The following is a 135,877-nucleotide window of genomic DNA, read 5'->3' on the forward strand; positions in this document are numbered from 1 at the left end:
TCTTTGCAGAGCAGCGACTGTGGAGATGGTTCGGCCTGGTGCGAAACTAAACAAACTGGTGATTTACATTGGGCTGCTGTCAACTCCTTAATAATAAACCTAAAGGAATGCAGAGATACTCCAAGGAAGATTCAAGGCGTTACCTGTTCAACATATTATTTGCATATTCATATGAATGTCTATAAAATCTGATTTGAGGTATTCAGAGGCGTCCAGATTAGCCTGGTTTAAGACCTGTGTAGCTGTAGGCGGTCAGGGGTAACGATCTGACCCAGAGCTCTGTATTAGAATTGTATTGTTTAGGGAATAAATTCTTTTTGATTTTAATTGATCGATTCCAGTGGTTATTTTTAAGAGAACACGCTTAATGGATTTTGAAGATACCTAACAGAACAGAAGACACAAAAGTGGCGTCGCATCTTCACTTTTTATTCTGCATTTAGACGAGCATTTTCGGGAGGAAATCTGCGTGCATATCGTGACGCAAAAGTGCGTGGAATTTGATTGGGTATGCATGCCAGGCGGCATTCATTTAAAGCAACAAGGGAATCTTTGGACATAGAGAAGTTTTCACGCCAGACATTTTTATCAGCTACTTCTTCCACAAAGTTTTTCCACCATCGACTGGTTCTCCAGGACTCGTCCATAGACATCTGGCTCTTCTGCGATGAACTAGTGCATCCAGAATTTGACAGAGGTGATTGCAGATCCTTCTCTGTTCACTAATATTATCTCTGCATATTCTGTACATTTGTTGGGACATTTGTTTCTGTGTACTGTATGTATGTGACGTAAATGCATACGCGACATTAGCAGATCTGACCAGAGTTTTGCGTCTTGGGCATTGTAGACAGAAACACTACGGGGGAGCATATCCAACTTTTCCACTCTGGACGGTGGTTTCAGATTTTTGAGTTTTAAACCCCAAAAACGCTGTCACCATCTAAACGAAAGGCACTTCCCATAAAATATTTTGTCATTTTTACCCGCAAGCATTCTCATGTAAACAGGCCCCAAGTAAAATTGTAAGTAAGTAGATCTAACTCTGATGATGTTTTCTTGAACAGCGTATTTGCTTGCTTGTATGACTGGACATCCAGCAAATGTACTCTGCTGAATTGGTTCTCTACTTGTGTGTCTAAGTGAGTTCTCCTCTCTTGGTCCTCTTGTTCTGATGGAGCCTTCGAGACACTCAGAGACAAACCCTGCAGCTGTCCAGATGGGCCTTTAACAGTGCTCTGCTGGGTGCTTCTGTGGGCCCAGGCTTCAGGTAAGGGTCTTCAATGGTCTTCAGAGAATCATTTTTCTTCTCTGACACAGCAGGGTGTTTCAGGGTTTATAAAGTACTCCAAGAAAGCACTACATGACAAGGTGCAGGGGGATGGTGACCTTGGAATATTTACCTTTTGCACAAGTTGGACTATCATGTTTGAAGGTTACAAGTAGCTATGGGACCTATTCGGTGCATGGAAATATTCAGTCTGAAAGAAGTTTAAGGCTTTTTCTGATTTGCAACTGCAAATATGTGCTGCTGTGAAAGTGTACAAAAAAGAGAAGAAATGCATGTTTTTGTGCCCTCAGTCAGAGTATGTACAGACTGTATAGAAACGCTGTTTTTGCCTGCTTCTGCTATAAATATGAAAATGTGGGCAGAGGGGCTGGCAGGGCTAACTTACAAAGGACCTACAGATAAACAACAGACTATTCACTCTCTTATTCATGTATTCATCAGGAATAATAATAAAACTGTATGCAACCTATGGTCAAAACAAGGAGACAAAACTCACAACGAGAACAAGCAGACATCACTGCAGGAGTGCTATCACTCTGCATTTGGCATGAAAACAATCTTACTGTGTGTGAGCTGCAACACAATTAATATTTAATTATGAAAAGCATATTTTTTTTGTTTTTATAATGGCTTATTTTAAAGGTGCTCTAACAACTGTTATTGCTTTGCTTTGCATGTTCCACAATGTGGCGTTGAATTTATCTGTGTGAACAAGCTGGTCGAGGTTTAGTGCCAGGAGGTTAAGTAAGATCTGTGGAGAGAGAGACAACTGAACTGAATACATGTTTAGAAGGTATTTTTGAGCAATAAAAACACTGAATAAATACCAAGAGTTTATTGCCATAGAGTAGAACAATCCAGGCAAAGCAATAACTTCTCCGTAGAGCAGGGGTACTCAATTATAAACTCAAACGGTCCACTTACCAAATTTATAGTTTTTCCAGGGTCCGAAAAAATCACGGTGTATTTCCAAACTTAGAACTTCTAACAAAAAAATGTATAATGTATAATGTATGTGCAATGTATGTGTGTTCTGTCTGAATCAGTGTGAAAAGTGACACTTTTTCTGTGCCACCAGTTCTTTAAACTTGGGCACAAAAGGTGGGAGAGCCAAGAGTAGGCACTGGTGTAAGTGTTCATTAGCGTGAGCATTTTTTTAATGCTTTTTTTTTATACAGAAACACATCCAAAAAGCACATGCCAGTGAAATATGACGTGGATCCAGAATGCTATGAAAAAAGAGAAATTTTTTCTCAGTCCGGATGTCATTGTGTTTGGGTCCACCAATCGAGTACCTCTGCCATAGAGAGGTTGCAGACTTTCCACCAGAAAAGCTGTAGTGAAATGACAGGGGAATGTACCAAAGAAAGTTAACTTTAAAACATCTACTTCTGTCTTTCACACCCACTATATGGCTAAATGGCTTTACACAATGTTCCTCTGTATGCACTCTGCATTCATGCTTATAAATCTGAAAATTGCTTAGGGTTTGTGCTCTCATTTCTTCTATATAGGACACCAACAGGCGGGCAGAAGAGTGCTGAGACAAATTCCTGAAAACACCCAGAAAAAGCTTTAAAATGAAACTGCTAAACTTCAGACCTATTTTTCACTTTTTAGCACAAATCAAAAATGTTTTAGGTTGATTTGCTCTTGGGGAGAGCTGGATTCAGACGAGACCTGAGCACTAACATAGACTGCCGGTGTGTTCACGACTTTTCCGTTACATGTCAGAGCCTGCCACTAAAATAGATGGTGTGAAGTCATGGAGCTTGTGTGAATGAGGATGTGTGGTGAGAGAGAGAGGGATAGAAAGAACAGAGGAAAAAAAAGAGAAGGGAAAGGGATTTTGACTGGATTTGTTGAATTCAGGAAGCTGAAATGAGTTCAGATTGGAGCATGATTTGGCATGGATAACTGGGAGTCCCTTACACAGTATGAGGGAGAGTTACATCTGGGAATGCATCTGCTGTCAACACTTTGCCAATAAATTCTTTTTTTATGGTGAATATTCTGAGCACAGCATGTGAGAAGACAAACTATTTGCTGTGATCCAGGAAATAATCATTTGCAAGAACAGACAATTTTTACTCAAATGAGACTAAACCTGGAACAAACTTGGATTACTACAGTACCAACACTAGAGCAGTACCAAAACAAGAGCAATACCAAGTAGAGCTGTGCCAGAAATTGGAAACTTTAGTCAGACTTGATGATAAGACAAGCTTATTTTAATTGACCGACCTAAAGCCTATCCTGTGGCAGAGCTTGTGATAATGAAGAGGAGTCACTGCTCTTTTGTTTAGGTCTTTTTATGTCTTCTTACCTGTCCTCGCGATCTGACTAAAAGTCTAGCAGCTCCTTTCCTCTGTCTTATAGCCTCAGATCCTCAACTTTCCTCCTCTTTCTCTGCTCTGGTGCTTCTTATCTTTATAATCCAAGTTAAGGAAAGTAAAATAAAATTTTCTCACCATTTATGAGTGAAACTAAAGACCTCATTTAGCTCACGGACCTCGCTTCACTCATTGAATCTGTAACATTTTTCAGCCCCTGGGATGTTTTCTTCCTTTGTATATTCTGGATCCCAGCCAAGCCGATCGTAGTAACACATTCTACAGTCATTCCAAACTTTAAATGTGGATTATTCATCCTATATTATCAAACATATCCCTAACACCCTGCTCTTTATACCTGAAGTCCACCTGTTTATGTTTTCAATAAAATGGAAGAAAACTGATCAATATGTGGGAAAACATTGTGATTTGTTTTTTTGTTTTTTGTTTTTTCTTTCCAGAATTAAACAGAGGCACCTTTAAAATGTAATTTCAAGAACTATTTTGGCATTAATATTTTATGGGGCAAAGCAAATTTTAGTGAAAGAGGTAAAGAGCAAGGAGAGACATTCAGCATTCATCAAAGCTGGGACTTGAATTCATAATGTGCAGCACTTTTACTAATCCTACCAAGTACCAATTTACGACTTTAGTATCTCGCAATAATGTATAATCAAAAGAAGTATTACGCATGATTTTACATTTTATATCTTGGAGTCAATCCCAGGAGGGCATCAGATATTTCATCATCCATTCACTATTTACATAAAATTTGACCAAGATTAGCCCATCTTGAAAAGTAGTACTAATTCTCAAACTTTCAAAGAAACAGCAATTCTTAAATCTGAAATAAATTTTAAAGATTTCAAACTAAAAATGAGGAAAACATTTTTTACTTGTCTGGGAAAAAATTCAAAAAACATGAGCTGTGTACTGCCATTAAAAGCAATTTGACCAACCACTGTGAATTACCTGGGTTCACGGTCATAATATATTTACAAAACTATCACCATTTAAGTCACATTGGATTTTCAGACCACACCAAAGCAGTGACAAGTACAGTCTCACTCTCTCCACTTTGTCCTAACCTAGTCATGAAGATTGTTATTCGAGTAGAAGCTGGAGGCCTCCGATACAGTTTTGGACATGCTCCGGGACAACGATCCATTGGAGGTGAGGTCCAGGGAGGAGCTGAGGAGAGCTGGCCCAGAGGCAGTGACGCTTTTGGGCTTGGCCGTGTCCCCGTCGTCCCCTACCTGGAGGACGGTGGACACGCTGGTCTCCATACGGCTGGCTTTGTAGACACTGGTTTGGGTTTGGAGGTACCTGGTGGACTTGAGTTCCAGACCCTCGTAGGAGCCGCGAGGGACGCACGGGCAGCAGCGAAAAGCCTGTTTGAAACCAGCTCGGAACCTGGAGACACAAAAGAAGTACGTTTATAGCAGGTCTGTAGTCGGCTAAAGAAAGATGCCCCCGCCTAAAGCTATTACATTATCTCTCTGAGTCAATCTGCACCCACAAGACTGTGCAAAAGTTCATGAAAAACAACTATTTATGCAGAAAAATAATAGGAAACAATCTAAACACACAGGGCTTATTTGCATATCAATAAACAGAAAAATGTTTGAAGTTGCTCTAAACTTTTAAAAATGTGCTTTATAGTTACGTTCACTTTCTCTTTAGTCTCACCTGTGGGGCAAGGATGCAAAGACAAGGAGGCAAAGACACAAAAGAAAGGGCACAACGAAGCAAGAAGGTAAGGACAAAAGGAAGCATAGAAGGTAAGGACACAGAAATGCAAGGAGGAAAGAACACAAGGAAGCAAGGAGGAAAGGATGCAAGAAAGGACGCAAGGAAGGAAGGCGGTAAGGAAGCAGAGGGCACAAGGATGCAAAGATACAAGGGAGCAAGGAAGGAAAGGATGCAAGGAAGGCAGGAGGTAAGGAAACAGAGGGCACAAGGATATAAGGGAGCAAGGAAGGAAGGAGGTAAGGAAGCAGAGGGCACAAAGATGCAAGGATATAAGGGAGCAAAGAAGGAAAGAGCTAAGGATGCAAGGATACAAGGAAGCAAGGAAGGAAAGGATGCAAGGAAGGATGCAAGGAACGAAGGGGGTAAGGAAGCAGAGGGCACAAGGATGCAAGAATACAAGGGAACAAGGAAGGAAGGAGGTAAGGAAGCAGAAGGCACAAGGAGCAAGGATACAAGGGAGCAAAGAAGGAAGGAGGTAAGGATGCAAGGATATAAGGAAGGAAGGAGGCAAGGGTGCAAGGGTGCAAAGATCACAAAGATGCAAAGAAGCAAGGAAGCAAGGAGGTAAGGGCACAAGTATGCAATGAAGGAAGGAGGAAAGGAAGGACTGTTAATACAAAAGACAATCTTGTTTACAAAAATGTGCAAAAGAATGTGGATTGTCTTTATAGGAAATGTAAAACCAGTGACTTCCTGTGAACTGATCACAACAAATACCAGTAGTAGTAGTTTTAGTTGGACGAAATATATAAAAGACAGACTGAAGTTAGAAGAATTGCAGGTGCCATTTTCCTGTGTATTTATATCTTAACGTGGATAATCCCAAAGACAATCAAAGAGAAATGTCAGCAACAGAAAGTTACTTTTTATACAATGAATTCTCTATTTTTTATAAGTATTTGCTCAAGAGCCGTATTTACACAAACGGACACATTGTGTAATTAGGTTTGCCAAGTACACAAGAGGCTTAGACTGTGCTCTAGAACCATCAAGTCACACTTCCAGCCTCTCTTTCCCCCTCCCTCTCTCCATCCTCCTCCCTCTCTATCTCTCTCCACGTCCCTGTCTCTCGTTCTCCCACTCCCCATCTCTCTCCTCCTCCTCCCTGTCCCTCTCTCCTCCTCCTCCCTGTCTCTCTCTCTCTCTCCACCTCCTTTTCTCCTTCTCTCCCGCTTCCTGTCTCTCGTTCTCCCCCTCCCCATCTCTCTCCACCTCCCTATCTCTCTCCCATTCCCTGTCTCTCTTTCCCCCTCCCTTACTTCTCCTCTGCCCCACCGTCTCTCTCCTTCTCTGTGTCTCTCGTTCACCCCCTCCTCCTCCTCTCTCTCCATCTCTCTCCACTCTCTCTCTCTCTCTCCCTCCTCTCCCTCTCTCCTCTCCTGTCTCTCTCTCCTCTCTCCTCTGTCTCTCTCTCTCTCCACCTCCCTGTCTCTCTCTCCCTCTCTCTCTCTCTCTCTCTCTCTCCTCCTCCTGTCCCTCTCTCTCTCTCCTCTTCTCTCCTCTCTCTCTCTCTCCTCTCTCTGTCTCTCTCCCTCCCTTCTCTCTCTCCCTATCTCTCTTTCCCCTTCCCTGTCTCTTTCACACCCTCCCTTACTTCTCCTCTGTCTCTCTCCCTGTCTCTCTCTCCTCCTCTGTGTCTCTCATTCACCCCCTCCTTCTCTCTCCTCCTCTGTCTCTCTCTCTCTCCACCTCCTTGTCTCTCTCTCTCCCCCTCCATCCCTCTCTCTCCCTTCCTGTCTCACTCTCTCCTCGTCCTTGTCCCTCTCTCCCCCTCCATCCCTCTCCCTCCTTGTTTCTCTCTCCTCCTCCCTGTCTCCCTCTCCCCCTCCTTCTCTCTCTCCCCCTCCTCCTCCCTCTCTCTCCCCACCCCTCCTCTCTCTCCCTCTCCCTCTCCCCCTCCGTCCCTCCCTCCATCCCAGCAGCCGAGCCCACAGCAGCACATCAAAAGCACAGATCATGAAACAGAGCCTTGTATCTGCCAGAGGAGTCCAGCTCACACGGTTCAGGTACACGTTCTTCATTAAAACCTGTGTCCACATGAGTGACACCTCGTCCATGGGCTCAGACAGGTGAGGGAGCGGAGCAGATCATGGCACGTTCCCGCTCCATGTGAACACGCAGCCTCTGTTTAGTCAAGCTTAAGTTATCCGGATTATGTGGCTTGTTTGTGGGATGTTCTGACATAACAGCGCACTGACGCACTGTTGTCATGATACTAACATTTCAAACACCATTCAGAGTGCATTATGTAACTTTTTGGTTGGAGGACCATCACCTGTCTGCACCTGTTTTTATGGAAATGTCATTGCTCTGCCTCGAATGTTCCACAGTGTGACATTAAACAGCTCAACCTCACAGTTACTCAGTTACAGCTGGTTTTATAACTCATGAATACCTTGAGAAACGGGTTGCCTCTCCAAAATTCTGACCTGTAACTTGGTCTGGTTTGGTCTCCACGGAGATAGAAAGGTTTAAAGCCATACTGTGAAACATTTCAGACAAAGAAATAAGAGCTCCGTGGAGAAAAGCCTTCCACCAGAAAAGTTACGCAATCCACCTTTAATAGTAAGGAAAATGCTCGATACCATAAATATGTTAAAACACACACACTTAGAAGCAACAACAAAATAATAATAATAATAATAATAATAATAACAGTGCTTTTTAAAGTGACTATATGGTTCTATACTGATGTTGTTCAAGATTACTCTAAAACTGTTCAAGAAAGATCACATCTATGGAATTTTTTTAGGTATTGATACTTGGATACTGGTTTTAGTATCAGTTAGTATCAGATTTTTGACATCCTGAGTGAGGTGTCAAGTTTTTTGGGTCACTTTTAAATGGCATCTAGTGTTTTTTTTAGCTGGTTTTATATAGATTTAGCCATTTACTACTTAAAAGTCACAATCACAAGGCAGGTTCAAGCTTTGCTCAATGACACAAAAAGAGTGGGGCTGCACTATTTAGCAAAAATATATCTTAATGCAATTTTTCTGATTTATTTTTTAATATGATTTTAACCACGTCCAGAAGAAGTGACAAAAAGACTGAAATATGAACAGACACAATACAAGATACAAGAAACACATTTCTTTTCCCACACATGGGCAAATACATGTTTGCCCACACCTGAATGACAGGGTTAGCAGGATATTTTGTTGTGTGTGGAGAAAATGATGGTACTTCAAAATTGCAGCCTTTGCGATTTGCGGATTGCTCCCATTAGAATGGGCACCCCAATTTTAGGCTGAATCTCACTCTGTCCCTGTCAGCTGCTGCCACATTTAGATCCACTAACATTTTGTCAAACCATATTACAAAATAGTTCAGTTCAGTTTTCCTAGACAAACATGCATTTTCTTCTGGGTGCTAAACTTGAGTGAAAACTTTCCCTGTGAATATGGTCTGCGGTTGCCAGATTGGCTCTCATCCTGCAGGCTGCAGCTCAGGCTTGTTTCATTAACTTTTGGAGCATCGCCTTGTGGACGAATTGGCTATTCTCATTTGTGCATTGTGTACTCAATTTGTGAATATAATATGTTTGTTTAGAAAGATCATAATAAAATATAAATCATATTAAGTATATCCAATTAATGCACAGCAATAAATAATCAAAAAAGTGAATTAAAGGGCCGGTTTCTATTTATTCAAGCAAAATTTGTCTTGCCCCAGTACAGATATATTGTATGAGAAGCTCTTGACGTCAAAGTATTTCAGCTCTGTACTGTCTGCATTAAATTAAACAAGATTTTATTGTCCTATAATCAGGAAGTATGCATTTGCTTTAATGTCATGGAAAATGTTCATACTGGCTTTAATACTGTCATTTATTGTGCTGTTTTGGTGTCATTTATGTGAAACATAAATGTGAAACATAAATGAAAGTTAATTCTTCAAACTTCAAAACATGGACAAAATGGTGCCGTTTAAAAAATATGAGGAAAAATCTCTTCTCTTTCTTCTCTGCGATTTGCATTTTCAGAGCATTGTAAGCATTTCATGTTTAGAAAATAGCACTACAATTTTGAATTTGAATTTGAAGAAGCACATTTTCATAACAAAACCATTTCCAATCCAATTTCCACACACTACAGTCTTGTTGTATTGGGTCAGCAGTTCAAACTCAGAGGTCTTGCACTGGCGCCGTGAGGGAAAGTGCAAAGTGCATTGTGTATAATTGAGATAATAATAATAATTCCGGTAGAGCTTGCGGTCCATCAGTCTGTTCCATGATGGTAATTAGCACCAAATGTCAACACACACATTTGCTCTGACCTTTTAGAGGAAGCCACACATTTGACCAACTCTCCACCATACGCTGCGTTAATGTAGGACTGACATAAATAATGACCGATAATGGCATGGGTACAAGTTTGGACAATGGAGGCAGGAAAAGGGCAAAGGGCAAAGGTGAAAGAGTGAGGAGTCTCTCAAAGTGAAGACACCAGACAGGAGGAGACAGGACACGGACGAGAAGGACGGGAAGCCATCGATCATGACTCACTTTCAATTATCTGGGACAAAACCAAATCGATATGAAAAAGTCTAGCACTGAAATATCACCTCCTTATAAAACACCTGGATACCAAGAATGGTCCGACACAAGAACAATACACAGGGCTGTGATCAGAGACTCTAATCATTTTGTTATCCAAGCTTTTTATTACTAACATGCTAATTAAAGCTTATATTGATTAAAAACACATAGTGATACAGCAAAAGGAAAAAAAAAACAAAAAAAAACATAACAATTCTTGAATCTAATTTCACAATCAAATTTAAATTCAAATTCAAATTTACACTGCTTTAGATTAATTTAAAGGGACAGTCCGGAATTTTAGACATAGGGCTTCATTTTCTTGTGAGACAGAGTGTTGGAGACGTGTGGAGACACTTTTTTGAATATTCCATCCAGTCCTTGTATTTGCTAGACTAGCACATGTCAATGGCCATAGTTAGCCTGCTACTAAAAACAGTCTTACCCACATAAATCACCCACATAAAATCTCACCATCTAAATAACTTTTGAGTTTTATTTTGATTGATAATTTCCCCTATTGTGGGACAAATAAAGGTTTGTCTTATCAACTCTACTTCTTCTGCTGAGAGGTCACACTTCATTGTGATTGGTTAAATTCACTGTTACTTTCACTGTAACCCTCACCGCCATGACAGTGTGACTAATGTTGAGCTACAACCTGTGGAGCTTTATTGGTGATTTCAAAAACAGTGAATCATCCAAGAATTATACAGGACCCTGCCCTACAGGACACAACAGAATCTAACATTCTGTGAGGATTTTAGCCTGTTGGTGGAGTCGGTGGTGAAGCAGATGCAGCATTAAAAACACTGAATTTGATTATATCACCCATCCCTAAATGCATGTCATTATTTTAGTGCAGTGCATGGAGCTACTTTTAGCATAGAGAATGCTAAGCTCTACCCTCATGTTTATATGTGCTGGCATTTCAGAGACAGGTGGGCAAACTCAAGTCAACCGTTCAGTCCCTTGAGAATCTTATTCTTCAAATGTTTTCAGCCTCGGGGTTTGACGAGGTCTTTTCACAGAGCGAGATTTCTCTACAGGAAGGTGACAAGACTTTTCCAGGAGCACCACCTTGTCACAGCAGCAGCGAGAGCAGTGCATGATGGGATTTCTCAGTCTGATGCATGGCAGGGAAGTTAGATGTGGTTGGAGTCATAAGGTTTCAAAGAGTGTTAGAAATAAGGAATAAGACTTAGACTATTGAATTTAAATGAAATAATTTGGTTTTAGTCACCATTTTGGTGTGAAGTTTGATTTAAAAAGCATTTGCAAAAGCTGCCCAAGGCCAGTCTTGGTATATTCAAGATTTGGTTAAGTCTGGTTAAGATTTGTATACTAGCAGATGGCAAAGAATATTATATATATATATAATAAAAAAATCTAGAGACATTTTATTATAATAAATAAACAGTAAACAAAACAAAAATGTATATAGTTTTTATCTTGCACTAAGCACGAGATATAGAGCAAGATAAAAATCAGATAACTATAATAATCAGACAATCCAGTAATTAGTCCTTATTGTGGGTGTGTGTTAACATGGTCAAGAGAAATCTGATCTGACCAAAAACACAAAAACACCAAATCTGTCTATCTATAGACTGACCCAGGGGTTGCCGCTGTATGTGGTGCGTATATAAACAGAAAACAAAACAAAACACTGAAAGCAGATTTAAACTAATTCCTTTTAAATGGTTTGCAGTGGTCCAAAGTGATTCCTCTTTTCACAACTCTCAGAAACCAGAGCAGAGTTTTCCCCAACAACAACTGGCAACTTCCTGATTATTTTACTACAAAACATTTCATAAATGGTAAATGGTCTAATTTTTTACAGGCCATTTCCACCCAATTCACATGCACACATTCCTACCCCAGTGAACACAGACACTAGGGGCAATGTGAGTTAAGCATCTTGCCCAAGGACACAACAACAGCATTCATTTATGGCATTGTTTCCCAAAGACTAGGTCGTGACCCTCAGGTGGGTCACAAGGGTGTCACGATCTGCATGTAGGTCTGTAATATGCATATACATGCATCTCTGCACACCTCTGCTCCTCACTTTCTCGGCAGCACTGTCTTGCCTAACTAGTTTTCTGTGGGAAACACTGATTGCTGTTTTCCCTTGTTTAAAACATGAGTACTGTATTTTTCGGACTATAAGGCGCACTTAAAATCCCTTTATTTTCTGAAAAATCAAGAGTGCGCCTTATGTATTAATTCTAGTTGTACTTACTGACCGCAAAATGATTTTCACATATATTCCACTGAGTCGTGTTCTTTAGTCCGACAGAAGCTGTCACATCAGCAGCACAAGGAGCGAGCTGTTTTCTTTAATCGCTTATAGTTCATGCAAATGAGTCATATGGTTTTAAGTTTTGTTTCTGTAAAATTAATTGCATTAAATTAAATTGCATTAAACACATTATTACTCAATGTATATTTGAGTCCTCCTCATAGGAAATAAAAAAGTCTTAAGTCTCAAGTGTTTTTCGTTTGTTTGGCTTAATGTGAATTATAATCAGATGCTCCTTATGTGGGTCAGTCCACCTCAGTTCACCCAATGAGTTAAACCCTACTTTGCCAAATTTTGATGAAACTTAGTATATAAGTAAATCACAGTCAGAAAAGCCAACATTTTAGTTGGATCGGACCAACAGTTTCCGAGATATTGCAATTTAATTTTTTTCACTTTTTTGCGTGGTCACCAAATTTCAGATTACATTTACTCAGCAACTACTGGTCTGATATCAAAAAGGAAGGTATCTCTGGAAAGGGGACATCATAAGGATTCCAGATCTTTATTTTGAGTACTTTTGAGCTGAATTACCTTTTGACCAATATATTGACTTTGAAACTGACAATAAGGGACATGCCCTCAATGACACTAATAGAAAAAAATTTAGCCCTATATGTCTACTACAACATCATCAAAAAATCTGGAGGGTTTTTCTTTTTTATTTTCACACACTGATTCATAACCTCGCAGCATTAGGATTCATTTGCTCGACGGTAGGTGGGTACTTTTTTATTTAACCAATCGCTGCTATTTGATCATGACGGATGTAATGCGCTGCTAACGGGGCAAACTGGTATATTAAGCTTTTCCCAAATCCCGTAGGAAGAAGGGCAATAACGTCTTTCTTGATCAAATTCACCAAACATTCTCTTTGTTCCGGCTTTAAATCCTCGTTCTTGGGAATCATTGCCAACACAGAATATATGGCTCTTCGCTGATTGGCTGGTGCCAAACTCGCACTTCCAGGGTTTTTGCGGGTTTTAGTGTATTGTGATTCCAGACCTAGTCGCTGGAGAGAAATAAAACTGAGCGTAGGCACTAGGTGGTGCCAACCTGGCTAGGTGGAATGACCCATGTATGAAAATAGACAAGATAATTCAACATTATTGATACAGCAATTTATAATCCGGTGCACCTTATAGTCTGAAAAATATGGTAATACTAATTATTCAGAGAGACATGATCACTCAGTCAAAAATAAAATATGCTCATTAATGATTCAAATTTATTTTGTGATTTTGAATAAGGTCTATGAACGTGGGTCACAAAGATTTGTGACTTTTAAAATATGGGTCCCCAGAAAAAAGTTTGGGAAACAAACAAAGATCTATGTGAGCTGGAATCCAGAAAGAAATCCAACAAAATCAATGTGTCTAAAATATAATGGTATAACAATCTGACCATATATATACATATATATATATATATATATATATATATATATATATATATATATATATATATATATATATATATATATATATATATATATATATATATATAAGCAAATAAATAAAAATAAATAACAGTCTCTGAAAATATGTAACTCCTTATAATAATAGTCTGTGATAATATGTAACTCCTTCCTCTGTTACACGCATGCTATAGATAAGAAAAAAGATTGAGAAATGATTTGTCATGAAACTAGGCTTCTAATGATAGGCTGGAGCACAGGAAACCCACACACACAGATATAAGCCGAAACAAAAATCCCATTAGACTTATCTGGCAGTAATGTGTGTGTCTGACCTGTCATTGAGGCAGCAGTAGATGATGGGGTTGTACATGGTGGAGCTCATGGCCAGCCACATGATGAACAGATACACTTGCTGGATGTAGCGCTCCTCAAACATGTCCGGAAAGAACTGGTGCAACAGAAAATACACGTGGTACGGCAACCAGCAGATCGCAAACGTGCACACCACTACGATCATCATCTTCACCACCTGAGGGAGGACAAAACAAGAGAGATATCAAAGTAAACAGTGCGTGATTACTATTGTGTTTTGGTAGAAATGTCAGATGGTTATCGGTGAGCAATTTCGGCTACGAGACCTGCATCAGATTTGCCATTTCAGAGAAGACTGCAATCTGCACTGAGAAACAAGACTTTCAGAACATATTTGTAGCTCTGCTCTACAGGTACACCAAGTTTTTTCTATAAAATTACAGGATTATGTTACTCTTTGTGGAGTTCTACTATTCTACTATTTACATTAATGCAGCCTTTGTGATTTGATAATTGTGGTAACTCAAAATTTCAAATTCAATTCATTTGCAATATATTGTGCAGCTCCAATTGTCATTATATAGGGGAGAAAAGGTGGTCAGTTATGATAGTTTGAAAGTTTGGAGTCGGTGAAACAAGACGAAGTAACATACACTTTATCGCACACCTAAGATGTAATCAGAGGAGACAGCTATCTCTACAGTCTGGCAAATTATCTATTTAAGCAGCCTATAAGCATGTCATCATCAACAGGGAGGTACAAAACAGGAAGTGACAAAACATGCAAAGGGACTAGCACAACTGTCTGACATAAAGAAATGTCTAGTTAAAGGTGCATTATGTAACTTTTCTGGTGGAGGGTCTGTCAAAAGGAGGGTCGTCAGTTACTTCTCAGTACAAACATAAAGACGCTAGGCCACTTTTACTCAAAATGATGCGGAATCATGTTATTGACATTAACGCCGTTCATAATCACCTACACAACATAAATCATAGGCTACAACACATGAACCACGACTAAACCAGGACTGAACCTGGACTGAACCAGGACTAAAACAGAACTGAACTAGTACTGAATCAAGCCTAAACCAGGACTGAACCAGGAGAACTAAACCAGGACTGAACCAGGAGGACTAAACCAGGACTAAACCAGGTCTGAACCAGGACTAACCAGGACTAAACCAGGTCTGAACCAGGACTAAAACAGAACTAAACCAGGACTGAACCAGGACTAAAACAGAACTAAACTAGTTCCTAGTTCAGACCTGGACTCTTATGTCTCAGTCACTATAGGGCAGTAGTGCAGATATCATGAGTCTATGCAGGTTGTTTTCACCATTGCCAACAGCTCTGGTTTGACATTTAAGTTGTAGCTATTTTATTTTTGTTATTTTTTTTTTTTATAGGAGAAGTGGGTAGACGGCGTAACCCCCTGTACCACGCCCACTACACCCCTGGCATGGAATGTTTCACTATATCTCATCTCACCTTTCTGTAATCATGGAGACCAAACCAGACCAAGTTACAGGTCAGATGATTTTGACTCACTGTCAAAATGCCTGCTTTTCTAGGTATTTTTGAGCTATAAAACCACCTGTAATTGAATAAATGTCCGGTAGAGTTGTTTAAAGTTTAATATCCACAGACACAAGCAGGTGATGGACCTTTCAACAGAAAAGTTACACAATACACCTTTAAGTTAAGTGAGCCATTCTACTGCGCATTAAAGCTGAAATGTATTTTCATGGGGTTGTGTGAGGTTCAAAATGAATAGTTTTGTCTGTAGGATAAAAATCAGTAACTCTAAAGAAGAAAGAGTGTTTTGTTTTTTGTATTTGTGGTTAGAAGTACGTAAAACAAAACAAGAGCGTATTCTATGGTTGAAAAAAATAGGATGGATATTTTCAAGAGGGAGATCTGATTCCCAGCACTAGTAAATAAACTACAACATATTTTTCTGTGTATTTTGTTCAACCTCACAGATTATCAGAGCAATGCATAATGTACGGCAACTTATAACTGGTTATTGTCAAAAAGTATAGATAATAAAAAGAGAAAGAGAAAAAAATTTGAACATTGCGATCTCCGTGTTGTGTAACTTCATTTGGTTTTCATCTTGGTTGATAAATGATACAGTCTTTAAGAGGAAAATAGAAACTCCACTGTTACAAAGACCATCACAGGGAAGTAGTGCATTATGTATATCTCACATTACCATACATCACACGCTTCATTAGCCATTTACTTTTCAGTTGATGCATGTTTTGTGTGCCATTCAGAGCCAAAAAATCACTTAACAAAGCTCCTTCCAGCACAGTATGTAGTCTTTTGTTGGGCAATATTGATAATAGCTTTACACGCGGGAGATTGATGGAGGGAGTGCGTTGCTGAATTCAAAGATGTAGCATAGAGAGAAGCACAGTACATCATAATGTCCACTGTTGGGCAAGTTACTTCAAAACTGTAATGTGTTATTTATTATTTGTTACTGTCATTTTAAAGTAATTTGTTACATTACAATATTACTGCTTTTAAAATGTAAGACATTACACGACTATTGCATTACTTTGAAGTTACTCTCACCAAATAACTGCGAAGATGCTGAACTTTTGGGCCGTACATGGACTGAACTAGGACTAATCCAGGACTGAACCAGGTCTAAACTAGGTCTAAACCAGGACTATACCAAAACTGAACCAGGACTAAGCCAGGACTAAACCAGGTCTAAACCAGAACTATACCAAAACTGAACCAGGACTAAGCCAGGACTAAACCAGGTTTAAACCAGGACTAAAAACCAGAGCTAAACCAGGATTAAACCAAGGACTGAAACGAGGACTTAACCAGGACTAAACCAGAGCTGAACCAGAGCTGAACCAGGACTGAACCAGGACTATACCAAAACTGAACCAGGACTAAACCAGGTCTAAACCAGAACTATACCAAAACTGAACCAGGACTAAGCCAGGACTAAACCAGGTCTAAACCAGAACTATACCAAAACTGAACCAGGACTAAGCCAGGACTAAACCAGGTCTAAACCAGAACTATACCAAAACTGAACCAGGACTAAGCCAGGACTAAACCAGGTCTAAACCAGAACTAAACCAGAACTATACCAAAACTGAACCAGGACTAAGTCAGGACTAAACCAGGTCTAAACCAGGACTAAACCAGAGCTGAACCAGGATTAAACCAAGGACTGAAAAGAGGACTGAACCAGGACTAAACCAGAGCTGAACCAGGACTAATCTTGGACTAGGACTTGGAATCTAGGACTGCCCCTGAGAGAACCCCGAGCTCGTGGAGCAGGGTGTCCGCAAGGCGCGATAGGAGCACAGAGCTCTGCTACAGTCCTTTCGCCCGCGGTTACCCTACAGCCTATGCGGGTGCACCTCCGGGCCCATCTCGATATTCGCAACAGTAACAATGGCGTTTCATCACTGTTGATATCACGGTGATTTTAGCAAATTTGTATGAAGAAAAACAAACTTCAATCCAGGTTAAAAATCCACTGTGACGCGCGTTACTGACATTTGTACTGAGTAAAATATAAAAAATTTTTCCCTGTAATGTCTTACATTACTGCATTACAGCAAAAAGCAATGCATTACAGTAATTCATTACTTTTATAAGGCGTTACTCCCAACACTGATAATGTCAAATATTTTTGTTAATCAGCACAATCTGGAGCCAAGACATAGCTACCTCTGACCGCAGACAAGTTATAATGTTTTCAGTTTCTCCATTAACACTCATTTTACTCAGTACTTTTGCATATTATATTATTAGCACTACTTATAAATAGACAACCTCTACTGAAAGCAGCCTCGGTGTCAGATTATGTGTCTTAACTTTACTCCCAGAAGCACTTTGCTAAATCATGACATCAAGTGTAAGTAAGCTACTGTAATGAAAACATGTTGCATAAGTCTCCACCACTGTCTTACCCGTCAGCCCCAAAATATATCTCATTACTGGATGAGTACGGCAAGCCCACCCAGGTTTAACTTTACCAGTTGTGAGCAGCAATATCTGTCTTCCGTTGCCCCCAGTGTCATGAAAGATAAATGGTATGACGTGATGCATTCAAGGTGTGCACGCTTCACCTCCTCCTCCTATTAATAAGCCTGTGTCAGGTGAAATAAAAGAGGAGCTATACGTCCACACAATGGCCCAAGTCCTGTTTGAAGTGCAGTGTTTGAGATGGAAATGTGAAGCATGGAGAGGTGTCATTATACTGGACATAGGCTATAATAAAGACTAATAGAGGTGTAGGTGCTAGACAGGGTTGTTAAAGGTGCACTGCATAACTTTTAGGTTGTGGGTCCATCGGCTGTGTTTTGCTACAGAGATGTCATTGCTCTGCCTGGAATCTTCCGCATAATGACATTAAACAGCTCTACCTTTTATTTATTCAATTACATGTGGTTTTGTAGCTCGAAAAACAGGCATTCTGACATACTGTGAAACATTGTAGACAAACCAAAAACATCTTCACCCACATTTATGAATTCTTTCCAAAAACACAGAGTCTGGGCAGGTCCAAAATAAGTGAGAGGTGGTTTCATTTTTCAGTTCGCAAAATGCAGTTTGTGTCCACTGCCCTTCTAAGATGATTCTTTAGCAGATAACAGCGATGTAGAAGTTGGTAGCAGATTTTGCCTTGCTGGTGATGAGATATTTGTGAGGTAATGTCCGTACATTTTTCCATGGGATATTGTCAATAGAGTCTGGCTGCTAACTGCTAGGGCTCCGTTTGGGAGTCATATCATCTGTCATCATATCACTGAATACATCTCAGAACGTCTAATAAACAAAATGTGAACCAAATTGTGTTAAATTAATACTACTAAGTTCAGAAAAATATTGGAACAAATTTATAATTTTGTTGATTAAAATAAAATGGCAAATATTTGTAGGGACTATTTGTCCCCACCATCCCTATGTAAACCTATGCCCATGAAAGCATTTGATGAACTTGCCACAGGAAAAGTTACACCAGCACCTTTAAACCACTTAGTGCGCTGTCACTTCAGTAAATTTTTAAGAATTGGAGAAATACACTGTGGTTTGTAGATTGTGGTATGAAGGAGTAGTGACTCATGGTTCATTCAAATCCAAAAGTTAACGATAAAATCCAGGCTGTGTATATTGTTTACTTTACCAAAATTGGCATTTTAGAATCATTAACCATCACCAGTTAATAATAGTTTCCCATTCTCATTTACCATCTTGAAGTTGTATTTAGCATGAATTATGCAAGGTTGAGTAATCTTTATACTCCTGTATTCAAGACGACCACCACAAATATATTTATATATATACATTTTTATTTTACTTAATGAGTGATGTGCATAGGATTCGGCAGCGTTGCATACAAATAAAAAAGTCTGCTACTGCTATGCACAAGGGGCATACAGCATGCAGCACTTTGTTGTGATGATTTTCAGCTCTCATTGGGCACAGCGATTTTCATACACACAAGTTATTTTATTTTAACTTTTTTATCAAATAGTTCAGTCCATATTTTAAATGTCCACAATTTGACAAAATGATCTAGAGGTGTCATAAATTATAACTATAGAGCAGAAATCTTTAAAGGTGCATTATGTAACTTTTTGGTTAGGGTCCATCACCTTCTTGTTTCCATAGATATGTCACTGCTCTGCCTGGAATGTTCCACAATATGGTATTAAACAGCTCTACCTTACATTTATTCAATTACAGGTAGTTTTATAGCTCAAAAATACTTAGAAAAACAAGCATTCTGACTGTGAGCGGAGTTGCCTCTCTACAGATCTGACCTGTAACTTGGTCTGGTTTGGTCTCCATGAAGATAGACAAAACTATATCATCTCCACCAGAAAAGTTACACAATGCACCTTTAACATCTAGACACAATCTACAATTTTCTCTCATATAACTTAGTATATATAGCCCTGGTGCCTGTTTTACCCTCCTGCATTTATGGAAAACCTTGACTTCTGTCTCCAAAGTCTGTTTCAAACCAAGGACCGGCTGAAGATATCATTAGTGGGCACACACATACAGAATAAAAAGGAGTGTGGTGCTGGATGGACACTTGTATTTGATGTGGAGGTCTTCATTAAACCAAGAGGCTGGGCATAAGGTAGAGCTACAGGCAGATCAAGGACACCAATCATCAATACAGGGGAGACAGGACCATCGGGGATACATAGAGGTTGCTGCTGTACGTGATGTGTATTAGACTGTCGTCATCGTATTTTCAAACAGGAAAAAACAAGAAGAAATATTACTCGGAGAACCGGCTTTGCCACTGTATCTGATTTTTACCATCTTAAAGTTAAAGTTGCACTATGTAAATCTGGTGGAGAGTCCGTTACCTGCTTGTTTCTATGTTCCAAACTATGGCATTAAACAGCTCTGCTTTACATTTATTTAATTACATGTGGTTTTATAACACAAAAATACCTCGAAAAACAGGCATTCTCAGGTCGCTTCTCCACAGATCTGATCTGTAACTTGATGATCAAAAGATTTAATGCCATACTGTAAAAGATTTCAGACAAAGCAATAACATCTCCATGGAGAAAAGCATTTGATGGACCCTCCACCAGAAAAGTTACACAATGAAAAGTAGAACAAATTCCTTTTAAATGGTTAACAGTTGTCCAAAATTATTCTTCATTTACCTTTCACAATTCTCAGAGACCAAAGCTTTGCTTCCTGATAATCGGGCAATGAAAGGCTTCAGAATTAGAAGCAGAGCAGATAGTAGTTTTTGTAGATTTTTTTAATGTTGTACTTGTAATTTTGCATAATTCTAGCATATAGCTTTACTATACATTTAAAATTAGAGGAGTTACTGAATACAACTCATGTCCCAGTTGTCCAATTGTCCAAAACTGACTCATCACTACATCTGCACACATATTTGTATTGCATATTTACACTGTATTGAAGAATATGAAAGTAGTATGAAATACAAAATTCAGTTCTACACAGTTGTTGTTGTTTTTTTTTTAATTGCATCAAATTGTAACTAGTAACTAGACTTTTTGAACTTTTACTTTCACTTGAGTACAAATTTGGCAGCAGTAAATTATTAGCTATGCGACTATACTTTTACATGAGTAGAAATTGTCAATACTCTTCGAAAACTATGAAAACCTACAGCTCACACGTACTTATTCTCAAAATGAAACTAAAATCAAATAATCTTAAACACATGTCTCTAGCTTTGTTTATCTCGGGGCAATAGTATATAGCTTTGGAGTCCCACTATGCCTTTCACTTCATTTTGTCAGTTTGATCCCACATGTTCCCTTTCATTTGTGAAGGATTTCAAAGACACAGCTCCAAATAAACGCCAAACATGCTATTTCCACATGTCAACAATTCTTAGCTTACTGAATCTCATTTTGAATATATCTATGGGCTTTCAAGGATGTCTCTTGTACAAAGCTATGGAAAGCAGGTCTGGTACAGGAGAGTTCTTTTATTTATTGAGTCGCTGCATTAATGTTTATTTTAAAGGAACTGTACGCTTCTAGCTTATTACCAGCGTCTTAACCATAAAGAGGACACAGAGTTTTTCTCGTTGTCAGTATAAAGCGCATATACTGCATTGGCTGTAGGTGCCGGCGTTTAGGTAGTGAGGATTCAGATCAGGGAAGTATTTTTAGGTTTAAACCAACTGAATTTCACCCCTGAAACTCGCAACCCAAATGAGAGACTCGTGTGAGGCTCGTTCTAAAGTCAAGCTACGTTTATATGATGACGGTCTGAACAGAAGACGCAAAAGTGGAGTAACGTTTTGACTTTTTATTCTGCATTTAGACAAGCGTTTTCGGGAGGAAATCTGCGTGCATACGGTGACGCAAAAGTGTGTGGAATTCGATTGGGTCTGCATGCCAGGTGGCTAGGTGGTGATGTATATGACGTAAACGCGTACGCGACGTGAGCAGATCTGACCAGAGTTTTGCGTCTTGGGCAGTGTAGACGGAAACGCTACAGCGGAGCGTATTCAACTTTTCCACTCTGGAAGGTGGTTTCAGATTTTTGTGTTTTTAAGCCCTAAAAACACCGTCACAGTCTAAATGAAAGGCACTTCTGATAAAATATTTTGTCATTTTTACCCGCAAGCGTTCTCATGTAAACTAGAGGTCTGCACGGGACTGAATTTTCAAGAATTATAATTTTCAATCCCGCTCCAGCCCGCAAGTCCACCACGATGGGGACATTTGCTTTCTTAAGCTCTATTAAACACGGAGAAGTGGAAATGAATTGTCTAAAATGGGCATGAGATTAGATTACATATGCAAATTTTAGGCTGCTAAAAATGTTTTTATTAAGGCCAAATAAAATATCCAGCACAAATTATGCATGATAGGCATAAATGAACCATTTGTATATTTTACTTTACACTCATATTAATTTTATCATTCCACCCGCCCGCTTCCCTGTTGTGTAGTCCCGCTTCCGCCAGCGCCCACAGTGAGCTTTCAAAATGTGTCCTGTGTCGTACTGTTTTGCGTTGGGTCCCGGGGGCTCCATGGGTGTGCAGGGCTGTAAACAGGCCCTCAATTTAATGTGAAATGAGCCATAGAACAAATTTTTTTTTTAAAGTGGGTGGAAGATACATTGAAGTGTCAGATGATAAGGTTCTTTTCTTTATTTGTTGTTCTAATAGGCAGAATGTAAAACATAAAAAACGTGACACTAAAGGCCAAGGCACACCAAGACACTTTGATGCTGTCTTATATTCTATGTGTGTGTGTGCACAAAAGAAGAGTGCCTGTGTCTCAAAACACATACACTCTGCGCTGAGTACAGACATGTCTCTACTTTGTGACCAACAAAAGGAGCGCTGTAAGCTTGGAGGAGAGGCACGAGAGATGCAAGAGAGGCAGAGAAAGCCCTGCTGCTCATCTCGGCGGAACACTGGCTCCTCTCCTGCTTCTCTCCGTGTGGGAAACTCTTGCCTCTAGCTAAACTCTCTATAACCTGCTCCAAGCACCGTCTGTCCTCTGCTGTCACTGCCTCACGCTGTTTCTCTCATTTTATAAGTAATCTGCAGATACAACGCTACTTTATAACACCAGTTGTAAAGCTTTTTTAAGAGCTGTGACAGTTTAACATGTGTCAAATGTTGTGTCAATCTCTGGTGTGTGTTGGCCTGAAGAATGTCACACTCCACAATCTCAATTCTTCACAAACAATTCTTCAAGCACTTGGAATTCAATGAATGCCAGATAGAAACATTTAATAACCTACTGTCCAACATTCCAGGCAAAGCAATATCTTCTGGAGGAAAACAGGTGTTGACTGCCAGAAAAGCTACATAGGTCAAACTGATAATGACCAGCAACACCTGAAGCATCATAGACAAGACTGGACAAGAGCGGTAAGAATGAAGTTATGGGGTGAGGACACCTGAAAGCAGTGACACAGGAGTGAGGGGAGCCACAAATATAACTGTTACACTGCACACACGTCATTATGAAACGTCATCTTAATGCGCCAGATTTGTACTAGCTGTTTTTAAGTTTATCATATGACAAATGTACTCAGATATAGCAGTAAGGGTTTTTACTTTTTGAATGCATTGTGCTAATTAAAAATAAGTACTATATGTGCTTATATACAAAATCTGTTATATTTTATCACTGTTCTATGTGTTTATTCTTGAAATATTTTCTCCAGTCCAGTGTTAAACCAATAAAAATTTTAAGATTCAAAATTAAGCATTTATTCAAAAGGCAGATTGAACTTTTCTGCATAAATAGTTGTAGTCTTGTGAGTGCAGTTCGAGTTAGATACAAAGAGATGTCATGCCTCCTTTTTGGTCAATTAACAGATGAGCAAGACATGTGTTTAGTCAAACAAGAATTTCTTTAGTAGCCTGATTCATCATCCGGTTTCACTTCATAGAAGCCATCTGACCTTGCAGCATAGGATTCATTCGCTCGACGGTAGGTGGGTACTTTTTTATTCAAATCGCTTCTATTTGGTCATGACGTATGTAATGCGCCTCTAACAGGGCTTACTGGTATATTAAGCTTTTCTCAAATCCAGTACGAAGAAGGGCAATAACGTCTTTTCTCTTGATAAAATTCACCAAATATTTCTGACATTTTCAACTATTGCGGATTCTGTTAATAATGTTTGCTTTTAGACATTAGCTTACAACTTGACTATAGGGACAACAGTAAAGGGACACTGGGTGGATTGACAAACTGATCCATAAAGCTGGGCACGTAATCAGCTGCAAGCTAGAGACATTTGTCGCAGTGAGGGACAGGGACAGGAGGACACTTTACAAACTGCTCTCCATCATGGACTGGCTGATGCTCGCTGTGGCTGTAGTCGTGAATGTTTTAATCTAAACATACAGAGAACCTGATATTTGTTAATTAGCCCTGGGATAACTTACGTCGGATGTTAGCCAACTGGCTACCGCTATGTTATCTAACATATAGGTGCAATTTCCCGTTCAAAGGAGGTGTTTCTACACAATATTATACAGCAGCGTTCGGTTCCCGTATTCAAGACATTTTTACAATAGATTTGAATTAACCCACTTGTTGGTCGCTGTTGTAGCTTCTTGTACTATTACTCTGTTTTTACCCTCTGCTACAAACTTGAGCTGCGCAGTCTTGATCTTGATCAATGTTTCTTCTGCTCGATGAATAATATCTGTGAAGTGATGACGTATTTTTGACAGTAAAGTTCCGTCTGTGAATTCGTATTCGTACTGATGAAAGCGTAATCGTAAATATTCATTTCGTGATTGTAATTCATAATGTCGTAATTTTTCAATTCGTATTCTGATGGATAAAATACACACAATATATTTTATTTAAGACTGGACTCATTTGAGAGTTTACAAATATTTATTTTATGCGCAACTACAGCCAAATATGCACGGATTTCCCAAATACGCACGGATTTCTATTTTATGTGCACGAATATTTTTGACAGCTTTCTTACTCCATACAGGACTACATTCATGCCATACTCCATAAAGCTGTACATCCTTATGTAATAGATAACCCTTTGTCCTGTCAGTCATCAGTCATCTGTCATCGGTCATCTATTCAACTGTTTCTTGTTTATAGTCTTTGGTTTTACTTTCTATTTCACACTTATTTACAGCAAGGACACACTCAGTTTTTACAGCAGTATAGTGACCTCCCTCCCCTATACCCCAGGCTGTATAAGTATAATCCCCTCCACATCAGATAGGCCCGTATTGTTTTGGCAGGGCTCACCTTGCGCTTGGCGGTCAGCTGCTCCTTGTAGCGGTCTGAGCAGTCTCCTGGGATCTCGCTTGCCCACAGAGACAGACCCACCACCAGATAAGCACAGCCCATCACCAGCAGAGGCAGGAAGTAGATCAGGATAGCCACACACACGTAGTACCTGCAACAATGGAGAAGAAGAAGAAGTTTATTAGAACACAACTGAAAACTGACTGGAGTTGGTATAGAAGCAGGAACAAAAACTTAAAGGTGGAGGATATACGCCACCTGCTTGTTTACATTTAGATGTTATTGTTTTGCCTGGAATGTTCCACAGTATGGCATTTAACTTATCTATGTCCCATGTGAAAAGCAAGTCAGATCTATGGAGAAGTGATCCTGTTTAAAGTAGAGTGTATGTTTTTCATGGTATATTTGAGCAATAAAAACACCTTTAAATGAAGACATGCAAAATATATTTAATGGCATATTGTGGAATATTTCAGGCAAAATATTATTATTATTATTATTTTTTTATATAGCACTTTTCACAGACATTTGTCACAAAGACGCTTTCCAGAGCATTATTCATTCACTCCATACCCGGTGGTAGTAAGCTACTATAGGTAGCCACAGCTGCCCTGGGGACAGACTGACTGAAGCACAGCTGCCAATTGGCGCCACCAACACTCACGCACACATCAATTTCATTCTAGGCAATGTGAGTGAATTGTTTTGCCTAAAAACACAAAGTTTTTGTGACTGGTGCCCCACTGTGCCACCTGATTTTCCCAGCAGCCTCCCATCCAAGTACTAACCAGGACTGGCCCTGCTTAGCTTCTGAGATCTGACGGGATCAGACTTTACAGCAAAGTTATTGGCCACATTGGCTTGTTAGAGACAAGCTGGTGGTAGTATTTTCATTTGAGATGTTGAACCCTTTGTATTGATATGGATTTTATTGTTTTATCCATCTGTTTCTTATTTGTAGCAGTCTGAGAATTCTTTGTCATTGTGAAGTATGTTATAAATAAAATGAATTACTTTTATTACCAGCAACAATGCATACATTTTTTATAACTTTCAATGGTAATAAAGTAGGTTAGACTGGTAAACAGTCATATTTTTATATAGCACGTTTCCACCTTCAAAGGCACTCTAAGAGCTTTACATCAAGCAATGACTCACCCATTCACACACACATTCACACACCAGCGTATACAGACACTAGGGACGAGACTGATTAAGTCTTTAATGTCTTAATCTGCAATGCACTTTGAATCACTGTGTACGAATTCTGCTATACAAATGGAGCTAGTGTATATTCAGCCTGGACCTATCTTTGCTCCCATCTACCTCACAGCTTCTCCAGAGTTTACCTGCCTTCATCACTTCACTTCCATTACTTCTCTTCACTGCTCACCGCCCTTCCTCCGTGTCCACTCTGCCCAATTTAAACCCACATTACAGGTGCACGGCTGCTTCGGTTTGTGCCATGCCCCACCTCCTCCTCAGCACCACCTCAGCTTCTCATCCTCTCATCGTCCACTTCACTCTCCTCATCCTCTCATTTTCCCCTTCACTCTCTTCATCCTCTCTCTCTCTCTAGGCCATGGGGGTAAGTGCTCTCCTAAACGTAATCTAATCTGCCACACCCTTCATTGCAAAGTCTTCTATGGGGGTCTGAGCGCCAAGGCTAACTCATTCAATAAAACATCTAATACTTTCTCTTTAGGTCTGTCTGAGTGTCTCCAGGTTGAAATACATTTAAATTCACACTGCGGTGAGAACTACAGCTCCAAGAGGTGAATGTGTAAAAGACCCAATCAGCCTCTGTGGTAAAAATCTATTTCCACACAGGGCAGGGGGCTGGTGCCTCAAAGTGCACGGCCAATAAGCTTCACACAGGCCACATTTCAATATATCTTGTCCAATACTTTCACTGACTGGAGTTTTTGTAATGATTTTGGCCTAGGTTAGTTTACTATTAATGTTTAATGTAATAGTAAAGACGAGGTATTATATGTGTGGGGCATTCACTGATTAATTGCACTTTACATATTTAGATAACATTTTTACCTTTTGTTTTGCCAACAAAGCATTAAAATGTTTCAATAGTTTCAGTTTAGTTTTTGATGCTCTGGCTTTGAGTTCCCACTCCCCTTGCTCCCCATGTTAAGTCACTCCCCCTTCATAGTGTTTAAACAATCTGATAATAGTTAACTAGTCGTAGGCTCCAAAACATGTCATAAGATGAGAGAAGATGTTTTAGGACTTGGACAGAGAAGTAAAAAAACAAGATAACAAATTTTGACCTCAAGCGGGTTCACTTCAGCTTTATCTGGATCGGTAAATATCTTATGTTCAAGTTTTAAACAATTAACTGATTAATAGAAAACAATACACTAGATTAATAGAGGAGCATAGTAATAAATGTCACCCAAAGCATCACCATGGAGACAAGCAGGTGGATCCTCCTCTAGAAAAGGTATAGTACACTACTTTCACCACTACTTTCTACATTATTTAATTGTTATAATGTTGTGTCCTCACCAAAAACATAGAATTGTGTTTTGTTTCATTCACACATGTTTAACACACAAAACCCAAACTGCATATTCAGAGTTCTGTGAATTGCTAGACCATGTGCATTTGAATTTTTATTTACTATTTATTGAAAGCTGTAATTTTAATAAGCCTACCATGAAACCAGATTAAATTTACCCAAATTATAGAACTTGCTTAAACCATCACAGTGCTGATTGTGAATGTGTAGGTTCTATAGGTATAGTCTGGTATGTCCAATAAGCAGCACGCACAAGTCTACAGGCTCCACTCAGTCAGCGTCATTCAGAGCTCAATCACATTTTGTCAACGGGGGCTCACGAGGCAGCTCAAGAAACGTGTGGGGAAACTCAGGCTAAACTTTCAGCAGTAACTAGTGCTGCTGAGTCCCAGACAGACTACAGACTACTTGAAGCAGAATTCGAAGCGGGAAACAGGAGACAAACGAGGACACAGCGTGCGCACACGCATTAAAACCAACGCTGCACTGGAATATGATCAGCGACAGGCAGCAGGCTAGCCTCCTCCCATAAGCCGAGTGGAGCCCTCCGTCTCTGCGGTCAGGATTTTAAGGACGTGTGACTGATGCGTGAAAGCCCAGTTTGATGCACATCTGCTGCTGTGAAACAATCCGGTTCTGTGAAATAAGAGAGTCAGGGCTGCAGATATTCTCTCCTACTGTTTTAATTGAGAGGTTTTTATGGTTCGCAGTTTGCTCAGTGAGGGCCTCATCCATTCCACACCTGTAGCTATCTTATATTTGTGTGAGATTCTGTTGGTGTTATTACGTCTTTGCCTCCAACCCACGCGGCATTTCCCCAGGTGTGTGACTCCGTATACGCCCAACAGCTGCTATGGCGGCGTGTGTGAATGAAATTGTCGGGACATGATCCTTCTAGGATTCTCTGCACCTTGTCTGGTGGTGGTGTGTGAAAATGGCTAAGGTGGAACAGAACATTTTGAGCTTCGGGAGATGGAGACAGACTAAACGATTATACAAACATGTATGAATCAAACAAAACACAACTCCAGGTATATTTTTGATGAAGTAACAATATTATAACATGATTTAAAGCCCACAAGAGTCAGTTTTGTGTTATATAGGACCTTGAAATAGCTCATCAGGTTCACGTTCTCACAATATTTAAATGTGAACCTCCACAAAATGACATCAGGCTGTGCCATTTACCCTATGTACACACCACAAGTTCTATAAATGGTCAGTGGGCAGAGCAAATCATCCCAAATTAAAAGGGCCAATAAAACATAATGAAGTAGCCGTTTGTGAAAGTCAATCACCATTTACTTAATGTTATCTTCAGACCTCTCCAGCCATTCATTTACAGTTCACCGTTAAATCTGGACTGGCACTTTGCATATTTTACAAATTATCTCCTTCATCAGATTAGCTCAGGCTTAAATGTCCAGTCTCATTTGCATATATGCTCTTCCACTGGTGTAGACAATGTTCATTAAATACACCACTTGCACACATAGTAATACTGAGGCACTTCAAAGCTGCTTATAGGGACAGCCTGTTAGCCCAGTGTGCACCAGTTCTCGTTAATTAAGAACAATTATGTAAATCCAGTGTGCGCGGACAAAGGAAACACTACAGATTTAACACATATTTAATGACGTAAACTAAATGAAAACTGACTTATCTTTAAAATTATGGTTTTAATTAAGTCTTTTCTAGTACCCATATTGCCTTTCATATGGCGTCATTGTTAATTTAATTTAATTATTTATAGCACATATAATTATTATTATTATTATTATTTTCATATTTAAATAAGTCCCTGATACAAAGTGATATTTTCATTTTCTAAGCAATGCCAAGTGAACACATTTGCACAAAATTGGCTTTTGTGAACTTTAAGGCATGTTATAATGCTTTTACCTGATCCAAAAACATGCCTGGAGTTGTGTTTTGTTTCATTGATACATGTTTGAGTAATCCTTTAATATTAGTCCATCCACATCTCCAAAGCTCAAAATGCTCTGTTCCACTTTGTGATGTCATGTAGTGATAGTTTTCAAATTAACAGATACCTTTTACCTTTAGTTCAGTAGAGATTGGCAATTCCAGGCCTGAAATTACCCAAATGATTCTAGTGAAGCTATAAGGAGTGGAGCACTTCCTGTATTGCCACATGACATTGCAAAGTGGCACAGAGTGTTTTTTGTTTACGAGAACTCAGTTTAAATACGCAGGTTTGTGTGTTGAATGTGTGAATTAAACAAAACACAACTCCAGGTCTGTTTTTGATTAGGAAACACCATTATAGCATAGATCAGAAAATATAGTAATAAGCAGAGGCGGGACTTGCAAGTCGCGACTATTTTTAGGACTTGAGACTTGACTTGAAGGTCAGTGACTTGGGACTTGACTCGAGAAGCACTTTTAAATCTGAATTCTTTCTACTCCGACTGTAATGATTCACTTTTGTCAAGATTCATTTTGTCAAGACGTTTAAAAAGGAAAAACTGCATTTCTATTACACTTGGACTTGCCTGTTTTTGACTTGGGACTTGACTCAGACTTGAGGCTTACTTGAGACTTGCAAAACCATGACTTGGTCTCACCTCTGGTAATACGGGCCCTTTAACTATAACCTTGCTTCAATTGTGGGTATAGAGTTGATTTTAAAATATTGGGGTATTTAAGTCTTAATTGTCAAATATCAGTTATTGACCACAACAGAAAGTATCGGTATCGGTATTGGCTGATGAAGCACAGCCATAATATGACCACATATTTCTAAACAAGGGTTAACGCAAATGAGGCAAAAATGTGAATACAACTGACTCTTATTTACATAAACAGTTCACGTCTCCTTTCATTCTTTTATATTTCATTTCCCACACCTTATTTAATCCACCGGGTTTTGTCTTGATTGGTCTCCAGGAAGATAAAATAGTACCATACTGTGAAACATTCCACACAAAGCAATTACTCCATGGAGAAAAGCATTTGATGGACGGGCCACCAGAAAAGTTACGCAATGCATCTTTAAACCTGTGACTTATATCTTTTGCAATGTCACACAATGCCATCGTGCTGTTTCTCATCTTTACGCATGATCAGGTCTAATCTAATCTATCAAATGAATCTCTAAGTGCCATATGAAGCTATAATGAAGTACTATTAATCCCCACAGAGGAACAGGGAGCATGCTCAAGTCTTCTGTCACAGTGGAGCCGTGGAGAATTGATTGATGAGCAAACAGAAGATGCTCTAGTCCACATAAGAGCCCATAGGAGCACAGAGCTTACAGGGACTCTTACAGATAATCCCTCTGTGGAAGCTCGAGGCACAGCTATAGAGAAGCGGGGCTGGTTGATTGTTTGGACTCAAAATGTCTATAAAATGAAGAAAACTTTGAGGATGTTATATGCTAATATGTGTGTCTACTTTTAAGAATTCTTCATAGTGCTGCTCTTCTCTGGCTTTGTTTCACTGAAGAGAGAGGAAAAAAAACATCAAGAGTAACACACTCAGTTTGTAGTGGATGGCGCAGTATCCACAAATAAGACTGCACCAAGTCTACCCTTTCCTTCTGTTGCTGTCATTGGAATCATTTGCCAGCACGTTTATACATGTTAAAGAAGGGTTATTATGCTAAATCAGTCTTTGGAGCTTTCTACCTTTGTATAACATTGCTCCCTCATCAAAAAATGCCTGAAAATTTTATGTTTTCTTCTAATAAAGACAAAAAGCTAAATTGCTTATTTACCAGACATGTACTGGCACTAGCACTTCCGCCTTCGTCAGGTGTCAGCTGACTGCTGCGATGTGTCTCTTATCGGCTTTTGTTCCAGGCGTGGTCAGTTTGTCAGATTTGCCAGATCTGTCAGACTGACCACACCTACCACTGTGTGGTGTTTCTGGAGAAGTGAGTCCCATGTGTGAGCCAGGGTAAATGTCTCCTCATCTCTGTTGATGGTCCATGCATCCTGCTTCTTTCGTATCAGTTTGTTGTATTTGTGCTTCTCTTTTCCTACTATTTTAGTTCTGTCCCAGTCCATGACATGCTGTTTCCTTTTGCATTGGTCAGATATTGCGGACTTTAGTTTATCTTGCATTGCTTTTTCTTTCTCACATCTTGTTAGTCATGTTGAGGGTTCATCCTATAACCTGACACCAGCATCTTTCCTATAACTTTTGTCATGGTTAATGTATTGTTGTACATTGTCCCTGTGTAAATAAAAGCATACATACCAAATCAGAATATGGATACAGATTTTGTAAGAATTGTCTAGACCAGAATTTATTTTGTAAGTAGTAGTACACCAGTGTTTCCTACACACCAGGGGGTACTTGGAGTGGTTTTCAAATTTAAATAAGATGAAACTCTATGTAAAATTTGAATTTGAATTTTGAAAATCAATATCATTAAAACAAGAAAATATAATACCAATAATTGGCAATATATGACAATAGCATTTTTCTTTTTTTGCATTATTCCAAAGTTAGGGGAAGAGTCGTCTAAACAACTGATTTTCAATCTGTGTGCTGTGGAAGATCAGTGTGCCTTGAGGTATTGTCAAGAATTGCCTTAGGGAAAAAAATAATAATGATTACAAATTTTCTGAATCACAAATTGATTTAATTGAATAATTTTGCCATTTCTGAGTGTCCTGAGGCAACTTGTGATCCTGGATAGTATTAACTACATTTTGTATTACTTTGTGTTTTTTGTGTGACTGGGAAACATTTTCTGTCAAGTGTGCTGCAGAATCTTTTTAACCAAAATCCTGTGCGATACTCAAAAAAGGTTGAAAAACATTGATCTATTCAATAGAAGTGTGTGAAATACCACAAAAAATCCTGAATTTGCTTGAGTTTGATCATCGCGCACCTCTGTTGTATTCATTTATTTATTTTTGTATGACTTTGTATTTACTTTTTTGTATTAAATGTACATTATTGGTTCAGTTGTAATGTTTTTCCTGTTTTGCGATCCTACCCTGCAACCAAGAGGCAAGCACACCATTTGCTTATCAAAAATAGTTGCACAGTTTCAATAGACATTAAACTGATCAAAGTCAGATGTACTCTTGAGTCCAGTTATACATTTTCAGTCTAGATTAGCTCCTGGTGAAAGCGACAAAGAAAAGGCTGTTTGGACAAAGCATCACAACAGCAGAGCAAGTTGATAAATTGAACTTTTTCTAAATAAAGCCCTGACACTTCATACTCCTCGCACAATGCACAAAGCACTTATTTCTCTCTTCATTTGATTGTGTATATTCTTCCATTGGGAATCCGTAGCTCAGCTCAGGTGTTTAAACTCAGTCTTCTTTTAATGACTTTTACAGCGGTGGAACTAAAAGAATGCAGTAAGGGTTTCAGAATTCTGGTGTTTGTCCAAATTAGGTTGGGTTTACGTGAGTTCATGTGCCTGCTCCTCTCCGTGTATGTTTTAACTCAAGTGCTGTCTAGCCATTTAGGTTTGGGACACACTTAAGTTACAAAATGTCGCTGTCAATGATGCTTGTTTTATAGTTATGACAGAAACTTGTTTTTGTTTATTTCTTCATAATATAACTATTCTGTTCTATTTTGGCTGCAATCATATGAAAAGAGGAATAAATTACCAAACATAAATACTATCCAAGATTTTGAACAAATTGTGCTGAACTGGTCAAGTGTGAGTCCAAAAACTACTACTAATATAATTAAAATTGAGGAGAAATAACTGTAAATGTACACTGTAGAGCACAAGAGCAGTTTGAAGCAGCTGTTTTGTTGTTTGTAAAATACATACTGTACAGTACATATTGGTAAGAGTCTTTTCTTAAAGGTTGTATTGAGGATTTTTGTTGTTGTTTTTTTTTGTTTCAAATTGTCAATGATAGCATTATAGAGGTGCAGTAGCCTTGTAATTATGATGACCAAAAAAAAGAGAATAAAAATTCATCAACTCTGGACGTGGTGGGGCTAAACATTTGCCAATAGATAACGACACTGCCTCGTTATCTGTTAGCTGACAGGCTGTCAATCAAACTCCCTACGTTTCTAGCGTAACTGACTTGCCTGCGCGCTGCCATTATGTGGTTTACGTACGCCTGTCACGCAGTCCACAGACGCACAGACGCTGTTTACTCCACCAACGCAACAGTTCTTAGCGGCTTTTTTTGACCTATATCTTCCTCGCAGTTAGCACAAAGTTTATTGCAATGGCAGACAAGAATCTACGAGCAGTTAGCCCCAAAACAAAGTCCGTTTTTGAGGTCGCTGAAAGAAGAAGACAAGGGGAAAAGCAGCGAAACCAAACTAAGGTGATTCTTGAAGATTCATTCCAGCGATGGCGCGACTGAAGCAGACGCAGGGTCTAAAGACTGACGCACTGGTCGCCAAATTACTCCTGGACAGGTCACTTCTGCTTATTATGAAAACGTACTTTATTTCCAAGAGTTAGACAAACGTTTTTCAGAACACGAATGCGATATCCTATGTCTGAAAACTTAATTTTCAAGGCAAAGAAAGAGTCCGCTTGCTGCTGCGTGTTGTAGTAGTAGCTAGTTCATTCGCACGGAATCTCCGCGCCCCCCTCTCTGCGCCCCTCTGCCCGTTCCGCTCTTCTCCCTGCTCCTCACGGAATCTCCACGCACCGCTCCCCTCTCCTCTCCTCTCCTCTCTCCTCTCCTCACTCCCCGCTCCGTTCTTCGCCCTGCTTCTCACTTCTTGTCCGCGCACGAAATATCCGCGCACCCCCTCCCCCCGCTCCTCACTTCTCCGCCTTGCCTAACAAACACTGTAGTTAGTTGCTTACAAGTCATGTGCAGCGCACCGGTTTCTGGCGTAAGGAGGAGGCGGGGAGGAGGCTTTTCTACGTAGGGAGCTGTAGGGGGAGGGGGGTGGTTTCACGCATGCGCAACATTTGAAAAAGGACAAACAGTCGCTGGATTTCTCGTTCCTTGGAAAATCCTCTATACAACCTTTAATAGGACATAAGGAGGATGAAAAACAGGGTTGCTCATTCAGCTGTCAGCGGCCATGGAATCAATGGTAATCAGAATGATAATCGAATGCATCACGCTGAATGTATCTGTGTATTTAGCACTAATGGTCAGGAGAACCCTACGCAACATGTGGCCCTGTACAACAGCATAGAAATAAAATACCAGAATAGCATCACATTAAACAAAATATATTCTAACTGAACATTTTGTACTGGCACAGACTGGCCTGTAGAGCTTGTACATTGCCCGTTTATTGCCAGTGACAATCTGGAAATGCCCACACGCTGGGACCTTACGCTTTGAGGTTTTGGATCTGCAACCAGTGCGATCCCACAGGACGGCCACCACAAAAAACAGGCCCTAGTCCTTTTTTACCATGACTGGAAGTGCCGCGATGTAGGGGAAACGTCACTTGCATTAATGCTTTTCTATGGCTAAATATCTGTGGAAATGTCTCACATATTTTCCAGCAGCTTCATAAATCTGCCCCATCACCAAATCTTTATCCAAGAAGGTCGACAAAGGATATATTCTGTCTACAAAGAATTTATCCACAACTATGACGGTGAGAAAGACGAAAATGTAAAGGCGAACAACAATTAGCATTAGTGAACTACTCCCGAGGAAAACTTATTAACATTATGGTCATGAATAAAACATAAGTAATAAGTAATATGTTCATAAGTAAGTTGTTAACTTAGACTGATTCTACAATTAAAATTAAGAATCAATTACATGATGTAGATATTAGCATAGACAGAGATTTGTGCAGTATGAATGCTACAGATGTTCACAGTTTAAATGTCTAGCATTTAAACTGCACAAATCTCCTTGGCTATGCTAATATTTATTTATTTATTTATTTCAGACAGGGACGGCGCACAATTTTTGCATTAACCTTAACAGGAGAGATGCATTGTACCAGGTTGTAGTACCAGTGTTAATTTCCACCTGTCGTCCCTGGGCAAGTTCATTGATTGATTTTATTTAAAGGTTGTATGGAGGATTTTTTTTTGGTTTCAAATTGTCAATGATAGCATTATAGAGGTGCAGTAGCCTTGTAATTATGATGACCAAAAAAAAGAGAATAAAAATTCATCAACTCTGGATGTGGTGGGTCCAGCTAAACATTTGCCAATAGATAACGACACTGCCTCATTATCTGTTAGTTGATAGGCTGTCAATCAAACTCCCTACATTTCTAGCGTAACTGATTTGCCTGCGCGCTGCCGTTACGTGGTTTACGTACGCCTGTCACGCAGTCCACAGACGCAAGATGCAAGACGCACAGACCCTGTTTACTCCACCAACGCAACAGTTCTTAGCGGCTTTTTTTTACCTATATCTTCCTCGCAGTTAGCACAAAGTTTGTTGCAATGGCAGACAAGAATCCAGGAGCAGTTAGCTGCAAAAGAAAGTCCGTTTTTGAGGTCGCTGAAAGAAGAAGACAAGGGGAAAAGCAGCTAAGCCAAACTAAGGTGATTCTTGTAGATTCATTTCAGCGATGGCGCAACTGAAGCAGACGAAGGGTCTAAAGACTGACGCACTGGTCGCCAAATTACTCCTGGACAGGTCACTTCTGCTTATTATGAAAACGTACTTTATTTCCAAGAGCTAGTCAAACGTTTTTCAGGACACGAAAGCAATATCCTATGTCTATAGGTATAGAAAAATGTGACCATTTACCATTTACCATTTATGTCTGAAAACGTAATTTTCAAGGCAAAGAAAGAGTCCGCTTGCAGCTGCGTGTTGTAGCTAGTTCATTCGCACGGAATCTCCGCGCACCCTTCTCTGCACCCCTTCCTGCTCCTCTCCCCGCTGCCCGTTCTGCTCTTCCCCCTGCTCCTCACTTCTCCGCCTTGCCTAACCAACACTGTAGTTAGTTGTTTACAAGTCATGTGCAGCGCACCGGCTGTAAACAAACCTGTTTCTGGCGTAAGGAGGAGGCGGGAGGAGACGTTTCTACGTAGGGAGCTGTAGGGGAGGGGGGGTGGTTTCACACATGCGCAACATTTGAAAAAGGACAAACAGTCGCTGGATTTCTCGTTCCTTGGAAAATTCTCTATACAACCTTTAACTGACCTTGACTATCAGTATAGAATATCTACATCATGAAAAAAAAAAGATTTTAATTGTAGAATCAGTCTGAGTTAACAACTCACTTATGTTTTATTAATGACCATAATAGAAAAGAAAAGCATTAACGTAAGTGACGTTTACCATACATCACGGCACTTCCGGCTGTTGTGAAAAGGTCTATTCACAGTGCCGCTCCTCACAAAACCTGCAGAGCCACACTTCCTGCTCCATTCATTGAGTAATGGGAATCAGTCGAGTCATGCTAAAATAAAACTATTTATATATCAGATAGAGGACACAGGGTTACACATGGATAATCACAAACAGTCTTTACAACTATGTAAACAGGAGGAAGCTCCTGTGTGTATATAAGTAGGTGTTTGGGTCTAAAAGCTAATGCTAATGCTAATGCTAACCTAAATCTAATCTAAATCTCAAAATAGAACACAAAAAACTTTATGAAAATACATCTAATGTGTTCAAGATCATTCAGATAGTAAAGCTATTTTAACACCTGTTATTCATTTTCATTTCAGTCAGACATCAAATATTAGTTCTCTGTCTAATATATAATTTATAGATTTATTTTACCTTGTCTTGGCCAATTCTCAATACACAATGAATGGAGCAGGAAAAGTGGCTGCGGTTTTGAGAGAAGCGGCACTAGCCTGACAGCTCTGTGAATAGGGTCTATCGATTACGGCAGGGGTCTCCAACCCGTAGCTCTGGAGCTACAGTAGCTCTCCACCCCCTTCCAAGTAACTCGCCAAGGAATTTCTGAATTATATGTACTGTGCTTAAGTAACATTGAATGAATTACCATTGTAAATCTATCACGATGCCAAACTTTGTGAACTAATAAATGGATAAATGTTTATGTTTTATAGCGGTCTAACCTGTTCCCCATCTAAGGCTTATCATGGCTGTTATATATGCTCAATTTCTTGTGATTATTAACATTTGTAGCTCTCTAGAATTTCTGTTTTGTAAAGGTAGCTCACTGAAGGAAAAAGGCTTACAGGAAGCAAAAATCAGGCCACACCTCCCCAAATGTGTGGACCGCCAACTCTGATTTAAAATATGGTAAATAAGCTTAAAGTGTGCAGCCAGCCTTACAGTGCTTTATTCATTCACTTCACAATCAGTTAATTCTATAGCCACAGCTGTCCTGGGGCAGACTGATAAAAATTAGGCTGCCAATCTGCACCATTATGAATATGTTTTATTCTTTAAATCCATGTGTACATTTCACAATTCATTTAAATCCACAGCCAAGCACAACAAGTAGGTTGAGGTGGTTGAAGGAGTGCGCCAGGTCTTGCTTGATGGACCCTGAAATTGTCCATTGTCTGCCGCTGGCACACAGTTCCTTTGGCCCACTCCAAGGTTCTGAATCTGCATAAAGATGTGCATGTTTAATTCTCCAAAACCGAGGCCATGGTTCTCGACCAGGAAAAGGTGGCTTACTCTCTCCAGGTGGGTGGCGAATCTCTGGACTGTCTCCACCACTACCTCCCACTCACTCCACTCTCAGAATATTTGACAGAACATGCCTTTGGAAGCTCCTCTGCATTTTGCGGTTTTACCATGTCACCAATGATGAAGTAAGTTTATGCATAAGCACACTGCAACACCTCCATTTCCACTGTCATGAAGAGGGACTGTGTAGTCAGAAAGCCTTGTCCAAATAAGCCAGAAACATCAACTGTAATGTTAAGGGTGCACTGCGTAACATTTCAGCTCTACACTACATTACAGTTCGGATCTGTGGAGTGTTGCCGCTACTCACAGAAGGAATTAATGTTTTTTTGAGCAACAGAAACACCTGTAATGAATAAAACCTAGATGGATATATTCAATGTTATACCATGGAACATTCCAGGCAAAGCAATAACATATCCATGGAGACAAGCAATTGTTGGCACCTACACCAAAAAAGTTACAAAAAGCACCTTTAAAATCAAGTGTTCAAGTGTGTAGTCTTTGTTGCTGTTTGTAGAATAGAGTAATTTGTCAGCTTGTAAATGAAACTTTTTTGCAGTGTTGAGATATGGTTGGAGTTGACTTTGAGACTATCCTGGTTCACAAGCACGCACTCAACCTCAGTGAGGAGTCCATTGTGTAAAAGTGCCAGAGGAGAGTGGTCCTGATTGTGCTGGTGCAGTAGATACATATATACATGTGCAGAGGGCTCCATTCCACTGTGCTCATTTTATACCCACACAGTAATCAGACGCATTCAAGAGCCGTTTCTGAGCAGAGGACAGTCCAAGAGGAGAATGGAAAACCAAATCAAAAATGATCAAAGATGAATTGTGGAGTGTCTGTTCAGTGATAATTCATTGGCTGAACTATTTTTGTCAGTTTTGCCAGTTTCATATTTTTGCTAAAACTAAAACAGAACAAAAATAACCAAGGTGAAACTAAAAGTAATTTTCTTTTCAATTACTAAAACAAAATGAAACCAGAGGCCAGATCATCCTCAGCATCCAACAAGTCTGTGTGTATGTCCAATGAAACTTTGCATTACAAGTGACAAAAATGTATACAAATTAGTTGTTAAAATGTACACTGGTTAGATTGCTGTAAAAAGGGCAAATTATTTATAGACTCTTCTTTGCTAAACATTATCTTTGTATGTGAGATAAGCAACAGTTATATAAGGAACAACATCCATGAATGGGGCTATGCAGCTAAAATGAATTGGTAAAGTCAAACATGCAGGGTATGTAGTAACACTTAAAACAATAACTACTGTATTTTTCGGACTATAAGTCACACCAGGCTATAAGTCACTTTTTGGGGGAAATGTATTTTATAAAATCAGAGCCCAGGAATTGACATTTCATCGTGACAATTTTCTATAGCACTTTTCCATCTTCAAAGTGGTCAAAGCACTTTACAACAAGGAACCACCCACCCATTCACACACACCAATGTACACAGACACCGGGGGCAAGGTGGGTTAAATGTCTTGCCCAAGGACACAACGACAGCATTCATCTGTGTGACCTGGAATCACACCAGCCAACCTGTGGGTCAGTGGATCTAACCGCTCAACCCATGATGTTTATGTTGAGAACGGGATTTGAACCACCAACCTTCAGATCAGTGAACGAACACTACCAACTGAGCTACTGCCACCCAACTATAGCATAAACAACACAAGTTAACTCTTGATCTCACTCCAAATCACTAAATCCATTTGGTGTCACTTCTGAGCAACTCCACGATCTCTGGAGGTAAACGAAGCGCCACTTCCTCGTCTGCGTAACTGTCGTCAGACTAAGCATAAGTTCCAGTTCTTTCTGAATCCCGACAGGATGGTTTCGGTTGTCACTGTAGTCCAGCCTTTGTCCATCCATTTAGTGACATCCAGGAAAGTTGCATGGTGCATCCTCCGGGTTGCTGTGAAGCTGTGTTCTCCATCCTCACTTTCCGTCAGTCCCTCCCAAGTTTCTCACTCACTCCAAACTTTCTTTCTGCTGCTCGATTACAGTTTTCGGCTGAATATTTCACTATTTGCAGCAGGACAGCGGCTTTTTCTGCTGGAGACATGACCAGAAAACTGACACACAAGCCAAGAGCGCCCTCTCGTTGGTGTCAGTCTGAAAATTTTAATATATAAGTTGCACCAGAGTATAAGTCGCGGGACCACCTAAACCATGAAAAAAAGTGTGACTGATAGTCCGAAAAATACAGTACACTAAGCAGGAAAAAAGACTATTTCATAATGAACTATTGAGAATAATTCAGGGCTAATAACTATTTAAAGGTGCACTGTGTTTTCTGGTATAGGCTCAGTCATCTGCTTCTGTTCATGCACATATTTTCTCAAATATTCTACTGTTTTGCATAACAATGATTTATCTCTACGGAGACAACACAGCACACCACAGGGTCAATTTACATGTCAGATCTGTGAAGAGTATATGGTGTATATGGTTCTCAATGGAGAGAGCTGATTCCTTGCCCATGTGTGTATAAGTTCTATATACTCTGTGTGATATATGGCCACTGTCAGAGCACTACATTTATCCTGGGAATACTCTGGGAACATAATATAACATCTGCATTGGAGCTCAGAGCCAGGATCGCCCCCACACGCTGCACTTTGGGCGCGTTTTGTTCCGTCGACAGCAGCAGGTGGTCCGCGCGTTTGCCACCTGATCATTTCACACATCATTCTCAGTTCTTCCCCAAATACAATGAACAGCTGCAGGCAAAGCTCGAAACCACAATAAAGTGTTCAATCTAATCCCAAACGGTCTGGAAATCAACACATTTATGCATAAATCTCGTCTCCGTAGAGATATTAAAGCTTTGTCTGGAATGTGTGGAGTTAAACATGTCTATTTCCAAAAGCAGATGAAGCCACATAGAAAACAAGAAAAACTCCTTTGTCCACCTTGTGATCATATCTTAATACAGGAAGAGCTCCACTGTGTTTTTAAACTCCATACACCTTCACTAGAATCAGGTGGATGATTTCAGCCCTAGAATCAGACAATTCAGCGCAATCTCCAGGTAGCTGTTAACTTGAAAACTACCACTTAATGACATCACAGGGTGGAACTGAGCATTTAGATCTTTGGAGACACAGACAGACTAATAATAAAGGGTCATTCAAACATGTGTGAATAAAACAAAACGTAACTCTGGGTATGTTTTTAATGAGATAACAACATTCTAACAAAAAATACATCAACTCCATGGAGACAAGATAAGTTTAAACTACACTATTCAAAAAAGAAAACTGCTATAGATAGATTTGGTCCAAAAATAGTCTGGGTATTTTTTGTACAGAATTGATTTCAAGACAACACGATTTGCGATGATACCACATGCTAGAATGTGAGAGTCAGACATGTCGATAGAGAGTTAAAAATACCTGAGAGAAAGAGCAGCTGTGCACCGTGGAGGATCTAAAGCCACTATATTGTGCTGATGTGCCATGGAGCTGTATTGATTCCTTATTAGACTGCCATGTGTTTTGTAAGAAGCTCACTAGGACACTGCAGGAGGCTATGAGTGTCACACCATAACTCAATAATCACAAAATATTTTATAACAGGTTTCAGAAGAGCCAACAGGTCATTTTCACGCTATATAACACTGATGTGATTTGGATTATGCAATTGCTTTTATTGATTCTTGCCATTGCTGAGGATTCTTGAATCAGGCGTGAAAAACTGGTGGTTATCCAACACCATATTTGGTTTTCTAAATGGAGCATGAGGAGAAAGCTCATAATAAAAACCAAAACAGTGAAAAAAGGATTAAAGCAGCAGTAAACTGCAGTGGTCAGTGGCAGATTTACAAGACGTGCACTGTGTTGTAGAGATGTGTGTCTCTTACTGATTTGATTGGCTGTGAAATGTGAGGGACTTCTCAGGTTTTAAAAGTATATTAGTATTTTCATGAAAAAAATATATATATTTGATATTTAAATAAAGCTGATTGATTCTACTTCACATCAAAATAAACAGATGACCCAGGGTTGGAAAGTAACAGCTTTCTTTGACATATCACGTATTTCCTCCATGTTTATTTGGTACTGGACGATTCTTATGTCAGCTCATTGTTTTGACAAAGAAACTTGCACTGATTTACTGAAAGAGTAGCTGATAGTGACAAATGTACATTTTTCATATTTTGTCACATTATGGCATCACAGGCTTGGCCCACTGGAAACAGGCGACTGTCACATTGTTGTTAAAGTCCCAATGGAAATGAATGGAGACGGATGTTGCCCCCGGTGTGTGGAATCCATAAATCAGAGAAGATCTCAACCTAATCTAAATGACAAAGCCTTGCTGTCAGTATTTACCTATGTGTTGTTTTAGGCTCTGGAAAAAAGCAGCATGTAAAAGTAAAACCTAGGCCAAACATGGGGAGAATATCCATGTTATCATGTATATGTATGTGTAGCCATGTCTGCATATTATGCAGACATGGCATGGTCCAGCTGAAGTCCCAGTTTAGTCCTGATCTAGTCTAGGTTTAGCTTCAGGTTTACTTTCAGTTTTGACTTGTTTTTACAAACATTTAGTCGTTCTTTGAACATGGCTTTCTGAACCAAGGGGCCTGATTATTAGCTGGACTCCTGGAGAGACACATTTCTGAACACAGGGGACATGCACAATCACGACTTTGAGTTCAAAGTCTGACTTTATCAAAATGAGTTTAACATCTCTTTTTGGGGCTTGAAGTTTTTATATCTGCTACATTTTGGCATTTCTGCTGCTCATTAACAATTATTTGCCTGGGAAATCCAGGATAAGAATATATTTTTATACAGAGGGATATCAGTCTGGTCACCACCACCTCAAGCCACTACAAGACACTACTGTCTTACTGTTTTTATGTTATGTATTGATGATGGCATCTTACATCACAGTTAAGGCTCTCTGCACCACTGCCTCCTCAATAGCTGGAAAAACACTCACTTGACACTTAATATACAATGGTGACCCTGCCTGGATAGCGGAGATCCAGTTTCATTTCAAACTTTTACCTCAAACTGTGAAGAACTAGAAACGAACTTTCTGGTAGATCTGCAAAACTCATCAGCGCTGCATAAAGGAGCATTTATTTGTGTTGTGAGTTCACTGTAGTATGACATAATAAGAAATGTGCTATGTCATGGATCATTTGTCTGCATGCAACAAACATCCAAAGAGGAAAATGAAAGAAGTTGAGAATGAAATTATAGAATACAAAAAGCAATGATAATGTGTGCCATTGCTGGAAATAGGTGAGACCAAGTTTATATTGCAGTCTAGGGAGCCACTTCATTTTATCTGCAGACATGGATTACAATGGAAACACTGCAAACTCAATTCAGTGTTTTCTATGATTAAAACTGTATTGGTTTTGCCATTCAACTCACAGTGAAAGAAACTTGTTTAAAAAAGGGAGTAAGTTTGGATATAGAGACACTTCATTTGCAATTGTAATTTTATATTTAGAACTTGCACTGGATGGTATGAAAATATAAAAAGAATAAAAAATAACTTGCTGTATTACTCATGAAATATGTTTGATGCTTTTGCTTGTTTAATATTGTACTTCATTGTACTTAAAGGTACAGTATGCAACTTTCTGGAGATGGCACGTCACGTGCATGGTTCCATGGAAATAGAAAGTTAAAACTATACTTTAGAACATTTTCATGGAAATATATACAATTTTTGCCCTGTACTGTGTAATATTATAGCATGAACATGAACATCATTTTCATGGAAACAAGCAAGAGGAGGTCCTCCTCTACTCCACATAAGAATCAAGTCTGTGGAGATGCAAGTGCACTCACAGGAAGGTTGCATGTTTTTTGTGATTTAAAACACATCCAGTTATATATTTGCAAATATTTCTCAATATTTTGTTAATGTGAAACTAGAAGTCTTGTACATTGGTTATACGAGTTAGGATTGGATAGAATTTTTGATGTATTAAAGAATTACTTTCAGATTGCTTTTCCTGGAGAATTAAGCTACAGTGACAGTAATTTCACTTCTGGGGGAATACTACAATATCACTAACTGCTACAGAAGCTTCAGCCACTATTTTTTCCTCTACCTATTACCAACAACAATTTTTGCAGTAGTCAATTATCATTAGCCCACAGTGTCTCTTGTTGGCTGCATTCCAATCTCCACAAATCTGCTTCTCAAATGAGCCCCTAAATGATCCCACTAAGCAGTAATGCAAGCTGTAAATTTAGTGTGGCGTGCCAAATATTGCTTCGCATCAGTGCTTCCTTTTCCAAAACACTCCATAAAACTTGTCGCCACTCTTCTTCACCCCTCCCCATTTCTAAATTACCCACAATCCATTTGGACACAGATGGCCAATTTAGCTTCAGTGTGTGTTGTATGATGGTTACTGACACTGCTTCCATAGGCCCATATTTGAAGTCTTTGTCCCCATGATAGATGGTGTACTGGGTGACTGGTGTCTGCACAGTGTCTGGGAGCTTCCACATATATACGCTGAATCAATACTTCACACAACAGAAGGACACATCAAACAAGGGAAGGTGCTTTCATTTAAAAGGTCCTATATGGCATGAAATTGACTCTTGTGAGCTTTAAAGCTGCACATGGAACTTTATGGTTGGGGGGTCCGTCGCCTGCTTGTTTCTGTGGAGATGTCACAGCTCTGCCTGGAATGTTCCAGAGTATGACATTAAACTAAATTACAGTTGGTTTTATAGCTCAAAGATACCTTGAAAAACACTGACTGAGCAGGATTACCTCTCCACAGATCTGACTTGTAACTTGGTCTCCAGGACGACAGGGAGATTTAATGCCATACCATGAAACTTTCCAGACAATGCAATAACATTTCCATGAAGAAAACCTAGAAAAGTTACACAATGCACCTTTAAGTCATGTCAGAATGTTGTACCTCCTCAAAAACATACCTGGAGTTGTGTTTTGTTTCATTCACACATGTTTGAGTAATCCTTTATTATTAGTCTGTCTACATCTCCAAAGCTCAAAATGCTCTGTTCTAACTTGTGATGTCACAAAGTAGTAGTTTTTAAATTAACAGCTACATTTTACCTTTAGAGATTAGCAAATCCAGAGCTGAAATGATCCAAATGATTCTAGTGAAGGTGTATGGAGTTTAAAAACACAGTAGAGCACTATTACCACATGACATCACAAGGTGGAGTGTTTTCCATATGAGAGAAAAATTCTGTTTGGCTTGGCTTTCATTCTTCAGACCAGTTAATCCCAAACCAGCTCGATGGGGCTTAAGTCTGGAGACTGTGCTGGACACTCCATGTTTTCAAATTTACCATCTTTTTTTTTTTTTTTTTTTTTTTTTTCTGGGGTAGTTTTGCCAGCGATTGGAGTTGAGTTTTGTTATCTTTTATCTTTTATCTTTTTTTTTTAATCTCTGGCTGTTTGACTGTTCGGCTGCACGACTTGAATTGCAATAAATAACTGGGAAAATTAGGTTGATCTAAAACTTTTGATCAGTAGTGTAAATAAAAAAATCTGTCATTTTATTAAATTACAGTTCAAGCTTGTGACTCAAAAAATGTTCATCCATCACATTTCATTAATTGCTCATTATTGATGGGATTTTTGACTCTTTTATGGAATCCAATTCTTCTGAATCAGTCCACTTTAAAGTGCCGTTCAAACTTGAACAGCACGTCTCTTGACAGAAGCCACTGTGAGAAATCATTTTAACAACAAAAACTCAAAACTAATCAGAGAGAAACAGCCAAGACTAAGAAATGGTTCAAACTGAGAGTGAGACTGTGTTTACCTTTTGAAATTATGTAGAATTTAAAGGTGCACTGTATAGCTTTTCAGTTTGGGGTCCGTCTCCTTCTTGTTTCTATGGATATGTCATTACTGTGCTTAAAATGTTGCACAGTATGGCATTACATTATTCAATTACAGGTGGTTTTATAGCTCAAAAATACATAGAAAAACAGACATTCTGACAGTGAGTGGGGTTGCCTCTGCACAGATCTGACCTGTGCACAGTGGTAACTATTTAAACTTTTATTACTTTTATTAAGAAAAAGATCTGGTTCTTTTAAAAAAAATAAGATCCGATCCCAACCGTTCACAATGTTTGTCTAACTAGTGATAAATCTTTATATGGTGCTTAAAACAGCCTCACAGTCAGACTGGAGCTCCCTGTGTTTTCTTTATATAAGAGGATTTACAGTCTGGTCACCATCTTCTTTACTGCAGGTCAAACTCAATCAGGTTTGTTTATTTCAGTGATGGGCAAGGGAAGCAAACAATCATCTATCAGATTACAACGAAATCAAACGTGCGTCACCTTTGATTAACAGTGTTTAGCGCTTCGCCCCTTGCAGAAGATTGTTTTCAATTCTATGTGTTCAAATCTGTCTTTGGGAGATGAGAGCAGACAAAATAAGACTTAACTATAGGCCTGTCATGGTAACTGATGTAAAGTGTGATATATTCTTCATGATTATTAGTGTGATTATTGTGTCAGTCTTCATGAGACTGACACAATAACCCAAGAGCAGAGTTAAACCATAAAAGCTATTCTAAATGTACAATACTGTTTAAGAGAAATAATGAGTTTCAATATATAAGCAATACAAAACCATATCAGAGGTTGTGTTTTGTTTCATTCACACGTTTAACACACAAACTCTGCTGATTTAGGCTGAGTTAATTTCTCAAACTGAAAACATTCTGTTCCACTTGGTGATGTCATGTGGTAATACAGAAAGTGCTCCACTGTGTTTTTAAACTCCATAAACCTTCACTCAGAGGTGGTGCTACCATTAGGCAAAATTAGGCGGCTGCCTAGGGCCCCCAACCAATTGCCCTCAGTGTCACTAATGGCTGAGGCCTCAAAGCAATTTGATTTTCTCTCAATATGACATTAAATGAGAGTAGTTTACTTTTAAACAATAATCAAAAGAAAAATAATAATAATCACATGTAATGTATGTAAACAAATATTGTACTAGCAAAAAAATAAAACTGCTTTCAGCTCTTGTTGTCTAGTAGGTTACCTAACTAATACTGTAAGTCAAGTTTCCATAATTCAAATAAATAGAGATGTACATGCGTCAAGAACAATAGGGAAAAACAGACAATATATTTTAAAAAGCACACACCAAAAAACTGCATTATTGCCCCAAACTTAAGTTCACCTAGAGCCCCCAAATTGCTAACGCCGCCACTGCCTTCACTACAATCAGCCCTGTATTTGCTAAATGCTACTAAATAAAATGTAAAAGGTAGCTGAAAACTCCTGCTTCATGACATCACAAAGTGGAACAGAACATTTTGAGCTTTGGAGATGTAGACAGACTAAATGGTGAATTATAATTCTGCACCGCACACCGCCAGCGTCACCTTGCTGCTGTCGTTTTTGATTCATGGATCTGCGTCGAACTCTGTGTGCCGCAAAGTAATTCACCACCACAATGCTTGAAGGCTAGAATTTAAACCTGGCGTTCATGAACCATCTGCAATGTGATAGAAGCACAGAACAGACTCACCATCAGCAGCACATTCTCTGTCACAGGAAGAACACTCATATTCCACTGAGTCGGGTCCTTTAGTCCGACAGAAGCTGAACTGCATCAGCAGCGCAAGAAGCAAGCTGTTTTGATTTTTTGTTAGTTTTTTACAGTGCTTTTTTAATGCAAATTAGCAATGTGGTTTTAAGTTTTGCTTCTGTAAAACTGGGATAGTCCTGTTTTAGTCCTGTTTTAGAGTTGGTGTAGTCCTGGTTTAATCTTAGTTTAGTCCTGGTTTAGATCAAATTGGTCAAAAATAGGGACACCTGGGACATTTCTTGTGTAAAACTGGACAAATCGCTGGTTTTGTATAAATCTCCTGAGACAGGGAACACAGAGCTTAAAATTGGGACTATCTTGGATAAAAAGGGACATGTGGTCACCCTGGCAGACTAAGTTACAGGTCAGGGCCCTCATTTATAAAAAACTGCATAGGAGTTGTCAGAAGCTAGTGCGTACGCCTAGCAGCCACGAGAGCATGAGAAACCCACTGCACACACTAAACCACACAATCTGTGCTTTATAGATTCCACCTGCAACTAGAATTTGTGCACGTAAACCCACGTCACGTCACGCCTTCTCCACACCTCCACCTCACCATAAAAGGAGCATGTAAAGTGACTCGTGAATGAGATTTCCCTGAACATGAGCCAATAATCAGTGGGTCTGACTGAGACACGCGGGACAGAGAGGGAGGGGGACGCTCCACGCAGCACCACGCAGTCACGTCAAAGACTTAAACAAGATTTAACAAATAAACACAAAACTAAAAGTGGCAACAATGACTCATCTGTTCATTTAATAATATTTCAGAATATTTAGACAGCACATCTTTGTCGTAAAGCCGAATTGTTTTCTCACTGTTTCATCGCTATATTTCTAAGTCTGCTTATGAAGTGTGTGGGGACTGGCCCTGTATATATATGCACACACACATAGATGTGTGCACATGGTGATCTGAATGGTCAAATTATGAGCACGTGCGAGAGATTCAGATTCCCCTGGAGAGTGAAAGGAGCGAGGGAGGAATACGAGGACACAGATTTAGCACGTTCACCCATCAGATACATGTCAGGCACTGTTATTCTGCCAATAAAAGTCCACACAAAACATCCTGGGTCTGACCTCTATGAGTGCACGGGCCTGGGTCTGACCTCTGAGTGTGTGGGCCTGGGTTCATGCGGGCACGGGCATTATTCTGTTCTTCATACTGTCAGAGAGCAGCTCTCATTTGCCACAGCTCCCCATTACACAAATTGTAGGGAATATTTAGGGTTCGGGTCAGGTTCGGACAGTAGGGTTCATGTCGTGCACAGACTCTGCTCAGTCTGGTGCTCGCTGCGTAAAGACTAAAGTAAAAGTGTTAAAGCTGCGGTCATTAAACCAAAAGCCTGGCCCCTACTGCGTCGGAGGGAAGAGTTTTCTCTCAGGTCCCGTCATTACTTCGTCCTCTGTGTTGGGTAACAGCCACAGACTGTGTTCTATAGAAGTCTATGGTCACGGACTGTGGGAGACCCTGCACTGCACCGGGAACGTGGACGAGTTTCAAATGTATAATACTGTGGAGAATAATGAGTGGAATAAACTGCCCTTCTCCGTGTTTTGGCAAACCAAACACTTAAATGTACAAATCTGAAGGTAATTCTTTTATATACATGGATTTTCTGTTGTTCCTCAACAAAATCTGATCACTTCTAACTCCTCTCTACGAGTGTCTTCAAACTTTGCGTAGTGCTAATGGGACGTCCCGAGTTGGCATAGAGTTAAGCAAAGCATAAATTAAGCATAAATACAGCGATTGGCATAGAGAGTGCATAAGCAAGGATTTGTGAGTAAGAAAGCTTTATAAATGAGGCCTCAGATCTGTGGACAGGAAATCCCCCTCACAATCAGAATGCCTGTTTTTCTAGGTATTTTTGAGCTAAAAAAAAAACACCCAAACACTTATAATTGAATAAATGTAAAGTAAAGCCAATTAATGTCATACTGTGGAACATTCCGGGCAGAGCAATGACATCTCCATAGAAACAAGCAGGTGACAAACCCCCAGCCAAGAAGTTATATCACACACCTTTAAAAAAAAAAAAAAAGAAAAAAAAAAAAAGTCCCTGAACACACATTTTAATTTTCTCCACATGGGCTCCACTACTGTAGAAATACATCCTCCTCCTCCCACCTCATTTCAGTCCCCTACTACATCTCTGAGGTGTTTACAGGTATAATTAAATTGTAAGGGTGCCTGCATTTTTGGCCCATGTGGGAGTTTTGAGTCATGTACACAATTAATGAGCAGTTTGGCAGTATTTTAGCGGAACTTTTGACTGGAGCTTGCTGTGTTTTAGCTAACAGGGCACCACCAATAACAGCACCCTGATACATGGACCGATTTAACGAGAAGACTACCTCTGTTATTACTCTGGTGTCCGAGGGCCGGGTGCTAGGTAAACACATGGAGTCGTGTCATTGGTTTATATTGATTAAGTGTTTGTGTGTGTTCCCAGTCATGCCCTCCAGTGAGATGAGTTGCCCTCCAGCTAGTTTTAGATTAGTCAAACATTGTTAAGTCTTGGCTGAATATATTTAAGTCTTTAGCAGTCAATTTGTTAGTTGTGTTGACAGGAGAACGTTGAGTATTGATTGTTGTTGGTGTTAAGGAAGGGTAAAAGAATGACATTTCTATCACATTACCCTGTACTTTAAAGGTGCATAGTGTAATTTTTCTGGTGGAGGGTCAGTCAAATACTTTTTTTTCCATGGAGAGGTTATTGCTTTGTCTGGAATGTTTCACAGTATGGTATTAAACATTTTTATCATCATGGAGACCAAACCAGTCCATGTTACAAGTCAGATCTATGGAGAGACAAGTCAGAATGCCTGTTTATCTAGTTATTTTTTGCTATAAATCCACCTGAAATTGAGTAAATGTAAGGTAGAGTTGTTTAATGTCATACACTGAAAAAAATAACTTAAAAGGTTGAGGCTGTATTTATATGATGACGGTCTGAACAGAAGATGCAAAAGTGGTGTCGCATCTTCACCTTTTATTCTGTGTTGAGTGTTTTCAGGAGCAAATCTGCCAGCATATGGTGACGCAAAACTGTGTGGAATCCCATATTCTGTACATTTTTTGGGATGTCTCCTGTAAGTTTATTAGAGTTGCCAGAGCAGCTTGAAGGTCCAACGCATGGAAATGATGTGATGTGTTTGTTTCTGTGTACTGTATGTATGTGACATGAGCAGATCTGTCTGTGTCAAAAACGCCATCACCGTCAAAATGAAAGGCACTTCTGATAAAATATTTAGTTGTTTTTACCCGCATGCGTTCTCATGTAAATAGGCCCTTACTAGAAAAAAAATCCTCGTAACAATTTGCACTTGCACTTTTTAAATACATTTAACTGCTGTAATATCAGGTACAATTTACTTGTCAGTATTAAGTAAAACGTACTTACCTCATGAATTTACTGTTACTCTTTTTTTTTTTTTTTTTTTTTTTTTTTTTTAAGTTAGAAGTCATATTTATGTAAGTAAAATATATAAAATATTGTCATAATTAATTGCATTGCTGTGAACGGAATAAATATTACATGTCTACTACTTACTGATGTAGTAAATTGTACATTTTTATATAGCGCTTTTCCACCTTCACAAGTGCTTTACAACAAGGAACGACTCATCCATTCACAAGTGTATATGCACAGACACTAGAGGCAAGGTGGGTTAGGTGTCTTGCCCAAGGACACAACATTAGCATTCATTTGTGGGAGCTAGAATCGCAACCACTAACCTGTGGGTCAGTAGATCTGAGCGCTCTCCCAATGTTTTTTTTTCTTTGTTATGCCAAGAGTAGGATTCAAACCGCCAACCTTTGGATCAGTGGACAAGCATTCTTACCAACTGAGCTACTGCTACAACCCCAAATACATAGTAGCCGGGACTTATCTAAAAGGACTTTGGTATTACTTAGAATTTCTGGGTTTGTGAGTATTCACTCTAAAACCTTTAAAATGTATTGGTGATTATATAGTAGAACTTGTTCATGGTGTAACTATACTTGTCCTTGATGGTGCAAATCTTTCCACAAACTCTACATGTGTTTATCAATCAATAAAACAGAGCCAGGGGGATCTGTACTTGAAGGTCTTTTGGAGGTCATGGTTGTTTCCATACATCAGTACTTCCAGATGATGGTATTAGCTTCAAAAAGACCCAAAGCCCTGAGCAAACATACAAACACAGTACCATATGTGGGAGATGAGAGCCATAAAAGCAGTATGAGGATGTGAAGCATCTGTTCTTTGATGTCATGATGATGCTTGTGCTTATGCTAGGATGTGTATTCATTTTTTTTATACTCATATTTTATTTAATATGTTAATTTATATTGTGCAGGATGTTGTGTTGGTAAATGTGCTATATAAAAAAGATGGATTGGACTGAATTGGACATGCTAATTTATACACTATTTATTACAAGCTTTAGGCCTCCAGTTCTTTGACTTATTTTGTGAGTATTTCAATTTTCTTGTCCCCAAGGATTCCTGCTGTGAGAGTCCTGGTCGCTGATTGGTGGGGCACATTTACACCTGGCCAATCGTGCCTCACCTCCAGTCTCCTCCCCCTATTTAAGAAGATTCTCCACACATGTTCAGGGCTGCTGGTCTTTGTGGCCTGTCTGCCATTTTGTGTGTGTCTGTATTTCTTTTGTGTCAGTCACTCTGTCACTTTGACTGACACTAAAGAGACACAGACACACACTTTTGTACTAGTACATGTCTGACTTTAATTGTATGGAGACACTTGGTTAGTTTAGTTCCGTTTTGTGCCTTTTTGCTTTGTCTTGATTGTGTTTGTGGGTTTCTGTGGTTTTAATTTGGGACACTTGTGATTTAGTTTTGTGTGTGTTCCCTAGTTTAATCACTCATTTTTGTATAAGCCTACGTGACCCGTTTTTTGGCACAAAACTATATACTATTATATGTTACTTCTGTTAGTTTAGGTTATTTTATGTACTTATTTTAGCATGTTTTGTAAATGTATCCTTTTACATTCCTGTTAATTAAACATTACTTAATTTATACCATTTTCCACCCTGTTTTTTTTTTTTTTTTTTGGTTACTTCTCTGACCCTAGTGAGCTGGGTCGTACCACATTGTTGAGCGGGGGTTGTCTCTCCACAGATCAAACCTGTAACTTGGTCTAGTTAGATCTCCATGAAGACAAAAAAAAAAAAAAAGACAAAAGTAATGACATCTCCATGAAGAATTAGACGGACCCTACCCCAGAAAAGTTACACAATGTACCTTTAAAACATGAGTCAGTTGTATAGATCTGTGGGTGGAGTGACGGGGTAGGTGAAGACTGAACTTTTTTGAGTTCCCAAACCTCAAATGTAGGACCATGCAGGATAAGCCGAACATGCATGAATCAATTAAAATACAATTCTGTGAAGGCCACTGATGAGGGAAAAACATTTTATTGTGATTAAAAGCTCAAAAAAGTAATTTTTGCGTAATAAGTTCTAAAATTTCTATCTTTTTGCACCAATTCCAGTCCATCATTTCCACTCCCTCCCTCAGGTGTCATTAACACAGGAATAATTAGTGTGATGGTAACCACATAGTGCACATAGCTGCAGCTTTTGTATTCCACATAATGATTTTCTTTTGGAGACACAGAGACGGGAGGCTGGGAGCGAGCAGTGTGGAGCAGAGCCACTGTTCAGACGGCTGCATATGTGCGTCAGTGTGTGGGAGTCTTCACTATTGTGCCAATGGACAGTAGAGCAGTCCTTGGAAACCTCAGAGAACTCATTCAGTAATAAGAACATTCTTGAATCAAATTAAAGGAGAAATACAGAAATGTTACAAAACGTTCAGGTAACAAAATAAACATAACATTGTGGTGACAGAAATAGGCCATACATTAGTAGTTGTTTAGTAGTATAGTAGAGTAGTAAATTGATTCATGTATTTGCCTTTGAATTGACAAGAATTTGATTTGACCAGAGAATACGTATTGTGCAGCTCTTGCATGTCCTGTAGTGTCAGTAATGTCCACATAAAGAACAGTCAGGAACCAGATACATGGTTAATGCACTAAAATATATACTGTAAATTCCGAACTATAAGCCGCTACTTTTCTCACATTTTGAACCCTACGGCTAATAAAACGATGCAGCTAACATATGGATGGATTCTTTGTTTGGCACATTATCCATTCGTATATACGGTCTATGGTTTGGCAACACAGTGGATACATGTAGCCTGAGTGCAGAAAGAGCCACTGTCTATGCAGGTAACACATGGATCTAGTGCTCACATGAAGTTGCTACACTAGCCACTCATACCTGATTGATAGAACTAGCCCCGCTCCCGAGAGAGTCTGAAATCTGCTGAAATCCTCCAAGACACTGACATGATACAGACAGGACAGCGGATCTTTCTGCAGGAGACATGCGCAGTAGAGTGCGGGGAGAAACAGGTGTGACGCGCCAAGGAAGACACTGTTTGATGGTGTTTTGAACTGTTATTTTGCTCTTCATACACACACCCTCCTCATGGAAAACACAATGCCGATGATGCAGCTTTTAAGTTAAAGGCAATTGCTGTGGCTGTAGAAGAAGGAAACAGAGCTGCTGCACGTGAGCTCAGCATCAATAAGTCGATGGTGAGATTTTGGCGACGGCAGCGTGACGAACTGACTCAATGCAAAAAGACAACAAAAGCTTTCAGAGGCGATAAAAGCAGATGGCCTGAACTTGAAAATGTTCAGACGTGGACACCTGCATCTTATAGACAAGTGTGGCCTATATATGTACAATTTTAAAATTGTGTTAAAATTTTGTTGATGCGGCTTATATTCAGGTGCACTCATTAGTCCAGAAAATATGGTGTGTATTAATGAATTTCCTTCGGGATAAATACATAAATGATCTGTCTATCTATATCTATATCTATCCATCTATCTATCTATCTATCTATCTATAAAGCCTTTTAGTTTATTCGTTAAATGAGAGTTCCTTTTTTGGGGTTTTGATGCCAGATTCTTCAGCAAAACAGGATTGAACATCCAAGCAAAGTATCGAAAATCAGATACTAATCAATGCTAAAACTAGATTCTCATTTGAGCTGATATAAATACTGAAAAAGTTACATTCACGGGACAAAAATGAACTTTTCCTGAATAAGATCACATAGTATCCGCCCATGGACCACTATGGAACTGACCTGGACTGAGGCACTACATAAATATAAGGTCACATGGTAATATACAAGAAAGTACTACTATTTAATGCTGAAAATCTCATTCTATGTCTAAATAAAGTGTTGTTTGTTTTTTTTATTATCATCAAGTCTATTCCTTAGTATTGAAATAGAGTTGGAAAGTTTAGTATTGTTGCACAGTACGCAAATTGGTCAGTGAAAAAAAAATCTAGACTCAGGGCACTATATCTTCATCATTGCAATTGCCTTGTCAGAGGTCTAAACAAACTTATATTGTATCTGTTTTCCAATATATTTTCTATCCAACAGTCTTTTTAAGCCAAGCGTACCTATACATACTTTTGCATTAACATACCACACCATTTTATTCCATCTTGTGCATACCCTTGAAATCTTAATAGGACTAGCTCTAAGAAACCCATGGAGGAGATAGCTGTAAAATATGATTATAGGTTACCTGGAAGACATCAGGGGCAAAATGCATTTATCTTGTTTTTCTGAGTAGTTCTTGGAAATGCGAGAAAGCTATAGGACAGCTTTAAGTCAACAACATTTACACAATAATTCCTGTTCACCGCTTGGTTTTGATCATCAATCTTGCTGCTAGAGACCAAACTGTATTATAGAGGAGGTTATGGCTGTTTTTCTCTGTGCTACATAAACAAACCGAGGCGTTAGAGCAATCAAGCAGCCAAGAGCCCCCACACGCTCATATTTTATACCTGTTATTCTGATACACTTTAAAAAATAACTACAGTGATAAAGAGTTGAAGGTTTGAACTGCAAGATTTTGGTCCAGTGAAAGATATTTAAAGGGCCTATATTATGCTATTTTCTGATCTATGTTATAATGTTGTTTCCTGAGTGTTTTATTTCATTCACACAAAAACCCTGTATATTTAGACTGAGTTCTTCTCTCGGAAAACATCCTGTTCCACCTTGTGATGTGGTGTAGTAATACAGGAAGCCATTGTGTTTTTAAACTCCATACACCATCACTAGAATCATTTGGATAATTTTAGACCAGGAATTGCCAATCTCTACTGAACTAAAGTTAAAGGAACAGTTCGGAATTTTGGGCATAGGGCCACATTTCCTAGTTAGCCAGAGTGTTGGAGATGTGTGGAGACACTTTTTTTTTAAATATTCTACCCAGTCCTTGTATTTGCAGAGGTTGCTGGTGCTAGGCTAGCGCATATCAATGGCCATAGTTATTCTGCCACTAAAAACAGTCAAACCCACTCCACAAAACACCCGAGGCAAAACAATTACAACACCAGACTATTGATGTAAATGTCTGTGTTGATAGAATAATGTTTGAAATAAAACTAACCGTGCATCGCATGAATCGTCTCATGTTGAGGGATTATTTTCATATCAGTCCGCCCCTGCCAAGCTTTCTATCAGGAAGTACAACTCGCTGCTGCTACTCAGACATAAATCCTTCAAATGCAAGGTTGGTTTTACTGACACAGACATTCACATTGACAGTCTGGCTTTATAACAGATTTGCTTCAGGTGTTTTGTGGAGTGAGTAAGACTGTTTTTAGTGGCAGGATAACTATGGCCATTGACATGCACTAGCCTAGCACCAGCGACCTCTGCAAATACAAGGACTGGACGGAATATTTAAAAAGTTTCTCCACACGTCTCCAACACTCTGGCTCACCAGGAAATGAGGCCCTATGTCCAAAATTCCAAACTGTCCCTTTATAAGTGAGCTGTTAACTCGAAAATAAATAATCATAGAAATAAGCAGGTGATGGACCCCCAACCAAAAAGTTACATAGTGCAACTTAAAACTGAATAAAAAATTTAAAGCCATTCATAAATACACTTTCTCTTCCTTATGTCTTTCTATAATTTCAGATACATCCTCCTTATCTCAGATGCTCCATCTCCTCCAGTAAACAAAACATCGTACCTCATAGACACAAGGAAGCCGTAAATTCAACTCAGGTCAAAGGGACTTGGAAGCTCATTGAAATTCACTTTAATTTTAATAAAGGTGTATTATGTAATTTTCTGGTGGAGGGTCTGCCGTTTCTCCAAGGAGATGTCAGGCTCTGGTCTACATTAATGCAAAAGTGTGCATTGCAATCTTATTTTAAAATGCTAGCAGCCTCTCTGAATAATGACACTTAAAGGATCACTGTGTAACTTTTCAGTTGGGGGTCCTTCACCTTCTTGTTTCTATGGATATGTCATTGCTCTGCTTAGAATGTTCCACCATATGACATTAAACAGATCTACCTTACATTTATTCAATTACAGGTGGCTTTATTGCTCAAAAATATCTCGGAAAACAGGCATTCTGACAATGAGCGGGGTCGCCTCTCCACAGATCTTTAACTGTAACTTGGTTTGGTTTCGTAACCATGAAAATGAAGGATTAATGCCATACCTCCACCAGAAAAGTTACACAATGCACCTTTAATGGAGTCTTTGCACCTCTTCGAAACTCATACACCCTCCGTAAATTTGGTCTGTTATTGCTTTATCTCGAATGTCCCAGAGTATAGCATTAAACTTCTGTCTTACATTTATTCAATTATTATTATTATTTTTTTAAATTGCTACCATACCTTGAAAAACATGCATTAATGTCTAATGTCTTACTATGATGGGGGCTGCTTCTCAACAGATGTAATATGTAATTTGGCTTGTTTGCAGTATCAGATTGTCTCCATGGAGATAAAATGAGTTTTATCTGACATTAAAATGACATTCCAGACAACACAATAACATTCCCATGGACATAAACAGATCTAAGTTCCACAGTGCACCTTTAATGACATGAATTCTTAACAAAGTGCCTCATTATTTTCACAGTTGGCCCCTCTGTTTTGACCTCTAGAACTTCTTTTCTCTGCTGAATATAACAGGCTTTTTACCAGTGCAGTCTGCAATCAAGAACAAGTCCTTCCAAGAGTGGGCAATCAGTTTCTTTAGTACCACTCACAAATGTTTTTTCAGAATGGACTTTTGAGGGAATTCTTGGAAGTCGAATATTACACAAAATGAATTCTTGAGAGCTTTTAGCCATCTTACATACCTGGAGTTGTGTTTAGTTTCATCTTCACATTTGACAAAGCATTATTATCTGTCTACATCTCCAAAGCTCAAAATGTTCTATTCCACCTTGTAATATCATGAAGCTTTTAACTTAACAGCTACATTTTTGCTTTTGTTTAGTAGAGGCTCGCAGTTCCAGGTCTGAAATTATCCAAATGGTTCTAGCGACGGTACATGGAGTTTAAAAACACAGTAGAGCACTTCCTGTATTACCACATGACATCAAAAGGTGGAAGCAGAGTGTTTTCTGCTTAAGAAAAGAACGCCTAAATATGCTGGATTTGTGTGTGTGAACAATGTGTGAATAAAACAAAACACAACTCCAGATCTGTTTTGATGAGGAAACAACATTAATATAGATAAATAGCGTAATATGAGTCCTTTAAGACTCTCTGGTCGCTGTAGTCTGCATAGTGTTAACGCTGTATATTAAGTGCAATAGAAAAATATCCTGTGAGCTATTTTGGGTGGTCAGTGAAACATGATATTTGGAGCAGAGGGAACAGGGAGAGAGTTTGTGCCTAGTAAGGGTCACACAAATGTACATAGCTTTATGGGATATTGGCACTAATGTTTGGATAGTACAGTTGGTGAAAGTACTACAATGACTGGCGATTGTATTACATTTAATTTTATTTATTTATTTGATCCATTACAGCTTTTTAGTCTTGGTTTAGTTCTGATTTAGTCTTGTACTTGCTTGAGGTTGTTCATGGAAGTCAAAAAGGTAGTTAGATAGAAGAAAGGTTACTCCACTCACCTACAGATATTTGCAAACAGCCTCTGTGTATAATCTAAAGCACTGGTTTGTTATTCTTTATGCTAAAGTTATGGCAATAAAATTTTAAATTGCAATTTGAATAGCCATAGTCACCAAAGTCCTATATTACACTTGTGAGCTTTAAGCCATGTTAGAAAGTTGTTACCTCATCAAAAACACAACACACTGAGTTTTGTTTCATTCACACATATTTGAAAAACCCTTTATAATTAGTCTGCACATCTCAAAATGTTCTGTTCCACCTTGTGATGTCACAAAGTGGTAGTTATCAAGTTAACAGTTGCCTTTATTTCAGTAGAGATTGGCAATTCCTCCGCTGAAATCATGCAAATGATACTAGTGAATGTGCATGGAGTTTAAAAACACAATGGTGCACTTCCTGTATTACCACATAACATCACAAGGTGGAATTCATTCATTCATTATTCACAATGTGTAGAACATGTGTGAATGAAACAAAATACAACTCCAGATATGTTTGTGATAAGGAAACCGCAGTACAACATGGATCAGGAAAAGCATAATAAGGGCCCTTTAAGAAACATAATTTTCAGCAGACACAATATCCTGTCTTATTATATGCTGTTGTGATTCTTTATTATTTCATATTTCAGTGCTTTTTCCAACATTAACGCTCCTGGACATGTGCACAAATTCAACTATAAAGACATATTTCAAATCTCGTCTCAATTGTAATGCTCATCAGAAGATATTTTTCTCAAGTAATTCAGAGCTGCTTCAGTGAGGTGCTCAAATTCTAAAACTGATATAATGTAGGGATTTTTCTCACACAATTATCTGCTGCATCTATAATCAAAATAGACTCTTTGCTTGTAGTTAGTTTTTATTCATATACTATTTTTGCACATTGCAAGTTGTAGTACAGCTTAGTTCTTTCTAATTTAACAAAAATACATGTATTTTAATGAGTGGTGTCTTTGCTTGTATCACCATAATACTATTGATACTTGCTGTGACATCATGTTGGGGGTGTTCTACATGTCTGTGTATGGCTGAATATTCAGAGGTTTCCATGGTGACAATGCACATATTAAAAAAACACTGCCAAAAAGTTTTAAATTTTAACAACCTTGTGACTGTGATGTCTGTTCTTTATGGTCAGAAAGCGTTAAAGGTAGTTCCTAATTTTGGACATAGGGTCTCATTTCCTGGTGAGCCAGAGTGTTGGAGACGTGTGGAGACACTTTTTTAAAATATTCCATCCAGTCCTTGTATTTGCAGAGGTCGCTGGTGCTAGGCTAGCGCATGTCAATGGCCATAGTTAGCCTACCACTAAAAAAAGTCTTACCCACTCCACAAAACACACGAAGAAAATAAATTATTACACCAGACTATCGAAGTAAATGTCTGTGTTGACAGAATAATGTGTGAAATAAAACTAACCTTGTATAGCATGAATCATTGCATATTGAGGGACTATTTTCTCATATATCAGTCCACCGCTGCCAAGCTTTCTGTCAGGAAGTACAACTCGTTGCTGCTGCTCAGACATAAATTATTCCAATACAAGGTTGGTTTTACCTCTAAAATTATTCTATCGACACAGACATTCAGTCTGGCATTATAATTGTTTTGCCTCCAGTGCTTTGTGGAGTGGGTAAGACTGTTTTTAGTGGCAGGCTAACTATGGCTATTGATATGCGTTAGCCTAGCACCAGTGACCTCTGCAAATACAAGGACTGTAGGAATATTTTAAAAAGTGTCTCCACACGTCTCCAACACTCTGGCTCACTAGGAAATGAAGTTCTATGTCCAAAATTCTGAACTGCCCTTTTAAATAAAGCTCAGATTAAACAAAGTCTCAGATAAAGCAGTGCCTACAGTTAGCATCACACCCACAGAGAATGTTTATGACATGTTATATGCAAAGTATCACCATAATGCTAAGTAATATGATCCGTTTTACACATTTAAATTCTTTTGCCAAGCAGAGAAATGCATTGTTGCCATTCTATTCCGAACAAGAGGATTAGCGCAGATTGTTCGAGCTCTGAACCCAGCACAGAAAACAGATGGTGACAATAAACACCCAGCTTTGTAAATTGCTGCTTTTCTGGTGGATGTAAGCTGTTTCTTTCACAAAACCTAAATGACTAAGCGCCATGGTCAAATTTGGATGAGAAATCGGTTGTTTCCCAGGCCAGATCCCACCTGCTGCACTTTGATAAACGCAGAGAGCCAGGCGCTGGCAAATCAGTGCAGTGAGATACATATGGTGGTGTAAAAGTTTACTAGAGCGTGCTGAGTACACATATATATTACAAGTTTTTAAAGTGCTACTCAAGAGTGGTTGCGCTGTTATGGGAGCCAGGGACTTACATGAGTGTGAAAAGCTACAGTGTGGGTCAGCTGACCTCAAGATTTCACCTGAACTAGAGTTGAAAACACTGCAGTGAAATAAATATTAAAATACAAGCAAAAATGGAAGCTTCACTCACTATTTGTTTGCTAATATTAAGCCTTTCTAATGCTTTATTAAAGATCCTATATTATGAAAAACAGACATTCAGTTGAGCTTTAAGCGATGTTATAAAGTTGTTGTTACCTTGTCAAAAACATACCTGGAGTTGTATTTTATTTCATTCACACGTGAGTAATGCTTTATTATTACTCTGTCCACATCTCCAAAGCTCAAAATGCTTCTTGTGGCATCATGTAGTGGTAGTTTTCAAGTTAACAGCTACATTTTACCTTTAGTTTAGTAGAGATTGGCACTTCAGGGGCTGAAAGTATTGTAGTGAAGGTGAATGAGTTTCAAAACACAATGGAACACTTCTTGTATTACCACATGACATCACAAAGTGTTTCCTGTTTGAGGGAAAAACTCTTAAATATGCAGGGTTTGTGTGATGAAACAAATCACAACCCCACGTAAATCTGTGATGAGGAAACAACATTATGAATCATAGATCAGAAAATAGTGCAATACAGTCCCTGACAAAAGTCTTGTCGCTTATCCATTTTGTAGAAACAAAAGTTTATAACCTGACTTTAAATTAATCGATTGGTTTTAGAAATGTCTCATATGAAAGCTAAAACCCTCCCAAATTATGCTCAATATACTAAAATTAATTTGCTTCACTGAAGAAAGATTGATCATTTAATGAACACAGAAAGGTCAGATTTTGACAAGACAAAAGTCTTGTCGCCTTGTCATATGATGCACACCCAATCCTAGATTACAGCCTCACCTGTGATCAGTTACTGATCAATCAGTTAGTGGGTGTGTATAAAAAGAACCCCAGCACACCAGACCTTCACATCAACTGCAACTTGACCTCTGACAACATGCCTAAGATCCACCCTGAGACCAAAGCCTTAATTATCAAGAGGCTGAAGACCAGATCCACTGCTGAGGTGGTGACACCTTCAATGTGTCTCAGCGTCAAGTACAAAGAATAAGAAAAAGATCTGAAATGACTGGAGATGTTTTTGACAAGCCCAGGTCCAGCAGACCCCGCAAGACAACTGCTCGGGAGGACCGTTTGTTGATTTAAAAATCCAAGGCCAGCCCCTTTTCCACTGCAGCAGAGCTCCACCAGGCCTGGTCACCTCAAGTCCCTGTGTCAACCAGAACAGTTTGTAGAATTCTGTCTCGAAATGGCCTCCATAGTCCAATCAGTGCACAGAAACCAGCACTAAACAAAAGGCAATTAAAAAACCGTGTATCATTTGCCAAGGCCCACAGCCTGCTAAAAGGATGGACACTGGAAAAGTGGCAGAAGGTGGATTTCTCAGATGAATCCTCGGTTGAATTACATCACAGCCTCCGCAAATATTGCAGGAGACCTACTGGAGCCCACATGGATCCAAGATTCACCCAGAAAACAGTTAAGTTTGGTGGCGGAAAAATCCTGGTCTGGGGTTCCATCCAGTATGGGGCTGTGCGAGACATTTGCAGGGTGGAAGGCAATATCAATAGCCTAAAATATCAAGAAGTATTAGCTCCTCTTACATTCCCAACCATAAAAGGGCTCAAAGTTTGCAGCAGGGTGGTGCTCCATCGCATACTTCTATCTCTACATCAGAGTTTCTCAAGGCGAAGAAGATCAAGGTGCTCCAGGACTGGCCAGCCCAGTCACCAGACATGAACATCATTGAGCATGTCTGGGGTAGAATGAAAGAGGAAGCATGGAAGGCAAAACCAAAGAATCTTGATGAACTCTGGGAGGCATGTAAGACGCTTTCTTTGCTCTTCCTGATGACTTCATCAACAAATTGTATGAATCATTGTCGAACTGCATGGATGCAGTCCTTCAAGCTCATGGAAGTCATACAAGATATTAAATATGGATCTCACAGCACCACTATTTAATTCACTGACATTATGCAACATATTTTTGTATTTGAAGTAAATTATTTGTTCAATTTTCTGTAGGCGACAAAACTTTTGTCTTGCCAAAATCTGACCTTTCTATGTTCATTAAATGATCAATCTTTCTTCAGTGAAGCAAATTAATTTTAGTATATTGAGCATAATTTGGGAGGGTTTTAGCTTTCATATGAGACATTTCTAAAACCAATCGATTAATTTAAAGTCAGGTTATAAGCTTTTGTTTCTACAAAATGGATAAGCGACAAGACTTTTGTCAGGGACTGTACAGATCCTTTAAGGCTTTTAAGTGCAGTTATCATAAGTGTAGATATTTTAAAGTGGATATTAAGCGGTTGTTAAGAAACTATTCATGGTTTTAGCTTTGTGTTTAATTATTATGACAATAGTGCTCTGAAAACCTTTAGCTTTGCATGTTTTTACATGTTGGGTCAATAGAATCTTATGTAAAACGGATGCACAAATAGATAGTGAATAAAGTGAGGAGTTACTGTCAGTTATTGTATAAAAATTACTGGTTTGGTAACACCTTAAGATAGAGGAGGTGCCTGATGAGAGGAAAGGCAACATTTTAATCAACATCATATAACCAGTCTTGTATTACTTGCTTTTTTTAGATAGATAAAAAAGTGAAAATGGACAGAAATTGGTCCCTACCATACAGCTAACTCATATCACCCATGTATTTATTCATTTTGTGTGTGTACTTTATACCTATTGAAGTAATACTCTTTGCAGTTTACAACACACTTTGCTGACTCACATCTTTTTGAAGTCACAGGAGGTGTACTCGGGCCAGTCGATGTAGCAGACCACTCGGCCGGGCAGCTGGTCAGTGTTGGAGTAGTAGTACTGCGGAAAGGCCAGGAGCAGAGCCAGGACCCAGATCACCGCCACCACCACCTTGGTCTCCGTGGATGACATGCGCTGCTGTAGGGGGTGGATGATGGCCATGTACCTGTCACACAAAACACAGGCTAATGCAGCAGAGAACGCATGTAGCATCTGGACATGACATCTGCTATATGCACGAGGTAATGCAGATCATTACAGCAGTGTCTCTGAAGAGGTGGAGCTGTGGGAGCTACCTTCAAGCTATAATAAATTGCAACCCAAATATTAAAATGAAACTCAATATAATAAAAGTTGTAATACAAATGTGTGGAAGTTTGACCATGTTGTGAAATGTCAACCCTAGCCTATTTCCTCAGAGTTAATTTAAATTTTCATGGGCATACCAGCTTGTCAAAGCCTGATCTCGTCAGATCTCAGAACAAGGCCAGGCCTGGGTAGTCCTTGGATGGGAGACTGCTGGGAATTTCAGGTGCCAGTAGCAAAAACTGCCATTGTGTCCTTAGGCAAGACACTTCACATACATTGCCTAGTAAGAAAGTGGTGTGTGTGTGTGTGTGCGCGAGTTTTGGTGGGGGTTGGAGGGGCCGATTGACAGGTTGGCAGCCTTGCTTATGTCAGTCTGTCCTAGGGCAGCTGTGGCTTATTTCATCAGTACAGAAAGTGTATTTCTGTTGTGAAGCATTGAATTACAAAGTGTTTTATGATCTACATTTGGCACCAGCCGGTTTCACTTCGTGGAAACCATCTGACCTCACAGCATTAGGATTCGCTTGCTTGAGAGTATGCGGGTACTTTTTTAATTTAACCAGTTGCTGTTTTTTGGTCGTGAAGTATGTAATGTGCCAAATCCTGTAGAAAGAACGGCAATGTCTTTCCCCTAGATAAAATTCACCAAACATTTTCTTTATTCCGACTTTAAATCCTCGATCTCGGGAATTATTACCAACACAGAAAGTATGGCTTCATCTCCATCTTGACCGCTTTGTTTACTGTTGAGCTGTACCACAAAAGGGACCCTGGCAGGCACTTGAGTTTGACATAATGGCTTCACAGCTCTTCCCTGATTGGCCAGTGCGCGGTCTACAACTTCCGGGGTTTTTGTAACCCGTCTAGTGTATTCCAATTCCTGACCTAGTCGCTGGAGAGAAATTAAATTGAGCAGAGGCACTAGGTGGCGCCAGCCTAGTAATTTGGTATTTTGGTTCTCACAATGAGTTTCCAATGAGAAATTACAATGAGTCATGCATGAGTCTATCATTTGAGTGGCCAGTTTCAAAGCTGAAAATCAGTTATCCAAAATGACTCTCTGATCTGAATAGTCACTATCTAAACCCAGGCACCTGCACCTCATGAATCAGTGCTAGTGCAGCCTCATCCGAGAATGAGAAAACACTTGTATGTGCCCTCTATATATGCATGGCAACACATTCTGAGTTGTGACTGGGAATTGTAAAAACTATAATGGCTACAGCTCGCTTTCTAGCAGACTGACAAACACAGCACTGGCAACTATTTGTTTTTCAAGGTGAAATCCAACTTCAAGGAGTTTTCAAGGATGTCTGAGTCCGTCCTGAATATTTGACAGTTTTTAATTAGCTCTAATTGTTAAGCCCATCTTGTGCTTGTAACCTTGCTGTAAGTCTTGCACACAGATAAACAGGATGACTGAGGAACAAAATACAAATTAACACAACAAAGACTTAGCTATCAATCCTGGAACTACACCATCAGGCACATCCGACCAACAACTGTTTTCTTTTAGCTCTATAGTGGTGCAGTTCAGTTTCCACCCACTAACTGGCAGGTCTGCAATCTGAATCACACCTTGTATCCCTTATCAAAACTCAACCATATAAAAAAATGAAAATGCATTTGTTTTGTACAGCGCTTTTTTTTTTAACTCTCAATGACGTTGATGTTTAAATTACCATAATCCTTCACTTCATAGCAGTTGTTTGTAAAGCCACGTCTGTAGTCACATCTGTCCTGGAAAAGACTCAAAAAAGCAAGACTGCAAATCTGTGCCACACACAATGATATAGTAGAAAGATGGGCAAAGTGTCTTGCCTAAGGATATAACAACAGTACAGTCTAATTTGAGCTAGGATCAAAATACAGATATATTGTATGGGCAGCTCTTGAGGTCAAAATACTGTATGTCTACTGTCTACATCTATGATAAAAGCATTTTCTTGCCATCATGGCATTGTCAAGTGTTAATCTTATTCTGTTTTAGAAAGCTGTAGAGGATGAGTAAGAAAGATTCCCTTGTTCTGCTTGTGAACTTCTCGCTTACAAAGTGTAAAAATACGAATCGTGTGAAAGTCATGAACTTAAAATAGAGCTCTGTTAAACTAGACAAGAGGTGACAAAACCTACAGGAAAAAAGACTCACACTCCCACGATGCAAAGCAAATAACAGGGGTGGACTGCTTTGGTCTATACTGGTCTGAGAATAGACAATGTACTAGTATATGAATAATAGAATAAGTGCAGCAATTTTAATTTCAACTACACATAGCTGCTATGAACTGTAAAAGTAGACATATTAGATTTTTTTAATACTGTAAACAGACCACCGTTAGGTTGAACTGAGGTGTTTTTTCTGTCCCATCTATGATGTATGCTTTAATATGCATTTCACTGAAATGTGTCCTTTCAACCCAGATACTATATCAGAACTATATAAGACCACATTGTAATATTTAGTAAACTACATGAGGGCGACAATGGCTCAGAGGTTAGAAACAGTTGTCCCCCAACCCAAAGGTCAGAGGATTGATTCCCCCTTGGACAAAGTTCTGTTGTTGGGTCCTTAATAGGGATGTAACAATATTAAAAATTCTCAATACAGTGTTTTCATGATATACATCCCACGGTATGATATTTATTGATATATTTTGTAGATGTGAATAAAATTGTGAATATGCTGCTTTTCCTTTTACAATGCCTTGACATGACTTTTGTTCTGTCAAAAAACAAACAATTAAGATATAAACGATGATGAGGATGATGAGGATGAGGACGAGACTAATATTGTTATTAGTATTATTAGTATTATTTTTCTTCTATTCTGCACTGTAATGGAGCAAAGGATCATGATATATGTAGTTCACTCAGTTTATTGCTATTGCTGCACCAAAACAATTAATTTAACCAAAATAGACTTATTGATATATTGTGATGGTTCACGGTAGTATTGTGAGACTTTTGACAATACAGTATTTCAGTTATTGTTACATCCCTAGTCCTTAGGCAAGACACTTCACCTACAGTATATATACCATTTGTGTTATTCTGAATGCTTTAGTAAAATCAATGGAATACATTGCAGTAATTGAGCACACAATTTACACTTTGAACTGTGTAGTAGTCATGTTTTACACTATAATTTAATGGAAACTCAATCTGAAAATATAAAAGTATCCACAGTACAGGACTCTGATTTGATTATGTCACAGAACACAAATACATTCTAATGCAGGTATTCAGTATTCTGTAACTAAATACATTTCCAGTATTAGTATTCTTCCCAACACTGCTCATGGAATATTGTTAACCTCTTTGCCATCCAAAACTATACTCTAACAGCTACTCTTTAAAAGTGAGTCTAAACTTAGCATTTGCTTCAATTATTCATCCCATTATAATCAGCTGTATGTAATATTCATGCCACAATCAGACCAGCATGAATAAAATGTCTGCATTCTCGTCATTAACAGGCAGCCTCATCAGAACACACTGGTTTCAACTTTTTATTCCATTTCCGCTCATTTAATAAACCTAGATGAGGCTGTGACCATTTTACCAACACCAGTGAATAATTAAAGTCTTAATTAAATTCTGCAGATATGAGTAAAAATATATTAACAAAATTACACAACATTAAGATAGGACTAAGGAGTAAACAAATTTTACACCAGAAAATAACAAAAATGTATTCATATCAATCTTAAAGGGACAGTTCGGAATTTTGGACATAGGACCTCATTTCCTAGTGAGCCAGAGTGTTGGAGACGTGTGGAGACACTTTTTAAAATACTCCATCCAGTCCTTGTATTTGCAGAGGTCACTGGTGCTAGGCTAGTGCATGTCAATAGCCAATGTTGGCCTGCCACTAAAAACAGTCTTACTCACTCCACAGTGTACCGAGGTAAAACAATTATAACGCCAGACTGTTGATATGAATGTCTGTGTCGAAAGAATCATTTTAGAAATAAAACCAACCTTGCATTTGAAGGATTAATGTCTGAGCAGCAGCAGCGTTGTAGTTCCTGATAGAAAGCGTTGTACTTCCTGATCAAAAGTTTGGCAGTGGTGGACTGATATATGAGAAAGTCCCTCAATATGCAGTGATTCATGCTATACAAGGTCAGTTTTATTTCACACATTATTCTATCAACACAGACATTTACTTTGATAGTCTGGTGTAATAATTTATTTTCTTCAGGTGCTTTGTGGAGTGGGTAAGACTGTTTTTAGTGGCAGGCTAACTATGGCCATTGACATGCACTAGCCTAGCACCATCGACCTCTGCAAATACAAGAACTGTATGGAATATTTTAAAAAGTCTCTCCACACATCTCTAAGAAAGAACAGAACAGCTAACTAGGATATGAGGTCCTATGTTCAAAATTACGAACTGTCCCTTTAACTAAACTGAAAGTTGTTGGGGTTTTTTGTTTTATTTTCAATCTTTGACACTGAAGTCTAAATTTTTACACAAAATTTCAAAACTTGTCACTTTAAGCATTAACTCCTTTTTGCTGAACTTAAAGCAGAACATCAGCTATTTAAACTCAGATTGCAACTGTAACACTCTCTGGGCACATGCTATAGAGGGATTATCAGACTACGTCACTTGCCGCTCTACTGCGCATGTCTCCTGCAGAAAGAGCCTCTGTCCTGTCTGTATCATGTCAGTGTCCAGGATTTCAGCAGATTTCAGGTATGAGCGGATGTCCGGCTACTGAATTTTGAGATGTTTCTTCTTGTCATTTACGCACCCACCCGCATTTGACACATACGGGTCATTAAGATGTATCCCACTCACTGATGTTCATTTAGCATCATAACTTATTTTATCACACAGCGATAAACTGTTTTAGTGCACTGACAACATCACTAGCTAGTGTTGCAACTTCATATTAACCTTGCAGACAGGACTGTTACCAAAACACATAATCCGTCTATAGTCTGTGTACCAAAATATTGCACACTCGTATTTACTCTCTCTAGAAATGCTCTCTGTGCTCATGCTATAGTCTGTGCATATAAATACTTCACACAATACTTGCTCTGACGAGAAACACAGCATAAAAGATTTCTGTAGCAAAACCCCGTGTGAACCAGGTTTTCATTCAGAGACTTTTAGGTCCAAGTCTGATACAGTCCAAATTCCAATAATGATTATGTAATATTGTACACATATTTACAGCATTTCCCTCACCAATACCAATACATTTTGTATGTGTGTGTTTTGTTTATTAAAAAAAAAAACAAGCAAAAAAACTAAAGTACAAACTGTGCAGGCTGAAATATGTCAAAGCAAAATCCTTCTATTCACCAGAGAAGAAAATATTTACCAAGAAGAGGTACATTAATTTTATGCATGAAAAAAAAAATAAAAAATCTCAAGCTGTGGCCTGTTATTAGCAGTGCACAGCAACTGCCTTTCCTGTTTCCATTACCATTCAAATTACTACCACTTCAAACTAATCCATATAATGTTTGTAATCATTATTGAAAGGTTCATCGACAGGATGGATTTTTCACCTACAAAAGAGAATTGGGTAAATTGCAGCTCGAGGGTCTGTTTTAATCTGCAAACCCAGGCAAGTTTTTGATAATAAGTAATTAGCACAATGTAATAGATTACAGTAGCCTATAATTTACATAAAATTTCTTAAGCAATTATTACACCAATGATTGAGTCCAGCTGTCCTCCACATGCACAATTATACAATGGCCCTTGGGAAAAAATAATAATAATTGTTGTTCTTGCTAGTAGAATACCATTCCTATAATTATTTCCAAAATGTGTATTTGTACTTCTATCACTACTACTACTATTGCCACTACTGCTGCTACTATTACTACTCACATTCATTGTACTTTTGCCAATAATCTCTATTTTGTCTACAATTTTATTTGATATTCTTGGTAACTGTGGAGATTTTATTCCTATAAGTAAAATTAATCCTTTTCTCTGAATAAAACTGAACAATCCCATAAATAAAGTCTATAAACATCGCATCAAATCAAATATATTACTGTCTGCCTTTCCCACTTAAGAATTACAAACATAAAAAGATCTATAAATGATGTTAGTCAGGTCTGTGCATATATTTGGATCTCGGTTTAATGTCTGACATACTGTGTTAACAAGGTGTAAATAACAGCTTAATTCTGCTAATAGGACAAATTAATCTGCTAAATGGGCATCCCCACTCAATTATGTCAGGTGCCCTTTGAAATAAAGCTTTGTGTGTGTGTGTGTGTGTGTGTGTGTGTGTGTGTGTGTGTGTGTGTGTGTGTGTGTGTGTGTGTGTGTGTGTGTGTGTGTGTGTGTGTGTGTGTGTGTGTGTGTGTGTGTGTGTGTGTGTGTGTGTGTGTGTGTGTGTGTGTGTGTGTGTGTGTGTGTGTGCGTGCGTGCGTTGCTTCGGGGGTTGGGTTTGTGGCGTACACTGGTGGTTGAATCAAAAGCACACCTGCAGCCAAAAGTGAGTGAAGCATCAAAAGCAGAATCATATCAGAAAGAGCAGAGTACAGAGGTGAAAACAGGAGCAGACCTAATGCTATATATCATTTTTATAAAGTAACTGTATGTAGCCTGCGGTCTTAAAGGTGCACTGTGTAACTTTTTGCTTGGGGATCCATCACTTGCTTGTTTCTATAGACATATCTTTGCTCTTATCAAACCAAAGATGTTCATTTTGTCTTCTTATGTACTTTAACTTTTTGGGTTTTTAAAGACAATGCAGTAAAGTGTATTTACCTTGTTGACCTGTTTCAGCTGCTAGCTGCAAACCATCTTCAGAACTGTCAGCGATATTGGTGGTGACGTGTCGTATATCAGCTGTTGTTACTTCCTGTAGGCATGGTCAGCCTGATGGACCTGGTAGGTCGCTCAGACTGACTCGTCGCCCGGTGTTCTCTGGAGGAGGTGTCCCAGATGTGTGACAGGAGGAACACTCCATCATCACGGTTAGTGCTGTCCGTGCCTCGTTTCCTGATTTCAAAGGCCTCCCTGATCCAGCGTTTGAACTTGTTGTTCCCGTGCCTCCATAATGTGGATATTTCTTTTACAGTGGTCTGATATTGTGGATTTTAGGTTTTCCTACTCTGCTTCGACAAAACTTGTACCAATTTTCAAAACCACACCCATCCTCCATCTGCTCATTCGTCTCCAAGTTGCTCCAAGTTCCAAGTTGCTCCAAGTTCCAAGTTTTTTATTGAGTAGATACACCGCCACCCGCCTGAATTCTATTAAAAATATTTCTCATCACGTCATCTGCCCATCCACACATCTATGCCACCGACTCCGCTGACAGTTCTGAAGATGGCAGCAGCTAGCAGCCAAAACATGTCAAGAAGGTAAACACACTTTACTGTATTGTCTTTTAAAAAGAACCCCAAAAGTTAAAGATATCATTGCTCTGCCTGGAATGTTCCAGAATATAACATTAAACAGTGCTGACTCACATTTATTACATTGCAGGTGGTTTTACAGCTCAAAAATATGTAGAAAAACAGGCACTCTCACAGATCTGACCTGTAACATGATCTGGTTTGGTCTCCATGAAGATAGACAGGTTTAACGCCATATTGTGAAACATTTCAGACAAAGCTATAACATCTCCATGGACCCTCCACCAGAAAAGTCACACAATGCACCTTTAACAAAACTGAACCTGGGCTGCCTGCATATAGAAGACACATACAGGACACACTGGACAATACTGCAGTGACTGAAGGACTCAACTTATTGACTGGCTGCAGGTGCTGGGTTTAGATAGTGAGGCTTCAGATCAGAAAGATATCCCATACATTAACAGGTGCATTGTGTATCTTTTATGGTTGAAGTTCTGTCACCTGCTTGTTTTATGGAGATGTCATTGCTCTGTTTAGAATGTTCCATAGTATGACATTAAACAACTTTACCTTATCCAATTACAACTGGTTTTATTGCTCAAAAATACCTAGAAAAACATGCATTCTGACTGTGAGTGGTGTTGCCTCCCCACAGATTTGATCTGTAACTTGGTCTGGTGTTGACCTACATTTAATTATATACTGTGAAGCATTCCAGAAAAAGCAATAACATCTCCATAGAGAAAAAGAAGTTACACACTGCACCTTTAAACTGACTGGATTTACCCAAACACCAAATTGTCTTCATTCTGTTGTCAACTGTATTAAACTGTATGTACATTTTGATTTTAAATGTGAACTAAGTAACTTTTTGGTTGGGGGTTCCATGGAGATGTGTCTAGAACGTTCCACAGTGTGGCCATAAATTTATGAATCCACATCGAGTCTTGCAAGCCAAATTACAGGTTAGATTTGTGGAGAGGCGACCCCACTCACAGTAATGAATGTTTTGTTTGGTTTTTTTTAGATATTTTGAATAATAATATATAACACCTGTAGTTGAATAAATGCAAGACAGATTAGTTTGATACCATAATGTGGACAATTTAACCCAAAGCATTAACATCTCCATGGAGACAAACAGGTTGAGAGCCCTCTTCTGAAAAGTTACATAGTGCACCTTTAAATTTCATAAACTATGTGTCAGATATGAGGTAAAAATGTTCAAGTCAAATGTAGCTTTTAATGATAACACACATACATACACTTACATGCTACACAGATCTCCACAAAGAACAGTTGATAGCCACGGTCAATTAAATAAAATCAATCAATGAACATACCCAGGGACTACAGGTGGAAATTAGCACTGGTGCTACAACCTGGTACAATGCATCTCTCTGTTAAGGTTAATGTAAATTGTGCACTGTCCCTGTCTCATTAAATAAATAAATGAATAACAATTCTAATGCGTATTTATTCTTAGTTACAAAAACATTGGACATGGTGACCCATTTCTTTGAGACTCTCATTTGGGTTGACAGCTTCAATAATGAAATCTAGTTGGTTAAAACCTAAAATGCCTCTCTCTGATCTGAATGGTCTTCACTTAAACCCCAGCATGTGCAGACAGTCACCGATCAGTGCTAGTGCAGCCTCTGAGGGAATTCTGGAAGTTCTGAGCTTTCACGTGCGGCATGGTCTGTCCACACACTCACAAAATCTGTCCTGGCAACACAGGTTCATTTGTGGTTGAAGAACTTGTTTGTAAAAGGGAGAGAGCACAGGTTACAGACAGATTCTTAAAAGGTGCACTGTGTAACTTTTCTGGTGGGCCGTATCTGTTTGTAGATTATTTTTCCTGGAACGTTTCATATGGTGTGCAACATTCCAGCAAAACAATAACATCTGTCTTCATTCTTCTCCACTATATTATCACGGTTGCTTCGGCTGACTTATGAACCAGATGCCCTTCCTGACAAAGTAAACACTGAGTACAAATGGAGTTGTCAGACTGATGCAGTGCACTAGTATCTCTCTCATAACTCCTGCTCTGTAAATGTCCAAAAACACCTCATGTACTCATCTGTAATGGTATCCATCCTCCCAATGAACAAACTGTTACCAAGAACACATAAAGCATCTCCAGCTCCCCCAGTGTCAAAGTCAACATTTCTATCATCTAAACTAAGAAGTAAACACATAAAGTAAACTCAAGTCTTACAGCATGAGGCACAGACATCCCAGACCAATTAGCACATCCTCACAGGGCTAACACTATTTTGGGCTGTTAACAAATACAGAGTGCAGGCTTTAGGCTGTAGAAATTCAATAGTTTTCAAGAAAGTTTTCCTTAAAGGGGCTTAATTATGTAAAGTCAACTTTTATGAGCTTTCAACCATCATAATCATCACATCATTAGATTTTAGAGTTTATAATTTTACTTCCTGGGTGGACATGGGCAGCAGATAGGCAAATGACAAGCATAGAGGTTGTGGTGGATTCCTCTGCCACTACACCATTCCTTTATTTAGACTTATACTCTAATTTGGGTGCACACATTTTAGTTAGTATAAGGCCCAGTCCACACTCGTACGTATTCGAGTTTTTTTCGTTGCGGATGCAGTGTTTGTCCACACTAATCCGATTGAAAACCGCTCCAGAGACTCCAGAGAATGATCTGGTGCTGCCAGCTCCCACAAATTCATTTGAGTATGGATCTGATCTGGCACTGTGTGGACACCTGAAAACTCTGATACACTGATACGCTGATGTAGGTTTATGCACCGCGAAGTATTCACCGCCAAAACGCTAAGAGGCTAGCATATATGGTCTGTGCGGTCTATGAGTATGACCTGCAGACGTATAATCTCTGAAAAGTTTAACCTTAACCATCTCCAATGCGATAGAAGCGCTGAGCAGACTCACCATCAGCAGTACACCCCTCTGTCACAGAATGAACGCATATATTCCACAGAGTCATGTTCTTTAGTCCGACAGAAGTTGAACTGCAGCTGTTTCTTGAGCACTCAATTTATGCAAATTAGCCATGTGGTTTTAAGTTTCATTTCTGTATATAAAACGTAAACAAATATGTGCAAAGCTGTGTGGATAGGGAAGGCTTGCGGACACAAAAACGACGTGTCTGGACGCAAATCAATTCTGATACAGTGATGCGTGGATTCGTTTCAGTGTAAATGTAGTCCAAGCCTGAATTATTTACTTACACTTGTTTTTTGGGGTTTTTTTGAGTGCTGGACGGAGGACCTTGGCAGAGACCATCCATGACTCAACAGTGGGGGGAACATTATTTAGCTTGTTTTACTAAGTTTGTCTGTCTACTTGCTTTAAGGTCACTTCATTATCACTTGTTATTTCCTGTATTATCCTTATTTGCGATTTTGTTACTTTGATTAAGTTTGTAGTTTTACTTGATTATTTAGTATAATTCCCCCCCTCTTGTGTTCAGTTTTAGTTGGCTCTACACCCTGTTCTTTGTCTGGTTTGGTTTAGTTTTGTTCTGTTTAGTTTGATTTGACTTACCCCAGTTGGGCCCGCCTTTTTTTTTTTTTGTTCATGATTTACCTAATTTGAGCCTTTGTTAAATTATCTCTTTTTTGACTCCATTAAATTTGAACTTATTTTTATACCTTGTCTTTTCCTTCCTGTTTGGTCCACTACAGAGGTAATGCCATAACTGTTACCTAGTAACCATAATGTTAAAAAGGGTAGAAACGTAGCAATGATTAGACAAATAAGAATAAATGACACCTCTATTTTGTTAAACAGCCAGAAAGATTGACTTAAATGTTCTGATTTTACCTGACTTGCAATTATTCTAAAAAATATTTAGACTCCAGGTCAGATTTAACAGGTTCAAAAATGTCATGTAGCAATTTTTCAAGATGTACATACAGGGTCTTCTTTTGCTTGGAATGTTCCACAGTATAGTGTTAAACTGATGATCTCCATGGAGACAGATTGAGGCCATACTGTGAAACATTCTAAGCAAAACAACAGAATTTGACAAAATTGCAATGAGTATCATTCTTCTGAATATTTTCTGGTTACTTGTGCAGATTTATGCGCCAGATGTTCTTCCTGATGCAACCAGATGTAGTATAAGGGGAATTATTGTTGAAGGGGTAGGGCCTCTCAGTTCTTGTTAAAGTCAATGGACTGTTTTTATTAGTAAGATCAATACTGCATTTTACAATACATACATTTCATTAAACAGTCAAACCCTGCTTCGCCTTGTTGCCTCAAAAGCTGAGTTGTATGGATTTAAATGCCAGCTTCTTCCTTTTGAGTTAAAAAATTTAGGTACTTCACAGAAACTTCCAATCCCAGTGCTGTGCTCAGTTTATGGCAGCCATTCTAGATGTACGTTTAAGTTCCCTAATATTTCCTGGCAAGTTAATAGCATACCAATAGGATCATGACAGGCCTATATAAATTCAACCACAGTGAACACTGTAATAAGGCATTGGAAGTTTGCTTTTAAAATTGATAAAGACATATACTTTAACTCAATTATAGCTCTGACAAGACAGCTAATCCTCTGTCTCATTGTGTTATTCTTGTCAACATGTATTAGGATCCAGGTACAGATGTTCAGTTCTGCTCTGCTTGGATGGAACCCAATTTTATGATTGCCAGAGTAAATCAAATTGTGGTGGTTGTGTCAGGAAGGACATCCAAAGTAAAAATGCAAAAATAAATAAAAATATTCCACATTTTCTAACCATAGCCAGGAAGACTACTTTCTGTGCGTGTCAATTAAATTAATTGAATGTAAATTTTTAGGCCACTAATCATTCAGATTTTATCTTTAAACCTATTTTTTTTTTTTTGTATTTATAGTGTATATATATATATATATATATATATATATATATATATATATATATATATATATATATATATATATATATATATATATATACACACACACACATATAATATATATATATATATATATATATATATATATATATATATATATATATATATATATATATAAATAACTACTTAAACTTAAAGAGGACATATTATGCAGAATTTTTTTTCCCCCTCACCAGGCTATAACAATTTTCCATTAACAAAAACATGCCTGAAGATATTTAAGGCTATGTTTATGTGATGACGGTCTGAACAGAAGAAGTAAAAGTGCCATTGCAGCTTGACTTTTTATTCAGCGTTTAGACGAGGGTTTTCGGGAGGAAATCTGCGTGCATGCGATGACGCAAAAGTGTCTGAAAATTCAATTGGGTATGCATGCCAGGCGGCTAGTTGATGACGCTAGGTGGTGATGTGACATAAACGTGTACGCGACGTGAGCAGATCTTTTTAAGCCCCCAAAACGGCATCACCGTCTAAACGAAAGGCACTTCCAATAAAATATTTTGTCATTTTTACCCTCAAGCGTTGTGTAAACAGGCCCTAAAATCATCCATGCATGTTTGAGTAATTTAGCGATCTCTCCTGGGCCCTATTCAAACCCTCCTTACAGTCAGCTGTAAAATTCTGTCCGATGTTCCCCCACAGGCCAGCATCATTCATGTTCCCACATGACAATTCTCCATAAATATACAAAAGCATGATACAAAACTGTACACAGCAATTTGACAAACGTGATGCAATGTGCAGTAGTGACATAACATGAAGCCTAAAGGTAAGGGGAGCTTCAAAAGCATCAAAAACAAAAGTAAAACGTATGTTAATACAAATGGAGCATTCTCGACACAATAAAGGGCATCATGATGATCTAATCTTATGTGTTAGCAGTTAATTCCAGTGAAATAGTGGGGATTTTTTAAGTGGGGGAACGCAATTCGTAATATTTAATGTTTTTGTTTTTACTCAAAATGATGCGGAATCATGTTATTAACATTAACACCATTCAAAATCACCTACATAACATAAATCATAGGCTACAACACATGAACCAGACCTGAACCAGGACTGAACCAGGACTAAAACAGGACCAAACCAGATCTAAACCAGGATAATCTTGGACTTGACAGCAAGAGGGAGGACCCTGAGCCAGTGGAGCAGGGTGTCCACAAAGCATGGATCAGACGTCGGCTGCGCTTAGCCCCAGGGGCCGCAAAGCTCTGCACCATTCCTTTCGCATGTGATCACCCGACGGCCCGTCCCAACACTCAGTCCTGGTTCAGTCTGGTTTAGACCTGGTTTAGTCCTGGTTTAGTCCTGGATCAGTCCTGGTCCCCTCATGTGACAGGTCACTATAGAACAGTAGTGCAGATATCATGAGTCTATGCAGGTTGTTTTCACCATTGCCAGTAGCTCTGGTTTGAAAAATACCCACCCTTTATCGCATTATGTTGAATAACTTCTTGGGTTCTTTTTAAAGACAATGCAGTAAAGTGTATTTACCTTGTTGACATGTTTCGGCTGCTAGCTGCAAGCCATTCAGAACTGTCACCGTGTTGGTGGTGACGTGTGTATATCAGCTGTTGTTACTTCCTGTAGTTGAGCGACCTCAGGTCCATCAGGCTGACCACGCCTTAACCAGCTGATATGACAGTCACCACCAACACCTCGGAAGATGGCTTGCAGTAGCAGCCAAACATGTCAACAAGGTAAATAACTTTACTGCATTGTCTTTAAAAAGAACCCTTTATAAGAAGACAAAATGCATCTTTTGCTTATGTTGAATAAGTTTACAGTAGCCCCATATGTACTTTTAACTGTTTTGAATGAAGTACATTGGCAAATTCCTGGTGTCTTTCCTGCTAGTTGCAACTATACATATGAGGAGATTATTGAGAATTTTGAAGAAAAAAAAAAAAATGCAATTGGAAGCAAGTAGACCAAGAAATGAGCTGTGTATTTACAAAGATACATACACTGCGAGTCCAATCCTAAAATGGAAATGCTGAAATCCAGTTGGGGGCCAAAATGTCAGGAAGAGTTATGGGCTGAAAAGAGTCCAAAATGTCAGTGTACACCTCCTGTCTCTATCAACACATGTTTCATAGTGCGCAGGAGCCTCATTCACAAACAATATAGTGGCTAGGCATTAGAGCTCTACAGCTAAATATGTGGGACTAGATTCACTCCTACTCCAGTTTTGTGGCTCCCCAGTGTCTACTTTCCCATTTCCACCAGCCTCCATGCACCTCTTCAAAGCTTTTTTCCAATCTCCACTCCCACTAAACTGAATGCATTGTTTGTATGGCTTCCACTGCCCTAAAATGCTGTATACCATTTAAAAATTGTGTTTCAAGATATTTTAAAGGTCCAAAATAACCGAAAATTGGCTCATGACCTGTGAGATTTAAGCCATGTTATAATGCCGTTACCTCATCAAAAGCACACCTGAAGTTGTGTTTTGTGTTTTTGTGTTTTCAGTTTGAGAGAAGAACGCAGCCTAAATATGCAGGGTCTGACACAACTTCAAGTATGTTTCTGATGCGGAAACAACATTATAAGATACAGTAGATCAGAAAATAGTCTAATATGGGCCCTTTAAGTGTTGTTTACAAATTGTGGATGTGTAGTTGTACTTTCTTTGGCTTGAGGTGGTTGCTGGTTTTACATTTTCAAAAAGAATCACGAAGCTGCCCTTTAAAAATGCATTCTAAATAACAGTGATTTTGTAGCCTGGGGTGTAACTGCTTAACAGTTACAGACAGTGACTGAATAAACATATTTAAATTACCTTTTCTTGCCTAATCAGTATGTCAGATCTGGGCTGAAGCAAGGCAAGTCAGGGCAAAGATACATTATTTCAAGATATTTTTTGCAATTGAAATATATGCTTTTGTTATAGTGCATGTAATACAGTGTGACTTTAATGATAAAAATATAACAAAAAATCAAACTATAGCCAAAAAAAAAAAGGTTCACCCAAAGGACAAAACCCTGACTGCAGTGAGCGCTACATTGGAGAAACAAAACAGTCACTTCATAAGAGAATGCATCAACACAGATAGAAGAGCAGCACAGGACCGCAGTCTGCTGTACATCTCCATTTCATGGCGGGCGGATCTGTTGAATCGAGCGTCCACGTGGCAGCAGGATCCGGATGGCTGCCTACGTTGGGTTAACTCCACCCTCCTCTCCTCCCCGGTTGTAAATCTAGTCGTAATGTTTGTATTGTGTTTTGACTATGAGCTGATGTAGCAGACGTATTTTTTTGTGTGTACTGGTTCCCGACAGGAGCATGGTTGTTCTTTTTCTTTTCTCCCTATCCTCATGTTATGCTGCATTGTTTTCTTCCTTTTACTTCCTGTATTCAGGTCCAGCATCCCCCACCTCTCCATGTCATATTGTATTGTGTGTAATGTGTGGATGGGGTGACAGGTCCCATTGCGATTCCTTTGTATGTCTAGTACAGGTGAAAAAACTGACAAATAAAAGGCATTCTGATTCTGATTCAAAGCCACTCCTTTGAAGATAGTGAGGTACAGATCTTAGCCATAGAAAGGAAATGGTTTGAGACAGGAGTAAAAGTGGTTATTTCTGTTTGGAAAGACAATCCATCTTTGAACAAGAAAGGAGGGCTAACCCGAAATTTATACCAGGAGCATCAGCGGCACATAACGTAGGCAGAACTGCATACGTGCATACTTTTTAAAGCTTCAATTTACACCAGCCTCTTGGTTATTCTCACATTTAAATACAATACTTTTTACAATGTTTGTGAATTCATTGTTGGTTGGATGAATTATGTTTTAAATCACAATACAAAAGTTGACAACAAGAGAGTCGATGCTTTGCAGCGATAACAAGCCGTATCTGTGGCGCTCGCATTAATTAAGTTACTCACTATTTAACTTTGGTTGTCTGCTCCACACACCTTTCCCTTCAGAAGTTGTTCTTGTGAAGTTGCTGTCTGATGTCGTAAAGTGTTTTCGGGCCTGAACAATTATGCTAATACAGGGGTCTCCAACCTTTTTCCTCCTGTGAGCTACTTCTTGTAAAACAAAAATGCCAGAGAGCTACTCATTTTAGTGGTCACTAGATATTTTGTAAATATAAGAGCCATGGCAAGTGGAAAGATATAGATGAGGTGCAGTTAGATGCTTCTAAAACCACCCATTATCCAATTATCAGTGCACAAAAGTAGGCATCAAAATGATACATTTACAATGTAAATAATCAATAATCAATCAAATTTGAGTTTTTCAGTGCAATACATTTAATTCTGAAATCCCTTGGCGAGCTTGGAAGGGGGTGGAGAGCTACTGGTAGGCCCCGAGCTACAGGTTGGAGACCCCTGTGCTAATACGACTTAGTGCAGTTCAATAGACCTAGAAACAAACAGAAACTGTAAACAAATAAGTGTGCTAGTTTCAGTGTAGTTAGCTCCACTCTTCGGGCAGATATATTGGATGAATTCCATTTGACAAAATTGCAGAACTGAATTTCTCTTTTGCTATGGATCCTATCTGGATGACTAACGATTACACAGATAAAAATCACACTGTACAAATTGCCCATGCGTTACGGATGACATAACAACAATCTACACAACAGAAGTTTAGGAGTGTGTTGAAAAAGAAAATCGCTTTTGTTAAAATGCAAATCAGAAACCCATTTCTATCTCACCTTGAAGAAACAAGTTTTGATTGAAGATTTGATAACTGCACCTCGCCTCAGTGACTTTCTATCTATGCACCTGAGCTGAATTGAAAAACTCAAACAAAACACTGAAAGAAATGCTAATTAGGTGGTTAGATGGACCTTGTCAACCATATCAACAATCAATATAAAACAGTAAATAAAATTCTTACTTTTCTATGAGAATGGATGCAGGCCTGTTTTAGCTCACACGAACTAGACTAAAACAACTACCTTTTCCACTATCTCATCTTTCACATTAGTTTTACTTACTTTAATCCACTCTGCAAGTTCCCTTTGCCTTCCTTGAGTGCTAGTGCTAGCCTGTACTTTTGATTAGTCCGTCTCCTTTACACGGTCCCGGCCCCTGCTCCTGTCTGCTGTAAATCACTGGCTTCATTAACCAAAAAGCCCCTGCCTCAGCATGGATGGGGAACAACTGCTGTCGCGCACTTTTCATTAGATTTTTCCCATGCACATCACAGTAATTCCTTGGCTGGCTGCGAAAATATTGTTTGCAAAAAATGACTTCCTTGTTTCAAAAGATGATTGATTTTAACATTCTGAGTGCAAGGTAGGAAATAATAGTTGCTAGACGGTGGTATTACTGATAGTCTACTTCAATAGATGTTTGAGCGATAGTAGTAATTTGACTGGAGAAAAACATAGAGGCGAAGATGGTGTGGTAAAACTCAAACTGATACGTGTACTATGTATTGTTTTACAATTTCCTTTGTACATTTGCAGGGACCTATTTTTGTAAAAGGATGGCCTTGTACCAGATTTTTTCCATGCATTTGAGTTCAATATGCCTTGCCTGAGTACAGATATGTTGTATGCACAGCTCTTATAGTCAAAATAAATTTGTTGTGCACTGTCTGCATTCTAATCAGGAAGTGCACATTAGGATGCAAAGTGTTGTTAGCTCTACAGTCATAGCAAAACTCCACTCAGGTGTTTGAAAAGTTGTGAAAAGCGCTTGTAAACTCATCATGGTGAGTAATTAGGATGGTTGAAATGCACGAACAATATGTCATTATACCTTTCTATCTTCATGGAGAACAAATCTGTCCAAGTTACAGGTCAGATCTGTGGAGAGGCAACCCCGCTCACAGTCAGAACTCCTGTTTTCAGTATTTTTGAGCTATAAAAATGCCTATAATTGAATAAAGGTTCAGTAGAGCTGTTTAATGTTAGCCTGGTTCATCTTCGTGGAAACTGTCTGACCTCGCAGCATTAGGATTCGTTCGCGCGACAGTAGGCGGATACTTTTTTCATTTAACCAATCATTGCTATTTGGTTGTGGCGTATGTAATGCACCAAATCACATAGGAAGAAGGGTACTAACGTCATTCCCCTTGATAAAATTCACCAAACATTCTCTTTGTTCCTGCTTTAAATCCTCGATCTCGGGAATCATTACCAACACAGAATGTATGGCTTCATCTATATTCATCTCGACCACTTTGTTTACTATTGTGCTGTACCACAAAAGGAACCCAGACAGAGGCTTGACATTGACGTCATGGCTTCACAGATCACTCTGATTGGCTTGGTGCACGGTCTAAAAGTTCCAGGATTCTTGCAACCCGTCTAGTGTATTCCAATTCCTGACCTAGTCGCTGGAGAGAAATGAAATTGAGTGGAGGAGTGGAACATTCCAGGCAGAGAAGTTACATATCCATAGACAACAAGCAGGTGATGGATTCCCAACCAAAAAGTGCCATTGTACTCCTTTAAGAGTAAAATTAACTAGTTTTATTTGTCACATTCTAAGGCTTCAGGCACAGCTCCTTCAATTTTTTGTGCAATAATTAACAGCTCTAAGAACATGCTCTCCTGGTTTAAAATACAATCATGCAATTCACCCATTAACCATTAGCTGCCGTATGTGGTTACATCATATAGAGGGAGCCCTTCTGGTTTTACTTCAAGTTTGGTGGAATGTAGTTGTGGAATCTGGCAACCCAATACTCTAATACTTTCATAATTCTGATATTATTCAACAGCTATGAGAGTTTGGTTCTTTTCATACTCATCAAGTGCCCTCAACATGTACATCTATTCAGGCCTTGCAGAAAGCAGTTTGTCATTATTTTGCACTAGCTTCTATTACTTGCAATTAACATTAACAAGCTTGCAAAGTCAAAACTTTTTAAAAAGTGCAAACACAACTAGTTAAAATTGTTTGCAGTCGTCCAAAGTTATTCCTCAGTTTACTAACATTCAAAGCATTCAAAGTATTCACAGTGATGAGTTTTTAAGTGGTTTTTGCAACTTTTAAACACCAGAGTGGGTTTTGACTGTAGAGCTAACAACACTTTGCATGCTAATGTGTACTTCCTGATTAGGATGCAGACAGCGCACAACAGATTTATTTTGACTACAAGAGCTGTGTATACAATATATCTGTACACGGGGAAGACATATTGAGCTCAATAAAAATGTCAATATGTAAATATGAGGCCAGAGTGTGACAGTGTGATAATGCTACATACATAACCCTAACCCTAACAACAACTAGCATGCCAACAGCACACTTCCTGGTGTGGGGAGGATATGATGCTTTATAATTATGCTCCTATCCCTCCTGTGCTATGGAAAAGATTATTCTTTCCACCTGAAACGGTAATTACAAGTGTATTTGTTCAAGTGCTTTTGTGCCTGTAGCTAAATGAAACATGTCAGAAACATATTTTTTCCTGACAAATACATTTGCATACAGTGTAAACAAGCACATTTATGTAAGACAGTAGCCTACAGATCACTCACAAATACCTAGAATTTTTAATTAATCATGCTTAGAGGAAACAGGTACATTAAAAATCTGTGTGTCATTCTTTCAGTCGTTTTTCTATATAAAACCAAAAATAAGAAAACGAAAAAAAAAAAACAGTTTTCTTCATTATTTGTCTCCAAAACCAAAATGAAAAAACAGAGGTTCTTCTGTTTTGTTTTTTTTTTAATCTTTTTTTCTCAGTTTTCAAATTTGTGTTTAAATTAATTTTGGAAAAAGCGGATAACGGCCGTTTCCCGTTTTCGTGACTTAAATTGCGATGCCGGACTTTTGTGCCACATACAGACTGAACCAGGACTAAACCAGGTCCGGGACCAGACCGGAACCAGACCAGGACCTGGACCAGGACTTGAGTCTGAGACTGAGACCGGGACCGAGACCAGGACTGAGACCGGGACCAAAACTGGGACCAAACACAAAATCGAAAACTGATTTTGGTTTTGGAGACAAATAATGAGGAAAACAGTAGTTTTTTCGTTTTCTTATTTTTTGGTTTTATATTAAAAAAAAAATTTATGAACGAATGATACACAGATTATTAAAGGAGCACTGTGTAACTTTTTGGTTGGGGGTTTGTCACTTTGTTTCTATAGAAAAGATAAAAAGGTTTAATGCCATACTGTGAAACATTCCAGACAAAGCAATAATATCTCCATGGGGAACAGCATTTGATGGGCCCTGCACCTGAAAAGTTACACAGTGCAATTTTAAACTTGTAAATGTTCTATTATTATACAGGCAGTAAAAATAAGCAGCTGGTGTTGTTGTTTTCATTCTCTCCTCTCTGCAGTGGTGCAAGGTCAAAGGTTATTTTCATCTTGGCAACTCTGGTATCTCCACTAGAAAATACAACATAAGGGGCCATTCATGTGTAATTTACCACTCGGCAAGGGGGGATTTAGATAATTCCCGCAGCACATGAAGGCAGCATTATACAGACAGCACAGGTCTCGTTTTGACCCTAAGAGCTGCTTTTACAATATATCTGTACTGGAGCAAAACAAATTTTATGTTATTAGGCTACAATACCTGCACTGTGTGACTTTTCTGGAAGAGAGTCCGCTTGATTCTATGTACATTAATGTTTTTCTCCAGAAGAATTTATGGCATTTAATTTAACTATCCTCATGGAGACAAGCAGGTCACATTAAAATGCCAATTGTAGGTCAGATCTGTGGAGAAGTGGGCCTGTTCACAGTAATAGTTTTGAGAAATAAAATCACCTGTAATTGAATAAACAAGATATATTGGTTTGCTACATACTGTGGAGCATCCCAGGCTGAGCAATAACATCTCCATGGAGACAAGTTGACAGACCCTCCATCAGAAAAGCTGCATGGTGCACCTTTAAAGGGACTGTATATAGCCTGTGTTCTTCCCCATTTTTTTTTTTTTTTTTTACCCATTTTCCCATACAAATACCGTTCAGAGCAGGGCTGTAATTTGTTCATGAATTGTGTCCTGTTATTTTCACCTGATGGTTTGAAGGTGAAAAGTGTAAAAGGCTGTTTTGCTTGTGTGCAACGGTGCGCTTAGAAAAATGCACTCTAAAAATAAATAAAATAAAAGGATACACTGAGGACACAAGGCCCTAAAGGTACACATGGGAATTAGGCACAGGTCATTTAAGGAGATTTACTATTTATGGACCTCCACTCTACACTATCTAATAAGTTTATTTTAGTACAGACTGAAAAAAATGTTATATTATTTATTTATTTATTTATTTTTACACTAGAGCACTTTATATCAAGGAACCACTCACCCTTTCACACACACTCATATACACCAATGTACGTAGACACGGGGCAGGATGGACAAAGTGTCTTGTCCAAGGGCACAACCGCATTCATTTGTGGAATCACCAACAACCTGTGGGCAAACAGATCTGATCGTTCAACCACTAATGTTTGTGTTGAGAGCGGGATTCAAACTACCCTAATTCATCAGAAGGTTTCACTTTGTGGAAACCGTCTGACCAGCATTAGGATTCATTCGCTCAATGGTAGGCGGGTACTTTTTTTATTTTACCAGTCTCTGCTATTTGGTCTGGACGTATGTAATGCGCCAAATCTCATAGGAAGAAGGACAATAACGTCTTTCCCCTTGATAAAATTCACCAAACATTCTCTTTATTCCAGCTTTGAATCCTCGATCTCGGGAATCGTTGCCAACACAGAATGTATGGCTTCGTCTACATCCATCTCGACCACTTTGTTTACTGTTGTCCTGTACCACAAAAGTGACCCAGACAGGCGCTTGAGTTTGACGTTATGGCTTCACAGCTCTTCGCGGTCTACAACTTCTGGGGTTCTTGTAAACAGTCTAGTGTATTCCGATTCCTGACCTAGTTGCTGGAGAGAAATGAAATAGTGGTGCCAGCTTGGCTAGATTCGAACTGTCAACCATTGGATCACTGGACAAACTGCCATCGCTACATTTATTTATTTATTTTCAATATTGCACCCAAAGAAATGGGAAAAGTTTGATTTTTTTCTACTATAACTGTCAAAATGGCTGTGTATGTTGACTATAACAGTTACTTTGAATAGACTCCATAGAACACATTTTCAGATAAACACAATTATTAACTATAAGATATTTCTGATCACCATTTTCTCATTGTACATGTAAAAAGATGCATTCATAATGATGAAGAGGCAAAGTGGCAGAGTGGTTAGGATTTTGCCTGTTGCTATGACGACTGTATACTGTCCCAGTCCAACAAGGTTAATTTGGTCTTCCTGTAATTTATTTTATTAGATTCTTTTTTTATCACAAGACCACTCTGAGGAAGACCGCTAGCAGTCTAAATGGTCTGGTATTAAAAACAAACTAAATCCTGGTCTGAAAATCAAATCAAATCAAATAAAAAAGTAGAAGCTGCTGTCCCAGTTGTCTTCCTTTCGGTCACTGACATTTATTTCTTAGCTTGGAATGTTCCATAGTCTGGCATTAATCATACCAACCTCCATAGACACAAGCATTGGCGCCACCAGGTCAAGTCAGTTCTAGTCTTTAAATAGTATTAACCATAATGCTAGATAGTTTTACATTTAATCCTACAGTGTGGAACATTCCAGGAAAAACAAATGGACAACTCAACAGAAAAGTTACATATTGCACCTTTAAAGTGGCAACGATAGCTATCAAAATAAAATATGAATGCAATGTTTACAAAACTCATAAGGACTGTGGGCGCGACCTATGAGCCAAGGGTTAAACTGACCATCGATTAGAAGTAAATCTCTGCACAAACAAACCGTGTGAGGACAGTCTTTGGCATAAACTAACAAGATAAAACAATATAGGATGTGCAGACAAAACAGTGCTTTATTGGATGTTGTTGTTGTTTTAATCCATCAGGAAATGAATATGCGTCAATAGAAATGTCCCCACAATTGTAGCTCACAGTGGTTGTTTTTATGTCTCTGCATTGTTCCTTTAAAATAAACAAGATCCACTTCTCACCCGTGAGACCATTATCTCTTAATGGAAATATCCTGTTTACGCGGGGCTGCAGTTAAGACTTGATTTATGGATTAAATTAGATGAAGGTTAAACTCAGGGCAAGAGGCCACAGACACACTTTGGTATACAGTCAAGACAGACAACTGTATTCAATACCATGGAATGGCTGGAGCTGAAGACCATTTTTCAGCACTATAATGTATTACTCTTGACATCGTTTCTACTGTCCTGTAATTATCTTATTTTGATCTATGTTATGTAATGTTGTTTCTTTATCCAGACCTGGAGAGTTGTGTTGTTTCATTCACACATTTAACACACAAACCCTGCACATTTAGGCTGAGGCTACGTCCACATGACAACGCTCCTGGATTTTTGCTGGGCGATGGGCTCTATAAGCTACACCTGTCCCATTTCGGCAAGTCTTGCGGTCCATGGAGGCTAGTTTGGGATCGCGATTGTCATCGTTTTCCAAAAGCTGCGGTTTGCTTGTCCACACATCAATGCAACACCGGCAATTCTCAGATTTCTCCACTCTGGAACCTGTCCTCAAAAAAACACTGTTTTTGCCCACCCAAAACGCTGGCTCTGTGTGGACAAAAGGCCAAAATGAATACAAACTTCACCGTTTCACCCAAAAAACTTTGTCAGGTCCTTCAGTTCTTCTCTCAAACAGAAAGCACCTCGTTCCAATTTGTCATGTCACGTGCTAAGATGGGAAGTGCTCACTGTGTTTTTAAACTCCACACACCTTCACTAGAATCGCTTGGAAAATTTCACCCCTGGAATTGCCAATCTTCATGAGCAAAAGGTAAAAAACGCTGAATGTTATCGGAGGTTGTATTCAATGTTTAACAGTTGAGTTTTTGTGAAGTAGTGTGAATTACGTTTTGTTATGAAGGAGGTGTGGGTGGGTTTTTGATGACAAAGGCACCTTCCATGAGCTTAAACAGACGCTTCTCTCCTCCAGGCTTGTATCTGCTCCACTTTGAACGAATGTGACAGAAATGACAAGTGTTGATTAGACTGTTGTTTACACTGACAGTGAGATGACTGGGAGGCATCTGTAAACACACATCATATGCTCTTTCAACAACATATGCCTGCAATAAAAATGTGATATGATAAAACTGTGATACGAAGCCGACCCTATATAGACCTGTACTTTGCTGATGCAGACGGGAGGCACTGCTCTGTCTGAGGCTCTGTTACTCTGGCTGCAGTAGTAGTAGTTTATTCGGTGATTTTGCAGCACTTCAAAACAAAGCAAAACAAAACATATACTATAACTCCATGGATCATGACTGAAAGGGTTTAGGCTGAAGTAAAAAGTACTTATAATGCCTAACCCTATTAAATAATGATGGGATTCCAAGTAAGAAAGCAGAGTATGAACTTATATAATATACACTACCAGTCAACAGCTTGAAAGTACAAAAAAAAAAAAAGATAAAAGGTAACAGAACAAAAGTTCAAGCTCTGCCAAAACTTCCTCAGGAAAAAAGAACAAGATGGTGAGCTTGAAAACATGAAGTGTCCAGCACAGTTATTGAGTTGGTTTGGGATGAACTGGACAGAAGAGTGAAAGCCAAGCAACCTACAAGTGCCACACATTTATGGGAACTTCTGCAACAGACTTGGGAAGAACTTTCTGAAGATTTTTTAATTTTTATTGTAAAAAGAACGAGCCACGAGTGTGTTCAGTTGTTACATCTGCCAAAGGTGGACACTTTGAATCACAAGTTTAGAAAACGTTTTGGACAACAGTAAATGGTAAAAAACTGGAAATGTGTGGTGTTCTAAAACTTTTGACCGGTAGTGTGTAATAGTCAAAATATAAATTAAAACAAAATTTAATGCATTCATTCCAGAGCTCTGTATCTTTCAAAACATAATGCTTTATACTCATTTTTAAAAGGCTTTTACAGAGTTACTTTTTTTTTTAAATCATAACTCAGATTGTTCCATATACTAAAGCCTCTAACAGAAATACAATCAGTTTTTTTCTTAGTTTTTATCTTTTAAAGATGCCAGTTTTTTGTTTTAATTTTTCCGTTTATGGTCATACAAACTAATAATAATGTTAACAAGGATAATCTGTTTCTCAAATTAATCTGAGCATTGCTTTAACCCAGTCTCACCATAAAGAACGGACTAAGTTGGAACAATAAGAGGTGACAAAACCAGATTTGTGAGGTCAAACAAGTCTCTCTTAAACTGAAAATTCTGATGCTTCCATGAGGAAGTTTATATAAACAAGCTCATTTTTAAATTGCTATTTGCGAGGGTATTATTTTATTGATCCGGTAAAAGTCATAAATCTATGTGAGCTAAGCACTCATTTAGACCATGCTGATTTTATTAAATAGTATTGATATTTTGCAGTGATATCACGATGGGGGTGTTCTACATGTATAAGTATTGAGGGAATGTTCACCCATTACCACAGAGACGCAAAGCACACATTAGTAAACACTGCTAATTAAGTTTTAAGACATGGATTTAAACAACACATTTTCAGGAGATTGTGATCAATACGAGTGCTCATGGGCCTATTTATCTGTTTGATTTTCAACAAAATTGAGGTGGCAACAAAAAAGGTGAGGTGAGGTGAAAAGATGACTTACAAAAAAATGCTAGTTAGTTAGGGATTGTAATGTCATTTACAATTGGCACAAAACAGCATATTATCTTATGATCACCTCAAAGCCTCACTGTACAATTTTCTGGAGATGACATGTCTCCAATTTTATAAAAATAGAAAGCTGAATCCACACTTTTATTTTAGTCATATACATTTTTTGGATAAAAAATTACTTTAAAGGTGCACTATGTTACTTTTTGGTTAGGGGTCAAACACCAGCCAGTTTCTATGGATATGTCATTGCTCTGTCTGGAATGTTCCACAGTATGACATTAAACAGATCTTTTTTACATTTATTCAATTACAGGTGAGTTTATAGCTCAAAAACACCTAGGCACATGGGCACTGCTGCAAGCAGCTGGTTAGCTCAATTGGAAAGTCACTGGACTTTCACATGGGAGACCCGGGTTCAAATCCCCCCTCTGACGGGGCAGGGGGGGCAATGAGCTAACCAGTGTGGGTCCTTGGGCAAGACCCTTCGTGCTACTGCCCACCTCATACAATGATGAGCCCGGCCAAACAAGGTCTGCATCAGGTGCTGGGGAACCAGGGCACCTTGATGAAAAATGGGCTACTGGAACATGGCGGAAATGGGCGAGATGCGAGAACAAGGCTCTGTTGGAATGCTACTACTACAGTAACCCTAGGCAGAGGGGTTACATGAGAGAGAGGGAGAAATGGTTATTATGATACCCACAGTCCAAGCTAACGGCCAAACAACTAGTAGCTCAGTGTTCCAACAGCCACAAACGGCAACTGCTATCACAACTAGAGATTGATGAGGTACAACACAACCAGTGTGCCAGGTCAGAGGGGAGACAACTCCCCAAACAGAGATTGGGTACAAAGCCCCAATAAGTATCACGCTGACCAAGGCAGTGACTGACCTGAAAGATATGGCTCGAATGAACACAAGGCAACCCCAATGCCAGTTACAGAGGCTAAGTGAAGTACCATCTGAAAGTGAATGCAGCACTGACAGTGATCCCTACCACAACAATCACTGAAACCAATGAGCTGATATACACTTCAGCAGCAGTGATCCTAGATGTGTTGGGCTATAAGAGCAACCATGGGAGCCATGCGATACAATACCCACCATGGAAAAGACTGCTAAAATCAAGGAGGCTGAGAAAAGCCAACTGTGAAAAAGCCAAGTGCCAACCAGTTGCCCACCTGAAGGAAACTGCCAAAGGCTCCAAGTGGTAGGGCACCACCAGAGGCAATACCTACCAAGGCTGGAGACTGAGAGGTTACTGGAAAGGCATATGGGAGAGGGAGGCATCACATAACACCGATGCACAGTGGCTGGTGGATCTGAGAGAAGACCACAGCAACCTCCCTGAACAGAATCCAGTCACCATCACAGTGGCAGACATCCAGGGAAGAGTCTCAGGTATGAAAAACTGGACCGCACCAGGCCCTGACATGATCCATGCGTACTGGCTAAAGAAGCTCACTGCCCTCCACGAGCGCCTGGCAGCACAAATGAACCAGCTGCTAAGGGATGGGACTCACCCTGAATGGTTAACCCAAGGGCGTACGATCCTGATCCTAAAGGATCCTTCAAAGGGTGCAGTCCCATCCAACTATTGGCCAATAACCTGTCTCTCCACAACATGGAAGCTCATGTCAGGCATCATTGTGGCTAAGATAAGTGGGCACATGAATCAATACATGAGCGCAGCACAGAAGGGTATCGGCAAAAACACCAGGGGAGCCGAACAGTCGCCTGTGACTGCAGAACCTGTAAGACCAACCTGTGCACTGCAAAGCCTATGACTCAATGCCACACACATGCTTGAAGCTGTACAATATCAACATTCATTGCGAACTCGATGCGGTTGTGGAAAACCACCCTTGAAGCCACTTGCACATGTGTCCATCAAATGTGGCATATACCAAGGAGACTCACTGTCCCACTACTGTTCTGCATAGGCCTGAACCCCCTCAGCCAAATAATTGACCGCACTGGCTATGACGTTAGATGTTGAGGACAGTTACAAGTACCTTGGTATCCCACAAGCAAAGAGGCAACAAGGAAAGCGGCTACGGCCAAATACCTGCAAAGAGTGAGGCAAGTCCTATGAAGCCAGCTCATTGGCAAGAACAAGGTGCAGGCAATCAACAGCTACGCCCTGCCAGTGATCAGATACCCTGCAGGGATTGTAAGCTGGCCAAAGGAGGAGATACAGACCACAGATGTTAAGACACGAAAGCTCCTGACCAGTGCATGGAGGGTTCCATCCCAAATCCAGCACCCTGAGACTGTACACTCGAGCAATAGAGGCCCAGATCTACCACACCAGACAAGACCCACGGTGTAGACTGTGCAAAGAGGCTCCTGAGACAGTCCAGCACATAACTGCAGGGTGTAAGATGCTGGCAGGGAAAGCATACATGGGGCGACATAACCAAGTGGCGGGCATAGTGTACAGAAACATCTGTGAAGTACTGAAACCCAGGATCAAGGTGGGAAACACCTCCAAAGGTTGTGGAGAATGACCGAGCCAAGATCCTGTGGGACTTCCAGATACAGACTGACAGAATAGTGATGGCCAACCAGACAGTGGTGGCAGATAAGAAACAGAGCAGAGCCGTGGTGGTGGACATCGCAATACCAAGCGATGGTAATATCAGGAAAAAGGAATATGAGAAGCTAGAGAAATACCAGGGGCTCAAGGAGGAGCTGGAGAGAGCCTGGAAAGTGAAGACATCAGTGGTGCCTGTGGTGATCGGAGCACTCGGGGGCAACTGAGTGGCTACAACAGATACCGGGAAAAACAATGGACATCTCAGTCCAGAAAAGTGCAAGTACTGTCTGGAGAACGAGCAAAGATACTTTGCTGAGGCAGAACTCTCAGAAAAAGATCCTCCCAGCCTCTGGTAGAGAGAGAGAGAGAGTCTGAAGTCCACTCTTCCATAGCGCTGATGTAGAAGAAGTCTGGTATTAGATGTAAGCTATGGGGCTATTACAGCTAAAGAGACAAATGAATATACACAGTGTATTATTGTACTTTATTCCATAATAGCTCACATTTGTATTGCACTTGACAGGTCCCCCAGTGCGCTCCACTGTATCATTATTCATTCACTACATACTCAGTGGAAAGTATCAGCCTCATATGCCTTGGAGTGGACTGGTCACTCACATACCACATTCATACGCAGGGAATGGAAACGTGGCTGAAGTGTCTTGCCCAAGAACACAGTGGCATTGGCCTGAGCTGGGATCAAACACATGACCTTTGGGTTAGTGTGTGAATTACCTATTGACTGAACCAATGCCACCCTTTAAACTTGAATTACCCTGTAAAATCCTGGTTGGAATATCACTTGGTCCAAGGCCACTCATAACTAATGAATATTTTAAAAGCGGGAAATACATCATATAAACTGTCCCCTTCAAATGATAGAATATTTAGGTGTAAAGGTGCACTATGTAACTTTTTGGTTTGGGGGGTCCATCACTTTCTTTCTATGGATGTTCCTCAGTGTGAGATTAAACTGCTTGACGTTGCATTTATTAAATTACAGATGGTTTTATATCTCAAAAATATGTATAATGTAACTTCTTCTTCTTTGCTCTTCATTAAGACAGAATGGTTTAATGGTTTAATGGCTTACCGTGAAACATTCCGGACAAAGCATGGAGAAAAGCATCTGACAGACCCTCCACAAGATAAGTTACAAACAATGCACCTTTAAAGGGCCTGTACCATTTTTTCCCCATTATTTGAACTCTTGAAGTCAAAATAAATCCATTGTCAACTGTCTGTATCTAATAAACCTTTTTCACCACAGCTGGAAGAGCTACGATGTAGGGTAAACGTCACTTACGTTATGTTATTATTATGTTTTTCTATGGAAAAATATCTGTGGAAATGTCTTGTGTATTTTCCAGCAGCTTCATAAATCTGCCCCATCACCAAATCTTCATCCAACAAAGTCGACAAAGGACATCTTCTGTTCATGAAGAATTTATCCACAACTATGAAGGTAAGAAAGACGAAAACGTAAAGGCAAACAACGACGAGCATTAGTGAACTACTCTTGAGCAAAACTAACATTATGGTCATGAATAAAACATAACTAATAAGAAATTCATTAATAAGCACCATGTTAACTCAGACTGATTCTAGAATTAAAATTAAAAATCAGTTTCATGATGTAGACATTGGCATAGACAGAGAGATTTGTGCAGTTCTAATGCTACAAATGTTCAGATAACATGTGTAGCAATACTCCGGTCTATGTTAATATCTACATCTTAAAATCAATTTTTTATTTTAATTCTAGAATCTGTCTGAATTGTCAAGTTAATTATGTTTTATTCATGACCATAATGTTAGTTTTGCTCATGAGAAGTTCACGAGTAGTTCAGAGTAGTTCACTGTAGTTCACTGTAGTTCACTGTAGTTCACTGTAGTTCACTGTAAACCTTTACGTTTTCGTCTTTCTTACCTTAGTTGTGGATCAATTCTTCATGGACAGAATATATCCTTTGTCGACCTTGTTGGATGAAGATTTGTTGATGGGGCAGATTTATGAAGCTGTTGGAAAATACACAAGACATTTCCACATATATTTGCCATAGAAAAACAACAAAGTTTTTCTATGGCAAATGTTTGTTTTTCTACGTGTGAAAAAGGTCTATTAACAAGCATTTTATTGTCCAAGAATCAGGAAATGCGAGATTAGCATGTTAGCAGCTTTACCATGACGGAAAAAACTCTGCTCTGGCCTCTGAAAGTTTGCAAACGTGCTTATATATGGACTCATCGTGGTGAATAATTACAATGCTGAGAATTCAAAAGGTAAGTGAGGAGTAACTTTGGACCACTGCAAACTGTTTTAAATGAACCAGTTATGTTTTTCACATTTTAAAAATCAGGTACAGTGTCTTCAAAACCACTACCTCCCAATGCTGCCTTATTCCTGACATAAAATCCTCAGAGTGCCCCCTCTCCTTATGCCCGTTAATGCTGTGGATTTGACTTACAGCGTAGCAGATTGAGCCCTGATCTGAACCCGCTGTAACTCACAGAAGCCGGACCTCTGGGGAACCGAGGAATCCGCGAGAAGAGGGCGCAGAGAAATGTAAATCAGGAGGCCAGGATGAGCCAGAGAAGACAGGTGAACATATGGGGACATGAATACCCATTATATGAGCTATACCATGACCAATATACACCAGTGGAGGCGCATGGTAGTATAGTGATTGTATTGTTTTATTTATTAGAAAGAAAGGGCCGTCTCCACCAATCACGCTTTGATTTGTTACCACTGCCCAGTCATATGCAAAAGAGAAGTGGAAAAGGGAGGAGGGAGGTTGGTTTGATATGGTTTTGTTTGGTAAGGTATAATGTGCAATAAGGAAGAACTGAGTTGGGTTCAGTATTTCATTACCGTTAAAAAAATAAATAAATCAACTAATAGCCACTGCGTTTATTTGTTTCAATCACTTAACAGGCCAGGCATTTATTTGAGACCAGGCAGCAATTTGGGGCAGGCAATTAATTCCTTCCTCACAAAAATCTTGCTCTGCAAAACTGGGAAAATATGGTACTCAAATTCTTTTAACCAGTATGACTATAATTTACAGTTTTTACGATGGACTGGTGACTACTTAGCCTACTTTGTCTGCATGAATCCTGCCGCCTCGTCCCTTGCCTTTCCTCGCCCCTTATCCACAACTTTCCTCTTACGCCACAGCAGCTACAATGACATTACTGGCTTCCTACGAATTGCCAAACTGAAGTAATATTGCCAAAACTCCTAAAAACTGCTTCCATTTCCTGTTCGCAATGTTTCTTTTTTTTTTTTTTTTTTTACAGCACTTCGACATAGGGATTTCACAGCAACATCATCTTTTCCTCCACTTTTTTAGTGAAGGTGAGGCTGATCGGACGCAGCGCAGAGAATATAGCCTATCTACTCCAAGTCACACAACCAGTTTGGTAAAGGCAAGACCGAACTGAAGTCAAACTGCCACTATGTTGGCTGTAAACATCATGCTCTCTGCGGTGAGTCTGCACCAATCACGAGATCTTGGTTAAATAAAGCATAAAAATGGGAAATTTGAGCAGCCTCCTTTTTTTCAATACATTAGACTCCATGTTTATTTGGAACTGGCAGTTATTTGTCAAAATATACACCTGCACTCGGCGTTTAAAGGGGACCCGTCGGTTAATTGAAACCAGGCTATTATGTCATATTTTATGGTATTTGTTTTATACGTTGTTGCTTTTAAAAAGGTACTATGTAACTTTTTTGTGGGGTTTGCTATACGCTTGTCTCCATGAAGAGGTTTTTGCGCTGCCTGGAATGTCCCACAATATGACCTTAACCATCATCATCTTACAAAATAATTACATTCAAAGCAAAAAAATAAAAAAATAAAAAAAATCAGAATTTGTAAATGATAGGTGTCTAATGAGCTCCTTTGTTTCAAATGTGTCAAACAAAAAGAACAAATAAATCTGATTGCACGATCATGGTTGCCCAGGCTTGATACATAATGGAGTGCATGGGGACCAGACAGATATCAAACTGTGCAAAAAATACAGAGATGTCAATCAAACTACATAAAGGACCTACTGTGGGCATCTCCATTAAACCGATCCAGGCTGATCACTGAAGAATTGAAATTCCTGAATCTCACTCTTGATTCAAATCTGATTGATTGAGCATCCCTACAAGCAGATTACGCAACCAGATTAAGTTACAGGTTAGATCTAAGTTAAAGTGCACTTCAAAGCCGTGTATCATTCGTTCATTCATTTTTCAAAAATAAGATAACAAAAAAACCAACTATTTTCTTCATTATTTGTACTAAAATAAAATTTAAAAAAACAAACAAAAAAAACAGAATAACAGATAAAGATTAGGGTTTTTTTTGTTGTCAGTTTTCAATTTAGTGTTTAAATGAATAATGGAAAAAATGGATAACGGCCATTTCCCGTTTCCGTGACTTAAACTTCGATGCTGGACTGAACCAGGACTGAACCAGGACTGAACCAGGACTGAACCAGGACTGAACCAGGACTGAGTGTCGGGACAGGCCCGGAGGTGCTCCCGCGTAGACTGTCGGGTGATCAGGACTGAAACCAGGACCAGACCGAGACCAGACCAGGACTAAGATCGGGACCAGACCAGGACTGAGACCGGGACCTGTCAGTCCTTGTTCAGTCCTTGTTCAGTCCTGGCTCAGTCCTGGCTCAGTCCATATGCGGCACAAAAGTCTGGCATCACAGTTTAAGTCACAGAAATGGGAAACATTTTTCCATTTTTCATTTAAACACAAAATCAAAAACTGAAAGAAAGAATGAAAGAAAGAATTGTTTGTTTTTTTGTTTTTTTTTTTGGTTGGTTTTTTTGGTTTTGGAGACAAATAATGAAGAAAATAGCTGTTTTTTCATTTTCTTATTTTTGGTTTTATTTTGAAAAATGAATGAAAGAATGATACTTACATTACAGATTACTTCATTGTCTCCAAAGGGAAATCTGTCCTCTGCATTTGACCCGTCCTTCAGTGCCACTCAGTGACCATACTGCCTGTGGAGAGATAAACTCACAGAAAGTATTTATGCCATAACAAAATCAGAAATAGAAGATAAATCAGTTTAATGCCATCGCGTGAAACCTTCCAGACAAAGCATCATTTACATCTCCATGGAGACTAGCATGTACCTTTAAATAATGCTGGATTGGTTACTTCAGATTTGGATTTGTCTCCGCCTGTACTTGTACCTCCTTCTTTGCTCATGTATTTATTTATGCTTGGAATGAAGTGCCAAACATGTTTGCATATATTTTATAGTACTGATTGTAATTCCATATCAGTTTGATTGCTGATGTAGTGGGCTATATTTGGTGCAATCAGTGTGTACATGTAAAAATCTGTTTGTAAATGATGTTCCGCCCATACTCTCCACTGCTTGTTCTTGTGACCGGTCAGTTTAATCTTATTGTGTATTTGCATAATATGTTTGTGAATGCATTCCTTTATCCTCCACATTTCAACTCCTCATCATCAATACTTATACACTTAAAGGTCCCATATTACACAAAATTGACTCTTGTGAGCTTTAAGCCATGTTAGAATGTTGTTACCTCCTCAAAACCATAACTGGAGTTGTGTTTTGTTTCATGTACACATGTTTGAGTAACACTTTATTATAATTCTGTTAACATGTCCAAAGCACAAACAGTTCTTTTGCATCTTGTGATGTTATGTAGTGGTAGGTTTTAAGTTAACAGCTACAGTTAACAAAGGAGCACTTCCTATATTATCACATGACATTACAAGGTTAGAACATTGTGTTTTCAGTTTGAGAGAAGAACCTCAGCCTAAATATGCAGGGTTTGTGTGTTAAACATGTGTGAATGAAACAAAACAACTTCAGGTATGTTTATGATGTGGAAACAACGTTATAACAGATCAGAAAAAGGTGTAACATGGGCCCTTCAGTTAACAAGCTGACAGGCTTAGAGTAAATGGTCCAGTGTGAAAATAAAAGAAAGCTATGGTTTAAGAGTATGTCTTATTATTCATGTTTATAATGGAAAATATCCTGGGCATTTTGTTTCCCATTTGGAGCTTTTATATTCATACATGATTCATTTGGCCACTAGCACAGCTTTATAATCATACAGATTTACAATTCATACAGAAAAGTGAAGCAGGCTGAACCATCCTTGCACAGCCGATCAGCGCCACTCTCATATACTGACTCTCTTTCATACACATTTTCAAGAGTAAAATGTATTTTAATTAGATGAAGATAGCTGTCTGATTTTCAGCTTTTTAAAATACACTCAATGGAAGAAAACACAATTAAGCCACTTTAACTATAGTCACCACTAAAAAGGTGCACTGTGTAACTTTTCTTGTGGAGGATTTGTCATCTGCTTGTCCCCATGAAGATATTGCCCGGAATGTTTCACAGTATGGCATTACACTTATTTATCTCTATGGACAGAGCAGGTGACAGAACAGTAACAAATATATAGTAATATAGCTTATATTTTTGCAATTTATATTAATTTTAAACTGAATTGTACTTAAAACATCAGGAATATTTATATAAGAGTTGTAGGAATGCAAATTTTTCCTTTTTAAATGTCTTGACAAGAGTGTGAATTATTACGGTCAGAACAGAAAGACTTAAGATTTAAGAGTACTTAATAACAGTTCATTTGTTAACTAGTCTAAGCATCAAGTCTTTTCAAGTCCAAGTCGAGTTCCAAGTCTTTGTCTATTTTATCCAGTCAAGTCTCAAGTCCTAAAATAGTGACTCAAGTCTGACTCGAGTCCAAGTCACAACTTGCAAGTCCCACCTCTGGTGCATTGTGTAACTTTCTGGTTGGGTTGTCCATCACCTGTTTCTGTGGAGATGTTATTGCTTGGCCTGGTATGTTCCGCAGTGTGGCATTAAACAGCTCTCCCTTGCATTTATTCAATTACAGGGTTTTCTATAACTCAGAAACAGATCTGACCTGTAACTTGGTCTGGTTTGGTTTCCATGAACATAGAAAGGTTTAATACTATACTGTGAAACATTTTAGACAAACAAGAACATGTCCATAAAGAACAGTTATTCAGTGCATATTTAACAAATGTGTAAACAAACTCAATTCGAGGAACATGTTAAGACAGAAAACATTTTTATATTAGCTTTCTTTATCTCTACCAAAGAGAACATTGCTTTCCGCTCACTATAATTATGCTAATATGCTGTGTCCACGTTGTATGCCGTGATTTGCATGAGGCTGTGTGCACCACTCGTCTGGCTAATCAAGAGCGCATCCAAAACACTCAAAAATGCTCACTCATGTATTCTCATAAGCACAACCTGTTATGAACAATACACAGAAGGCTCTCGATCACGGTTCGATCAAAAGGCCCAGAGTCAGCACTAGACAGCAGGGCAATTACCTTCACCAAATGACATACATAATGATTTTTTTATTTTATAATTTATCCTGTTTTGTTGGCTGCTCAGCATACCCGAGCTTAAGTCCTATTAAAATATCCATTAGTGTATTCTCTAAGCCTACAGCGCCAACTTTTCACAGCAATGAACTGACGATTCCTAAATTGGCTGTTGAGTAAGCGCTAACTCACAAACATAAATTAACTAATAAGCAGTTTAGTGGGAGTGCACTGGGCCCATAGGAAAACCATTAAGACGCTGTTGGCTGCTGTTCTAGCTCTTTATTAAATGTGCATGTCCAAATGAGTGCTTTGGGTGTAACGTAATAAAATATATAGCTGTCAAGGGAAGGTGTGCAGCCTATGCTTTTACAGACAACTGAACCTGTAGAGGACACATGCAAGTTCTTTTCTTATTCCCAGTATTCATGGCTTTCATCTTCCTGCTATATGCACCATTTTCAAGACTTTTTCCTATTAAAATATGTAAATGGTCAAATGGTCACATTTTGTATGGCGCTTTTCCTCCTTCAAGGCACTCAAAGCGCTTTACATCGAGGAATCACACACTCATACACCAGTGTACGCAGACACTAGGGGCGAGGTGGGTGACGTGTCTTGCCCAAGGACACAATGACAGAATTCATTTTTTGGGAGCTGGAATGAATCCAAACCACCAACCTTCGAATGGATAAATGCGCTATACTGTACCCGCTATAACAATTTTTAAAGGGACAGTCAGGAATTTTGGACATTGGCTCACTAGAAAATGAGGTCCTGAGTGTTGGAGACGTGTGGAGACACTTTTTAAAATATTCCATCCAGTCCTTGTATTTCACTAGCCAAGCACCAGCAGCCTCTGCAAATACCAGGACTGGATAGAATATTTTAAAAAGTGTCTCCGCACGTCTCCAACACTAGGAAACTAATTAGTAAATGAGGTCCTATGTCCAAAATTCCAAACTGTCCCTTTAAATTGTAAATAACTATGACAACAATCCTATTTTTTTTACCATTACTGAAACCCATGGACAGGTCACGCCTTATGCAAAAGCTCAGAATCTCCATAATTCCCTCACCGAGCTGCAGAGGCTGTTTCATGATTCATGATTGACCGCAAGTACCAGTGAACATTCAGATCAGAGAGAGGCATTTTAGGTTTAAACCAACTGGATTTAAGCACTGAAGAGACTTTGTACGGCTCATTCTGATTTCTCATTGGATAATCATTTTGTGAACCAAAACACTAAATGGAAAAAGTTAACATCAGAATAGTTATCAGTAAAAGCTAATTTGAACATGCTTGCCTCGTATCTAGAGAAACACGTAAGTAATGTTAATGAGATTTGCAAAAAATTCTAGCTTCCTTTTAAGACACATAGTGATAGATGTGATGTTGATGTGTGAGAATGTCTGCAGGTTAGTTAGCAGTCTCATTTAAACTGCTCTCTCCTGTGCACAAACAGTAAAGGCTGAATTATGTATACTTGTTTTCAGTAAATAAGCTAAATTTAAGTTGTAAATTGTGACATGCATTGATAAAGTAAGTACTTGAATAGGAGTTTTCTAGATTTATTTGTATAGAAATGGCCTTATCGTAAATGCTGGAGGAGACTGCCCAGATGCCTTCCTCTTTGATAACAGGTTATATTTATTACCTAAACCGCTCGCCTGCTGACGGTACGAATTGAAGAATTTCTTGTACCCAGATAAGCTACCGCTACATGCTCCCGTCTTCCAACATTACATAAATCTTTACATAGGCTTTCTCATGTTTTTTCATAAGACCACATAGTCTCCCGTTTTGTTGTCACCTCCGTAAGATTTAACTTCATTTAAGCAAAGGTCAGGTTCACAGCTTGTGCTTTAACAGCGGTGCATGCTGGGAAATTTCCGGCCATTATCACCCGAGATGCAGCACAATACGGAGTCACAAGGAATTATGGGTCGAAAACATGGACTTTCAACTGCATTCAGTTCCTGCATGGTGTTGTATGGTAAGAAAAGATAAAATGGTGTAGTAGATATCAGATCATTGCAACTATGTACAGGGATGTGGGTGGAGGTAGGGGGTAGGTGAAAACAGAGGATTTCTGAACACTCAAGCCTCAAAAGCAGAGAAAAACTAAGAGTAAACAATAAACAATGGACTTGTTTAAAAACTAATAGAAATTCATGTTCCATAATATGAGTCCTTTAACAACAGGGGTCACTAAACTTTTTTCTCTGGGGCCACATTATCACTCCTGACTGTGATGGGGGGCCAGGGTGAGGTAAGCCAACGAAGGAATACACGTGGTTGAGCAGCCGGTCCGCCTTTCATCCGCCGATGTGTTATTATTTGCCAAAATTAATTGAAAAGACTAGGCCATGACAACTTTTGAGGATTGCCTCATAAGGCCAGTTCAAGTGGTGGGGGGCAGAGGGGCTGGGGGGCTGGTCAAAGGCGTGTGGAGGGCCAGAGTCGACCCACAGGCTTTAGTTTGATGACTCCTGCTAAACAACATAATATCCATATTTCTTTGACTGGGATGTTCCACGGTATGGCATTAAACTTATCAATTTCCATGGACAAGCAGATGATCCTGTTACAAGTCAGATCTGTGGAGAGGCAAGTCATTTTTTTAATCAATAAAGTAATACAATATATGCAAGATCAGGAAGTTTAATGACATATGGCAGAAAATTCTGGGTAAAGCATTGTTATGTAAAACATGTTGTACGCAATTGTAAGGTCTTTTTTGCCAGCCAGGTCAAATCCATTAAATTCATTTGTGAAAGGAAGTAATTTTCCCATTCAAGTCCTTTTGTTTGTAGAACTCTGAAGTCATTTGCTCCGTCTGCCACACTGCCCACACTTTCATTTCTTTTTTAAAAAGTCATTCTATTATTTGAATATTTATAGCAGACAACTTTGGGTATAACTTTTTTGAATTCTGCAGTCTATCTCTTGGATCTCTATATGTAAAATGAAAGTTTTTCATTTTCACCACATCCATCAAGCAAAGATGTATTTAAAATAATGACTAAACAGCACTATCAAAGCCCGTATATCTCCCCCACTGTTCAACTCGTCAGCTACTACACTAATGATCACTCCCATAGAGATAATAACAGTCTGGTGTCTGAATACGCAATAATCTACGTGAAATACAACTACGCTATTTATGCACCGCAAGGGTCCACATGAGAGGGTAATACTATGGCTGAATGAGCTGAGAAAAACAAAGTAGTTATCAGACTTCATCTTCTAATTGAGTAAGTCTACAAGTGACAAAAGCTTTATGTTGATATTTGCGTTTCTTGCACAAATTTACCATCTCTACTGTCTCCGCTTTCACCCAGTGTAGAGTGAGTGAATAAACCACTTTGGGTGTCTTAAAAGGCCCTACATAAATTCAATGGTTAATTAAGGATTAATTGATTAAAAATGTGGAAAAACATAATTAGTTCACAGTGGTGCAAAGTTATTCCTCACTTACCTTATGGATTCAGAGCATCCTAATTATTCACCATGAGTTTAGAAGCGCTTTTCACAAACATTTCATTTCACCATTGTTGTAATGCAATAATTAATATGCTAATTAGATGGAGGCAGTGCACAGCTTTAATTCTATATTTTGAAAAAGGCGAGCTAAAAAAACCACCTGCCCCCGTTACTGCATTCAGGAGATCATCAAAGGCAGTGGCATTTTCCACTTTTCAATGTCAGCAAATTATTTTGGAATTACTTTGAAGCCATATAACTCTTTCAGTTGTTTCAGCGTGTTTTATTTTTATGTTTTTAGTTGTACAGCCTTTACATAATGCCAGCTATCTAGCACAAGTCAGGGCTATCCATTGTCATAAAGCATTGCCCTAGCAACTGCAACATTGGTTGACTCATAGGTGATGCTTTCACCTGTACATATGAGGTTTTGATTGGTCAAAGCTTCTCCTTGTAACTATGGCCCCAGGTGCACAAAAGATATGGGGAGAGAATAATTAATAAAACTGATTCAGTATAGGACTGTTTGTGCCCATATGTCTTTTGCCGAATCAACAATAGATCTCCACAGGAAAGAGGCCAACCACTCTGCAACAGAGTGACTCCTCAATTCATTCATTTTAGTTTAATAGTTACAGCAAATGCCCTACAGAAAATAAATCACTCTCATGTACCATTTTACTTGCCTGATTCATCAGCTGGTTTCACTTTGTACAAACCATCTGACCTCGTAGCATTAGAATTTGTTCGCTCGACGATAGGCGGGTACTTTTTTCATTTAACCAATCGCTGCTATTTGGTCGTGACGTATGTAATGCAAAGCTAACGGGGCTAACTGGTATATTAAACTTTTCCCAAATCCCATAGGAAGAAGGGCAATAATGTCTTTCCCCTTGATAAAATTCACCAAACATTTTTTTTTGTTCCGGTTTTAAATCCTCGATCTCGGGAATTGTTGCCAACACAGAATGTAAGGCTCTTCGTTGATTGGCTGGTGCCCAAACTCGCACTTCAGAGGTTTTTGCAAACCGTCTAGTGTATTCCAATTCCTGACCTAGTTGCTGGGGAGAAATGAAATTGAGCAGAGGCACAATGTGGCGCCTCCCTGGCTACCATTTTACAACAGTTCTGGTATAAGGGTAGGGTTTTAAACCAGTAGTGAAGCAAATCCAGGAATAAACTGTGAATTTTCAATATTTTTAGTTTTCATTTCAGTAATAAAACAACTGTAACAAAACTGATTATGAAATGAACTGACCTCCAGTTATACCACAATTTGAAATCAATGTCCTCCTACATGTGTAGGAGGACATGTAGACCAGTGAGGACAACAAGCTGTACTCCATAGAATATAATGCAATGCCATAATAGACTTCGATTAAAGTGTACACAATAGAATACAATAGACCAGATATACCCTGTATTGTGCCTGGCTGGTATGGGGAGGAAAAAATAAATAAAATAAAATCACAATTTCTCTATTAATGTCTGCTCAAACACAAATACTTTTACCCATCCACTTCTCCAATTGGCTAGCCTCTGGAAGGCTCTGAGTGAGTGACAGTTGGGTTTAACCAATCACAGTCTAGTGTGAATTTTCAGAAGAAGCTGATCACTTTTAAATACAATAAAAAATAGAATGTGTAAGTGAATCTTCATTAAATGTAAATTGTGATATGAAAATTGTATTTTGTTCCAAGACATCCGTGTATTTTGTTTTAATATTTAATCAAATTCTGCTAACACTCATTGTTTGTGTGCCTTTATTTTATTTTATCATACTTTCTATTTACTATTATTATCTGTTGTTTTACGTTGCACCATATCACCATAACAAATTCTTAGTTTGTGAATTTTGCTTACTGACTGGAAAAAAAACTTCTCTTCAAAGCCTGATTCTGATCATTTTTTGTCATATTGCTTAAGACATATACATACATAAGGTTACAAAGAGCCTCATTTGGAGCTGCTGTCCTTTGTAGCCACATCCTGCTGTGCCTCAGAACAATTACCAGTGCACGCCTGATGCCACATGCTGAACACAATGAAGAAAACCAGCCAGTGTGGACAGGCTACAGCCATTTTCACAGCTGCATTGGCCAGTGTAAGGTAAAATTACATAGTGCAGGGGGAAGAATTTGGATTTTAATGTTCAGATATTTTGAGATTGAGGCTTGCTTGATAGTGTTACAATACTAAAATGTGAAGCTCGATTTTGATGTTACAATACAGATTTCAATGCCACAATAATTTAAAAATGAGGGATTTTTTTGACAGTTGGCTGACATTTCACCATGTTCTTTTATATTAGTTTTTTGCAATGCTAGTATACTTGTTAAAAGGAGTGTTAAAAGGACTGCTTTTCCAATCAGTTAGAATGTGATTTTTGATACTTTTGGCAACCCATATTTGATATTACATTGATATTATTTACATTTTTTATACGTGTTAAAGCAAAAAGATAGTTTTTTTTAGAACTTACCCAAGCAGCAAAAAAATTCGAAGAAATCAAAAATAAAAATCATCTTTCATAAAAGAGCACTGCTTACACAAATTTAGCTTAGATACATCTTCCTTATAAGTTTAAGTTTATGGCAAAACAGGTATATTTTAGGCTTTGTCTGTTATGTGTGATTTTTTTTTTTTTAAGAATATACAAACTAAATTGAAGTGAACAATTGTCATGCGAAAAGACACGTTCGAATTCACGACAAGACGGCAGGCCAGCCTGATCACTTTATTGCTGTGCGTGTGAGCATTACGCACTTACCTGTCCAAGGCGATGGCTGTCATGGAGTAGATGCTGGCGAAGACCGCAGCGATGGGAAAGAAGTTGTGGAAGCGACAGTACACGAGCCCGAAGTACCACTCGTTGTGCACGGCGTAAGTAAAGTTGATAACGGTGTTGAAAGCTGACATCGAGGCTTCGGCAAACGCCAGATTCAAGGAGGAAATAGTTGGTGACAGTCCTCATGCGCTTGTGTGCCATGATAATCCAAATCACCGTTACGTTACCGACCACGGAGACTATGACAATACAGCTGTACGCTATAGCCCACAGCACGATCCTCCACACCGGCTGTACGAACTGGTTCCAGTACTCGGTCCCGTTGTGGGTGTCGTTGGGGCTGCTGGTGGTCCAGATAGGCGCCCCCGTACTGTTGAATAGCGGGTCCATTTTGAACTAAAGTTACAGGAATGTGCTGCTAAATCGCTCAACAGATTACCCTCACTCTAAAAGAAATGGTTGAAAAGTAAACACTACATAACTGTCTCGATAATAACAGACTTTGACAGAAATAGTTCAAATATAAGGCAACAGGTTACGATCAACTCGCAAACTGTTCAATCCGCGCCTTGCGTAAAATGTGCCTTTTACGCGTCTCGCTCTCCAGGACTTGTCCCGGCTCTCTGACGCAGCTCGCGCGTGTGCTCTGCCTCCTTCGACTGTAGTGGCAACTCTGCGCTCGCTCCTCCTGCTCCCGGTGTTAAAAGTGAATAGCAAAGCCACTCTGTCCAATAGGAGCGCTCCGCCGACTGACCTATGAATTAGACAGGTGAGGGAAGGAGCCCTTAAACAGATCCACATTTCAGAAAACCTCTTGTACACGTAAGTTGATTATCATATGCATGTACATGCATGCTATAAGAGCAGGAAATTCAATTAGGAAGCAATCATTTTAAGGAATGTAGTTCGTGTATCATGCCTTACAATATTGTATTCAAGTCTGCTATGCTGCCAGTTTACATTTACAAATATCTGACGTGTTCTTTACGCATTTATTTACTATTATAGGTGACAATTCAGTCTAACTCATTGGTACAGCTATGTAAAGTGTGCAATGAGGGTTTCAGTCCAATGAGATTCATTTGGTCTTCCCATATTTTATGTTATTAGGTTCTTTTTTCAGACCAAGATTCTTCAAGATTTTGGTCTGAAAAAAGAACCTAATAACACTAAAGGGTTTCATTTTGATGCATACTGACATAATAATGATACTGTTGTTATGCCCTTATGCAAGACACTTAAGTCATCTTACAATTGTCCCTCAGTTTTACAATAGAAAATCCATAATTTTTCTTTCTTTCTTTGTAACCTTTATCCAGGTTTCTCCAAATTTTGTCAAGACATTTTCTGCCTGTTGTGTAATTACATTTTAATTCAATCTAATCATATAACTTTTAAATTTCATTCTTGCCTTAAGATGTTTTGATTCCTCTTGCAATGTTTCCCCACCACACGGACATAACTTAATTTGCTTTACACAAAATCAAGAAATCAATATTCTTTTTTATTTTGTAATAGATTCACCCCTTGCTGTTACTTAAGCTCCTCCACAGCCTAATGACATGGTCGAGGAGGTGTGGGGTGGACCTCTTGAGGCTGTTATAAAAGCATTAAGAGGGTAAGGTGGCACACACACACACATATCTGTAATGAGCTTGTTCATTGGGCATCGTGGCTCAGAAGTACTGGCCCCCGGGGGACACATGATGCGAAGAGCAGAGAGGGCTTTAGACATTGATGAAACACATTAGAAGAGATCTGAGGAAATCTAAAACATCAATAGCAGGTTATTTGTTTACAAAGGGGGTACAGGGGGTTGAATTTTCTTGTTGTTCAGCTATTCCCGCTGTCATGATTTGTAAATTGTCCAGATGCCCTTGGAGTTGAATTCTCATTTTTGGCTAGATGTGTTTTTAAATGTTGTCATGCCAGCAAAGAAGGTGTCCTTTGGGGAATCTTGTAATGTTTTGAGGCATGATAATATTTATAAATGAAGATGCTATGTGCAGCTTGTCTGCTCATCTCCATGGAGATTTTAGTGCTTTGTCTGGGGGGGAAAAAAAAAAAAAAAAATCGTACATCTCATTTATTCAATTAGAGGTGCAAAAATATAGCCAGGCTGGTGCCATCTAGTGCCTCTGCTCAATTTCATTTCTCTCCAGTGAATAGGTCAGAATTGGAATACACTAGTCAGTTTGCAAGAACCCCAGAAGTTGTAGACGAGCACCGACCAATCAGGGAGAGTTGTGAAGCCATGACGTCAAACTCAAGCACCTGTCTGGGTCCCTTTTGTGGTACAGCACAACAGTAAACAAAGTGGTCGAGATGGATGTAGACGAAGCCAGACATTCTGTGTTGGCAACAATTCCTGAGACTGAGGATTTAAAGCCGGAACAAAGAGAATGTTTGTTGAGTTTTATCAAGGGTAAAGACGTCATTGCCCTTCTTCCTAAAGGATTTGGGAAAAGCTTAATACACCAGTTAGCCCTGTTAGCAGCGCATTACATACGTCACGACCAAATAGCAGCGACTGGTTAAATAAAGTACGCGCACCGTCGAACAAATTAATCTTAATGCTGCAAGGTCAGACGGTTTCCACAAAGTGAAACCGGCTGATGAATCAGGCAAAAACACCCCCCAAAAATGCATTCTTGCTCTGACTGGGCTCACTTTTCCACAGATCTGACCTATAATTTGGCTTAGTGTTGTCACCTGCTGTGTGGCTCCGTAGAGTACGTTTTAGGCAAAGCAACACCTCTATGGAAACAAGCAGGTGGTAGACATCCACTCGAAAAATTCCACATCCTCCTATCTCCACACAGAGAAAGGTGCAGAATATTAAAGTTAAACCCAGCAGCGTTTCACTGGGAGGCAAAATTCTAATCACTATGCCACAAAGAAGACACACAATCTTTATTTAGAAAAAGATTAGGTTAGCTGGATTAATTAGCCTGGTGTTTATTTTTTTATTTTAACAATTCCAAAGTTATGAAGTTCAAATATGTGTTCAGTTTATTTCTTTCATGCCATTCCCCTCTGTCCCAATCTTTCCTGTTTATTCTCTATATCAAAGGTTACACGAGGCCTGCTTTTTTCATATAATTCCATGCAAACGGAAGTAGCTGATCCGACGGCACAGCGTAAACATGTGTGGAGCCTGGTTCTGAAATCGCTCCGGTCTCAGGAGGAAGTGAATAATGAATGATTTTCTCAAACATGTCTCATTTTGATTGACAGGCAGTTTTCCTTCACTGTCAATATATGTGCTCAAAGGGGCCGCATACATTATGTACAATATAACTTAAAGCTATATTAAGATTCACTGATAGCTGCCTTTTGCATGGTGTTCAGACGACATCAAAACATTCTATAGGCGAATCATATTTATGGGGCCCATATTAAACCCTTTTCTGATCCATGTTATAATGTTTCCTCATCAAAAACATACCTGAAGTTTTGTTTTGTTTCACTCACACATGTTTAACTCACAAACTGCCTATTTAGGAGCTCTTCTCTAAAACAGAAAACACACATTTGGATAATTTCAGTCCAGGAATTGCCAATTTCTACTGAACTAAAGGTAAAAAGTTGCTGTTATCTTAAAGTTTCATAATATCACAAAGTGGAACAGACATTTTTGAGCTTTGGACATGTAGATAGACTAAAAACGCTTACTCGAACATGTGTAAATGAAACAAAACACAACCCCAGTTATGTTTTTGAAGAGGTAAAACTAGGTAACTCACAAGAGTCAATTTTGCGTAATATGGGACCTTGAAATGCAAGATTGACAGGTTTAATGCCATACGGTATAATACCTAGAGGCAAAACAGAATCCTCCACCAGAAAATCACATAGTGCGTCTTTAAAGTCTCTGGAGTTGGCATCAGACGGAACGATGAATGATTTATTTCAGAGACTACATTGTGGTTTTAAGTAGTTGTGGGATGTACTGTAAGCATGCCAAGAAAATAGCAAGTAGTGGCCTATTGGGGGAGGAAAATGTGATAGCCAAAAACAGAAAGGTCAAATGGTGGCAAAAACAACGTGTCTGGCTGTCAGCTCCTTTGAGAAAGTTCTTATAAAGACAATGGGCAAGAGCACTGTCAGAAGTGTCTTTCTTAGTGAGCTTGCATGTTTTCTTTGAGTCTTTCGGGTTTTATCAGGGTGCCATCTGCTTACAACATACAAGTACTACTTCTGAACCTGACTCAGAATTGGGGTGGGGTTTCTCCAACTGCTGTTTGGAATTATATTGTGTCAAAATCCATCCATTTTCTTCTGCTTATCTAGGGCCAGGTCATGGGGCAGTAGTCTAAGCTGGGACTCCCTGACCTCCTTGGTAAATGGTAAATGGTCACATTTTTCTATAGCACTTTTCCACCTTCAAGGCACTCAAAGCTCACCCTTCAGATCAGTGGGCGAATGCTCTACCCACTGAGCTACTGCCGCCCACCTCCTTAACCCCGAACACTTCCTCCAGCATCCTCCACGGGGGACAACAAGGCGTTCCCAGGTCAACAGAGAGACATAGTCCCTCCAGCTTGTTCTGGGTCTTCCCCGGGGCCTCCTCCCGATGGGACATGCCTGGAACACCTCCCTAGGAAGGCGCCCAGGAGGCATCCGGAACACCTCAGCTGGCTCCTCTTGATGTGGAGGAGCAGCGGCTCTACTCCAAGTTCCTCCTGTGTGGCTGAGCTCCTCACCCTATCTCTAAGGGAGCACCCAGCCACCCTGCAGAGGAAATTTATTACAGCTGCTTATATCCGTGATTTTGTCCTTTTGTTATTACCCAAAGCTCCTGACCAGGTGAGTGTAGGAACGTTGATTGACCGGTAAATCAAGCGCCTTATAATGTCATCCTCAATTATGGATGTAACAATAACATTTTGCTGGTTATCATCATCATGAAAAGAAGCATCACTTGTTAACTTATTTAGCATCCCTGAAAAAGAAATAAAGGCCCGAAGATAATCTGAAAACTAAAGAAAAAATACACAAAATTAATTTAAACAATACTTTTTCTGCAGCCTGTGATTAATACGAGCGTTCATGCTCCTGTTTAGCCGGTGACTCTAATTTTATATGTGAGAGTTCCAGCTAAATCAGTTCTATATGGTCACATTTTGGTAAAACAAAGCTCAGATTATAGTCTAATAGAACTTCAGACAGATAGATGCCTCCAATTATCTTCACACCCACAGGTAATGTTGGTGACATCAACTGCAAAGTATCATTACTGTACAGCAGGGGTCTCAGACTCGCGGCCCGGGGGCCAACTGCGGCCCTCGGAAGGATTTTTTGCGGCCCTCCACTTAATTCCAAAGAATAATGTCAGTGCGGCCCGCGGTAGATGTATGCACAATCCCACCCCCCTACCGCGGGCCGCACTGACAGATGAAGCTGCAATCGGTGCCCATACAGATTCACAACAACAGATTATTAATGCAGCTTTACACCCCCAAACTCAATTTACAGCAGTTGTGAAGCAACGAGTCTAAGTGGATCTGTTAAACGTGCACATACGGCGTCACCGAAGAACCAAAACAAACCACACATGGTGGTACATTTGTGCGCACTTCACTTTATGCTCCCACAACCACAGTATCAGAGCGCAGAGGAGGCGCTGACAGAATTCCCCTGTTCATAAGTATGGGACCTTTATTGGAGGGGCTAATAAGAAATAAGAAGACACTGACAGTCTGTTTACCTGCTCAGCGCTGGGTGCGTAACTTGCTGGCAACCCGATGACCAAGCTCCACGTATGTCACCGAAATCCACGCCTACTCAGAGGCAAACACAGCTGTCCCATCAATATGCAAGCACCACAAAACTGCAGTGATCTATTCCAGAGGCTTAGCGACATGTTAGCAAAAAGTACGAGGCAAAAACAAGCGTCTTCCATCCATGTTTGACATATGAGAAGCAGATACACTCCAGTGTGTCCGCTTTCACACCGGCAAACGAACCAAAACTGGTCCAATTAAGGAGCCTCTGTATCCCGGTAGAAGAGCGATACCTCCAGTAACCAATACTGTTCCCTGTTAATACCGCGGGCCGTCCTCATCTTATCACCATGAACTCATAAAACAGCAACGTAGAACTTTGTACAAACTCACCGCATCAGCCCAGAGTTCGGGTAACAGCAGCAGCCAACAGCGCTCACCGTAGCGCGCAGCTCCTCACGACGGCGCTGGAGTCTGGTCCTTGGTCAATGACTGGGTCTGAGCAGGTACGTTCCGCCGTCTGCGCTCTGGTTCCGTGCAGGGAAAATGTTGTGCTGTGCGGGCTGCTCCGGTCCTCCGGTCCTCCGTGCTCAAGAACCGCGGCTGGTTCCGAGGTGGTGCAAAGCATCGGGACAGAAGCATGAATCCAGTTTAGTTGGTGTACGTCCTCCGCGCATTTGGTTCTTCCCGGGGAAAGCGCTTTTCACTCACCGCTCCACGTCATCTGAGCCCGGACAGAACCGAAGCTGCTCCTGCTGGTTCGGGACTCTGGTTTGGATCTAGTCCGACTGTATTTCTCACACGAGGCTAAAAGCAGGACATTTTTTAAAGGTGAATCAATTGAATGGGCGATTGCCTATTGCCATAAAATTATTTGGTTAATTAAAGCCTAAAATAACAAATGCTGGTTCCTACATGATCACGGGGAACACCGGGACCTCTCTGTGCATGCAGGTCCTGAACAGAAGTACACACCCCCAATTTTGACTCACTCTGGAGCCACACGTTCGCACGTACTTGCTCTGATCTTCATTTGTTACATTCTCTGTATTGGCCATTGTTAGTAAAATAATTCGAAAATGAATCGCGCCTGCATCTGGACAACAATCTGTTACTGGAGTCGTACAGCGCGTCATTTCAGGCAAAGGAGACGCGTTTCTCCCATGATGCATCTAGAATAGTTCGTTTGGACCTGCTGTCTATGGTTTGGACCCGGGTTCGCGTTCACACCAGTGTGAAAGTGTGTGAAAGCACCATCAAACTACAGGTCAAGGCTCACTGATGAGCATCTTCAATCTATCCTGAGGATCTCATATGCTTCCTCCTGCAAGCCAAATATCTCTCAGCTGTGCAAGATGAAGCGTAGCCAGGTTTCAACCAGCAAGAAGTAGGCAAAAGAAGAAGAGTAGACGTATTAGTTTAAACTTACGTTCTGAATTCATTTTCATGTTCTGAACTGTTATTAAAGATTAAGAAAGTGTGTTACGTGTTGTTCTTTCTCTCTCTTCATTTCCTGTGCAACCGCTATTTATCGAATACTCAATGCGGCCCAGCCTCACTCAGACTTTATCTAATGTGGCCCCCAGGTCATTTGAGTTTGAGACCCCTGCTGTACAGGAAGTTGTTAGCTTTACAGTCAAGACAAATTTTTTATTTTTATTATATTTTTTTTTTTTGGAGAATTCCAATATATTTTTTGGCCTCTAAAATGTTTAATATTCATGAATTCCAATTAACTCAGTAAGTTTGACAGTCTTATTCTTAATGTTGTCTTGTGCTTATTATATCAGTTAAAATGTCTGGAGATTAGTGCCACAGTAGAATATGGTTTTACAAACTTTAGAACCCCCTAGAACACTATATCACAGAATCACCAAATACCAATCTATATAAGACTCGACTGTATCAGAGACTTCAGGTCACCCCTTTCATTTTTGTTTCTAACTTAAAGGTGCATTGTCTAACTTTTCTGGTGGAGGCTCTGTCAAATGCTTTTGTCTGTGGAGATGTAATTGCTTTGTCTGGACTCATAGCGACCAAACCAGACCAAGTCACAAGTCAGATCTGTGGAGCTGCAACCCCGTTCACAGTAAGAATGCCAGTTTTTTTTTTTTTTTTTAGGTATTTGAGCTATAAAACCAGATGCAATGGAATAAATGTATGGTAGAGCCGTTTAATGTCATATTGTGGAACCTTCCAGGCAGAGCAATGACATATCCATAGAAACAAACTAAATTCAACCAACAACAAGCCTTCTCTCAAACCTCTCTATTCTCCATCTTCCAGCTGAGAACAGAAGAGACGCCCATGGCTCTGTATCGGAAACGTATTTCAGAAAATGAGCAGACGGCTGTTTTCATGCTCTGTGGACTTTCATTTACTACATTAGGCTCACAGGGCTCGCTGAGATTCACAAACGCCACACTTCTCCCCATAACTTGTGATTCATTTGACTGCAGGCTAATGCTTTGTGCTTCTCTGCTCGTTCTGCTCCGACCGTACAGCCAGAACCTCGTGTCCCTCCTCCAAACCTTTTGTGTCGGAGAGCCATTTTCAATATTGCTCACACCAAAGAAAGAGAGAGTGCAATTTAAACTGTGATTTTTGGTATATTAATGGAACAGAGCACTTGTCTGTGTGTGTTCTGTCCTGGTACAAAACAAAATGTACAAGACTTAAGTATAATTTTTAGGTATTAGTAAATTTTACAGTGGATACTTTTTCCTTTTACTTAGCTATATTTGAGAGCAGGTATCTGTACTTTCTACTTCGAAACATTTTAGATCTGGACTAAAAACTTAATAGTACTTTTCTTTGTGGTTTGATATCTGCTAAAATGACTGAGACTTTTTTTTAGTACTTTTAATATAACGTCTCAACTTTGAGCAAACCAAATGCACAAAAACTTTTTTATATTAAATTTAAGATATCTATAGATTCTATTCAAATAAGCTTTATCAAAATCAGTACATTTGATGCTTTAATTTTCTCGAAAAATCTCTGCAAAATACTACAGGTACTTCAATAGTTTTTCATGCTTTTAATTGAGTAATTTGGCCTCTCCGTCAGTTTTTTTTACTGAATCTATGTTTATATGATGAGGGTCTGAACAGAAGACTCAAAAGTGGCGTCGCGTATTCACTTTCAATTCCGCATTTAGACAAGCGTTTTCGGTAGGAAATCTGCGTGCATACGGTGACGCAAAAGTATGTGAAATTTGATTGGGTATACATGCCAGTCGGCTCTGTGGTGACACTAGGTGGTGATGTATGTGACGTAAACATGTACGCGACCTGAGCAGATCTGACCAGAGTTTTGAGTCTTAGGCAGTGTAGACAGAAAGGCCACAGGAGTGTATTCAACTCTGGAGGGTGGTTTCAGATTTTTGAGTTTTTAAGCCCCAAAAACACCATAACCATCTAAGAGATCATATCAACTATGTATTAGAGCTGGCCTGCTGACTACAGACAGGCTAGAGAGACATTATTTATTTAAAATTTTGTTATAATTTTATATGATTAAACATTTATTTAAATAAGAAAAGGTTTAACTTTACATATCTCAAACGAAGAGAAAACATGCAGATGTTGTTGAAAATTTTCAATAAATATTTAGTTTGGCCCACAACTTGGTCCCAGTTTTTAATTTTGCCCCTTTGTGAATTTGAGTTTGACACCCCTGATCTAAACAAAAGGCACTTCCGATAAAATATTTTGTCGCGTTTACCCGCAAGCTTTCTCATGTAAATAGGCCCTAAAACTCCACTGTGTAACTTGGAGATATGAAAAGGCCCCTCACCTCTGTTATGTCATCGTTTTGATGGGATAAATATTTCAGTGTCTTGAGTAATGAACCAGTAAGATGTCAACAAGCTCTTTTTGATACGCACAAATGTATTATAGAAATAAAAATTAATATATTAAATATGCAATAAACTAACCGCGAGAATCTTGTATCCTCCACAGACTCCGATGCCATGGCACTTCCCAAGAGATGTTTTGGTCCATCAGGTACTGTAACAAACAGGCCGGTTTGTTATCAAGAAGTAACACTCAGCACCTTCACCCTTCACAAAGACACTTTAAATCACAGCACATTTGATAGCACACAACACTTGAAACATATTTGCACATAATTGGTTTTAAAAATGTATTTATTGTCTTTACCCCTTTTAATCCTGAGGCACAGTGGCATTTTAAATGACAGCTGCTGAGCCCTGGAGGAAAAGGAAAAAGATATATTATTAATGAACCAATTACCTTTTCAATCAAGTAGTGCAAAGATATGGTGCAATATACCTGTTTTGGAATATTTTAAGTGTGTGTGTTATTATTTTATGTTTTTTTAATGAATGGTGTGGTGCTTTGCTTTGTACTTACCTCCTTTTTCTTCTGTCCAGGTCCTAATAGATTCCCCCTGCAACGAGCTCCCCCTTTTATGGTTCCGGACTGGACCAACTTTAATATATTGTACAGGGGTAGTAGGATAGATATTTTATTGGTTTATGGGTTTTAGAGTTTACTTGGTGTATGGTTTTAGGGTTTTTATAGTTAGTTTATAGTTTATAGTTAGTTTAATAGTTATTTAGTTTTGGATTTGTTTTATGGAGTGTTAGGGCAATATTTTAAAATAAGGTTAATTTTTACCATCCCTGTTTTAGCTGTTGCAGTTTTACCCAATCAGTCAGACCAGATAAAAGGCGCCTCCAAACATCATTCTGGGTTCTGAAAACATAATACCAGGCATTGTGACAACTGTGGACAATAGAACATGTATTTATGGAGTGTAGAAAGTAAAGAGGGGAAAGAAATACAATGAAGAAAGGAATCAAGGACCTAAAAATGAAATTTGATCTGGTGGAATTATTACAGCAGCACCCAGGGAATAATAGTTTCAAAGTTTTATTTAAGTTTCTCATATTCATTTGAATAACAGGATTTGATTCTTTATTTTGCTTTAGTTATCTTTTGAACACTGTTGTAATATTATTTATTTTATTTTTGTTATTATGAGTAAGTCGGTAACACACCAGTAGTTGTTTGCCAATGAAGAAGAAGAAGAATGCATGCTGCTGGAGAGAAAACTGCTGCCTGCCTCCATATTGCACCTTCACTTTTTTGTAACAATTGAAAACTAAAAAAGTAAAACTGTAGACCACATCTTCACACCTTTGTCTGTGTTTTTAACCTCTCTCACTGAACCTCAGCCCGCTTATGGTCAGCCTACGTCACAGGTAAAGAGATTTTGGGTCCTAAGGATATGGCCAAAGGTCCATAGATTCCTTTTTCTTTTTCTTACAGTTGATATTAGTGTTGCTTTGTCCCTGTTTCCTTAAAGGTGCACTGTGTAACTTTTTGGATGGAGGGTCCACTACCTTGGAGAGGCAGTTGCTCCAGTGGTAGTGGAGTTGTTGCTTTGCCTGGAGACCAGCACAAAGCCAATTTACTGATCCGATTTGTGGAGAGATGGGACAACTACAGTAGAATGCATATTTTTCAAGGTATTGTTTGTGTGTAAAACCATCTATATATAGTAATCAAGTTTAATGCCATACTGTGGTATATTCCAGGGAAAGCAATCTCTCTACTATATCTCCATATAAATATAACCAGGTGCTGGAGTCTTACCCGAAAAGTTACATAATAATAATATGTTGTGTGGGTAGTCCATGGCATTTTCAGGATGTGTCTGTAGCACATGGTTTTGAATGCCTCCAGTCTGTTGATATGGGCAGCACATAGAGTCTGAGCCTCACAGTTGTACAGTGCCACAGGCCACACCAGTGTTCTCAAGAGTCCAAGTTTGTTGCTTTTCTGCAGCTCCATCACTCCACAATGTTGAGTGTTGTGGGCCTCCAGGGAGGATCTGCTGCTCCCAAGCTCCAGTCTCGTGAGTATGCAGTTTGTTCAATAATAGTGTCCAGGTATTTGCTCTGCGTACCTGCTGGCTGCCATTATTTTTGTTTTCTTTGTGCTGATTTTGTGCTTGTTATTTACTTCTGACACTAAAAAATACTGAAAAAAAATCTGTCTTTGGGTCAGATGTTTAAATGAAAACAAACTTTTAAAAAATATGTCTGTTTACAAGGAAAAGTGAAATATAACGTCACAACTGACTGAAAAACATTGGATTTCTGCAGAATCAATGAGTGAATCTCTAAACTCTGTTAATGTGAGGCTGAAATAATCAGTGATTAGACTGATATCTCTCTGTATAAATGCAGAGACACATTCTGATCTCAACTGTAACTAAATTTATTTGCCAAAAAATGCCACCTGAGATAGGCTCAGGACCTTGACTAAGGCACGCAAGTTGGTTGTTGAGTATAGACAGAGGCAAAGTTTATGTTATTCACATGAAAGGGTTTATTCTTTAAATAATTTAGCTTTCCTGAAGTTTGTTGTACATTGAGGACATTTCATGACAAGGACACAACCAAAACGCAAATACGTAAAGATGAGTTATTTCATTAGTTAAAAGCAGTTTACTGCAGGCTATGTTATAGCTACAAAACTGGAACAGGGCATTACGTGGCTCACGCCTGGCCAACACCAAATTACAGCCATAGACTGTATATACAAATACAAATACGAGACGAAGGTGACGAGGGACAATAACAAAGGGGATGGGAAGTGTGAGAGGTCAGAGGGCGAGTGATGAGAGTGACATGCTTATACTGAGTGACAGCTGACATAAAAGACCAATGACAATGAAGCTGTAGGCTATACTTCCAAGTCAAGTACAATGAAAAAAATATGAAAGCCTAAGTTATCAGTTAAACCATTAAACATATTAAAAATATGTTGTATGTATGTTGGCCTGTTTTTTCACTTTCTGAACTTTTCAGCTCACTTTGTAACTGATATTCATTCAAAAGCACCAGAACAACCACAGCCATAATGAGCATTGGAGGAGGAAGTTTCTATATTTAATTAAAAGTACAGCTCTATTAGTCTCGGCGCCGCCATTTCTCCTGCTGTCTCCTACACGACATCCTGTCCCTATTTCCTCTACAACTTTGTGTCTGCAGTCTGCAGATGTGTGGGTAGATTCAAGTCCAAACATAGAGCGTCCTTCATAAGAGAAATATCGGTACTATTGTCACATAATTTTACCCAAGGACAACCCTGAGCATTTAGCTGTTACAAAGTTGTGACACTGAGAAACAAGGACTGTCAGAATATATTATCTAAACAAAACTGCAAGCTGTGTAGCAGAGGTGGGTAACACTAATTTGCATTTACCCAGTTACATCTACATGAGTAATTTTTTAAAGAAATTGTTCTTTTCAGAGTGCGTTTCTGGGGGCATACTTTTACTCCTACTTTTCTGAAGTAACAGTAAATCAAATCTTAAATGATTTAAAGTTTGGTATTTGTGTTTCTGGCGCCGCTCCTTCACATATTATTTAGTTTTTCACATTTTTGTGCCTATCCTTTGAAAGTATCAGATTTTGTGCACAATTTAATATTTTCTTATTCAAGAATTTGTACATTTTAAATTGCAATATTCACCTACAACGACTTAATAAAAGAATCAAGTTGACGCTGACTTCGGTGTTAGAAAAATCATGTCCCCAATGGGAGCTGATGTCGCTGTAAAGGTCATCACAAAACAAAGAGTCTGCATTTCCTATTTGCAGAACACACTAGTGAATAGCAGATTTTTATTTTTCATTTGTACCAAATTTTTTTTTCCAAATTACATAATCTAACAGTTATTGAGATGTAAATTTATGTTAACTAGTCTAGACTAAAGCATAAATTCAAACTGTTTTTCAGACTGTGTTTTCCTTTTTTGTTCCTACCCCATAATCTGTCAACTACCTATGCTATGCCATATTTCTTATTGCTTATTTACTAACGCAAGCTCAGTATAGTCATTTAAATGCATGCTTCCTCTTGCTTGGTAAATCCAGATAGAAATCTTCTATGCGGGATTTACAGTCTGATATTACTCCTATTTGGAACAACAAGCTCATTGATCATCACAAAACATTATTATTTTAACTAGGGGTGTCAAATTATCGCGTTAATTGCGATTAATTAATTACAGTCATATTTAGCGCGTTATGTTTTTTAATCGCGTTAATCTCATTTTTAATCTCTAACTTTAGTGTTTCTGTATGTGAGTTTCTTTATTATAAAACCTGTTTTTATGTGTTGTTGGGACAACAACACACACACAAAAAACACATTTATACATTTTTTTATTTCGGTAATTCCACTCATTGCCGGAAACCCACACAAAACGCGCGCAGTAACAGCGTAAGTAAACGTCATGTTCACATTGGCGGCGTCAGTCGCACAATGGACGAGGTCCAAGAGCCAGTAGAACAGAGGCAGCAGTGCACAGGTAAAAACACATTCGTGTCTTGGAAATTATTCTCCCGACGTGAAATATAAAATAAAATAACAAATATAATATCGCCTGAAAACAACCTGCATAGGCTCATGATGTCTGCACTACTGTCCTATAGTGACCTGCCACATGAGGGGACACACACACACACAAACACACACAAACAAACACACACCTTCATCATCGTCATTAACCTGAGAACGCGCGGACCACGTTTCCTTCCGTAGACACTGCGCGGACACCGACCTGCTCCCGTGAGCCGCGTGTGGATCGTGTTTTCTCGCGTACGCGCCGTAAACCGCGCTTCCTCCTGTGCGCCTCTAAACCAGAACTAACACCAAGACTAAAACCAGGTCTAAACCAGGACTAAACCAGGACTAAACCAGGACTAAACCAGGACTAAAACCAGAACTAAAACCAGGTCTAAACCAGGTCTAAACCAGAACTAAAACCAGAACTAAAACCAGAACTAAAACAGGACTAAACCAGGACTAACACCAGGACTAAAACCAGGATTAATCCATTCCAGGACTAAACTAGGACTAAAGTAGGTCTAAACCAGGACTAAAACCAGTGATCTCATATATAAAGCATTTCTCTATCAATAATATTTTTTAATATGGTTAAGGAAAGACTGGACTTTTTATTGTCTTTAAGTAGACAAAAGTTATTATGTTCAGATTTCCTCGTCTTTGGTACTTTACAACAAACAGTTTCTTATTCATGGAGACTTGGGCTCAACAGCCAATTTGGAGAGATTTGTTAAACAATAAATGACTTTATAAAGTCACTTTTTTAAATCTATATCAGTCTTTTGATCTGCCACAATAATGTAATAATGAATTTAAATGAAAATACCTCAAATTGAAGGCTTTTCTCAGCAATTTTTAGGTGAGATTAAAATGAGATTAATTAGATTAATTAATTACAGATCATAATTAATTAATCTCTCAATTGTTTTAATCGCATGACAGCACTAATTTTAACCACATTTGGTGCAGATATTATTCTGTATTTTTTTTTCCATTCATTTTTTACACCAATTTCTTTGATTGACTAAAATTTCTTTACTCATCTGAACTCTGAGAGACCTGGGCCCAGGTTATTCATCTTTATATAGTAAAGGAAAACATTTCTCTCCCAATACCATCGCCTAGTTTACGGATAATTTCTCTGTGTGAGACTCTATCCACAAAAACTGGCAATAGTCAACACTGTCACTGTCAACACTGTCAAATTAAATAAAGTGAAAATATTTTCTCATAACAGTATAAAAAGTGTTTATTGAAAAATACAGACTGCAAGCATTCAAGCAAACCTAATATCGCAGGAATATTGAGTCACCCACAGAAAATATGTCCCACAATTTCGACAAACTTTACTGATTCACAAAGTGGCAAATTACAGAGACACAGCAGCTCAGAAATTACAATAGGTCCTCCTAACAACAAACTGTGAAAAGATCTTCAAATTGTAGATAAAAGGAACATCTTTAATCATACATATTGATCTGTTGCAGTGAAATTATGCTGGGGGTGTTCTGCATGTATCTCTATGGTGGAATGTTCATCAGTTACCATGGTGACATAACGCACACATGACTGTTTCCCAGTTACTGCAATATAAAGTTGACACTTTTCAGTGTTTTCATCACAACAGTAGCCAAAATAAATAAAGTGACCAACATAAATAAAGTGACCATACATGAGTAAAATGGCTGCGCTAAATCTGCACACGTACAATCTGCCCTCCCATGACCTGCACATGTATGATCTCTGAAAAGTTAAACATGAACCATCTCTTGTACAATATATGCACATAACAGACTTACCATCATCAGCCGTACATCCTCTGTCACAGAAAGAACACACATATAGTCCATTGAGTCGTGTCCTTTAGTCTGACAGAAACTGACCGCATCGGTGCACAAGGAGAGAGCTGTTTTTATCAGTGCTCATAATTTATGCAAATGAGCCATGCGATTTTAAGTTTTGTTTCTGTAAAATGTAAACAAATGTGGCAAACCTGAATTATATTCTCAAACGGGCTGATGTGGTTCTATAGTGGTTATGGTTTATATGTTGTAAATTTGAGTTTATTTATGCAGAAGATTTTAATTAAGAATCTGCTGCAGTGTAGAACTTCTACAATGTTTGGAAATGTTCGGTTTGGTCTGCACAGTGGATCATAGCTCCTTAATGCTGTTTGTTTAATTTTTGAACCTGCGCATTTGTAAGATTATGTCAAGAAACTGGGATACTCTATTTGATCATGTATACAGGGATATGAATACCCCGGTTTCACAGCACACATGTATACACAGTATACCAAATACTGAAATAACATATGGCATAATATATGGATAATAACCGGGATACTGATGTGCATGTATACGCACTCATAGTCATGTTTAGGTGTTTGATTTTCAAAAAGGTGAGAGTGACAAACTGAAAAACTGTTGACTTATACTAGCTAGTTTGTGGCTGTAATGTTATTTGGGAGGGACTTGTTTAACAGCACAAATCAGCTCACCTGTCGTAGTTCCAGCTAAGTCAATTCTTTATGGTCAAATTGTGGTAAACAAAGCTAAGATTAAAGTCTAATAGAACTTCAGACAGAGCAGAGCCTACAGTTAGCATCACACCCACAGAGAATGTTTATGACATCAGTTCTCCATGATTGCACCTTACTGAATTGCAGTGGTGGAAGGTAATGAAATACAAGAGTAAAAGTACAAGTACAGTTTTGGGTATCTGTAGACTTACTTTACTGTAGTAAATTTTACAGTGGATACTTTTACTTCACTTCATTTGAGAGCAAGTATCTGCACTTTCTACAGCAAACTCTATACACCTTCACTTCAATCATTTGGATGATTTCACCTCTGAAACTGCTAATCTCTGCTGAACAAAAGGTAAAAGGTAGCTGCTAACTTGAAAACTACTGCTTCATGACATCACAGGGAGCAAGAAGATATAGACAGACTAAAAATAAAGGATTACTCGAACATATGTGAATAAAACCAAAACAACTCCAGGTCTGTTTTTGGTGAGGTAACATTCTAACATGACTTAAAGTTCATAAGAGTCAGTTTTGTGCAATATAAGACCTTTAAGTACATTCTGTCATGTTTTTCACTCACTAATCTTTGGCCCCTGTATCTGTACTTTTACTTAAGTAACAAAATAGAGTACTTAATCCACCACTGCTGAACTGTCTCTCCTCTCTTTTGAAATCCTCTGTTGTCTACACAAGCCTTACCAAATGGTTGCGTAATCCTGGTATCGTGCCCGTGGGTGCATCCGAGCCGTCATAGACAACATTAAAAGTGTTTTGTGAAAATATAGAGCCCCGGGTGTCACTATATTATTGTCCTGCAGAGCCCTCAAACACATTATTCTCATTTCACTGAAAAACTACTGCGATGAAATTAAGGGTCACTCTCGATAATGTAGAAGGCCATGAAACAGCGTGTCATGTTTCACCCTGGAAAGCACTCAGATAAATGCATCTATAACAGCGAGAATAAACAGTCTATTCTGATTCATAATTATGCTTTTGTAATACAACAATGCAATTAATATGATTCGTTCATTGTAAACACTTTATCACATCTGAATATTTGATGATGATGATGATGGTTTATTTTATATACTTTTAAAGGGCCCATGTATTCTGATCTATGTTCTAATGCTGTTTCCTCATCAAAAATAGACCTGAAGTTGTTGGGTTTTTTTTACACAAACGCTGCAAGTTTTTTTCTCAAAGAGAAGACACTCTGTTCCACCTCGTGATGTCATGTGGTGATGCAGGAAGTGCTCCACTGTGTTTTTAAACTCCATACAGCTTCACTGGAATCATTTGAAAAATTTCAGCCCTGGAATTAATCTCTACTAAAAATAAGTAAAAGGAATCTTGAAAACTTCATCACATCACAAGGTGGAACACAACAATTTGGCACTGGAAACATAGACTAATCACAGAGAAGGACTAAGGACTCATGGAAACCGTCTGACCTCACAGCATTAGGATTTGTTCGCTCGACGGTAGGCAGATACTTTTTTATTTAACCAATCGCTGTTATTTGGTCATGACGTATGTAATGCCTCACTAACGGGGCTAACTGGTATATTAAGCTTTTCCCAAATCCCGTAGAAAGAAGGGCAATAACTTCTTTCTCCTTGATAAAATTCACCAAACATTCTCTTTGTTCCAGCTTTAAATCCTCAATCTCAGGAATCATTTCCAACACAGAATGTATGGCTTCATCTACATCCATCTCGGCTGCTTTATTTACTGTTGTGCTGTACCACAAAAGGGACCCAGACAGGATGTTGAGTTTGACGTCATGGCTTTACAGGGGTTCTTGCAAACCGTCTAGTGTATTCTGATTCCTGACCTAATCGCTGGAGAGAAATGAAATTGAGTGGAGGCACAACGTGATGCCAGCATGGGTAGAGAAGGACTACTCAAACAACAAAACAAATCTCCAGGCATGTTTTTGATGAGGTAACAAATTAGAACATGGCTTAAAGATCACTTCAAGAGTCCATTTTGTGTAATATAGGACTCTACAACAGAACATTTAATGTATCAAACCTACAAAATAGTGTATATACTTATTTATATACACTTCCTGTACAAGCATTATCAAGTAATGCAAAACTCATTATCCTTGTCCTTGGGCAAGACACTTAACCTCACCCTTAGTTTACACTGGTATATGACTGTGGGTGAGTGGTTTCTTTATGTAAACCTTTATCTGTTTACATTTTTATATAGAAATCTTTACCATTTAGTCAAAATAATTTCTAATAAATCTAAAGGGTCAATAAATGCCACTTTCTGCACCACTGTCTTGGTATTTTCTTTAAATAAAATCATTTGTGTAGAGAGAATACAGTAAGAAGTCAATAATAACTACCACCAGATGGCAATAGCCCTATTTCTGATTCACATTGAATCCATCCAGTTGTTTACATGATGTGAAGCAGTCTGGGGCAGGCATTTTAGGGAGAGGAGTGACAAAGCAAATATTCTCGTGATTCTTCTGCTTCCTAATCATCTGCCTATGTCTCACAGCCAACTTCCTGATTTCATCACTGTCGCAGCAGAACCACCATCCACCCCAGCTTCTACAACTCTCCTCTTCTCTATATGAGACAAGGCATTTTTTCATACAATTCTCAAACTCTGAACCAAACTTTGTCCACTCAATAATTACACCTTTCTCATTTCCATCCTATTTTAGTTTCCATGTAAGTTCTCTCTAATAAAATAAACGTACTGTCAAATATATTAAAATGTTCCAATATCTTTTTTATTTTTGTACAAGTGTTCATCGTGTTCCCAGCGCTGCCCTGGTCTCTCTAAAGACTAAACACCATTAAAAATCCATTTCACTTTCTCTCAAAGCCATTACAGAAGCATTTGTCACTTTGGTCTGAGATTCAGTCCATTCATCTGCAGAGTATTACATTTGGAAAGCACATGGTTTCATTTTGAAGACTGTTTAAATATGGTTTGACTGTGACTTTGAGTGAGGGATTTTCCCCTTTGGCACATCTGAGCCAGGAGCTGTAGGATTTTGGAGATTGAGTTTGGAGATTTTGTGTGAAGGGCTCAAATTGCACTTTTTTCTGATCTGTTATAATGTTTCTTCATCAAAAGAATATCCGGAGTTATGTTTTGTTTCATTCACACATGTTTAAATGACAGATCCTGCATATTTATTGTTCAGTTATTCTCTCAAACAGAAAACACTCTGTTTCACCTTGTGATGTCACATGTTCATACAGGAAATGCTCCACCGTGTTCTTAAACGCTTTACATCTGTGTACAACAACAGTCATTTGGATAATATCAGATTTGGAATTGCCAATCTCTACTGGACTAAAGGTAAAAAGAGCTGACATCACAAGGTGGAACTGAGCATTTTGAGTTTTGGAGATGTAGGCAGGCTAATAATAAAAATTACTCAAACGTCTGAATGAAACAAAACAATTCCAAGTATGTTTTTGATGAGGCAACAATATTTTAACATGGCTTAAAGCTCACAAGAATCTATTTTGTGTAGTACAGCAGGGGTCCCCAACCCCCTGAACTGTTACCGAGACGTGGGTCGTTTGGCACGGGGCTGCGAAAGCATGAAACCCTCCCTTACGCCGCGCGGACTGTCCCTCCTCCTGTACGTCACGCAGACAGTCCCTTGTCCAGAACCAGGACTAAACCAGGACTAAACCAGGATTAAACCAGGACAAGGTTTAGCCTGGACTTAACCATGCCGAGCTGACTCCTCAAAAACACCCCGAAACCCCTCCGGTCCCGAAATATTCTCGGACATAAAATGGGTGAGTGGCACAAAAAAGGTCGGGGATCACTGTACTATAGGACTTTTTAATAAACCATAATCCCAGTACAAACATGTGGGAAACAATATTATAATCTACAGCTGTAGTCGACATCAAAAATACATGGTTGAAGAAAATGGTTTGTGGAAAAAATTTACCATAATGATTTGGTGTTTCATATGTTATTATGTACTTTGCATTACTGTTTATATAAGAATGAGCTTTAATGGAACTGCACCTGATTTCCAACCTGTGCTGTGTAGTCCAAGGAAGTTACATTAGTTAATAAGTTTGGTCAAAATAGGGTGTCACTATGGGAGTTTCATTACAATTTTCATCTCATAAAATGCCTATTAAAATGCATAGGCTCTTTCTTACCATTCCATTAAGAGAATAGAAATTACAGTATAATCAGGCCCATATTCAAACAAGGCATTTGTTTTATAATACAGTTTTCTCTGTCTTAGGTAATTGCTTGACCTTGCCCAAAATGAAAAACACGGTGATGGTGAAGTCTCATTTAAATTTGCTACTGTTTTCAATATTACTACAGTTCCTTTAGTAATATAATGAAGAAGTTTAGGTCTTGGAAATATCGGAACCTTGTGAAAATAAAATTGGAGGTAATAAAACATCAAGGTAATATGCAATTTAAGCAATTTCCACCAAGCTATTAAGTTCAACTCTATTCCGCCTGAATGACCTTCCTGAGTAAAAGACAAGTCTAATATTTCCTTTCATGAAACAGTTATTTAGATTAAATTTCTCTAGCTCTAAGTAGGTTCAGCTGCTTATTTTGTAGTCAACCTATTTAGAATTGTAATTTTAAGTGAAAATGAACCCCAAATTAAAGTTGAGAAATGTTGAGAGTGTTTATGAAAAGTTATCTGATATGACATAGGATTAAAGGTGCATTGTGTAACTTGGTGGAGGGTTTTGCCTTAATTATTCCACAGTATGGAAATAAACCTGGTAATCCCAATGAAGACAAGTCATTGTTTTGCAAATCTCAAGTAAGTCTCATGTCTTTGACCTCAAGTCCAAGTCAAGTCCCAAGTCAAATACAGGCAAGTCCAAGTTGAGTCTTGAGTCACTGGCCTATAAGTCCAAGTAAAACCCAAGTCATCTGCTTTGAGCTGCAAGTCATTTCAAGGCTTTAAACCAAAAATATATCTTAAATTTTTTGAATTTATATGAATTTTAAACTAAATTGTACTTTAAAAACTCATAGTATATTTATATATGAGTATTTACAAAGTATATAAATGTAAATTTTTCCTTTTTAAATGTCTTGACAAGATCTAGGTGTGAATCATTGCAGTCAAAATAGAAAGAATTCAGATTTAAAAGTGCTTCTCAAGTCTTCTCAAGTCACAGACCTCAAGTCCGGGTCAAGTCCCAAGCCATTGACCTTCAAGTCCAAGTCGAGTCCCAAGTCTTTGTCTATTTTGTCAAGTCAAGTTTCAAGTCCTAAAAATAGTAACTCAAGTCTGACTCGAGTCTAAGTCACGGCTTGATAGTCTTCACTTCTGGGGGTCAGTCACCTGCTTGTTTCTATGGATATGTCATTGCTGTCTGGAACGTTCCACAGTATGACACTGAACTGAGATAACACATATTTATTCAATTACAGGTGGCTTTATGTCTCAAATACTTAGAAAAGCAGGCACTCTGACTGTGTCCACAGATTTGACCTGTAACTTGGTCTGATTTGGTCTCCATAATGATAGAAAGATTTAATTCCATATTGTGAATCATTCCAGACAAAGCAGTCTCTATGAAGAAAAATATTTGATGGACCCTTCACCACAAAACTTACCCAATGCACCTTTAAGTAGTCTTTTATTTTTACATTAATGACTATTTTTGTCTACACACATCAAACATTTGTTTACTGATGTCATGAGGATGCATAAAGGAACCTCGCAGCACCAGTTCATAAACATTGACTCGGTAGCTGCAAAGAAAGAGCAAAAATGTGTCTCTACAAAACACAAGAGACATACAAAGAAAAGGGAGCAAACCACAAACAACTAAAACAGAGTCGGTCCTTTATTCTTAAGACTTTATGGTCTCCAAGAGAAATGTGACCATATTAAAATGGAGCGGGGTCTGCCTGTCGGGAAGGATGAAGCAATGAAAATCTGAAATGGCTGAATGTTTTGATAAAGTCTATAAAAGTTTTCTGGTTGATTTTCTGACTGAACAAGTGTTGATCTATTTTCAGTTGTTAAAAATATTCAAAAGTGTTCGGAGCAGTGACACTTTTAGCACTATCTCAAGTGTCAGAAATCATGCAGTGTTTACATTTACACACTTAAAGGTATTATATTACATAACATTGATCTTGTGAGCTTTAAGCCATGTTATAATGTTCACTCATCAAAAAGATACCTACAGTTGTGTTTTGTTTCATACACACATGTTTGAGTAATCCTTTATTATTACATCTACATCTCCAAATCTCAAAATACTCTGTTCCACCTTGTGATGTCATGTAGTGGTAGTTTTCAAGTGAACAGCTACCTTTTACCTTTAGTTCAGTAGAGATGGGCAATACATGCCTCCCAAGTTTCGGACTTCCGGTCATCATGCAATGCGTACTGGGAAGGATCCTTCAAAAAAGTGAGCATCAAACCACCATGTTTGAGTTCCCAGTGGGATGCATCTATTATCAAAGCCAATGTTTTCAAGTCTTTTGAACCATATCGCTTTTGTTTCTGATTCTTATATTGCCATAATTTATTTATGGGATTCTGACATTGCAATTGTGTGGTTGTTGGATGTCCTAACAGCGGAAAACAGGCTTCGGAAGTTTACGAACTCCATAACTGCAAAAGGGAATCAGATCTGTGTGACTGCAATCCTCCATTCAAACTGTTTCCCGTCCCAATGGAATTGAAAAATAGTGAAAGGCAAAGGCGATGAGCAGCACTGATACACAGGAAGGACCAAAAAGGAAACCTTTGACTGCCTAAGAAATCATCTCGATTTTGCAGCGAACATTTTGTATGTGGAGCACCATCAAAGCAAAATCCCTTCTACTACTTCAAAAATTCTTGTTCGACTGGCTTTACAGCAACATTACGTCTTGGTCACTTTGCAGTGGAAGGTGTTTCTTGGCGAACAGCTAATGCTTTTCTCTTTAGCGTTGAATTTTTAAATTCGTAACCAAAGTTGAGCGAGGGATTGGGATTTTGCTTTGCTGGCATCACATGACATCACAAGAGTGTTTCCTGTTTGAGAGAAGTGCACAGCCTAAATATGCAGTGTTGAGTGAAAAGTAATTAAATAAAACACAAAACTACAGATAACATCATAACATAGGTCAGAAAATAGGGTAATATAGGCCCTTTAAAGGTGCACAGTGAATATCTGTTATCTGTTTAATAAATTACAGGATGTATTGTTCAAATATACACCTTGAAACAGTTAAATGCCTGTGTTTAATACTGTGGAACATTCCAAGTAAAACAATAACAATGACCCTGCATGCAGTTATCTTTCGACTCCCACTTGGACCTCGGATTTAACGTCACATGTGAGCTTGAAGCATATTATTATGTTTCGCGTGTTGGACTCGGAGAGTAGCATGTAGCCTTACCACAACACCGACTACCACACCCACAGGCAGTGATACAGATGCAGTAAGGTATTGTAGTAAAACGAGTGACTGAAATGGTCATTTAAACCACCAAAGTGTCCAAACACAATGAAAACAGTTCAAATTTACATGTCACAGTGGGCAGAGCCATCTTGGATTATGACTTGGAATCCTTGCTTGGTCTACTACCGAAGTCAGAGTTACGCCGTCCCAGGAAAAGGGGCGTGTTACGTGTATCACTAGGCAACTTCCCAGGAAACCCAATTCGAATGGATAATCAAACGCAGACTGACATCACCATGGAGACAAGCAAGTGGTGGACCCACCTCACGTAGGTTAAATGTGAAGAAGCTAATGTAACATCAGTGCACTTCATTCCGCACTCTTCTCTCCAATTTATGTCTCTCTTTTTTAAAATTTTAATCTTCATGATTATTTATGTTTTGATTTGTTTTTATTATGATTTTAATGTATTTCTTATTCTGTAAAGCACTTTGAATTACTTTGTGTACGAATTGTGCTATACAAATAAACTTGCCTTGCCTTGCCTTGCCTTTCCTTAATAAATGTCATTAAAAAGTGGTGGATTTGTTCGTGTTTATGAGAATGAATCATTGCCCCACCCCTTCCTTTTCGTTACCCGCACATTATTGTTGCATCATATTATATTGTTTTACTTGCAAAATAGGGAATAAACGCAATCACACGAATCACATTTATAGAAATAAAAGATAAACACAGATCACAAGACCCGAATACTCTTGAATTGTTATGTTGCATCTCTAAGGGAAAAGGTGTCTCATTTTACAATAAAAAACTGCCATCACTTCAAAGAAATAAAACAGGATGATGTTCAAAACCCTTTTTATAACACCCACAAATATTACAGTCATATACTTTTTACTTCTCCTTTTATTTTATTGGATGTTGATGGAGTGCACTATATTTTTATCGTTCAAGGTTTTACTTTGGATGCTCTTCCCATTGTAGATAAATCACACTGGTAACAGCTGGATTTAAAGGTGCTCTATGAAATAGAGAATTAAAACCATACAGCAGAACATTCTTTGTGAAGACAGATGTTTTAGGCCAAAGGAACAACATTTCCAGACCAAATAAGAGTCAGTTTTGTAGAAATGCAAGCCGCTCAGATTAAGGATGCATGTTTTTCAGTTTCAGTTTTGAAGTGCAATTAAAAACATCCAAAATAAACAAAAGAAAGCATCCTTTACTTTTTTAAAATGTATGGTTACATACCTTGGCATTAAATTAATGTAGCCTATAATGTTTAAAAAAAATATCATATTTATATACCAAATACCAGTCTGTAAAAAAAAACCAAAAACACTAAAGACTAAACACATCTTAAAAAACACTAAAGCATTCAATTAATTTGGCATTAGCTCATTTCTAAATGCTAATGCAAATATATCCTGACTGTAGCGGAGCATTTGTGGATATCTATTGGCAGGCTGCAGGAGGGCTTGTGTGCCAGTGGACATACTTGACTAACCACATAAACATGCTGCTGTTTTAAATTCAAACTCAATTCATTTCATTTCATGCAAACTGCCCCCATCTTCAGCAGAAGGATGGGACAGTTTTGTTGCTTCTCACAAGTAACTCCTTAGGAAACCAAACGGGGTCTAAACCAGATCTTAAATAAGACATATTGTGCTTGTGTCTGCTATACAGTTATAATTTATGACACACATGGATCATTGCGTTTTTACACATTTTAAATCGCAGTAGTAATCAAAAAGGACTTAAACGTGCACTCTGTACCTTTTTGGTTGGGGGTATTCAATTACAGCTGTTTTTTAGCTCAAAAATACCTAGAAAAAATTACATTCTGAGTGTGGTTTGGTCTCCAAGAAGATAGAAAGGTTTAATTCAATACTGTGTGTCAATCTTCATTTAAAAAAAGCATTTAAAGAACCCTCCACCAGAAAAGCTACATCATGCACCTTTAATAAAATAATAAAAAAATAACTCCAATAGACCATTTTCACAACAATCGGAAGTCCCGCCCTGTAGGTTTGAATCAGTCTGAGTTAATAAGTTTCAAGTTATAGAAGTAGTTCACTAATGCCAGTCATTGTTCGCTTTTAAGCTTTTGTCTTTCCTACCTTCATAGTTGTGGATAAATTCTTTATGGAAGACTTTATATCCTTTGTTGTCTTTGTTGGTCAAAGATTTGGTGATGGGGCAGGCAGACATATGAAGCTGGTGGAGAATACGTGAGACATTTACACAAACATTTTGCCACAGAAAACCATTACCGGAAGTTTCGCAGTCCTACAGAAAAAGGTCTATGGGAGCTGTCATCACAGCAAAGTGTCAGTGCCTCCTATGGAAGCTGCAGATCGCTCTAGTGAACAGCAGGTTTACCCAAATGACTTTGGCTGAATAACTGGTGAGGGAAACGTAGTAAAAAAAACTCTTAAAAAAAAAAAAAAAAGGACAATATGTCTGCTTTATCTTGTATAACTGCCTAAACCAGGACAAATTGTATAAACTGTACCTAAGTCTTATTAAAACATGTATATCCACTGAGGAGAGGTGGACATTTGTGCTCATTTGTCATCATTGGGGACTGAGAACAGCCTGTGCCAGGTTCAAAATGGACAAATGACCCAGTGGCGGTGCGATTCCAGCTCCCAAAGATAAATCATGTTGTTCATTTCACTCATTTTGCCCTCAGTGTCTGAGTACACTGGCAAGTTGGATTTCCTCAAGAAGTTTGTCAATATATACAACAATGCTTGGAATTAGAAGAAAATCAAATTGAGCATAAAATGAAGAGAGCATGTCTTAAAAAACAGAAAAAAAGACAGAAAGAAAAACTTTATTAAGATGGGGCCACTTTACACAACTGTTATGCTTGTTTGGGATTTGGTTGGTAATAAAAAAGACAAGAATAGCATGCAATCAAAACAAGTGGGGAACAATGGGGTTCATAACTCCAGTTAATATGACTTAGGCATAAAGGCAATATTTTTAGGTCAAAAACAGAAAATCTTGACTTTAAAGATGACATTTTGGGTAATATTTTAATAATGTGTGGGTCTTTGCGCTGTTTTCCATACGACTTCTTCCTCCCTCTCTCTCTCTCTCTCTCTCTCTCTCTCTCTCTCTCTCTCTCTCTCTCTCTCTCTCTCTCTCTCTCTCTCTCTCGCTCTCTCTCTCTCTCTCTCTCTCTCTCTCTCTCTCTCTCTCTCTCTATCTATATATATATATATATATATATATATTATATATATATATTTATTTATTTATTAATTTTTTCTTCATTATTGGAATTTGATGTAAGAACTACTCCAAGTAATTTCCTTTGTGGATCAATAAAGTCTGTCTAAATCTCTAATAAAAAACATTTTATTTATTGGGTGCCCTTCCGGACTCTCAAGGTTGCCTTACAATAATAAACAAATACAAAACCATTAATATAGAACACAGTTAAAGGACCTGTATTATACAACTTCACTCTTTAAGCCAGGTTATAATGTTATTACCTCCTCAAAAACAGACCTGGAGTTGTATTTTGTTTCCGTAATTCTGCACGATTAGTCTGTCTACATCTCCTAAACTCAAAAAGTTGTAGTTTTTAAATTAACAGCTACATGTTACCTTTTTTTGAGTAGCAAAAGGCAATTCCAAAGTAGTATCCAAATGATTCTAGTTAAGATGTATGCCATTTAAAAACACAGTAGAACACTTCTTGTACTACCACATGACATCACAAGGTGGAACAGAGCATTTTCAGTTTGAGAGAACCCAGCCTATATAAGCAGGTCAGAAAAAGTGTAATATGGGCCCTTTAAATATGAAAAAAAACATACAGTTAAAGTGGGACAGAGCAGCTATTGTTTGGTGATGGTGTAGTGAATAGGCCAGGTGTGTTTTGAGTTTGGATTTGAAGTGAGGGAGTGAGTGAGTGTTGCAGAGGTCAGGAGGGAGAGTGTTTCAGAGCGACTGAAGGTTCTGCTCCCCATGGTGATGAAACAGGCAGAGGGAACAGAGAGCTGGAGGGAGGAGGAGGAGTAGAGGGAGAGAGAGGAAGAGAAGGAGAGAGAAGGAGGAGAGAAGGAGGAGTGGACGGAGCAGGTGGTGCAATGTTCTGGAGAGCTTTGAATGAAGAGGAGTAGGATTTTGTATTCAGTGCGGTGTTTGATGGAGAGGATGGGTGTAATGTGGCTGTTGGAGTGGGATGAATAAACTATGAGGCATAAATAAATAGGAAAATCATAATTATAATTTAAGTATTATTAATTATTATTATGAGCCATTAGTTTGGTATGGTCACATTTTTACAAATCACTTTTCTTCCTTCAGTGCACTCAAAGCGTTTTATATCAAGGAACCAGTCGCCCTTTCACACACACATTCATACACCATTGTACACAGATACTAGGGGTGAGGTGGGTTAAGTGTCTTGCCCAAGGACACAACAACAGCATACTTCTGTGGAAGCAGGGAATCAGAATAATAATAACATTAATTCTAAATAAATAAATGCTGTTTGTTGTTTGTCCTGTACAGATGATGTCAGTCATGGCAGGATTTGTGAGTGTCTAAGCCTATTTGTAAATTAACTGTTATGTCAGCTGCATGCCACATATATCCAACAGCAGTCAGCAACAGATGACGAAACTCAGAGCCACCGCACGGATTAGCTTTACAGGCCAGGGGTGAGACGTGACGCTGGAACTAGATTATATGGATACTTTGTCACTTAGGAGGAAGACTTTGGTGTCAGCATGTCAACAGAGACTTAAAGATGCATTGTGTAACTTTTTTGTTGGGAGTCCGTCACCTGCTTGATTCTATGGTTACACAGTATGACACTGAAAAGCTTTACCTTACATTTACTCAATTACAGGTGGCTTCATAGCTTAAAAACACATAGAAAAACAACATTCTGACAGTGACCAGGGTTGCCCCTCTGACCTGTAACTTGGTCTGGTTTGGTCTCCATGAAGATAGAAAGGTTTAATACCATACTGTGAAACATTCCAGATGAAGCAATAACATCTCTACAGAGAAAAGCAAATGATGGACCCTCCACCAGAAAAGTTACACAGTGCACTTTTAAACAGCTCAGGGTTACAGTTAGGTTGGGTTGACCTACTTCTCTGGTTACGACAACATAAACAGAAGCAATATTGACAAATGTATTAGTGAATGATATAGGCCCATCATCTAACTTATAATAGGCAATAGAAATTAATGGGGGTTTGTATTATCAGAGGCTTTTGTTTATTGTAGGGAAGTAAACTGTGTAAGTAGCCTATATTAATTTATGGACATATTATAAATCTAGCACAAATAGCCTATTTGATGTTGCTCTAATAGTAAACTAGGCATATGGTCCTACACAAAACACGCAAAAGACGA

At 38.9% G+C, this 135,877-nt stretch overlaps 1 protein-coding gene across 1 annotated transcript; it reads right to left on the reverse strand.

The window, feature by feature from the left end:
• Positions 1-4,712: 4,712 nt before the first annotated feature.
• tacr1a (tachykinin receptor 1a) lies at positions 4,713-106,829 on the reverse strand. The gene is given in 6 exon segments (XM_020928338.2): positions 4,713-5,037; positions 13,974-14,170; positions 25,212-25,362; positions 64,040-64,234; positions 106,422-106,597; positions 106,599-106,829. Coding segments are annotated over 6 exon segments (1,275 nt in total).
• Between the last annotated feature and the right edge of the window lie 29,048 nt (positions 106,830-135,877).

This window comes from Boleophthalmus pectinirostris, unplaced genomic scaffold, assembly GCF_026225935.1.
Source record: "Boleophthalmus pectinirostris isolate CB_2022bp ecotype Guang Dong unplaced genomic scaffold, ASM2622593v1 HiC_scaffold_4, whole genome shotgun sequence".
Classification (NCBI taxonomy): Eukaryota; Metazoa; Chordata; class Actinopteri; order Gobiiformes; family Gobiidae; genus Boleophthalmus; species Boleophthalmus pectinirostris.